General features: G+C 45.6%; 1 protein-coding gene across 2 annotated transcripts; it reads left to right on the forward strand.

The window, feature by feature from the left end:
• The first annotated feature begins 24,149 nt into the window (after positions 1–24,149).
• Positions 24,150–94,122, forward strand: GASK1A (golgi associated kinase 1A). Of its 2 annotated transcripts, none has more exons than XM_006125572.5 (5): positions 24,150–24,767; positions 61,472–62,974; positions 84,763–84,885; positions 86,153–86,256; positions 88,369–94,122. In XM_006125572.5, the coding sequence occupies exons 1-5, from the start codon at positions 24,765–24,767 to the stop codon at positions 88,577–88,579; spliced, it is 1,944 nt and encodes a 647-aa protein (XP_006125634.3). In that variant the 5' UTR covers positions 24,150–24,764; the 3' UTR covers positions 88,580–94,122. The 2 variants fall into 2 exon arrangements, with proteins under 2 accessions (XP_006125634.3, XP_006125633.3); XM_006125571.5 differs by having other exon boundaries at positions 24,151–24,938.
• Positions 94,123–144,179: the final 50,057 nt, after the last annotated feature.

The raw sequence follows: 144,179 nt of genomic DNA on the forward strand, positions 1-144,179 counted from the left end.
ACTATATTGCACAGGAAAAATAAATGCAGATTTGGGTCAATTGCAACATTTTAACTTGTGTTGATTTCTAATTGTTTAGGTCAAAACAAAAAAAAATTGGAAATCTCAAAATGAAGCGTATTCATAAGGGAATTCAAAAAATGGTGCTGGGGGTTCTCCTATCCCCCATCCAATAGTGGATTAGCAGATTCCCCTGGGCTGTGGGAGATCCACATTTGACTCCCCATTCTGGAGCAGGAACTTGAACGCAGGTCGCTGCATTGTGATGGATGCCCTGACCACTGTTATGTCATGGGGAGTTTTACAGTATAGGAAGAAATCAGTGGAAAGGCAGAGAGCTTGAGTAGTTGCAAGTGTCCATTTTATTGAATAGCACAGAACTAACTAGAACAAGCCCAAACTAGCTGGGTTGACCCCAATGACCTAACTCAGTTACTATAACAACAAGATCTAGATCTACAACCCAATACACAACATATTCCTCCCCCCTTAATAAAAACGTCCCCTTAAGAAAACAAAAACTAACTATGAAATGAGGGTAGACCACCTCAAGTTCCCAGCTAACCCTCCCTGGGGATTATTTTGCCCCATCTGTGAGTTACTCACAACTAAAGGTCCAGCCGCTGAGGAGGCCTCCTTTCTCTAGGTGGATTATGGCGAACGTCTGGCGTTCTTGCACCCGAAGATGTTATGGGTGCAGGCTTGACACTGGGCTGGGAACTTGAAGTGTGAACAGGCGAGTCTGTTGGATCAGCCTGCTCAGGGAGGGGGTCATTGTTTGCCGCTGGTGGTGATGGAGGAGGAGAGTCAGGAGCAGGTGATTCTTGCCACGGTAGCTCACCAGCAGTGGGAAGGACAGGCAACTCAACTGGAGATGTGTCTTGGGGGCAGGAATAACTTGTCAGTAACTGATCTACATGCCGCCGCCAGATGAGATCCTTCACCATCCGGACAGTATAGGAAACAGGTCCTGTTTGAGCAATAATAGTGGCAGGGACCCATTTAGCTCCAGGAGCATAGTTCCGAGCCGAAACTGGCTGTCCAGGACTAAAGGTCCGATCTTTTGCTCTGGATGCACGCCTGATGACTTGACCTTGCTGCTAATGTTGCACAATTTGTCGTAGTTCTGACGGTTTCAGCAAATCAAAGCACGTGTGCAGCTGACGTCCCATCATTAGAAAAGCCAGGGACACTTTGGTTGTAGCATGAGGAGTGTTTCTGTAGGATAGTAAGAAGGTGTCCAGACTCTTTTGTATGAGTGAATGTCCTCTAACCTATTTCAAAGCTTGTTTCATTGTCCGGATAAACCTTTCAGCCAATCCATTTGTGGCTGGGTGATACGGTGCTGAAGTGATGTGATGGATCCCGTTTGCTTTCATAAAATTTCCATACTCCTGAGAGACAAACTGTGGACCGTTGTCACTCTCAAGTTGTTTAGGAAGACCAAAACAACAAAAGATTCCCTGTAGTTTTTGGATAGTACTCTCAGCAGTGTGGAAGGCAGTATACAGACTTCTGGCCATTTGGAATGAACATCTACCACCACCAATAACATGCTACCTTCAAATGGGCCAGCAAAATCAACATGAATACGTTGCCATGGTTTTTCAGGCCAGTCCTGTGGGTGTAGAGGTGCCAATTGAGGTGCATTCCTCACATCTTGGCAAGAAATACAAGCTCTTGCCTTCTCTTCAATGTCACTGTCCAAGCCAGGCCACCAAACATCACTTCTATTTCTTTCATGTGCAATTTCTTTCATGTGCACCATTCCACAGTGACCTGACTTACCACAGTGGTAACATTCCTGGCTCCCCACTGTTTGGTGGGTAGGTGCTTGGGACATTTTATGCACCCTAAGGGGTACACAAAGGTATTGCGCTTCCTGTGTGGCCAGTTCCATGGAGACCGCAATATCAATGGCCTTCTGTAGGGTGAGCTGAGCTTCTGTTAACAGACGCCTCCGTATAGCTTCACTGTGCAGGCCACACACTAACCTGTCACGTATGGCATCATTTAACATCTCCTTAAATTCACAGTGTTCAGCAAGCTTTTTCAAATTTGCTACAAATTGTACAATTGTTTCACTTTCTTTTTGGTCTCTGTTGTGGAACCTAGACCTTTCTGCAATTACCAATGGTTTTGGAGCATAATGTGACCCCAGGATTTCCACAATGTCACTGTAAGATTTGGTCTCTGGCTTAACAGAGTGCAGCAAACTGTGGAGCAGAGTAGGTTTTAGCCCTGACAACACTTAAAAATATTGGCACTTTCTTCTCTTCTTTAATGTCATTTGCAATAACAAAAAGTTCAAAATGCTCAGTATATACTTGCCATTGCTCTATAGTCTCCTCAAAAGGTCCCAGTGGCCCTATAAGTGTAGCCATGGCTGCTGCACTCCCCCTTTCTTTTCTCTTTTTCAGTCTCTGGGCTCCTTGATCTTAGTTTCAGTTTGCACTGTGTAGCAGTCAGTTCTTACCCCCACCTTCCAGAACAGCCAAAAAAAAATTTGTTTTCTTACACTGACTTCTATTTCTTTTGTTGCTGGAGGCAGCACAGGTATCCCATCCTTGTCACCACTTGTTACGTAGTGGGGAGTTTCACAGTACAGGAAGAAATCAGTGGAAATGCAGAGAGTTTGAGTAGTTGCAAATGTCCATTTTATTGCATAGCACAGAACTAACTAAAACAAGCCCAAACTAGCTGGGCTGACCCCAGTGACTTAACTCAGGGTACGTCTAGACTACCGGGTTTTGTCGACAGAAGTTTTGTCGACAGTATCTGTCGACAAAACTTCTGTCGACAAAGAGCGTCCAGACACATTGAGTTCTGTTGACAAAGCAAGCTGCTTTGTCGACAGAACCCTGTAGTCTAGACGCAACCCTACAGGCAATAACACCTTCTGTCGACAGAACTCTGTCGACAGAAGGTGTTATGCCTCGTAAAATGAGGTATACCAGCGTCAACAAAACTGCTGAGTTCTGTCGACGTTATGTCGACAGAACTCAGCAGTAGTGTAGACGCTGGTGTAGTTTTGTCGACAAAAGTCCACTTTTGTCGACAAAACTCAGTAGTCTAGACACACCCTCAGTTACTATAACAAGATCTAGATCTACAACCCAATACACAACAACCACCAACATATTTTGGACTGAGGCTTGCTCAGTCTTGCCTGTTAAAGCTATTTCAGGCAGTAGGCCAGAGAGAGAACATGAGATCACTTTATATAATACTTGGATATTGGAGCACTCCAGTAAGAGGTAGATACCTGAGTTCCAGTCAGTGTTTGCTGTAAGCTGTGCGCTTGTGTGGTCTTTCACGAAAGATTCAAATGCCACCCAGCCGATTAGCAGAGTACCTACAGCTAGGTTTTGTTTTCTACTTATGCTGCACATTCGCACACGCCCCAGTGCACATACAAATGTGTTCCGTATATGGATGGGAAAGATTTGAGGGAGCATTGGATCCAGTCCCTGCTCTAGTGACCATATTATTATTTATCCCACAACCCAGGTGTGTGCCCTCTGATCAACGCATCGGCCTCCTCTTTTGTGACTCTAGCCCTTGATTTCAGTTGCTTTTATGAAGCATCAGCTCAAATGAAAATTTTGTCTGAGCTGAAATAAAATTTGTTTTGACTTTCTTGTTAAGCTGAAAATTCTAAAAAGGTTTGGTTTAACTCATACTGACATCCCCCCCCCCCCCCGATATTCTTGTAACTGACAGTGAACTGAAAAATCAGTTATTCACACAGCTCTCCTCAGTGTTACAGTTCACTCCCTGAGGGTATGGCTAGACTGCGGGGGTTTTCAGAATACCAGAGGAATCCTGAAAAAAATCTGCCATATCCAGGGAATGCGTTTGCTCTTGCTTTTTTTTTTTTTTGTGGAAGAGCAAACACTCTTTCAGAAGCCCCTGTATTCCTTGTTCCATGAGGAAGAAGGGGGCTTTCGAAAGAGGGGTCTTTTTCCAAATTTGGCCCAGTCTAGATGGGCCAAATTTCAGAAAAGCCTCTTCCGAGAACAGCATCGGAAAAAGATACGCAAAATGTGGAGCACATTGTGTGTATCTTTTTCTGATAGATTCTCGCAGTCTGGCCATACCCGAACCTGCAGACACCACTCCTCACTCCTGTAACAGCTGAGCTGTGAGGAGGCATTGATGAGTCGACTTGTAAGAGTTTTCCTAGACCTCATCAGATCTTTGGAATTAAGTACGGCTGTGCAGTTGGATTACACCATGTGCCAATACCTATATTTTTTCTCTCCTGCCATACTACTAACAGAGAGACACTACTCTCATTTCCTAGTGCACACATGTAAAATTTAGCAGTCAAAACCCTAGCTTATGTTACTGGCTGCCTTCCAGACCATGATTTGGAAAAGAAACAGATCAGCTAGTTTTGTATCTTCCTTTTGTAGTTAAAATGTGATGTGTACAGTCCCCACTGACTGGGTCTAGAGACTTGCTGTGGTGCACGGAATGTGTGTCCTTATCTGATGCGTACTTGGCAGTGGGGCTAGTGTATCAGAAGTGAAAGGGAGGCGTTCTACAGCCTTCATAACTTCTAGCCCAGTGACAGGCAAGCTAAGCTAGTGAGTGGGTTGCATGAATGGCCCTCCTTCATCTCCATGGGCCACAGACCAAGATGGTCTCCCAGAATAGGTTAGTTTTGTTAACAGTGCTTGCATAGCTAGAATTTGTGGGGGTGCTGATTGAACCATAACAGCACTTTCATTGAATGCAGAGGGAGCACATGGCTCTCACAGTCAGTGTTGTGTGCAATCAGCACACACCTCACTTTGCATGCCTTTGCTTTAAGTGTGTGTCACTTTAGTAATTCTGGTAGGAAAAAACCTACGCAGATGGAAACCAGCGGAATCTGGAACCCTACACATGGGCAACAGTAAACAAAATGTCTTGTGGGCTGCACATCGAACACCAGTGGGCCACATGTGGCCCTTGGGCTACCTGTTTCCCACCACTGTTCTAGTCTGTTCTTGTGCACACACTCACAAGCATGTAGTGTGGTATCTCTGACATTTAACAGGCCTATGAGACCAGCAGGTTCGTCTTCTAGAAAGGCAGAGCATGAAGCCAATGAAAATCACTGTACCATCTATTCAAATCCATAGGTATTTGCAATATTACAGAAAACTCAGCACTTCCTAGTCATGCATCCTTCACCTCCATTTTCCCATGAGGCCTAGACATAGTACAATAAAGAAAATGAAGTAGTACTGTGATTCTGAGTGAAGAATGGCCTGCTTTAAAAAGTTACACCGTTGATTCTGCTGCCTCATAATAAGTTATCATTCTTGCTATTGCATTTATATTTTCTTCACAGAACTAGGAGACATAACAGGTGGATGAGTGTATAGTCTCCTTGCCTATAGACTCATGGGCCTCTGCCTTTCTTGTCACTAATATATAACACACATGCTGCTGTGGAGGCAGGGGTGCTGGAACAATTTGTAGGGTGTGTGTGTGTGTGTGTGTGTGTGTGTGTGTGCGCGCGCGCTGAGAGCCATTGAACCAAACTGTAGAGTCTGTGTATGATGGGAACCACTGCAAGCTGGAGTGTGGCAGTACCCGCAGCACCCTTAGTTCAGCACCTACCCGTGCAAGGAGCACAACGTTCTGTCTTGGTTCCTACCCACTGTATGGAGTCCATTTATAGGTTATAGGGAAAAAACAGTATGTGGTTACATCGTATCATTGGAGAAGTAGAGTGCTTAACAGCATAGGCCGAAGGTGGGCTGGGCTAAAGCAGCACATGCACCTTTAACATGTGCATCTGTGCAGCCTTAGCAAACTCTTGACATCGCTTTTCTGATGGCAAAAATATATTCATACAAATACAAACACTCCATTTACTGTGATAGTCTCAGGAAACAAACCAGTGTACACCTATCTAATCTCTTTAGCCCAGATCCTCAAAGCTATTAGGTGCCTAATGATTTAAATGGTAGTTTGGCATCTGAATATTTTTGAGGATCTGGACAGTTGTGCTCCAGTTCCTTTTCTGCATACTGAGATGATAATTCCATATCTCACAGGATTTACATAGATTCATCCATTCAATGATGCTCTAGCTATGAATGAACAATGGTAGGGGCTAGTGAATGGGAGACCACCTGACCTCAAAAGTGCCCTCCTGACTCTTTGCAGAGGATACATGCCCAGGCTCAGAGGAGTTGAGCTCACCTTACAGTGTGTCAGAGGAGACTGCCCCCCACCCATCCCGCTGCTCAGAGAGCTGCTCACGGCTGTTAGCGCTAAAGGAGTGGGGCTGGACTGTATTGTGAAACAGGCAGCTGTGAACAAAAGAGTAGGTGAAAGATTTAGCACTCCCACTTGGGCAGGTCAATATCTTCAGTCAGTGCCTGTCAAAATCTTTCTCTCCCAGCAGCTGCCTTATCTGGGTTAAGTGCAGTGGCCCTCAGGCCCTGAAAGGCTTTGACAAGTTCTCTCTAGAAACTAGTAGGCCATCAACGTCAAGCTGAAGTACAGCCTGGAATGCAAACATGCTGTACTGTTAGAGTTCCAAGGCAGCTGAACTTGACCTGTGTCACACTTGAAACATAACGAGTTGTCCTATGGCACCTTAGAGACTCACAAAAATATATAGATGGTCTCATGAGCTTTTGAGGGGCAACCCACTTCTTCAGGTGAGATAATCTGGAAATAGGTCTTACCTGGTAGTAAGTATAGGCCCTCTCCTTAGGGGTGATTTTCACCCCTTCTGATTAATCTGCATCAGCAATATATAGAAAATATACCCCAGGTAGGAGGAATAAGAGATCCTCCAGAAAAGGGCTTTATTCCGGAGGATCGCACCAGTCTAGACGCTTTTTTTCCGGCTTTTCCCCAAGCCAGAAAAAAAGCGGCGGACATGTTTATTTAAATCCGCGGGGGATATTTAAATCCCCCGCGGATTTCCCTATGCTGACTTACCTGATTTGCATGCCTTTTCCGGAATTTGTGGCCAGTCTAGACGTAGCCCTTCTGTGCTGTTTGCACTTTTGTATACTCCCATGCCAGGAAGGATACTATCTACTAACTTTGATTCTTATCTGCTTTTTTAACTACCCAATCTTCAGTTACTTACTGATTCCCTCTGCTCTCTGACTCCTCCCCCGCCTTCTTTTTTCTTCCCTGTCCCCCTCCCCTTCCCTATTTATTTTGGGTGTGCACATCCTAAACTCATAACTCCGGTCATCTGAAGAAGTGGGCTGTGCCTACGAAAGCTCATGATACCATCTACGTGTCTTGTTAGTCTATAAAGTGGCGCCAGACCATTTTTTTTTTCTGTAACAGACTAACTCAGCCACCCCATGAAGCTTCTGTGTAGGAGAAGGACAGCTTCTGTCTCTCCCTAGCCTGCCCAGATTAGCAACTGGGTGCCCCAGGCTCCTACCAGCATGGGGAGATCAGATTTCACAGTGCAGGGCAGATTTCATAATCTGTGACATATTTTTCACAGCTGTGAAAGTGATAGGGCAATAGTCAGATTTCCCAGAAGACCGTTTTCCCTGCAGTGGTCTGCAGTGGATGGTTGTCTCCATTGGAATGTTCTGGCGATGCTACGAACACCACGGGGAGGTCTGCAATTCATTGTATTTGCTGTTTCTTTTCTTTCCAGTATCATGGGTTAAGGGTGCTGGCAGCCTGAGCTCAAGTTCCAGTGAAAAAGACATGAGGAGGAGGCCCGTTTGGTCTTTTCAAGTCTTCAGTAAGTCCATGTAGTATTGCTTCTGTCCTGTTTCTCTTCCCAGGGCGGATTTCATCATCAACTGCCTTTGACTTGTTTCTAACCTTGAATGATTCATGCCACTTGGCCAGCAATTTTAACTTCAAGGTTGGCAGCAACAACAAACCCTCTCACTGGGTTTAAATATTCACATTCAGGGCCATTGTTGTCACACTGTTCCTGGTTCTGAGATTACAGCAGGTTCTCCTGCAACAAAGCCTGCAAAGGCTCCAAGTTTTCCCTCTGACAGACCATGCATTATACTAGGGGATGTGAAGGATTAGTCAACTATCCGATAAGCAAATGCTTATCAGATAGAGGCAGCAAGGGGCGGGGGGAACAGGAAGGGCTACTTCAAAGTAGCAGCACTGCTTGGATCCTGGGGTCAGACCTTGAGCTCCATGCAGTGCTGCTGCTTTGAAATGCCATGTGTAGCCTGGGGTCAGCTAGGGTGGTTCCAAGCTACACACGGCGTTTCAAAGTGGCAGTGCCATGTGGAGCTCGGGATCAGGTGGGGACTCCCCAGCTGACCCTGAGCTCCATGCGGCGCTGCCACTTTGAAATGCTGTGGGAAGCCCGGTGACAGGCTCCTCGTGACATTTCAAAGCAGCAGTGGCCACACAGAGCCTGGGATCAGCGGCTGATCCCAGGCTCCATGCGGCACTTTCACCTTTGAAGTGTAGCAACAGCTATGGCCTACACTTCAAAGGTAGAGGTGCCCTATTGACTAATCGAATAGTCAATGCAAAATGCATCGACTATTTGCTTAGTCAATATTTAACATCCCTACATTGTACCACATTGGTTGTTGCTGAGTCTGGCTCCTTCCATGTCTTGTGGAGAAGCTCTAGGATCCTGTGGGGCTGCCGTCCAGATAGCAGCTCCAATGGAGATAAGAGGAGGTGTGGGATCAAACAGGCTGAGTGATGGGGATCTGAGGTTGTCCAACTGAGTTCCAAGTTAACAAAGTGCAACACAATGTACAGTCCAACCTTCCCACAAAGAAAGGGCCTGCAGCCACCACTGGATCCTGTGAATGGCTCAGGGCTTATCATGTCTCTCCCCTCTCCTCCTGCTCAATGGAGGGAAAAGGGGTCTGGGTTCCCTCCAAGAAATGGGTGGTTAGGGAGGGAGCCTGGGCCCTTCCCCTCCACTAGGCATATGGCCACCCAGGAGCCTCCAGATGCTAGAGCAAAGGGGTCTGTAGTCTGAGGCAAAGGCTGGCCCTGCTCTCAGGCCTGGGGCAGCTGTTACTGGCGGAATCTCTCCTACAGCCAGGACTCCTGCTGCACCCTTCTTCAGCATCAACCGAAGTCAGTCTCTTGTTCTCCCCTTTTGGAGCGGTCTGGCTCAGGGAGATGGTGCATCAGTGCAAAGGTGCATCCCCTGGACAAACAGAAGGCGGGGGGAGGAGTCAGAGAGCAGAGAGAATCAGTAAGTAACTGAAGATTGGGCAGTTAAAATGTGGCTCCGGCTCACTCAGCTCAGTGGGGCTGTCAGTCCACTCCTCATGTCCAAAAATCTGGAAATTCACTCTGTTCTCAGACCCGTCAGGAGATTTGGTCTGTTGGCCTCTTTACCCCTTACTGGGCACTGTCCCTGGATGGCTCTCTAGCAGTCTGCTGAGCTGAGTTCCTGCCTCCTGCCTGCTCGCTTCTCTTTAGCAGCCCCAACACTCTCTTCCCAGACCTTGATCTTCCCAACTGCTGTTAGCCTGCCAATCAGCAGTGCCTGGATTAACCCTTTGGTTGCTGAGCATGCGGGAACACAAAACCCAATACAGGCTCCCTTTGGAACTTCTCCTCCAATTGGAACAGGTTCTGCAGGGTGGTAGGATTGGAGCCCAGCAGCTGAGGCCTACTTTCTAACCCCTCCAGGCCCAGTGTAAGGTTCTACATCCCATCAGTGGCACCCTAATAAGCACAGTCCTTGCAGAGTCTTGGGCACCTGCTGACAGGATCCGATGGACTGGAGCTGGCGCATCACCGAGGTTGTGATGTGCTCCTGTCTCAAGAGAACAAGGGTGAGTCAGAGGCTTGTATGCCCCCAGGAATCAGGGAGGATAATGGCAACTGGCACCCTGGAGTGGACTTGTCTTCCTCCCTAGGGACCTCCAATGCAAGACCCTCCCGCACACCTTATTGTAGGAGGAGCTCCTGCCTCCAGTCTTTCTTTATATCTCCCTATGACAGCTGTTCTCTAGCAGGTTCTTGTTAGATTTCTCTGTCTGTATTCTTCCATTCCCATTGGATTACATTTCTGGCCCCACAGAATAGTAGGACTCCCTACAGTGTATCCTTGGTGCCTGGGGAGGAGGGTTGATCCTTAATGGAGTAGGGGGAAAAGGAGAGAGACAGATTCATTCTCTGGCTGAGGCCAATCTCAGAAGATTTGGCAAGTTTCAACAGGGTTTTCATTACTCAATGGGGGACAGTGGATCAGACGGGAGGTGGATCATTTCTTTAGGAGTCCCATTGCCAGGCATCTGTCAATGTCACTCTTCTATTAGGTCCCTTTTCCCAACTTGGCTTCTTTACCTCTAGTTTATCAGCAGTTTGTAAAGCCAGCAAATCAGCTGCTTTTGCCCCCAAGGGTTCCTGGAGCAAAGGGATGTAGATAGGGTCCTCCTTGAGGACGTGCACCCCCAGCTGCTCTGGAATCTCAGTGCTCTTAGGAGAGAAGAGCTGATGTCTTTCCAGCCCAACTGATTCTCTAGGAAGGAGTCTTTGACTCTTCTGTGAGCACCACTTCCTGAATCTCAATGTGGGACTGGGGGAAGTTGGACAGGGGTGACGGATCTGAGGCTCTCTCTCAGCCAAACCCAGCCAGGGCCCTAACTTGAAGTGCCATCTCCTTCTCCTACCCCTGAAGGAGGAAGGACCAAACATAGCATTCTCTGATTGTCCTGACCAAGGATGGCCCACTAGGGTGCAAGCCAGGAGGACAGATTGGAAGATGGATTTCCAGTCTCTCCTTTCCAGTTCTGCCCTGTGCTATGGTAAAACTACCCTCTGCCCCTCCTGACCATGCTCACCTTTGAGATGTACTGGAGCATGACTGTATCTGGGAACTCTGCCAGCAGGATCCCCTTCATGGCATGCCTGAGGTCAGATAAGACCTTGTGCAGAGTCTGCAAAGAAAGGGACAGCCATGGGTCACATTTGGGAAATTGGGACAACTTCTCCTCCTTGCTAATAGCTCCCTACTCAGCCAATTAGCACTGAAACTCTGAGAAGCAGAAAACTGAGAGGTCTCTGCAGATGTCCCAGAGCATAGCCCAGGTCACCACCAGAGCAATTCCAGCCCCACTTCTTTGGGATGGCCTCCCACAAAGCCATAAGTGGGAGTGTCTGAAGTTGGCCCTGCCTGGCACCTCTATCCTGCCTTGCTGATGTCAGGGTCTCTCTGTGATGTCACCACTTCCCCACCACCTTTCCCCAATAGGCTGAGGTCCTGCAACAGGCCTTTGTGATGTCACTGCCACATCCACCTTCTCCCCTACAAGGCTGATGTCCTGTCCCTAGCTAGCCCCTTTGGGTGCACTGACTGAGCAGAATAAAGTGCTTTTAAATTAGCTAAAGACCAACAATTGTTCAGAGTCATTATTCAGCAAGTATTTGAGAAGAACTGAAACATTAGAGAGAGTCAGGAACTACACAGAGACAATAATTGCAGAGAAGCAGCATGATCACATACATGATTGCTTGTGACATTTCTTTGGTCTTAAAAGAGAACAAAAGAACCCAAGTCTTCCCTGTCAATAGCCACCTGCTCAGCCAATCAGCATCGAGACTCTGAGAGCTGATGTGGGAGTGGAGGGGTCTTCAGCAGAAGTCCAAAAGGATGGCCCAGGTCTCCATTGGAGGGGATCTGTCTCCGAGCCATCTTCCAGCCACACCTCTTTGTGAGGGCCTCACACAGTGACAGCAAACCCCCCTGACACACCCTCCCCACTTCTTGGTGAAAGTAGGGAGGAATAGGAAAGGGGGAAGAAGCAAGAGGAGAAGAAGAAGAAGAAGGGAAGGAGGAAAAGGGAAACCTAAAAGGACAAACCCCCAATTCTCCCAGTGATTCTACAGGACAAAATGTGTGTTTGGAAACAAAATCACCTTAACCTATTTATTTCTATGCCTAGAATTCAGCTGGTACTAGGTGGATGAGACTAAACAGGTTCCAAATCTCTCTGAGGCGCTTACCTTTTAAACCAGGATTACAAAATCAGTCGTAGGGAAGGAGAAAACTCCAGTGAGGTTCCTACTCATGCTCATGTACATTGTTCCTAATTCTCTCTCAATCCCCAAGGAAAAACCTTGAGAAGGAGCCTTGCGGCTGCAAAGCCATGGGAGTGTCTGAGGTTGCCCATGCCTTGCCCCTCTATTCTGCCTGGCTGATGTCAGGGTCTTTCTATGAAGTCATCACCTCCCCACCACTGTCCTCCAATAGGCTAAGCTCCTGCAACATGTGTTTGTGATGTCACTGCCACCCCTCTTGTAAGGCTGGTGTCCTGAACCTGGACAGCCTCTTTGGGTATTTGAGTAGCTTCCCCTAGATCATCCCACTTAATGGCAGCTGAGTCTGGGAATCAGGCTGGCTGCACAGTAAAGCCCAGAGGCTGCTCCCTATGTCACACTTAGTTTTCCATTAGTTAGCAGACTTTAAAGCCAGAAGAGACTGTTAGAACATCAAAAAAATCCCTGCATATCCCAGCCCTCCTGTCCATCATGGTAGCTAAGTTTTGATCCAAGCACACACCAGTAAGGCATCAGGATTTCAGTAGAAGACTATAAGAAATGGAGAATCCATCAATGGCTTTGGGGACGGTGGCAGCACTTGGAGACCCCCCTCATAGTGTGCTCCGCACACAGACACACACACAGCAGCCAGCTGCTTGAGCGGTGTGTGGGGCACAGCAGCCAGGGAGCCTGCCCAAGGGCCCCACTGGGCTGCAGGACATTGGTGGCCCAGAGTATCATGGCACGACAGAGCTGAATGTTTGGCAGGCCAGACATGGGCCATATTTTGCCTGCCCTACCCTAGACTGGTGGTGGCAGAGGAGAGGTGGGTTGTCAGAATCTGAACCCAGATCCAAACCTCAGTTTTACTAATGAATCACACTCTGAAGCTGACCATCCTGAAACACTGAGCTGTTTGGAATCTGGAATGAAACTTTGCTCATGAGACCTAGCTCTAACACTATCTTGCTTCTGCCACGCCTTCAGCCTTCCTCGCTTCATTTTGTTGACCATGCTAAGAAAGGCTGCTATAGCAAGGCTTTTCATACAGCATCAAAAGCTATCATTTAGCAAGGAGTCTAGGACCATTACAGACAGATGTTATTGCTAACAAAAAAAAGAGAGAAATTCTAAGAATTTGTAAGCAGCTAATTTGTGAGCAGTGGCTGTTAGGCAGTGATTTATGTGGGTAGAGTTGAGGCCTAAAAATGCAGTCAAGCTTATAATTATCATGGTGGATGTGGGAAGCTGCATTGGTAGCCCCCCAAACTCATTATAACCTCATATATTTCCAAATGAAAAAGAATAATTCAACTTTTCTTCTCCTAGAAGCAAAAATGGCTCTCTGTTCTCTCTAGGTTTCTTTGAAGTCTATGCTACCCATTGACTGCCTTAGCCACCCAAGGCAATTAAGTGATTCAACTTCACAGTGAAAGAAACAGACCAACAAAGTGTAGTTTGAAATATCAACAATATATTTCTCCCTTTTCTTTGTTGCTTTTTCTTGATGGTGAGAGGAGGGATGAGCCTGCGGCCTGAGACAGACTGGGGTTGGGTCTAAGCTAGAAGTCGTGGGCTAGGAGTGATTTTTGGTGATATCACTATTCCAGCAAAAGTTGTAGTACAGAAACAGTAGCATTGGCATAAAAGTCCCTTTGCAGAGATAGCTTACTTTGCTCAGGGAACCAGTATAAGCTATGTGGGCAAAAGCTTTTTTTTCTTTGGTATAAACTGTGTCTGTCCTAGGAGCAGGCCCACTGACGGGGGTGGGAAGGGATGGGGTGGGGGGAGGAAGGGGCCAACTGCCCTGCGGGCCGGTGATACAAAACAGCCCAGAACCCAGGGCACACTCCAGGCCGCACTGAGGACTGCCTAACCCCAGCCCTGCCCCTTCTGCCTGAGGCACTGCCCCTTCTGGGGGCGTGGAGCAGGCCCTTTCCGTCTTACCAGGAACCCAACAAGGATGTTGGCCCTGCTGCCTAGGAGGGGTTTGCCAGTACTGTAACAATATAGTTGTGGTTGTGGAATCTATGATTATTGTCCTCACTTGCCTATTGTTTGTCTGTGTGATCTCCAGCGGCAGATATAGGGCAAGGTGAGCGGGGCGGGTGCTCTGGGCCCTGTGCTTCAATAGGTCCCGCGCACGCGCTCCGCGCACACTACTTCTAGTCAGCTGCTGCCAAGGCGCATGTGCGAAATTGTGCCACCTTGGGCCCCGCAAAATTATTGTCTGCCCCTGGTGATCTCTGTCTGGTTTGTAACTGTTTCTGTCTGCTGTATAATTAATTTTGCTAGGTGTAAATCAACTAAGGTGGTGGGGTATGATTAGTTAGGTAATTCTGTTACAGTATGTTATGATTGGTTAGTAAAATTATACTAAAATAATTGGTTAAAGTATAGCTAAGCAGGACTCACTATATAAACTGGGATCCAAGAAGGAGACCTGCAAGCAAGAAGAAGAAGAAGAAGAAGAAAGAAAGAGGGAAGACCTGGAAGAACTCACCTCTAAGACACAGCCTAAGACCAGAGCTGCCAGAACTCCTTTGCACGACCATGACGTGCAGCAGCTAGGATCCAGAGAGACTGACCTTGCTTGGGCAACAGGGGAAGTCTGCCTGCCTTTATCAGGATTGGTGATCATGACACTGTATGCTTACCATGTGTATTTGGCTTGCTGGGAATTGTCAATAAATACGGAATAAGAATATTACTGTGTGAGGCTCTTTCAGTGGCAAAAGATCCTGCAAATCCGCAGGAAGTTATGTCCTGAGCCCTAGGAACTGGGTAAAGGCGTGTGTGCCTAAAGTGTGGAAGGGATAGAGAAATTTGTGCGGGGAACAGTACAACTATGCTGGCTTTCCTGTAAATGATTCTGAGACTCAGGGTCCTGGTTCTCTCTTACCCTGCCCCTTATTTAGACATTTACATCAGTGCAACGAGTCTAGAAAACAGCATTGTACACCTGTTTGACTGGTTTAAACAACTTCACAAGAGGCAGGCCCAGGCAGTGGGGAGTCAGGCCCGGGATATTTGTGTTCTAATTCCTGGCTCTATGACAGATTTGCTGTGTGACCTGGGTCTCAGGTTAGCAAAGGCACAAAGGTGCTCAACTTTCATAGGATGTCAATGGCACTAGGGAGCCTCACTCCATTTTGTGCCTTTGAAAAGCTCCCTCCTTGATATTTTGCTTTCTGAGGTTAACATTCAAAGCTGTCTTTGCTGGGCTTGGAATGCTGGCTGTATGCTCCTGCTATTTTGGTACAGGGCCTTTCATGAGAGAACGGTCTGCCCTGAGCTTCAGAAAGGTTCCTGTCTGTTTGGCGAATCCTTCCTTATAACAATCTGCCTTTGGATTGTCCACTGTGCACTCCCGTCAACCACCACAAGGTGGGGAAAGCAGATCTACTCCTCCCCTGCTATCCACTGGCCACTCATTGCCACTTCCGTGAACGTTTTCTCTCTGAACTGGCTGCTCTGGAAGTTAGTAATGAGAAATGTGTGGACGAGCACAATTCTTTTGCTTAAATTTGGTGTGCTTTATGGAAAAGTCCTAGAGAACTGGCTGTGGAGGCAACCAGGGGAGTTTTATATAAATTACTTAGGAGCCCTACAGTACAGGGTGCATCCTTCCTGTATAAAATTTAAATTTCCCTGTAGAGTTTGAAAGAGAATTCTACCCCTGCTGCAGAATTCTGCTGGTTGATTTAGAACACTGTAGAAAGAATATTGTGCTTGAGTATATTCGATCAGCCTCTTTCATAAGGGTGTGAAATCAATCACTAGAGGGCTTCAAAGAGAAAAATTTATTTCAGACCCATTTCTAAATCTACCTGTTGATGGCAGCATCCCACCCTTATTTCTCCCCCTCCCTGCAGAGACAAATCAATGAAAGGACTGCCAGCCACATCTGCCTCTTCCTCCAGCGCAGTTTCCAGGCAGGCCAGGTATATCTCAGGAAGCAGATCACCTTTCAAATGCTCGGAAAGGGTTCTCATCTTACTTGGGAAAGCTGGGGAATGAGCGCCCCACGCACTAAGACCTAAATGAATCCTGGGGTTGAACTGGAGCAGAGCACAGTTCCTGCTCACCAAATGCCCTCCTTAGTCTGTGAGCATAAGGACAGACAGGGGTTGCGAACGGGTGGAGTCTTTACTCCAGCACGGCTACTTGCTGGTTAGATGCAAGGCAGTGATGTAAACTGTGCCCTTTCCAAGCGTTGTTATAACTTATTTTTCCCTCACAGCAAAGGAAAGCAAGTGAGGAATAAGGCACCCTAGGGGCTGTCTCTGGCACCGGGCCTTCTGGGAGACAGCAGCTCCTGCACCACAGCTCTTGCTCTGGGCTGTGCCTAAGGGCATATATATCTCACAGCGAATAGTGAAATCGTTCCTGCCAAGCCGGCAGCTGCTAACAGTCCCAAGCTGTTAGCCTGACTGCCATTTCTGAGCGCCTCAATGCGTGGAAATAGCTTGGGCCCTTTCATATTACTCAAGAGTGGGGTGTGAGAGGAGTCTGTGCTGCAAAGCCAATCTGCTTCTGTGGTGGTGGTCAGGAAATGATTGTTTTCTACATGATTTGGCCTCTCTCCACCCTGCACATGCTCAGAGCTGCTGGTGGATTTGTGACATACATTCAGTGCAGCAACTTCCGAATGCCTCAGATTTGTCAAGTGAATGAATCTGGCTCCATTGCCAATGTTCATCTTGACCCTTCTAATTTTCACTGTGATGTTCACATACTTCCAGGAGATGTTCCTGGTCACATTTTCAATCTATGGTGTTGGAACTGGAGCCTGTTTCCTCTCCCACAGAAATGTAGGCACAGGAATATTGCCCATGGACCAATGGGAGTGGGATAGGAGCCACTGGCATTAGTGGTGGGAGTTTCAAAGCTCCTAGGTGATTTGGGAGCACAAGACTCCTTTGGTCCTGATTCTCTGCTGCTTGGCACATTGTGTAGTCATTCACAGCGGTGCAAAGGTATGGTAAAATGCTACCACCTCAGAATGGGTCAGGGCATTGGGGAACTGGGCCCTTGTTTAATTGGCTTGCTAACGATGGGACATTGCATTCCACCCATTCATTACTCATTAATTAGTAGACTTTAAAGCAGCAGCATCCTTCCTTCTCCAGACCTTACAGAAGTCCAGCTGTGTGGATTGTGGGTGTTAGGGAATGTTACCTTTTAGGTCCATAAAAGGCTATTAGCCAGAGGATAGAAATGGTGTCCCTGGCCTCTGTTTGTCAGAGGCTGGAGAAGAATGGCAGGAGACAAATCACTTGATCATTGTCTTCGGTCCACCCTCTCTGGGGCACCTGGTGCTGGCCACTGTCGACAGACAGGATACTGGGCTAGATGGACCTTTGGTCTGACCCAGTACGGCCGTTCTTATGTTCTTATGTTACAGCTAAATCAGTGGTGAGAGCGGAGGTTTGGCTGCTTCACACAGTAACATCCACTTCCGAACCTATGGTGCTGCTGTTTGTTCTCCCAGTGGCACTTAGTGCTGCTCCATGGAGGTAGCCACCAGGTGAGCTGGAACTATTTTTGTGGTACTGTGGAGGGAGGAGTCACTGGCATAGCAACGCTTTCAGCAGCCCTGCCACCACAGTCCCACAATGCTCTAGGCACTGCTGGTATTTCCCAGAAGCTGTTCGGGCTGGAAATGGTGCTAGGAATTGTGGGATAGGTTCGTGCAAGGCAGAGCAACTGTTGCTGCATGGATGTGGGGCAGAACTGCAACAGTTCAGCCCACGACGCAGCATGACTAGCATGGACGTGCCGAATGACAGCCAGGGACTCTGACTACACCGCGCCAGGAGAAGCCAGTGAGTAAACTGCTGAAGTGTGATGTCTTCTTTGCTTTAGAGACTGTGATTAAACGGAGTCCTCCCATTCTGGCTCTGGCCCTGCGCAAATCTGCCCATTCTCCTCTCTGAAGGAGCACTGGGTAGCAGGCCCAGGTTAAGAAAAGTTGTTCAATCATCAAGTTTCAGATGAAGTTCCAATGTACTCTTTAACTGTGCTTTAACTGGCCTATGGGCTCTTATATAGCTGCATGGAGCCCAGTCTCTGAGCCTCCCTGGGTAGTGCCTTTACAGAAATCTTTGTTCCTGTTTCACTGAATTTTATCGGATTTTTCTGCTGCAAACCCAAGTCAAACCCTCCACACAAACAACACACACTTTCAAAATACTGCAAATGGATTGTTCCTAAGAGCACAGGCCATCGGGTCCGCCTCACAAGTTCAGCCCAATGATCCCTCAAGTCTGCCATCCTGCTTCCAGCTGCAGTCCAAGCGTTGTGCTAACAGCAGACTCTGCAGATGTCAGGCATGCATTGTAAGTAGCTATTTGCATGCAGAGGGAATCTGGAAAGATGAGATGGATCACCTGGCACGTCAATCACAATTGACAGTGCCATTGCTCCCCACAGAATAACAGCATTCTCGCAGCAGGAATCATTTTGACAGGAAATTGCATATAAATAGAAACATTTCAGCAGGGAAAAAAAAGGAAAGTAAATGAGTCCAAAAGGAAATGAATTGTGAAGCAAAGAGATACAGCTCAGCCACAATAATATGGCAGACAACTGTACTTATATTTGCTTCCCTCCACTTCCCACATCAGAAGTGTATGGAATGGCCTGCTCTCAGCATAGCTGTCTATCAGAGCCAGGACTGTAGTACCCAAAAGTGACCTGTGAGTGGGAGGGGTTTTTGAAGGGGCCAAGTCTATCCCCATAGGGTCCTGACCAGAGCTAGAGGTTTGTGCAGGCTGCCCCTCCCTCATGGGCCAAATCTGAGTGGCGGGATGAATGGATAGCAGGACACAACCAGAATTTTCCTAATGAATGGATGCAGAGTTCTCCCTCCACTGCCCTGCACCCAGACCCACATTTGATCCCCCTGTACTCACCCCCCCACACGCCTCCTCACACTGTCCCAGCACCCAAACCCACTCTTTCCACTCTGCAACCAGCTCCACACTCATTGCCCCTCACTGTGACCCCATGCACCTGCTTGCTCTCTCCATTCGCTTTTGCAGTCTCTCTGGCACCCATGGGTACCCCTGGACCCCAGAAAAAAGCAGAGCAGGGGGCACTGAAAAAGCCCAGTTCCTGGGATGGTGAGAGAACTGGATCTAGGCTTTTGGTGCTTCTTTGGGTTTTTTTCTGTTGAACTTTTCCACAGCTGTCAGCATGTGAAATTGTTTGCAGGGGGCAATTTGATGAAAGAGACAATTCATCTGATAACTGGGGAAGGAGGAGCCTCAGCCATTGGAAGCTCATGTATAGTGAATATTAGATCATGTTCTTACTTGAAGGGGTGAGCTAAAACCCAGGAAAAGCAAAGTCTGTGATACAACACTGCTACATGGTGGTATTGTAGAACATATCGCTACATCTACACTGGCATGATTTTCCGAAAATGCTTTTAACGGAAAAGTTTTCTGTTAAAAGCATTTTCAGAAAAGTGCGTCTAGATTGGCAGGATGCTTTTCCGCAAAAGCACTTTTTGAGGAAAAGCGTCCGTGGCCAATCTAGACACAGTTTTCCGCAAAAAGCCCCTTTTTTGCGGAAAACAGTACTGTGCTGTCTACACTGGCCCTTTTGCGCAAAAGTCTTTCGGAAAAAGACTTTTGCCCGAACGGGAGCAGCATAGTATTTCCGGAAAAGCACTGATGATCTTACATGAGATCGTCAGTGCTTTCCCGGAAATTCAAGCGGCCAGTGTAGACAACTGGCAAGTTTTTCCGCAAAAGCAGATGATTTTGCGGAAAAACTTGCCAGGCTAGACACAGCCATCCATTATAGTGCCAGTCATTTTGAACAGTCATTGATCACACAGCAAGGGCCATATGGCCTAAGAAAGGCCCCATGAAAGCCATAGATATGCACTCCCAAGAGTGGCTTGATGTCTTCCCTGTGCATGTTGTGCCTGTTGACACATTGCACATCCAACTTTTTAATTTGGATATTGATGTTTAGCCACCAGACCTAACTTGTTGCCAAAACTTTCATTAAGCCCCCCTCCCCCAATAGTCTAAATGCAGCTCTTCCAGTAGTGAATTCCTAGGGATGACAGCTCAAATACCCCACAGGCAGGCCCGGCCTTAGGGCAAGGCGAGCAAGGTGGTTGCCTTGAGCCCTGCACCTTCAGGTCCCTGCGCTTCCCAGTGACCAGCTGCCCGGCTGCTCACTCGCTACCCTGGCTGGGAGCCACCCAGACATGCGGTACAGCTAACGACAAATGCCACCTTGGGCCCTGCAAATTCTTTGGCTGGGCCTGCCCACAGTAGGCATCTATCGCTATTGGCTGGCTACAGAATGGGGAGGAGGGGAAGGAGAGAATATGCACGTGTTGGATTTGCCATTCTTTCCCCATAGCCTCATACAGCTGTTCTAACAGGGGATTCTTCCAATTGCTTTCTTCACACTTGCACAGGCTACTTGTACGGCATCTCTTTCAAATATGTTGCAAATACATCTTCTGAGTCTGACCCGCAGGATCAAACTATTTACTCAGGGATGGGTTTTTTGTTTTTTTGTTTTAATTAATTATGTCTCAGTCCTGCTCTTACGTGGTAAATTTCCTATTGACATAAACAGAAGAAGTTTCAGGCTTTTGGTGCCTTAACAGTGGTTTGGCAGGGTAGGAACACTAGATGGCAGGGTAGGAAAACATCATTACAATCAATATGAAGCTTCCCTTGTCTCAAAAACATCCCAAACACTTAGTTAATGCAAATAATGTGATGGGCCAGTAACAAAATTAAAATCCTGCCATATAAGTAATGAAACCAAGAGGCAAAAGGTGAGCTGGAGAGCTTTCACATCCCAGCTGGCAGGGCTCGGTACTTGGTTTAGTTGATTTACTTCGCTAGGTTGGCTTATACTAGCAGGCAGGATATAAATCATGCTGCATGATCTCAAGTCAGACTCATTCCGTTTGTGTCTGACCTTTAATTCACCTCTTTTCCTAGTTATTAGTTGGAGTTTGAATAGCAGCGAGGGATTCTAGGAGACACTTTATACATGCGTGCACACACACACACGCACGCACGCAGAGCCATGAAGGAATTAAAAATCTCTGGGCCTGGAGGGACTAAAGCGCAGTGGGAGACAGTGTAACCTTTCCTTATAATTGTCTAACGCTCTGCAGTCTTACAAGACATGCCAATGAGGCAGCATGGTCAGTGAACTGGGAACTAGACGAGGGCTCAAGGAACCTCAGTTTTAATCCTGGGTGTGGCTCTGCTACTTGCCCACAGTGTAACTTTGGCCATGTCATTTCCCACCAGTTTCCCGTGTTGCCTCGCACACAAGACTGGGTGGAAAGTTGCTTTCTCATCCCATGACAATTCTGACATTGCAAATTTTCCATCACAAATCATAACCTTACATTAAAAATATTAAACAAATTTCGCAAACCACAAATCCAAAAAAGGTGTTTGGTTCAGGTCAACCAAAATGGTTCGTTTTGATGTCATCCTATCCCCATTCCCTTATCTGCAAAGTGATTAACATTTCAAAACAAAAAGTCATTTTGACTCAACTCCCCCCAGTTTTCCTGTTCAACAATCTCAAAACGTTTTTAAACCAAACATGTTTCCCTTTGAGAGTTTGATCTGAACCTGATACTATTTCAGAAATCATTTTGGTTTTGACAAATCAATATCTTTTAGTTAAAAAAAAGTTTAATATAAAAAAATGTCTCAGTTAGCTCTACACACAACCTCAGTTGGAGCCTTCAGATGCTATCATAATATATGTACATAATAATTGGCCTTGATCTTGTTTATTTCACAGGTTGCTCACTGCAGTAATAGTATATAATAAAAATAAGGTGCTGGGGTACCAAACGTACAGTCATATTTCAACACAGTATAAAAGGGCCGAAGTATGGCTGCCCCTCTGTGGATACATAACGGGAGGGGAGAGGACATGGGACCTCTTTCCTCATTGCAACGATACAGGAGACAGGCTCATCACTGCCCAGCAAAACCCATTCCTCCCTTGTAAAGCCCAAGGGCTTGGAATTTAAGTAGAACATCTTTGTGCCAGAGGCACGGGGCCACTGTATCCATCGCAGCCTTCTGAACTGAGAGGCAGGACTGAGAGGTACACCCTTTCCACAGGAAACAAGGTGTAGGTGGGGGCCCTTATGTGACCACTGGGTCTGCTGGCCCCTCTTCCCCATTGTGCAAAGTTTAAATAGCGGTGAGCACCTTGCCCTGTTCCTCTGCACCACGGGTGAATTTTATTCCCTAGTACAACAGGGGCCCATAACAGAGCTGGCAAGGCTGCCGTCCCCAAAGGGAACATGAATAGCTCAGTGGGTTCCCACTTGGAAATACCCTCCCTGCTAGCTCTAAAACTCCCCTGTTGGAGCTCTGTTCTGCGCAGTGTTCTCTCCCCAGCAGGGTCCTCTTCCCTCTGGCCATACCCCCAGGCTTCTCCATCCCAGTGCTAAAATGCAGCCAAGAGATTGATCACCGCCAGATCACCAGTCCTGCTGTGAGACCCAGAGGTGGTTCAATGCTATGAGGTTGTCAGCCTTCAGGCTGTGGTAGTGTTGTCACCTCTCCATGGGCCACCTGTGCTTCATGGGCTGGGGCTGCAGCAGAAGCAAGGAAGCCGGAAGCTGATCTCCTCATGGGCCTTTTCTTCTGCTCCTTCCTTGCCTGACGGGGGCAGGAGAGCTGATAGCCAGGGGCTGTGAGGAATGCTGTGGTCACTAGCTCCCCTTCTGTTGCTCCTGTTCCAGCTCTTCATTTGCTAAGTTGTGGAGCAGAGCTACAGCCAAGGCATTCCTGGGCAATTGCAGGGCACGTGGAGGGATGTGGCTGGGGGGAAGAGATAGGATAGAGGGCTATAACTGGAGGGAGGGAGGGAGGGAGGCAGAGTGTCCTGACAGGGAGAACCTGAGGAGATGGAATGAGGCTGGTAGGAGGAGCAAATGGGTGCCAGAGTGGTGGGTTAGGTGTGGGATTGAGAGGGCTGGAGCATTTCTGGAAAACAGACAAATACTGTGGGTGTTCTGGGAAGGAAGAAGAGAGGGCAGTCTCCCCTGGTGAGCCCAAGCCGCTGGCTGCCTGAGGGAGCTTGCAGAGAGGAAAGCTGCTTCAGCTGACCACCCACCCTGCCCCTCGGTCAATAGACCCTGCCCTGACTGGGAATCAAACCCCAGCAGGGCTATGTGGCTGACAGAAGCATTTCAATTGGCTGAGGGGGAAAATGCTGTTTATCTCCACAAATGCCTCTAGTGTAAGGTGACCGTAGGGCCTGTTTTGGCCAGGACAGTCCTCTCCTGGGTATCCTGACTTTTTTTGACAAAAAAGGGAATTATGTCTGATTTGCTTTTGTGCTTTTACCAGAAAAGTACCAGAGGGGGTGTGGAAGAACATTCGAGGGGGGCAGCAATCCTGGGTGCTGGGCAGCAGGGTTTGCGGGGAGTCAGCTCAGCTGCCGGCAGGCACAGAGCTTGGGACTCAGCCCTAGCCATTGCCAGCATGGGGCTCGGGTGCTTAGTCCCAGCCCCATCCCTGGGCAGCATGGGGCTCAGGCACTCAGCACCAGTCCCAGCAACAGAATGGGGGGCAGCTTTAGGAAATATGGTCACCCTAGGCCACATGGCATACTCCCCGCCTTGCTGGATGGCCTGCTTGTGAAGCGAGCAATCTCCCTGACAGGAAGGCAGAAGCTAGGCCGCGATGAAACAGAGCTGATCAAAGACTGATGAAATCCGCTACAGTACTCAGGCCAAAGCATTATTTTTTGATCATTTATTATCAGACCGTCTAAGCAGCTTTGTCCCAATGTCCCGATGTGCTTTGCTTGAGCACTATGTGAGCATATGACACAGGCCTTTGTTATGGCATTACGAAAAGCAAAAACAATACTATAAAAACAAGCAAAGGATTTCTTCTCAGGCATCTCTGCAGTTAGTTACCGTTTGCTTTCACTAGTCTTCTATTGAGCTCCACGATAAATACAATCCTGCAATGTATTTCCTATGGTCTGTGCCACTGTTTCTTTAGCTTCACTTTACCTGTGCTTTGTGGCTAAATGCAGCCCCCAGTATTTAAGAACGCAGGCAGGGCTTTTATTGTGAAAAGAGCCTCTTCAAATTAACTGGCTGGCACCCCCCCTTTCTCTTCTCCCCTCCCCACAGGGAGGTGGGTCTGGACTGTCGGGCTGCTACATACTTTAAAACTAGCAGCTGAAGTTTGCCAATTGTACACTGTGGATATGCACTAGCTGCTGAAGTGCATTTGGGCCCATAGTACCAGATTATATTCTTCAAACTCATGCACCCATCCAGCACACGGCTAAGAATGACTCCAAGAAGGAAAAAGTAACACACACCGGACCCTTCTGTAAAGGCTGATGACAACATACCAGCATGGATTTATGAAAACTAACTACCCTTTGGAATAATGAGTAGGAGGTACAAATTGCAAAGAGCCTCCCGCTGGGCAATATATATTGGTTGGAATAGGCACCCTGGAGTGACAACAGCTGGTTGTAATTAAAAAAAAGGAGAGAAAAATGGAGAAAGGAGACGTGTTGATTAATAGCTGAAGTTTGGGTTGTTGTTTTTTAGTGGTTTCTTGTGCAAACCCAGAGCAAAAGCCCTACAACTAGTCCAAGCCTAGGAACCACAGGGTTTAATGTCTGAAAAGGACAAGACTACAGTGGGCAGTGTCTCCTCCAGGAGATGAAGAGAGAAGGTGGCTAAGGGAGAAGAGGAGAAGCCCCACTGCCTGCATTGCAAAACTATGGTATGATTTACATGCTTTACTGCAAAGTTCTTGGTGCAAAAGGATGTTTAAGCTGCTGAGAAGCATTAGCCATTCATAGACGTCATAGAATCAGCCCGACAGGTCATTTCATTGTCCAAGATGGTACCGAGAAAACTGGGATTAGACCTGTTCAGATGTTTTGGTGCACAGGTAAGCAAACAAGAAGCTCATTTGCCCCCTATTAAATAAGTGTCCTTTATAATGCCATGGGTGGACAGTCAAGAAACTGCTAAGAGGCTTTGAAACACAAAATTCCCTAGAAGTTAGTGGATAACGTTAGGCTGGTATGTCTGGTTATTCAGAAGCATGCTTGTGCCAGTTTGCTCTGTTGGTCAGTGAGGTGACCCTGGGAAACAGGGAGCATTTGAACAAAGTGGGTTTTTTTTAAGTGTATAAAGAAATAAACTATGCAATCTACAGTGACAGAGTAATAAATAATGAACTGAATCATTGTTGGTATACACAGACTCAAAGGGGATGGATAAGGAACATGGACAGTGAGTGGTGGAATTTTGCTACCATTATCATCAGTCTGTACAAACTGATGAAAGGAATGGAAAAGAAATCTAAAATGAAATTCCTCACACAAACAGCTAGTTTGCTGGCTTTTCCCTCTCCAGACTTCCAATCATAAGCCCTCGTGAGCAATGTTCTCTCTATTTTTTTTTCATGTGAGGAATACATTTTGTTATATGCACCAATGTATGTGTAGATGTGCACCACTAGTAGAAACACATTGCCAGGTGTGGGTACTGTGAGCATTCTACTAATCAGTTGGGTGGCATTAGACGCTCTCCTGAGTGGCCGCCCAAGTGCTCAGCTCACAGGGAACGCTGCCCATGAGCCTCTTTTTCTTTTCCTCAGTTTGATCTGCTACTTTGAAAGAATGGGGTAAACTTAGAGCTATGTGAAAATACACAATGGCCGTGATGAAATGGTCTATCATTTTGTCTGTTTTCACACCCATGGCACACAGATTCCATCACAACCTCCCCTCCCCATCCCCAAAGAAAAGAATGGTTATTTGGCTGCATAAGAAGAGCAAAATTGAGAAATGTCTCATTTTTACAACACACCCAAATTTTCAAAAAATGGTCCTGTTTTAACATGAAGATGTCTTGAAAACCAGACTGCTTTTAACTCGCAAAAATGTTCAGATTTGAGGCAAATACATTGTCTCCCACTAGCACAAACATAACAGCTTAAGAGAGAATGAACCCAGATTTTTTTTTTCTGCTCTCAGTATCGGGTTTCATGTTAAAGCTGAAGTGTCCATCTCTGTTCAAGATATTTGTGGTGCCTGTAAAACCTGCTACTTTTGGCCATAGCCAGCACACATTATAGAACATGTCCATTGCAGATGTCTTAACACTGTCCCTGTCCCATTACATGGATTTGTAAACTATTATAAAGCAAACCCTTTGTTCCTCTTCTGCTAGTCAATACCATTTCTTCCCAACTAGCCTGAGGGCATCCCAGGATGGCACTCATGGCAAAAGTGCCTGAGAAACCCTGGCACTAGCTAGCCATTGAGAAGAGAATTATATAGTCAGTAGCCATTCAAGAGTCTTTTGGAGCTCAAGGATGAAGAGATTTTGTTTTTAAGGTGAGAGAACAATAGGACTTCCAGAAAATGTGCAGTATTGCACAACTGTGTATTGATAAGTGAATAAACCCAATATTGGCTGTGTCTATATTGGCACCCTTTTCCGGAAAAGGGATGCTAATGAGACACTTCGGAATTGCAAATGCCGCAGGGGATTTAAATATCCCCTACGGCATTTGCATGAACATGGCTGCCGCTTTTTTCTGGCTTGGGGTTTTGCCGGAGAAAAGCGCCAGTCTAGACAGGATCTTGCAGAAAATAAACCCTTTTCCGGAAGATCCCTTATTCCTACTTGAAATGTAGACACAGCCAATGAGTTTCTGGTGCAGCTGCATGGAACTAGTGCTATAGTATGATCAGGCCACTGATATTTTTTTGGGTAGTGGCTTGGCGGGCTGCATCTGGCCCACAAAGGGTATTTTGCCCAGGGCTTCAGTAAAGGATGTTCTTAAGGTCTGATTCTGCAAACGCTCGGACAGATGAGTAATCCCATATTTAGCCAGGATAAATCACATTTGTGTAAGTGATGGCAGGACCAGGCCCTTCATCATGAATGATCCAGTTGGGAAAGTTCTGCATGGTAACAAATGAGGATTGTGCACTGGTTTCTCATTGTTTAGCTAATTAAATTGAGTGCTAGTGAGATGTTGAGGCGTGTCAGTCCTGGAAATGCTGTATGCCAAAGAGACAGTCCTCAGACACAATGTGGGGGCAGACATCACTGATCTGTCCAGGTGATATATTAAGATATAGCCACAGCTGTTTATTTTATCCATTTGCAGATTGTGTCTTGGCACCTGAACCGGAAAAAGGCCACCCTGTCTCCTAACATGAGCATTTCTCCAATGGCAGTACTGTCATGTCTTATGCATTAGTCTAGGATGTCGTTTTTTTTTTAACTATAAAGCAAATAGCAATCCCCACCCCCACCACGAGGAATATGGAGCAGTCTGTTTTCGAAGGATGTTAAAATTTGGTTAAATAGGTAACCGTGAAAGTGTTGAAAACCTCAGCAGTTACATGGTTACACGCTGTGGGCTCTGCAGTACAAAGCTTCAACAAACTTTATTTTGCAGAGCCTGCAACTAAGCCCCCACCAGGAGCAGGGCCACCAGCCCCTGCTAGATCCATTCCTGGGGAGGAGGCTTCCCTGCCACAGCAAAGCCTCCTCCCCAAGATCAGAGCCAGCAGCCCTTGCCTTCCCAGCTCCCAGGGAGGAGGTTTTGCTGTGGCAGTGAAGCCACCTCCCAGGGGAGTGGAATGGACAGCCTCCCTAGGAGTCTGAGTGTAACCGGCACCATTAACCAATAAGCATCAGTGTATTGGTTACTGGGTTGCACTTTAACATCCCTACTGTTTTCACTCCTCACCCATAATCTCACAGGTGCTGGTGATAGTTGTTACCATGCAGAACTTTCCCATCTGGATCATTCATGATGGAGGGCCAGAGCCTGCCGTCACTTACATAAGTGAGTAACTTTACTCCTGTGAGTAGTCTCGTTGATTTCAATGAGATTTCCCCTTCTGTGCCCCTTTGCTTATGTCCTCCTGCTCCCTCCGAGGCATGTTAAGAAACTAGAGCATTGGCTCTTTCTAACCTGCTTCCTTTTGCTAACCTGCTTCTTAATTATAGTTAGGTGAGAGCAATCTCCACAGAGGGTGTTTCTTGGAGACGATTCATACAAACTAAAGTCATCCCTGTGTGTAAGCGATAGCAGCTCTTGGTTCTAAACGGCGTGTGTCAACCAGGATATCCATGACAACCAACACTTCTAGTTTCTGGTTTCAGTCAGATGGCATTGGGGAATGACATTGGTTTTGTCCTATTAGACAGCTCAGTACTAAGCCAGCCTCCCCCAGGAACTGGCACGGTACTGAATAGATGTGGTGCTGGGTTTAAAAAAAAACAATCAAGTATGGATCATTCATAATAAAGGATGCTTGACTTCTCCCACAGTTCATTATAATAGTAATTATAATCCTGTGAGCCTTCCCTTTGCCTTTTTAATTAAACCCCCCCTAAAATGATGATTTCTCCTATTTTTTGCCATCAGAAGCAACCAATCACATCACTGAGAAAAGGCCAGGTTGAGGAATAGCTAGGCAGGGTGCCGCATGAGGAGGTGAACTTGCAGGCAGAAACCATGCTCCCCGGGGGCTTGACTTGCTTCACTTTCTGGCTCCTCCACTGACAAATTGTCATTTGGGAGTGTTGTGGAACAGTGCAGGGGACATTCATGTTAATTGAGGTTGAGACTAATAAAAGTGGAGCCTGGTTCTCAAAGGCAAAGGGCCTGATGTGTGTTCTTTACGCATGTGATTGGCTGGGAGCTGGAGGACTTGGGTAAGGAGATGTGGAGGAGCTTGCAGGCTCCTCTAGCCTTCCCGTTAGCCTGCAAAACCCCCATCACTTCAAGGCTGTGAGGTCCCAGCTTGTACCTCAAAGGAGGAAACTCCGAGCTGCTCTCAGAGGCACACTGCCCTATCAGAGATGCTTGGAGAGCCAAAGGGACAGCTGTATGACTCAAGCAGTGTTAACTTGATGCCCACAGTGTAAGCTTGATGCCCACAGACCCCTTTAGAGAGAGATGTTTGCACCAGTGCAGGATGCCGCTAAGTAAGGAGAGGGGCCAACCAGCACTGTGGAGGAACAGTAACACTGAGTCAATGCTGTCCATTCTCCTAGTGCAGAGATTGCCAACCTTTCTAAGCACAAGATCACTTTTTTAATTTAAGTGCAATCTAGGATCTGCCTCAGACCCTAATACTCTTGTCCCCGCTTCCTTCGTGCCCTTTCTCTGAGGTCCCACCCCTGCTCACTCCATCCTCCCTCTTTCCCCATCCTCCCTCCCTTTCACCAGGCAGGGGCAGAGGGTTGGGGCACAGGATCTGGTCTTAGGCTAAGGTATTTGGAGTGTGAGAGGGTCTCTGAGCTGAGCCTGGGGCAGACAGTTGGGGTGCAGGAGGGGGTGCAAGGTGCAGGCTCTGTAAGGGAGTTTGAGCCCAGGGGGGCTCAGGGCTAGAGCAGGGGCTTTGGGTGCAGAGGAAACTCATGATTGGGGCAGGGGTTCGGGATTCTGGCTCCAACTGGGCACTGCTTACCTCGGGTGGCTCCTGGGTGGTGGTGCAGTGAGGCTAAGGCAGGTTCACCCCTGCCCTGGGCCCTGTACCACTCTCAAAAGCAGCCAGCAAACTCCCTCCACCCCAAGCCCTGTGCCCCCCAATCCATTCTGTGGAGATAGAACATAGGGTGGGAGGGGGCAACCTGACATCAGTGCCCCCCTACTCTCCCTTCCTTCTCTGTACTGCAAGCAGGAGGCTCCAGGGGAGGGAGGGGGAAGCTCCAAGGCAAAAGGTGGGAGATGCACAGCAGTGGGAGGAGTAGCTGAAGTGGAGGCATTTGACAGCCTCCTGGCCAAACCAGTCAGGATCACCTGCCAGAGGCTCCAAGACCTACCAGTAAATCCTGATCTACTGGTTGGTGACCACTGCCCTAGTGCTCCAGAACTGTGGGGTTTGGAGGCTCTGGTTACATTATTCTGAGGAACCACAAGCTATATCTTAAACCCTTTATTAGCCTGTAGGGGCAGGCAAGGGGGCTATTGCCACAAGCTGTCCTCCATTTTCAGCACAAAAAGCATTTACTTGTGCATTTTAGTTTAGAAGCGATGATAAGTTTCATGAGGGTCAGAAGAACATAGGATCCGCCATGACAGTGCAGACATATCAAGTGATCAGTCTGTTACCTTGCCCCTCCCAGCGTCAGAAGGCACTTTCTCACTTGCACCACCCGCCATAATGTGTGGCACATGGGAGCTAGGGGCTAGCCTCCAGCCTTACTTCAGTCATCTGAATTCATGGTGCATGCTTACCCCTAAAGGACCAGGTCAGACTACAAATGTTACTGATCACAGTCTTATAGTCAGACATTTGGAATCCAACCCTATGTGACTCTCTGACCTCCTGGAACAGTGAATTCCATAGGCTGACTATGTTAAGATATAGTTCCTTTCTTATGATTTTAAGTTTACCAGCCTTCAATTACAAGTGACTCACTTGTTCTCTTCTTATGAGACAGTGTGAATAGGAAGAATGATCAGATGTTGTTAATACTTGTACATCCTCAAATACTTTAATAAACTCTTCTCCTTCTTAAACTAAATAATCCTAGTTTGTAGCTATTTTGCTGGCCCTTACAAATCCGGACCTTCAGAGATGGGCAACACCCATGCTCTAGTGTATACTAGGTTCATTTGACCATTGGGATTCACATGGGCAAGGTGTGCTGCAGTGCTGGCTCTGTGTGGCTCTCAAGGGGTGTGGTTATGAATGCACCAGTGACTCAGGTGGTAGTTCAGTCGGAGCAGTGGGCAGCTTGGGGTTGTTTTTTTTGTACTAAGAGATGTGGGAGTGATTTAAACTGAGGAGGATGATACCTGTCTGAAATCCACGTGGAAACAATTCTGTCTGTTTTCAATAACGTCATCTGTGATGCAGGGCCTTCAGTATTGCTTCCGTTCCTTTTTGTCTGCTGTGCTTTGGAATGCTATGAATTCACTTCCTCGCTGTCCATGAAGAAAAAGTTGAAGCGATCGTTGCCAAACTGCCTTCAAGGGAATCTGACACTGTCCTCAGAAGGCAAGAACTCTGTCAAAATGAGTGCACTGCAAACCATTGTGGAAATTGAATGATTGCCCTACATTTCTTGTACTAATCTGGTGGTTAATAACTAAAACTGAAAATAGGCAGATCAAAAAACAACCCTCAGAAAAATAAATAAAACTATTGCATTATTAGATTGGGTGCCAAAATATTTAAATGATACATAGTGGCTCTTCAGGCATTCAAAGGAGAGACTGGTAATCCCATCAAGATTGAAAAATATAAAACAGGATATGGTTTCTATAATGCCTCTCACACTCCATCTATCGCCAAAGTACTTTACAAAAAGTGTGGGTAAGTGATTTTCTGCTACTTTGAAACTGTTATGTGCCATACAAAATAGCAGGCAGTAATGCAATACACAGCTGATGGTTGTCGGCTGCTTCTCTCAGGATGTAGTGCAAAGATTTGAGTGGGATGAAAACAAAGATACAAGCGAGAGTGTCATTTCAGTGTGGGAGATGCTGAGAGAAAAGGAACCTTTCCAGGTTGGATCAAGTCCCAGGTTGCTTCACCAGGTGTGAGGATCCTGACTTTGTCCCCTCTGCAGTGTTTAATTCCAATTCTGAGCACCACAGTTCAGGAAAGATGTGGAGAAATTGGAGAGGGTCTAAAGAAGAGCAATCAAAATTTGATTAACAGTCTAGAAAACATGACCTATGAGGGAAGACTGAAAGAGCAGGGTTTGTTTAGTTTGGAAAAGAGAAGACTGAGAGAGGACATGATAGCAACTTTCAAGTACATAAAAGGGTGTTACAAGGAGGGAGAAAAAATATTCTCCTTAACATCACATGATAGAACAAGAAGCACTGGGCTTAAATTGCAGCAAGGGAAGTTTGTCAGGATGGTTAAACACTGGAATAAATTGCCTAAGGAGGTTGTGGAATCTTCATCACTGGAGATATTTAAGAGCAGGTTAGATTTAGATCTATTAAGAATGGTCTAGAATGTGTTTGACTGCTGTGAGGGCAGAGGACTGGACAAGATGACCTCTCAAGATCCCTTCCAGTTCTAGGATTCTATGACTCTATGATTCTAACAGAGCAATCCTGCCCTCATTGAGTACAATGGCAAAATGGAAACACGGCAAAGTCAGTCAGTCAATTGTGCTTGAGAGTGATGTGGGAGAAGACGCCAATGAACAAGTGGCAGACCTTCTCACAATGGCTACAGGTCCACTCGGCAGATGGAGGTTGGAGATCACTCTGCTTCCTGGTTTGCCTGCTGGCCGTGGCTTGGATTCTCTGATGGCTTCTCCAGGCTGAACAGTTGTGGTCAAGCTTCTCCCAGCTGTCAGTGGGAATGCTGAATTTCTTGAGACCTTACTTGACCTTGTTGCTGTATCAGAGCTATGGCTTCCTCTGCAGTGCCAGTAGTTCTTGAGTTGTCCATAAAGCATAGCCTTCCACAGACAATCTTGAGAGAGACGCTCTGTTGGTCCTAACCAATGAAGCCTGTGAGCATCCAGTGTGGTCTGCATAACCTATAAGCCGGTTCTCTCAAGGATCTTTTTGTCAGTGACCTGTCAGTCCTAAGTGACTCTAAGGGACAGCAAAGGTGAAAGCTGTTCAATCTCCACTCCTGCTTGGAGTACCTGACTTAGTTGTCACTGCTGTAAAGGAGGGTTTTGAGGACACAGGCATGATAAATGGACACGTGACGTGAGGTAAGTTTGCCAACGTCACAGAGGCTTTGCCAATTTTCACATCAAGTTTTCTATAAAGGCTCAATGAGCCAGTTATAGTTGAGCCAAGGTAGCAAGAAGTGATCCATGTTGTACAGAGTTTCATTACTGACATAGATTTTAGAGCAGGGGTGTCCAAACTTTTTTCAAAGAGGGCCAGATTTGATGAAGTGAACATGCGTGAGGGCCGACCATTTTGCCTGACATTCTTTGAACCATTAAAATTAAATGCAAATTAACTATTTTATGCAAAGTTTATTGCAAATGGCATACTTTTCATTTCGTCACATGGATGATAAATCTAAACAGGTGTTAAATCACTCTGCCTTTCATATCTGAAGGCCAGATGAAAAAAAAATCAGGAAGCTGAAATATATGTCAGGAACATTGTAAAGTACATTACATATTATTGATAATAAAGGTTGTCTGTCAACTTTTAAGTTAAAAAAATGTGAACAGAAACATAACACCAAGTATACATGTTGTGTCCAAATTATTTATAACTGATTTAGACCAATTGACATTAACTGAGATTTTACAATGTATTCATCTCAATACATATGGATTCGTTGGGGCCATAAAAGATAGATATTGCCAAATTACCTGTGGGGCCGTATTAAACCAGAACACGGGCCGCAATTGGCCCGCGTGCCGGACTTTGGACATGCCTGTTTTAGAGGGAAGCCCCAGGCTTCATACTGACAGCCATACCAAACTTGATATTTGCATCAGAGAACTTATTCGTCATGCTTGGCAGCTCACCTGGTGAGTTAGAAATGAATGCAGCAGCATTTGCAAAGAGCAGATCCCGAAGAGTGAGCAGGTGCCTTTTACTCTGAAATAGTCTGATGTTGAACAAACTGCCAGACCCACTGATGAGCGGGTGGGGGAGAAGGCTCACAATTCAAAGGCAGCCTGAGCCCCAGACCCTTTAAATCACTGCCAGCACTCTGGGCCGCACGCTCTAGGCAATGTTAAAGGCTGGAGGGAGGGGTGCGCCATATTCTAGGCAGTGCTGAGAACTGCTCGGGGGCTGGCTGCCCCAGCCCCTTTTGCCTGAGGCCCCGCCCCTTCCAGGAGTGGGAAACCAGCCCTTCCTCCCCCCCCCATCTTGCCCAGGGGCCTGTGGAGGCCGTTGGCACCCCTGCAAGCTGCTGTCGGTCTTTAATTCTAGGCTTTTCCTGGAGTGTGCCACATTGGTCCTTTCCCAAATCATACCTAAGAAGAATAGAGAAAAAGATACCAAAGTCAGTGGGAATTAAGTTGCAGTCTTGTATCAAGCCAATATCAAGGCTAAACTCAGATGATGTTTCATTTTCATACTTAATAGTTGCCTTCATTCCCTTATGGAACTCCTTAAATAGGGAGAGCACTTTGTGTGGACAGCCAGTTTTCAACAGGCTCTTGTATATACCATTCCTGCCAGTTGTCTCAAAGATCTTTTGTAGGTCAACAAATGCTACATCGAGAGATGCCTCCTGTTCACAGCTTTTTTTTATTGCAACAAGCACATCGTGAAGGACATGTCAGTCGTAAAATATCCTGCTCTGACCCCACACTGGCTCTCAGGATAAAATCTCTCAACAAGGACTTGGAGTCTTTTCAGCAAGACCCTTGGAAGCACCTTACCCACCACGCTGAGGTAGTTGCTGCAGTCGCCTCTGTCCCCTTTATTTTTGCATGAAGTAATTGTTTGCATTTTTCAGATCTGGTATGGGGGTTTCTTCCCAGAAGGTGCAGCGAAGTGCGTGGAAGTTGCTTGCCAGCTTCCCTCTGCTTCCCTCCTCCACCTTAAGGGGCTCCTGAGGGATTAGATCATTGCCTGCTGCTTTCCCAGGTGCAAGCTCTTTGATAGCTTCTCTACATTGTTGAGAAATAGTGTTCAACCTAGCAGCTACATTGCTGGAAGCTGGGGAGTGGCTACTAAGGCGGTGTCACAAATAATGGTATCCTTTGAGAAGAGTTCTTTGTAAGGCTCAGTCCATTGGTCAAGCTGCCCATCAGTTAGGGGGGTATCATCTACCCCTTTCACTTTGCTTTGAACTATGCCAACAGGGAAACAGACCCTGGATTCCTGAAAGTTGTGGAAACTCTGCCCCTCCTCACCAAAGAAAAACCAGTCGAGAAGCTCTAGAAATAAAATCTGGTGCACTGCTGGCTATTCCCATACCCTCAGGCATCTGCAGCATAATTCCTCACAAACAAAGGGAATATTACTGAATGTAAATGAAAGCACAAGACGGATACTACACAAAGGCAAGAAGCATATTTCTTTGGGGTGGGTGGAGGCTGTTATTCCTTTCTCGTCCACATAAATGTAAAGGCTGGTCTGAAAACATCTTGAGGTAAGCACAATGCACAGGCAGGAAAATGGTGGGGGGAAGGGGACTAACAAGATCATTCAGAGCAGAATCAGAGAGAGGAAACCCTGAATAATAATAAACATGACTGTCATTGGAGTGACAAGTTGGAATGACATGCACTGGTGTCCTGTGTGCCACAACAGTCTTGGAAGAGCCTTGTGTAGGAAAACATTCACCAGGCAGGCACACAATTATCAGGGCACTGATTTGTGGTGGTTCTTGGCAGAGGTACCATGGAGAGATGTAGGAAAAACCCACATACATGCTGAACACTCAGACTGAAAGATTTGGCCCATAAACCATTGGGCTATGTCTACACTCGTGGCTTCTTGTGCAAGTATGGCCATTCTTGTGCAAGAATCTGCAGAGCGTCCACACTGCCGGCCCACTCTTGTGCAAGGAAATTTACAGTACGGTGTGGTAAGAGAGGGCTTCTTGCACCAGAGCTACGCTCTTTTTTTTTAACAGGTGTAAGCCCTCTTGTGCAGGAGTTCTTGCGCAAGAGGGCAATGTGGACGCTCGGCAGGGATTTCTTGCGCAAGAAAGCCCTATGGCTAAAATGGCCATCAGAGCTTTCTTGCACAAGAGAGTGTCCACACTGCTATGGGCGCTCTTGCACAAAAGCACAGCTCGCATGTGGCAGTGTGGACGTTTTCTTGTGCAAGACTTCTTGCACAAGAACCCTTGCGCAAGATGTTCTTGCGCAAGAAGCCGCCAGTGTAGACACAGCCTTGCTGTTTTTCTAGACTTCACTGTTTGGAGATTTTAGATGCTGCGGTTCTTAAAGGGGTCAGGGGCAACCAGAATAGCTGGGCTGATTTATGGGGGACGGGAAATCCCCTTCCCACTGCCTGGATGATGGGTTTAATTTGGTAGTTATTCTTTCAGGGATGCTTGGATGGGTTGATACCTAACACGTGTAAGATGCTGGTTTGGTCTGCAAAGCCCTAAATGGTTGAGGTCCAGCTTAGGGGACCTGGTCCACTTACTTGTCATCTGAGGCATAGTGGCAACAGAAATCAGCTGAAGTGCTGGTTTGGACAGACCTTCTCAGCGAGGGCTCCTTCATTCTGGAGCACCTGCCTCCTACCACTGCTGCTCAGTGGGCCAAAACATGTAACTTGGGATTTCAGTACATGCTGACAAGACACTTGTTCTTCTGGGCTTTTCTGGGGAAGAGGTGGGCTAGGTGTGGTTTAAGAGGATGGGAGGGTAGGAGAGTCCTTCCATGCTTTCTTTGGTCTACTCAGTTGCTTTTAACCTTTGTGTAGAGCATTGCTTGGGTACCTTGCAAATACGAATAAAGAGCTAATGCTGCCTCTGCCAGGCATGTGATCTGATCCCTCTTTTACATTTGGGAAAGAGGGTGAGGGGGCATCTTAAAGCTATTAATGTCAAAGTATGGAGTGCAGGAGACTGTTTGTTTCTTTTTGTAAGTGATTTATATTGACTTATGGGATTAAATTTGTGGTTTTTAAGTTGCCGCACACACAGCCTCTAAATGAAAAGTGCCTTTTCCATGAATCACAGGATCACTATTAACTCTCTATAAGCTGAAAGATTTATATAGCAGAGGGGAGGAAGATTAGGGAGTATTATGAGTTCTTTATTTTTTTGTGCCAAAGTCACACAATTAGCTGGTTAGGCCACTCTAGCTAGGAGCAACCTAAAGCATTTGCGTTGAGCAGAACTTTTATGACTAATATTTATGCTCTCATTATCTGTCTCCCTATATAGTTTCATAATTAAAATACATACTAGGTGATGTTTTCCAGCACACATATCTAGGTATTTATATCGTGCTCATCACCATGGTATCTGAAGGCCGGATCCGTAGTCTACCAAACTCAATGCAAAGATTCACATAGACTTCAGTGAACTTTGGATCTGGCCCAGTATGTTAGGATTTTACAGAAACATTGCATGTTTTTTCAACCTTATGTAGTTTATAAATAGTCAAGTTTCTACCATTTGGGAGAAGAAAAAGTGTCTTCTCTGTAGAGTCCTGCTGATCTGAGTGCAGTATGGGACCAACTTCCATGCTTAGCATATAGCACATCCTTAAGTTCCACTGACTTTCATGGAACTTAAACAGCTGCTTAACTGGGAGGGGCTGCAGAAGGGACCAGAATGCTTACATGTTGAAGCAGTAACAAGCAAGCCGACAACCTTGCTGGACAAAGCCGGGGGGAGGAGGAGGAGAAAAGGGAAGGGAGGGCAGCTCTGTGCTCCCAAAAGGGGTGAGACCTCAGGTAAAAGAGTCCAGGGCAAGCAGCCAGCCCTTAGTACTGCCCAGACCATACTCCCCCTCTCAGCACCATCTGGAACACATTGTATGGGGCTCCAGCAGTGATTTAAAGGCCCAGGGAGTTGGTTGTTACCGCTGACACAGATCAGACCCGAGGGGCAGTTGCCCCTATTGACCCCATTGATTACCATGTTGAAGCTTGTTACTGCTTCAACATGGTAACCAGTTAATGGGCCTGAGCAGTGATTTGTTTGGGAAAAGCATCGAGCAGTGGGCAATCATATCAATGACTTGACCATAAGAACAGCCATACTGGGTCAGACAAAAGGTCCATCTAGCCCAGCAGCCTGTCTTACAACAGTGGTCAATGCCAGATGTCCCAGAGGGAGTGAACAGAAGCAGGTAATCATCAAGTGACTCCTCTCTTGTCATCTACTCCCAGCCCCTGACAAACAGAGGGTAGGGACACCATTCCTACCCATTTTGGCTAGTAAGTATTGATGGACCTAACCTCCATGAATGTTTCTAGTTCTTTCTTGAGCCCTGTTAAAGTCCTGGTTTTCACAACATCCTTTGGGCAAGGAGTTCCACAGGTTGACTGTGTGCTGCGTGAAGAAAAACTTTCTTTTGTTTGTTTTAAACCTGCCACCTATTTATTTCATTTGGTGACCCTTAGTTGAAGATTTCAGGGCAAACTATTCCTGGTGAGAAATCTATTTGTGTGCATCTACACAGCAGGGCTTAACTCAAAATAAGCAACACATATTGAGCTATGTCAATTGCATGGCTTATTTCGAAATAGAGCACTCTTCCTCCGATTTCCCTTACTCCTCATATAATGAGGGTTACAGGAGTAGGAGTAAGAAGTCCTCTAACTTGACAGTATTTTGACATTATTTCGAAATAACTGGTTGCTGTGTAGATGCAGATTAAGTTATTTTGAAATAACACTAGTTATTTTGAAATAATGTTTCTGTGTAAATGTAGCCCCTTTGGCAATTAACCCTTTTTCTTTTTAGCAAATCAGGAAGCAGATGTTAATCTACAAATTCTGTCATTATTCAAAATTATTCAACTAATGTTTAATAAGAATGTATTTCAGCCGCTGGTGTGCTTATGAACTATTCATATTAAGGCTATAATGAAATCCTATTGTGGAATTCTGATGGCATAAACAAAGCATTTGAGGTGTACTTGTTTGGTTTGTAATGTAATCAGAAGCAGTCAATGCAATGGCAGCCCTATTATTATGTACAGTAACTGGAATTTTCTTGCTGACAAAGCAGTTTTTTAACATTGGAAAATGAGGATTTTGGCAGAAGATTTTGTTTTGAAACATTTTTCTTTGTAAAGGAATGTGCCACACATGATACACGGCCATAACTCAGCAGCGATGTCCCTGGCATGAGGGACATGGTGGGAAATATGCAGACAGACTTGTGACTGTGAGGTGATGATGAACATGAGAAATGTGACTCCCTGTCCTGAGAAACAGAAAATCCAGGGCGAGTGGAACCTGAACCTGAAATCAATGACATAGATTTATAGTAGCAAGGACCCTATCAGGATAAGAAGGCCCAAAATGTGCTGCTTCTTCCTCCTCCTCCTTATACCGTTTTGCAAAGTCTATGCAATTTTTTTATGTTTACACCCCTCCCCCTGCCATATAAAACATGTTAGGCCCTGTGAGAGGGGAGCGGTGGGTGCACTCATCTCTAGAGAGCCTCCTAGCAGCTGGAGGTGGTACTGCACTCTCTTCCTGCCCCCAGCACCTCCTATAGGTTGCCGACCTTGCCAGACAGATCTTCAGTGGCTCAGCACTCTGGCCGAGTCTCACAGTCAAATGGACAAACCCTTTCTGTGGTGGCAAAGAGTTCCGCAAATGGTGAACCCTCACCAGGGTCTTCAGCCCTGTTTCTGGGCCCTTTACATCCCGCCTCTGACTCAGGCTTCGCAAAAGAGCCTTGTCCTCTTCTTGGGTCTGAGGACACTTTCCCAGTCGGGGGGAACACAGTCCTGCCCACTACTCCAGGCTCACATCCAGGGACCCTATGAACAACAGTCATATGCTGCTTCCTTTAATTAGTTGCTACTATTCCCTGGATAGGGTGACCACATCTCCCTTTTACTCATTTAGGTTTAGCAAAGGGATAATGGGATACTGTGCAGGGCTGGCCCAAATCCCCAGCCCCTACCCTGCCTGGGGCTGGCCTGAGCTGCTTGCCCAGTCCTTCTCCCCACATGAGACAGGGGCGGGCGTTGCATCTCACTTAGACCCTGCCAGCCTCCCAGGAAAGCCTGGGGCTAGCATTGCTGCTCACTCAAGCCATGCTTGCCCCACACCTGAGCCATGCCTCCTGCTTTTGCGTGTGACTGGCATAGCCACTCCTTTCCTGTGTGTTCCTCCACACCTCACTTTTGTTTAAAAAAAAAAAAGTGAACATTTGTCTTGATTGCTCTTGTCAACTTGATCAGGGACAAATGCCCACTTCTGGGGGGAAAAAATCATGCCAGCTGGAACAAGCCTTAAAAAAGGGATTGTCCTGGCCAAAATGGGACAGTCTCTGGGCCTTCTCTCACATAGCCCCTTTCTTATCATTCTTATCTCAGGGCTGAAGTTCTCAGACCCTCTTCTTCCTCACTAAATGCACATACCACCAGAACCTGTTTTCTGGTCCTTCCCATCCTTGCTCCTTTGCTCTCAGCCCAGGAAATGAACCCAGCAATTGCTTTTATCTGATCCTGCTGGGCTCTGATTGGCTGCAGCTCTAGGCACTTGTGGAGGACCCAGCCTTCACTGCTCCTTTCTTGGGGCAGGGAGTGGTAGGATCACAGATCCTTCAGCAGGGGTGTGGAAGGGCTACTACACTCTATCAGAGGCCCCTGTTCAAAAAAAAAAAGCATGTCAGCACGTTAACTTTGAGCATGTACCTTCCAATGGGATAGAATCATAGCATATTAGAACTGGAAGGGACCTTGAAAGATCATCAAATCCAGTCCCCTGCTCTCATGGCAGGACCAAGCACCATCTAGATCATCTTGATAGATGTCTATCTAACCTGCTCTTAAATATCTCCAGTGATGGAGATTCCATAACCTCCTTAGGCAATTTATTCCAGTGTTTAACTACCCTGACAGTTAAGAAGTTTTTCCTAATGTCCAACCTAAACCTCCCTTGCTGCAATTTCTCCATATCTTTCTTGAAATGTGGTGCCCAGAACTGGACACAATACTCCAATTGAGTCCTAACCAGTGCAGAGTAGAACAGAAGAATGACTTCTCATGTCTTGCTCACAACTCTCCTGTTAATGCATCCCAGAAGCATGTTTGCTTTTTTTTTTGTTTTTTGCCACAGTGTCACACTGTTGACTCATATTAGCTTGCAGTCCACTATGACCCCTAGATCTTTCTGCAATACTCCTTCCTAGACAGTCGCTTCCCATTCCATATGTGTGAAACAGATTGTTCCTTCCTAAGCAGAGTACTTTGCATTTGTCCTATAAAACTTCATCCTATTAACCTCAGACCATTTCTCTAGTTTGTCCAGATCATTTTGAATTATGACCCTATCCTCCAAACACTTGCAACCCCTCCCAGCTTGGCATCATCTGCAAACTTAATTATTGTATTCTCTATGCCATCATCTACATCATTGCTGAAGATCAAACCCTGTGTGCCGCCAGGAAGACAAATCAGGGCATCACTTAAGAGACTCAGAAGGATGGAACTAGAAATCTGTGAGTATGGGATTTGAGTTAGATTCAGCTCCTGATTCTACTGGGAATTGTATTTATAGAAAATCAAAGTGAAGATTTCAGTCCAAATACACATGGAAAGGGTACGGCATCCCCAACAGGAGAGGAACCAGTTCTGATGTCTCCCTCTGTCCAGCGGTCAGCATAGGAGGCATTTTGGGGAAGTGGCTGGAATGCTCAGTGCATTAACAGTCCAGTTGGAGGATCATGGAGAGCTGGTGGTGTTAGTGTATGTTTAACTTCAAGCACACAACAAAGCGTTTTGCTGAATTGGAATCTGTGATATTTTCTAAACTTAAATAAGTAAAATAATCCCCCCAAAAGCAATGCCAGCAGCTCAGCTCACAAGCAAGGCAATCGGAGTTCAGTTTTCAAGCTCCCAAGATGTCACTGTAGAGACTTGAGAGGATTAAGGCGGAGAGAGAAATTGGACGTACTTGGAACATGATAAGTAGCTCAACACCATTTTTTTTAACTTCAATATTAGTACACGAGAAGAGTTGCCCAGTGTTGCTTGTGTTCTTAACTCAGATAAGTTTTGTTTGTCTTCATTTGAATCATTGCTGTGGGGTGGGGCTGGGGACGAGGGGTTCACTATGCAGGCTGCCCCAGCGAGAGAGCACAACCCCAGCCCTCTCTCATCGCAGCAGCTTGGGGCCAGGTGAGAAGTGCCTGTCCATAGCCACTGTTGCTGCAGAGGGCAAAGCTGGGGAGGGTGACAGACAGACACATAAACAGAGTGGCTGAACAAACAAATAAAAAATACGGTCATGTGCCTCATGATTGCATGGGAAAAATTCAGGAAAGGCAAAAGGTGAGAGTCCAGATCCTGCGCTGTGTCAGGGCAGTCTAATGACACTCTCCTGATGCAAAGCAGCCCTAACGCTGCTTACCTAAGCCCTAGAGCAGTGGTTCTTAACCTGGGGTGCACGCACCCCTTGGGGGTGCTAGATGCCCTTTCCGGGGGAGGGGGAGGAGACAAGCCAGATTTTTATGCTCTATCTTGGGTTTAAAGAACTGACCTACTTCAACAATTTTTAATAAGGGAAGCGAGAACATATTTTGAGAACCGAAGGGGTGCAGGCTGCAGTAAGAACCACTGCCCTACAGGATCTCACCCAGCATTGGTAGAGCCGTTGTGGCGGGTCCCATGTCACATCCCCAACTCCCCCTTCCTTTGGCTCCTAGCATGATGGGTGTACTTGAGGGAAAATGATGCAGTCAGGGCTTCCTTCATAGAATAATAGAACTCTAGAACTGGAAGGGACCTTGAGAGATCATCAAGGCCAGTCCCCTGCAATTGATGCTTCTCTAATGTATTCCAGGAATCAGCCCTATGCCAGAGGGCCCCCGGACTGGGAGAGGAGAAAGATGGCTCCTTCTGATCTGAGCTCAAGCTCTTCTCAGCCACAGCTCTAGATCGGGGCTGAATTATGTCCCCCCCCCTTCCAAACATTAGCTTTGCTGTCTTATCATTTATAATTTATTACAATTGTACCCAGGGACCTTCTGAGAACAGGGGGCCCCATTGTTTAGGCCCTGCCTATAGAAATATAGAATAAGAGACAGCCCTGAATGATTTACAATCTGAATAGACAACACAATTAAAAGAGTAGGGGAAAGGTACAGAATGTACAAGCAAAGCAAACAATAAGGTGGCTAGAAATGTCATGTTTTTTCAACATTTTTATGTATGTTTTGCATTTGTTTTGTTGTTTAAACATTTGATGGCCTCTGGCCATACAGCAAATGCCATTTATTGGATAAGGCTGGGGAAAGTTGAGAGTACATTCCCAGAAATGGTAAGAGGCATAAGTAAGCTTTGCTGTTTTGTTTTATGGGCTGGCTGAGTTAATTTGTTAACATCTATGATCGTTTAATGCTACTGGTGAGCTAAGTTGGTGTTATTTGTATGGATTTTTTTTTTAATGCTGCTGGATGGTCATTATTGTGGTTTTGTGAGATTAATTAATTGTCATCTTGCCTATAGCTTTTTCCCTAGGTGTTATTTCACTATGATTTGAAATAAAATAAATACATAAAATAAAATAAAATTAAACTAAAATAAAAACATACTCCTAATCCTCTCACCCTGTAGGCTTAATCAGAATTGGAGTCCTCTGAGCAGGAAGAAAGTTGTCCACTTTTATTCATGGAAATGTTTTGTGAAGTGGGTTTTTGCCCATTATACTTCGAAACTGTGGACTTCTCTCTTGAGCTATCAACAATGCCAGGTTATTAAATTCAGCTTTAAAAGAGAAATTGAAAACATACTTCTTGATTTTGAATGCTGCCAAAGCTCAAGCCTCCTAGGAGTAAAATTTCAAAGATAAAAACTCTGAATCACACTTGGAAAAAAATGCAATCTTGGTGATCAAACAACATCCACAGCTCTTCAAGATGCTTTGTGTGAGCCACGTGCCATTATATTTGCATTTGATCAGTAAGAATTTGTCATGTTGGCCTGTGGTTATAAAAGTCTTTTTTGAAAAAACCAATACATTTCACATCTTTTATTGGTTTTGTTGTTAGCATGCCTGCTGAGAACTGAACTTAATTTCCAAGAAGGACATGCTGTACCTGCCAGATTGTCAAATTGGCCAAGCAGAGCAGTAGGTATGGTTTTCATTTCAGACTGAATTGAAGCCATAGCATAAACTAGATCATTTTTACCACAAGTGTGGTAAAATGAAGCAAGTGTCTTTGGAAAACTGCTTACACTGGGCTTATAAATACAACACTCTTCCTGTAGTGTTATATTTATCATCGTCATCCTCTGTTAAGTTTGCAATATTCACCTGCCAGAAATAACATAAAGAGTAGAATGAAACAATCTGTTCCATCGTGTATTTGGCTATGACATTCTGAGTACCTGAAGAAGAGCTCTGAGGTGCTTGAAAGCGTGTCTCTCATACGAGCAGAAGTTGGTCCAATAAAAGAAATTACCTCAGCCACCTTGTCTCTGATGAAGAATGTACTTTCCTTCAGTTTGTTGTTGTTGTTGATGTGAAAAGGAAAACTTGACTCACTAGTTAAAGCTGGAAAAGGGAAACTGGGACTGCTCTTGTTTTGATTCACAGTGTATGATTCGGAACCTAGAGCAGGAGTGAAATAAAGCCATAACTTGCAGTGCCCAAACCAGCATGCGCTGACAGAAAAGGCAAAGTGGTTTTAGAAGTGAACAATGCTCTGACTATTTGGTCAGTAAACCAAGTCAAGGGGAAAAAATGGCTCCAGCCTATGTCCATTAGGCTCCCACTGGACTGCTGTGTCTGTCTGTACTCCTATCCCAGATTAAATGAAGCATTTCATACAGTACTAGGGCTGTTTAGAGAATAACCAAATATGGCTTGGCTAGATCTTTTTAAAGCCACACATCTGATGCATGGATTTTGTTGGATGTGCTCTTCACAGACAGCATTTTCAGTCTTGACGGAGGCTGGTAATAGCAATCAAAGGAAGTAACTACAGTGCTGTGCACAATGAGAGATACTCTGCAACACAGCCTCAGCCCAACTGTGCCTGCTGCCAACAGGAATGGAGGGCTGCTTTAGTGACCCATAAGACAGAAATGCCCCTGCTGCCGAGACAGCACCGTAGACAAGATACAGCCAAAGAACGGCGGAAGGAGACAATGTAAAGAAATAAATTACTGCCGGAGTTTGGCATCCATCAAACACGTTAGTTGCAGGTTTTTGCGGGTGTCTTTTCTCTGAGGAGGTGAATTGTTCATGGCTGGTTTCATGGAAGAAACATGTTTTAAGGAGGGACCTGAATACACATAGGGAAGCTGAGACTCAAAGCCTGAGTCTGACCCCACTTAAACAAGGCAATCTTCATCCATCCTCTTCCACCCATTCTCAGCTTCTGACAAACAGAGGCTAGGGACAGGAATAGCTGCATGGGCAGCAGTAATATTGTATGGGTGGTTCTGGGATCAAAGGGCCAGACTGTGAAGCCCTGACTCCCACTGGTGAGCTGCCATTCACAGTGTCAGTGCCGCAGGACCGACAGGACTCGCAAACAGAGTAAGGGGTCAAGGCCAAATGCAAACACACTCATACCGAGCAGCACCTTATGCAACGAGTGGCCCCATTGAAGTCAGCGAGACTCTCTGTGGACTAAGATGCTACCCAACAGGAGTAAGGGGATCAGAACCTTAATACCAAGTCTGAGTTTAGTAAGGGTTAGATTGTGACTCAGGGAGTAAGAACTTGCAAGCTCCCATGCAGACGCCTGAAGACAGTTACCAGTGCATAGGAGTGAACACATGCTGTGTGCCCACTCCTCAACCGCCTGTGTACTTCTCAGATTATCAGCAGCTTCTTGAATTAATTGCCCATGACTTGGTATTACAGGCCTATAAATGATGTGAGCCTAGTCTGGAGCAAGGAGCAATGCATATACTACCAGAGCCTAGAAGTAGCCCAAGAGGCATTCTGGCTCAAATACACCTCTGCTCTCAGTTCCTGCCTTGCTTCTCTCTTTGCTCTTGTCCTTTCCCTTCTGGCAGTGCATGGGCCTGCCCTGGAGCTGCTCCACCTCTCCCCAACTGGTGGCCAGGCAGAGGGCAGGAGAGAGCCCTGCGCAGATATCTGCTCCCCTATCTGCGGCTATGCAAGGCTCTACTTATTTTTACACATTAGGTAGATCTTAATCCCCAAATGGAGTCAGCTGCTATCATTACATTATAGTAAATAGAGCTATTCTGATTTATTGGACCAGATCCTCAGTTGGTACAACTCTGTATTGCTTTATTTTCCCCTCCTCGTCTTGTTAGTGTGTCCAACAAAAAATAATAGCCCAAATTCCTATCTGGTATGAGCACAGGCAATTCCTTTCCGCTCATGGGAACTTTACTCACTCGCAACAAATTTCAGATAGTAAGATGATGAGCGCTGTACAGACCCCAAAGATAAATGTGTTGGCGTTTGATCAAGGAACTTTTTTCATATGCAGCTGCTGTTCCTGCTCCTGGCAACATTAAAAACCTGATTTTGGAGCTCAAAAGGAGCTGAGGAATGCAGATGTTTTTGGTTTTATATTTACGTTTTTCTAAGAGTTCTGAAAAGCACCTAGCAACATCTGCTTTTCCTAGTAGAAAGTGTCTAGAGATACTAAAACTGTTTCCTAAGCTGTCTCCTTGTCCTGTCCTCTTCGGACTGAGGGCCTGTTGTTGCATTCAGAGGACAGGAATTCCTGGAATGCATATAGTAGGCTCAATCCTGCAAAGTGCAGAACCTCTCTTTGCTGGATGCTGAGTGCTTCTATCCCCTTCAGGAGCTGAGAGCACTTTAATAGTCTGCAAGATCAGGTTTGCTGTCCTGTGTGTTGCTGTTTCTCTGTGTAAGGGCAGTAACAGCAGGAAAGCTATGAGATAGAACTCTGACACTAGGCCTGCGTAAAACCCAAGAATCAGCTGTTTCTATTAAGCCTGATTTGTGCAGCAGAAAAACAGATGGTTCTTAACTCCAAAAGACTTTTTATTTTCCCCTTGCCCCAAATCTCTTCCATGTGTGATTGTAAAGGTGGGGCTTGCGCATAACATCAAGGACTTTTCCATTCTTTCCTGAAAAAGCACAGTACCTTTGTTCTCCAAATAAATGACTTACAGATGGGAACCCAGAAGGATTCTCCGGGATGGGCCCATAGCACAAGGTCCTTTTGGGTCCTGGAGGCCTTTCTGTGGTGGTGGAGGGGAGGGGGTCTGTATGTGGGAATAACAATTCACTGATATTTGAATGAGCCAGATTCACCTCTCACTCGCACCAGTGTGAATCAGACTGAAGTTGGTGGAACACGCCAGACTGATGGAAATGAGTAAAGAATCAAGCTCTGCAAGTATGTTTTGCTGAACTTAATGATATTTCTATATGAGAAGCCAAGGGCACAACCAAAGTTTAGGTAGGGAAGACTAAGAGATTCCTTTTTTTGGCAGTAGGGAAAGGGGTATTTTCCTGGAACCAAGCACATATTAGGAAAACTCAGTGGCACCTAGGAGGCACCCCCATCCCCAGGGGCACAGATGGAAGCTCTCTCCATTGCACACAAGTATTGGGGGGGGGCACCATCTCCTCAAGACCCTATAGACCTGGCCTCCTCCCACCTCGCCCAGAAGAGCCCTGCCTTAGGCTGGGATCAGGTGGTCCCCATGCTGGATTCCACAACCAGTATTGCTTCAGCAGCCCTGTTTTGTGGGCTTGGCTGCCCTCACAGCCATGGAGGAAGCTCAACAGCTTGGTCTGGCTTTCTAGCTTCATGCTGGGCTGAGGCGGATCTCACACACACCAGTCACCCAGCTGGGGGAGCAACTGAAGGCTAGTGAAGGGAAAGGGGATATTCTCTGTGCCCCTTCCTCCTTCCCCCACGGACACACAGGCCATGAGGCTGGAGAGGTCTGGGCCCCCTCATTGTCGCCCTTAGAGAAGCAAGTAAATAAGAGCTCTAATGTTGAATCACTTCAACTGCGCTCTCTCTACTTCTTGTCAGCTGCAGGAGATCTGCCTAGTTCTTGGAACAGAGACATTCGAGGCAAAGTCAGGGTGCTACTGGGAGCCGTGGTGGTAATTCTGTAACTCCTGGAGGTGAGCATTGATGCCATGTCCCAGGATAGCATTACTGACTGAGGTGTTGTCCTTTGGCTGTGACATAAAACTGAGGCCCAATGCACTTGTATTCAGTGAAGCTCCCACACCCCTTTTCATCCAAGTAAGGTTTAGGGATGTGAAAGGTTAACCTGTAAGCATCCCCCATAAGGGCCCAGGCATGCTGCAGACTGGCACTGCTCCAGCCAGGGTGGAACAGCCCCCACCTGCGGTGGGGGGAAGGGGCATGCTCCAGTCCAGCCAGTTAAACATTGCATTTAACCAGTTAACCAATTAAATGGGATTTTACATCCCTGGTAAGGTTATATAAGCCTGGGCACCCAGCACAGGGTCCAGCTTGGGGACTTATGACTGCAAAATGGCAGCCTCATTCCACCCCAGAAGTGGCTGCAATTCAGAGATGAGTGATCTCTTAAATGGAGAGTGCTTGTAACATGCTTTGTGAACATCTCAGCTGTTTGCTGCATAAACGGCTGGAAGCAGATCCAGCTGCTGGCTCCAATGCCATTAGCTTATTAGATCTGGTTTCAGGCTTTTCGGCCTATAAACCATATCTTATCTTTCCTCTGGCTCTCCTCTGCTGTTATGTTTGCCTGGATTGGATTGTGTTTCCAAAAAGAAATAATTCCAAAGGCAGAATACAACCAAACCTCGTGTTCTGGCCGTGTCACATCACAGTAAAAATCCTTTGTCCCACGCTTTATAATTTGGCTTTGTATAATTTTTTTCACTAGAAGTGCTGATCCCCCCTGGCTGCAGTGTCAGATTTATGTGATGAGTTTGGCTCGGCATGCAAAAGCCTGTTTGTTTTAAAGTTGATCTTGTTTCCAGTCTATACTGCAATGATTTGAAAATGTCTAATTTTTCCCAGGCAAAAGGCTATTTAGTCACATTAGTTCTGAGCCACAGGGTCCTGTGTGAACTTTTAACAAAGGTAGGTTCCTATATGTTTTCAGTCCCCACTCCCCTGCACTCTGTGATTCACTTATTGCTGTTGTATTTTGTCTGGTTTTGTGCAATCCCCATGCAGCTCCATTGAGTTTTGTATGGTCTCTATCTCACCTAAATCAACCCAGCTAGGGCTTTGTCAAACCGAGACTTAAACACCTCTAGGGATGGAGACTTCACTACTTCCCTAGGTAACCCATTCCAGTGCTTCACCACCCTTCTAGTGAAATAGTTTTTCCTAATATCTAACCTGGACCTCTCCCACCACAACTTGAGACCATTGCTCCTTGTTCTGCCATCTGTCACTACTGAGAACAGCCTCTCTCCATCCTCTTTGGAACCTCCCTTCAGGAAGTTGAAGGCTGCTATCAAATCCCCCCTCACTCTTCGCTTCTGCAGACTAAACAGACCCAACTCAGACCTCAGCCTCTACTCATAAGTCATATGCTCCAGCCCTAATCATTTTGGTTGTCCTCCACTGGACCCTCTCCAATGCGTCCACATCCTTTTTGTAGTGGGGGGCCCAGAACTGGATACACTACTCCAGATATGACCTCACCAGAGCCTAATAAAGGGGAATAATGACATCTCTGGATCTGCTGGCAATGCTCTTCTTAATGCAACCTAATATGCCATTAGCTTTCTTGGCTACAAGGGCACACTGTTGACTCATATCTAGCTTCTCATCCACTGTAACATCCAGGTCCTTTTCTGCAGAACTACTACTTAACTGGTTGGTTAACCAGCTTGTAACAATGCTTGGGATTCTTCCATCTCAAGTGCAGGACTCTGCACTTCTCCTTGTTGAACCTCATCAGATTTCTTGTGGCCCAATCCTCCAATTTGTCTAAGTCACTCTGGACCCTATCTCTGCCCTCAAGTGTATCTACCTCTCCCCCTAGCTTAGTGTCATCCACAAACTTGCTGAGGGTGCAATCCATCCCCTCATCCAGGTCATCAATAAAGATATTGAACAAAACTGGTCCTAGAACCGAACCTTAGGGCACTCCGCTAGAAACCGACCGCCATCCTGACATCGAGCCGTTGATCACTACGCGCTGGGCCCGGCCTTCTAGCCATCTTTCTATCCATCTTACCGTCCATTTATCCAATCCACATTCCCTTAACTTGCTGGTAAGAATATCGTGGGAGACCGTATCACAAGCCTTGCTGAAGTCAAGGTATATCACATCCACTGATTTTCCCACATCCACAGAGCCAGTTACCTCATCATAGAAGCTAATCAGATTGGTCAGGCACAACTTTCCCTTTGTGAATCTATGCTGACTATTCCTAATCACTTTTCTCTCTTCCAAGTACCTCAAAATGGATTCCTTAAGGATCCCTTCCATTATTTTTCCAGGAACCGAGGTAAGACTGACCGGCCTATAGTTCCCTGGATCGTTCCTTTTCGCTTTTTTGAAGATGGGCACTACATTTGCCTTTTTCCAATCAACCTGGATTTCTCCCGACCTCCACGACTTTTCAAAGATAATGGCCAAAGGCTCCTCAATGACATTTGCCAACTCCCTCAGTAGGCCATGCATTAATCAGGTTCATTTGAAACATAGACCTTGGTTTGCTGGACATGGACTTGGGTTCCAGATTTGCAGTGAAACATGAAGCCAGATGAGCTACTCCTGCTTTTAGGTTTCATTAAAAAAAGATTCCCCCCCACTCCAGTTGTCACCGCTACACCTAGTAACAGCGCATGGGCATTCTCGTTGAACTCCTGTGTGAGAGGGCTGTGTTTGGAACCGCCAGTTTTGTGTTCTGTTCCCTAAACCACATGGAGGTGGCTTAGCGAACAGCTATGTTTTCTTTCACACAAAGCCGTATGGTTTTATTTTGTGGGATTTCTGTATGACTATGCCTATGTAACCATAAGAATTTCCACAGTTCACATGAGTACTCAATGCATTTCAGGAGTGCATTAGACTATTATTATAGTTTGGCCTTCACTTCTGAGCCATTCCTGGAACGTACAGGTTGAGATTTTTTTCAAATGAAGTTCAGTGGAGTTTGAGTGCTTAATACTTTAATACTCTTTAAGAAATTGTTGCCACCATGCCAGTGCATTGAACTACTTCTAGAAAATCTTTTTTTCAATAAGAGGGGGGAATATTGAGAGAGGCGAGGACAGAAAGTTATGAAATATGCCAACATTTCATAGCAGGCAAGTTCCAGCTCGATGCGAATGAGACCGTGGTCTCAGCTTAGTCCCCAGTGAATATTTCTGTGCACTGCAGCAGGCGACAAATGCACAGCTAGCATTCTGTACATAAAGGAGGCCCAGTGCTGTAATACAAGGGGTTACTTCAGGCCAAGGCTGAGCTAAATTCGCTAAGCAATGCAGAGAAATTTGCATAGCATCCGCTCACAATGTTCCAATCTCCAGTTTACAATTTTTATCAGTCTCTTATGAGCCTACTAAATATGACTACAAGGAAATAAGATCTAAGGCTTTGTGCATAAAACAAAATTTTGTAGTCTCTCTCCATACACACTTCCCTGCTGGTGGTAAAGCAGCAATTTTTCAGGCTCCAAATATAGTAGACCAGCCTTAGTTCCCTCCTACATACAAGATAGATCATCTCCCAGTCTTTCTGTATGAATTATATTGCATACCCCAGACAAACAATGCACCAGTTAGAGGCTCTATCAAAATCATGCCAAGTCAAACTAAACTGTGGAATATATTTCAAAGTGGGAAAATGCCAAATGGTTCAATCAACACATTGTGACAATCTCTGTTCAACTCCACTTGAAGGATTTTTTGACAGAGTTTTTGGATTACTTTAACTGTAAGAATTTAAAACTGATATCATGAAATCAGTGCAACCATCTAGTTTGGAGGCAGCAATAGTGATATAAAAGTGCTTCTAGTGTGTAGATGAGCCCTACTGGTATAGTCTCATTCAGCAGAGGCTAATTTGGGAGAGGTAGGCACTGGAGAAAGGAAAGAATGGAAAAGAACTTAAGATCCCAGAAAGAAAGATTTAAGGCAGAGGAGGACAGTAAGTCTGAGTGTCTTTAAGACTCACGGGAGTGAAAACCATATTGTGAAATAAAACAACAGCAAAATGCCTTTCATGTGTGCACACCTTTATACTAACTGACATGTGGCTGTACAGCAAACTTCAGCACTCCCTGGGGACTCGTGTTGTCTCTGGCGGCATCTGGGCTTTTCATAAGACAGCTTGTGGTGTAGTCTTGGGCAGAGAGCCCAGCCAATTCTGCAGCCTTTAGAGCAGGAGGCAAAAAGAAACAGTGCCTTGTAGCAGCGCGACAGGCAAGACACAGTGCACGACAAATGACCAAGTGGGATGTGCGCCTGGGTATGACTTTCAACGAGTTTGGCTAAAAGGGACAGCTTTCATTTTATTTGTACCTATATATATTCATGTAGCTATTGGGCAACGCTAAAGAAATGTGAAAGTATTGCTGTGCTAGTTCTGTTCCTCCGGATACCAATGTGTATCATCTGAGAACTGCCCCATAAGTCTCATAGAAATGCTTCAGCTATTGACCAAGACACGCTAATCCACTAACTCCTGACTATGTAAACACAAAGGTTGAGGTTCTGCGTCGCTGCTCCAGGAAATACAGTACAGCAAAGCTCAGCCCAGGGTGCAACCCCCTACATACAGCAGGGCAGACAGAAGCAGCTTTACTTTGCAGCACTGCTCTGCCCCCTCCCAGCGCTGGGCTGCTCAGTTCTATTAAGAAGATACTTTCTGGACATGTGTAGGCTTTCTTACTCCCCACACACCCTTTCTGCCCTTGCCCCTGGCCTGACACACCCTGACGCTGGAGTTTGTGAGTGGGCCTATGTAGGTCAGCTTTCAGCAGTCCTGTCCAGTGCCTGTCTGTTCTCTCCACCAGCTTATGGACTTTTATCGGGTGCACACAATAGCCAAAGATGAAGAAGAATCCCTCCCCATAGCTTCAAATTGCAGTCTGAGGCTATGTCTACACTACAAAGAAAAGTCAGAAAAAGATATGCAAATTGTGAATTGCTCTTCTGAAAGAGGCTTTTCCAACATTTGGCCCGTCTACACGGGACCAAATGCCGGGGAAAAAACCCTCTTTCGGAACATCCCTTCTTTCTCGTAAAACAAGGTTTACAGGGATGCCTACAAAACGCATCTGTTTTTCCAAAAAATTTTTCGGAAAAGCAGACACATTCCTTGGACATGGTAGAGCTTTTCCGGGATACCTCTGGTATCCCGGAAAAGCTTTATAGTCTAGATGCACCCTGAATGTGCAGTCTGAATATCATTGCCCCTGGGGCTAGGACAAATGTATCTTCCTTTAGAATTGAATTTATAGGAAAGTCAGACTAAATGAAATTCCTTTTTGCCTAGCCCCTGCAATGTATGCTGGGTAACTATATAATATTCAAACTAGCAATGGGCAAACTGTTAAGTGGCAACAGGCAGGCAGAGCTCCAAAGTATCTCATGATCGGAGGGCTCTTGCCTCTGGGTTGTGAGTTAAGTCTGTAATAGAGGTGTGAGCTATGGTCAAAATTCTGATCCAAATCCAAGTGTTCTCACTGTTTGAGAGGATGCATGTCCAGGGTTTTAATTCAGGCCTGTCTCTATGCACCACAAACACGACAGGCATTCTATGTAAATGTACTCCATACTGTGTTTATGTGTGCAGAAATCCGAAACCAGAATTTTGCTTACTTGCCCTGTTCCATTTCTAATTTTCTTCAGTGCTTATTCAGCTAAAAAGTTATAAACATAATGAGGATTCAATTCCAGAACTGGAAGGCAGTGCTTTTTCCTCAAACGAAGGCATGCTTATGTAACTCGAGCAATAGGAACATAGAGTTACTACCCATAGCTGCACCAGATTATATGGCACCGCCCAGGTTTTCAGCAAATGGAAATAATGGATCATCACTATGAGGACCTGTGATAGTGTCCACCTCACACAAGACCTGAAGGGGTTAAGGTGGATCAATTAACTGCCTCTGCTATTGTTGATACCCCACAAAGCACTTTTCCCACAACTCAATAAGAAATTGACAACTTAAAGCAGAGAAGCTGAGAGGCTGCTAGGTACAGCTGCTGTGTATTCATCTTGTTAAATGATATACATGAAGTCATCCCAGAAAAAAATCTATATTAAGAGAGAATTAAGGTTGAGAGTATATACTGATAAGGTAAGGGGAAAAATCATTACATGGCTGTTGTGATATCACTAAACTAACCATTACTCACTTAGGTAATTCAGTGTTAAGGGTTCACATACAAGAAATCCAGCCACGATAAAGTAAGTACTACAAAGTCATGCAGAGCATTCAAACAACCTTATGTCTGCCCTGTAGTGACACCTTGTAATACCCATATGGTTATGGCATTTTAGTGAGATCCCAGATTAAGCTGACACATTAGCTGTCTTACTTATTTTTTCCTTGTGATGCCACCAGTAGCAGAAGGAAACTAAGTTATTTCCCTGTCAGAACACAGAATCATCAGCAGTTTTGTTAAGCTTGGGACAAAGGATATGTGTGTATTGGGGAATATTGCATGTGGATGTGTGCAATGGAACGCAGCAAGAAGGAGCTGCACAAATTGCAGTCCCATTGATCTTGGTGCACAACTGATTTAAACCACAGTCCTATAGGCATGCATGCATCCTTAACTATACTCCGGTGAATGATGATCCCACTGAGATCAATGGGACCGCTCACAGCAGTACATTTAAGCATGTGCATACATATCTGCATGGTCAGGGCCTCAGATACATGCAGGGCACAGCAATGAAACAGGGCTTTTATTGTGGTGAAAGAGCGAGTGCCACTGACTCGGAAAAGGGTCAGTTTTATGTTGAAAAGCCTTTCCCCATTGAAGTCACTGGCAAAACTCTCATAGGACTGAAAGGGGGAAATGGGATTTCACCCCACGCCAGAGGATAGGAGTGGGAAGTGGTGATGTTGGAATAATTCACATGCCATTGCACAGAGAACATCAGAAGAGCCCTTTCTACCACTTTTCTCATCGCGGCAACCTAAGAATAATTTCTCGGTTTCAGATTCAGTTCTTTCTTGGACCTCTACCAACCTCACATCCCTCAGCCTGAGCTTGTTCTCCAGGGCGCTGACAGATTTCTACAACCTGGACATACAAGGCACCTGTTTTACCGTTTTTTAAATATAAGACTCAAATCTATTGACACCTTTCATCCATTTTTAGTGCTCTCCCATTTTTGAAGTGAATTTTGTGCCTGATTAACAGCTCTAGAGCGGGACATCCTCTATTTACAGACGAGGTAATGTGGCTCCCCATGCTGCCCTGCCTCCCATGGAGGGACTACCTCTAGGGACAAGCAGGTAGATCATCCTCCATGCACATTAAGTCCTTGGCCTGTTGGCTGGGATTACCCAGCAGGGGATCCACGTTGCTATCAAGCTGTGTCTACAATACAAGCAGGGGATGGGATTCCCCCGCTTGTGTACACGTACTCCCATTGAGTTCGCTGTAGTATAACATAGCATAGCCATAGTAGGACAGGTAGAGGCAATGGAGGTGAGTCTGAGCCATGCTTGCATGAAACTGGTGGGCATGTGTTTTGCCTGGCTCAGCTGTGTCCCTGCTGTTATATCCAGTGCTACCACGGCTATGCGGCTATTTATACTTGTGCTACTTTGATGAGCGCTAGCCCGCATATGTGTACACAAGCAGAGGAAATTTCAGCCCTCATCCATAATGTAGCCATAGCTGTAGTGTCAAAAGTGGGACCTGAGTGAACACCACCTTTCAACTAAGCCAAAAACAGTTGCTAGCAACCTCGGCAAGATTTAAACAAGCACTAAGCAAAGGAAGAATTCCAGTTTTATCAGTGACCTACTCAGCCAGAGAGATGAGGAGAACAAAATTCATTTTGAATGACTATTCATTTTTATGGCACAAACTTTTAGCTAAATGTTTCCCATGACAAATTCATTAAAGGTAATGGTTTTTTTTTCTCCTTTATTTCAGTTATACGGCTAAACACAAGTCCGAAAAAAAATCGGTAACAGGCTCGCTCCTGTTCTGACTGGATACTTAGTTAAGATGCCTGTCAGAAGCCACTTGACATAAATCACATTGCAAGCATTTTTTAATCTCCTTGTGCCAAAGGAGGCCCCAACGCTGCAAACCAGCCAGCTGTGACAGAACTAGACCTTTCGCAAGAACACGTGGAAGTGGGGGTTGCTCACCAAACCAGGCACATTCAGAAACACAGTGAAGCACTGATCAGTGGAAGCCTAGTACTGGAATATCTCTCAGACCTGCTAAGCAGACAGAGATGCCGTAGGTAGAGACATCAGGCAGAGCTCTCCTGCTCCACAGCTGAATGGCAGCAGTTTTGCATTGCGTTTTGATGTTATGTTGCATTGTCCCAAGGTGGGAGGGGTACCACCGTCATTTGTTATTTTACAAAACCAATTGGTGAGTAAGCCTATGCAATTATTAGTGTCACTTCCTCAATACACGCTTGGCAGGAGAACCCATTTCCACTGCACCAGAAGCAAAATGCTGTTGTAGGGTGTTGGTTTGGTAAAACTTAGGGTTCACTCATGGGCTCTACTCTGCGCCCATGCAGGTGGGCATGGGGTGTGAGATACCGTCTTATGCTTTTGTGTTGGCTATTGGAGTGGGAGTCCCAACAGCAGTCTCCGTCTCTCATACATGTCATGATGGTCAGCCCAGCTGAGCCAGCCTGGAGGGAAAAGCATGTGTCTCCAGGAAAGGAGTTTCCATAGCTTACTACTCCTATGGAACACAGGGGAAGCAGGGACTGAATTGTGAGTGATGGGCAACTGTGGGGTTAAATGCAGCACTTAGGGAGAGTCACGGTCAACTAGATCTGATTTACTGTATGGGTATTTTGACCAGAGAAGGGCCAGCTTGCTTTACAGAAGGGGTCAGTCGACTTTACAGAAGGGGGTGAGGTTATGAGGCACAGCGGACGTTCAGGTGCAAAAGGCGGCATACAAAACAAAGATGCTTCTTGTGGAAAAAGGCTGTTCCCTGCTTGCTCCATAGGAGTAGTAAGCTATGGAGACTCCTTTCCAGGATCCTCATGCTTTTCCCTCCAGGCTGACTCAGCTGGGCTGACCACAATGACATGTATGAGAGACAGAAGCTGCTGTTGTGACTCCCACGCCAATACCAATAGAAAAAGGCTGTTACGGGGAGAAGAAGGTGAGCCAACTGAGCAGAACATAGGGGGTGTGCTAGAACATCAGGCAGCGTGACATTTTGATTAAAAAACTAGACCGATATAAAAGTAACCTGGCACACATTAAATGGATTAAAAGCTGGCTGATTGATAGGCCTCCAAGTGCAATTGTAAATGGGTTCTCCTCAACAAATAGTTGCTAGTGGGGTCCCTCAGGGAGCGGTCCATGGCCATATGCTATTTAATATTTTTACTGATGACCTGGAAGTAAACATAAAATCATCACTGAAAGTTTGCAGATGACAGAAAAGTTGGGGGAGGGATAAATAATGAAGAGGCCAAAAATGTGGATTTCTTGGCAAACTGGGCACCGGCAAACAATGCCTTGCATATAGCTAAATGTATGTATCGGGGCAGAAAGAATGCTGGCCATACTTACAGGAGGAGGGACTCCATCCTTGGAAACAGTGACTCTGAAAAACATTTGGGGATTGTGTTGGATAACCAACTGATTGTGATCCCCCAGTGTGATGTGGCCAAAGAGGCCACTGCATAAACAGGAGATGCATAAACAGGGTTTGGATGCATAAACAGGGGAAGCTCAAGTAGGAGTAGCGAGTTATTTTACCTCTGTATTTGGTACGGCTGAGCCTGCTGCTGGAATACAGCCTCTAGTTCTGGTGTCCACAATTCAAGAAGGATGTTGAAAAATGGGAGCGAGTTTAGAGCAGTGGTCTCCAAACTTTTCAAGCATGAGATCACTTTTTTTGTATTTAAGTGCAATCCAGGATCTACCTCAAACCCAAATACCTTTGTCCCACCTCCTTTGTGCCCCTTCTCTGAGGCCCCAACCCTGCTCACTCCATCCTCCCTCCCTTTCACCAGGCTGGAGCAGAGGATTGAGGTGCAGGCTCTGGTTTTGGATTAAGGGAGTTGGAGTGCGAGAAGGGCTCAGAGCTGAGCGTGGTGCAGGCAGTTTGGATGCCAGAGGTGGTTCTAGGGACAGGCTCCGGGAGGGTGTTTGGATACATGGGTGCTCGGGGTTAGGGCAGGGGCTTGGGGTTGAGGAGAGGGTTCATGACTGGGGTAGGGTTTCAGGATGTGGGCTCCAGCTAGGTGCTGCTTACCACAGGTGGCTCCTGGGTGGTGGTGCAGTGGGGCTAAGGGAGGCTCACCCCTGCCCTGGCCCTGCACCACTCCCAAAAGCAGCCAGCAAACTCCATCCCTGGTCCTGTTATGCCCCACACTCTGCTCTGTGGAGAAATAATACAGAGGGGAAGGGGGCACCCTGACATCAGTGCTCCCTTTTCCTCCACTGCCCTGCCCAGAAAGCAGGAGGCTCCTGAGGGGATCAGCTTGCAGGCAAAGGGCAGGAGGTGCACAGCAGTGGGAGGAGGAGTAGCTGAAGTGCTGGAACTTGTTAGCCTCTTGGCCAAACCAGTCAGGATCCCTTGTCAGAGGCTCCAAGATCTACTAGTAGATCCTGAACTACTGGTTGGTGACCACTGGTTTAGAGACAGACCACAAGAATGATGAAAGGATTAGAAACATGCCTTGAAGAGAGAGACTCCAGGGGCTGTCCCCTTAGCCTAGAGAGAAGGTGAAGGGATGACTTGATCGCAGTCTCTAAGGGTACGTCTACACTACAGCGCTAATTCAAACTAACTTAGTTCGAATTAGTTAATTCGAACTAAGCTAATTCGAACTAACGCGTCTAGAACTAAAAACTAGTTCGAATTAGCGTTTTGCTAATTCAAACTAGCATGTCCACATTAAGTGGACCCTGAACCAGGCTTAAGGATGGCAGGGCATCAGAGGAGGACTTAGAGCATGGAGATGCTGTCTCAGGCTAGCCGAGGGCTGCCTTAAAGGGTCCCGACCCCGGACAGACAGTTCTCAGGGGTGCCCTGCTTGCAAACTAGTCCTGGCTTGGAGTGCCCGGAGTGCCCACACTGGGCACATCACAGCACTCGGCCATCAGCCCGGCTGCACTTGCCGCAGGCTGCCATCTGGGGAGAGGGGGCAATTGGGGGGCTGCAGGAGAACTTCCACCCCCAGAAGCCCGCAGAGCCAGCCCAGTCCTCCCCATCGGGGTCTCGTGCCCCATTCCTCCCTCATCTCCTTCCACCTACCCTTCCCTAGCCCCTTTTCTTGATGTACAAAATAAAGGACAATTGTGTTCCAAAATGGAATCTGTCTTTATTGAACAAAACTGGGGGAGACTGGGAAAAGGAGGTGGGAGAGGGGAAGAGAGAGGGTGGGAGAGGGGAGGGCAACTAAAATGATCGGGGGTTGGGAACAGGTCCCATATGAAGAGAGGCTAAAGAGACTGGGACTTTTTAGCTTAGAAAAGAGGAGACGGAGGGGGGACAGGATAGAGGTCTCTAAAAGCAGGAGTTGGGTGGAGATGGTGCATACAGAAAAGTTCTTCATTAGTTCCCATAAAGAAGGACTAGAGGACACCAAAGGAAAGGAATGGGTAGCAGGCTTCAAACTAGTAACAGAAAGTTGTTCTTCACAAAGCAAAGAGTCAACCTGTGGAACTCCTTGCTGCAGGAGGCTGTGAAGGCTAGAACTAGAACAGAGTTTAAAGGGACGTGAGATCAAGTCATGGAGGTTGTGTCCATGGAGTACTATTAGCCAGGGGGTAGGAGTGTTGTCCCTGGCCAAGGTTTGTGGAAGGCTGGAGAGGGATGGCATGAGACAAATGGCTTGGTCACTGTCTTCGGTCCATCCCCTCCAGGGTCCCTAGGGTTGGCCTCTGTCGGCAGACAGGCTACTGGGCTAGATGGACCTTTGGTCTGACCCAGGATGGCCATTGTAAGCTCAGGGCTCAGGGTCGGGGGTCTCAGTGGACCCCCTTGATTTTCATGCACACCTGCTCCTGGGTGGCCAGGCTGGAAGCTCTCCTGACCTAGACGGCCACTTTCCTGTGCCTAGTGCGGAGATCGTGGACGAGGTCCACGATGTCCGCACTAGCCCAGGTGGGTGCCCGCCTCTTGCAGTCCCGGGCAAGCTCCCGGGAGCCGCCAGCCTGGTCCCGGGAAGAGGGGAAGGCCTGGGGGGCATCGGGTGGGTGGCTCGAGCCGTGCCAGGTGCAGGGTCTGCTGGCTGGGTGCTGGCAGGCTTGCACCTGGCACGGGCACCGTAGCCAGCCCGTGCCCCTTTAAGGGGTCCGGGGCCGGGAGGGGGGCATACGAGTTTCCGTGGTGTTGGCCAGAGTGGCCACCAGGGAAACCTGGGGAAGGCTAGCCTCCCGCTAGTTCGAATTAAGGGGCTACACACCCCTTAATTCGAACTAGCTAGTTCGAACTAGGCTTAATCCTCGTAAAATGAGGTTTTCCTAGTTCGAACTAAGCGCTCCGCTAGTTCAAATTAAGTTCGAACTAACAGAGCGCTAGTGTAGCACCTATGAAAGTTAGTTCGAACTAACGTCTGTTAGTTCGAACTAACTCTGTAGTGTAGACATACCCTAGGTATCTACATGAAGAACAAGTATTGAATAATAGACTCCTCAGTCTAGCAGAGAAGAGTACAACTTCCAGTGGCTGGAAGCTGAAGCTAGACAAATTCAGACTGGAAATAAGGCATTCAGATTTTAACAGTGAGTAATTAACCATCGGAACAAGTTACAAAGGGTCATCCTCCACCTTCGACAATTTACACATCACAATTTTGGTGTTTTCCAAAAAGATCTGTTCTAGGAATTATTTTGGGGCAGTTCCATGGTGTGCCTTACACAGGAGGTCAAACCAGATGATCACACTGGTCCCTTCTGGCCTTGGAATGTATGAATCTATACAAAATGAGAAAGAGACAGAGGCAAGGCAGAGACATAGAGGGATATGGCAAATATAAGTCAAAGTCCTGCAATAGTTGGCATTACGTTATGCACTGGAAATCTATGTCTTTCCAGATGTTCCTTTAAGCTCTCTTGCTGTCCCCCAATAATAAGATATTATCAGAGTGCTGGTGAAGCAGTGAAGCATGTTTTACAATGGCCAGGATGATGCATAATTGTCTTTTTAATTAAAAACCCTGACTTTTTCACTTTCTTCCCCTCTTTAGGCCAAATTCAGCCTCGGTGAAGCCTCTGGAGTTACATCACAGCCCAGCCCTGTTCCCACTGATATCACTGGGGGTTTGCTACTGACATTAGTGGGAGCTGTATAGGAGCCATAGGCTAAGTCCACACTGGTGGCGAAATTTTGATTTGAGATACGCAACTCCAGCTATGAGAATAGTGTTTTTGGAGTCAACATACCTTAAACCGAATTTCTGGGTTGGCCCCACAGTGGGAGGTCGATGGGAGAAACTTTCCCATCAACTTCCCTTACTCCTCGCAACTCCAAGGAGTACCAGGGTCGATGGGTGCATCCTCAGTGTTCGATTTAGCGGGTCTTTACTAGACCTGCTAAATTGAACCTGGAAGATCGACCTACAGAGCACCGATCTTCCTGGAAGTACAGATGCTACTTGTGTGAGAGCTAATACAATATGATTTATGGATACCATTTGCATTGATCAACCAAACTCCCTGTAGGCCAATACATTTCATGAAGACAGGTTCTGTCCTAGCTCTAGCTTTCCCCCATGATGTAGTCAATAAGGTTGTTCTTTCTGCCTCCACAGGCTCAGAGATCACGGAGAAGGGGGAGGCTGAAGAAGCCACCTGTGGCTGGATTCTGCTTCTTGCTTGCTTTCTCTGTGGTGGCATTTACAAGTTTTCCACTGCTGCTTCCAAACAGCTACAGGGAGTCCGATTTACAGTTCTTGGTACTGGCTGAGCCAGATAGGAAAGTCATCCGGCCCAGGCGACTGTGGACACACACCACTACCTCTGTTCCCTGGGGGGCCAGGAGCTTTGACCACAGTGAATGGAAGTCCGCTCCTCCTGGCACCAATAAGGACAGGCAATCCTCACACCATCCCCATGCCACTTGCAAACAAAAGATCAAGCCAAGCAGCCTGCGCCAACAAAACCACACGCTGCTGAAAGCAAAGAGAAAGCAGAAAGGAGAGATTAGGAAACAAAACATTGTTGGGAAAAGCTCTGAAGCCAGCAATAAATTACCGCATGAAAACATTCCTCGCGGGACCAATAGTGAGAAGAAAAGGGAGCTTAATACTCATTTTTCACTAAAGAATATGGGGAACAATAGTCATTTCTATAAACTGACAGTGAAGAAGGCAGATATGAAACCACAAATGGCGGCAGCCCCTTTCTTTTCTTCTTCCCTCAGCAATAAAAGGGGTTTGCAGGATGGAAAGCGGGAGTTTGTTTTACTTCTTAAGAACTCTTTTGCAAGCCAGCCAGCTGTGGCGCAGGACCAATGCAAACCAGATGTGCAAGCAGCTGGCACTGAGCTGCAGCATTCAGATTTGATTAAAGCCTTTATCTCAGAAGCAGATATCAGGCTGCCCTTCAAAAGTGCAGCAAGCACTCAGAGACAGACAGGCAGTTACTCCCAGGAGCCTGGAGAGCCAGGAGCTCATTTCGGGGTGGATGTGGCTAAGCAGTTACAGACATCGGAATGGTGTATGAAGACTCGAGCAGATGCCCTTTCTGCCAAATGGGAGGGAAGCCTGAGGTTTGGGGAGAGGATCCCACCTTGGTTTACGGCAGACGACGTGCAGAAGATGAAATGGCTGGCAAATGGCAAAGTGGTGACCAAAACTAGAATTCCTGCCCATGGACAAATACTCAGAGTCAGCCTTTCGGCCAGCCAAGACATTTCCCCATCTGACCTTAAACAAGACTGTTCGGATGGGCTCTGTGGGTTAATAAAGCGGCCCAGTGACCTCTATGAGGTGCTAGCTTTCCACTTGGACAGAGTGCTGGGGCTGAATAGGAGTCCGCCTGCAGTGGCCCGCAAATTCAACAGTCCCCTGCTGCCCTATAAATATACCAACGGTGCAGCGAGGCCCATCGTATGGTGGGTGCCAGATATCCAGCACCTCGATGACCCCAACAATGACCAGAACTCTTTTGCACTTGGTTGGCTACAGTATCAGTCTCTGCTGCGGCAGCGGTGTGGCATGGCGGACTCCACAGCAGCTCTCGGAATAGCTCCGTGTTTGAGTGTCCAGCACACGGAATGGGCCAAATTGGCGCTCTTTGATTTTCTCCTACAGGTATGCTTGCTATTGGAACATGGGATTGGTATGCTCTTGGCTCTTGGCTCTGCAGACCAGGGAGACGCTGAGCAAAGCTGCGGAGGACCCGGGCCAGATTGCGGCGCTGATCTGGAAGCGCCGCGGTCCGGCCCGGGTCCTCCGCCGCTTTGCTCCGCGCCTCCCTGGTCTGCTGGGGAGGGGACGCAGCTAGTGCCCCCCCCAGCAGACCAGGGAGACGTGGAGCAAAGCCCGGGGCCTGTGGTAGAGAAGGTGGGGCGCTGCCGGTTGGTCCCGCAGCACCGGTCCTTGGCGCTACTGGACCAACCCGGCAGCAGGAGTCCTGATTCAGCCGCTGCTGATCAGTTTCAGCAGCGGCTGAATCAGGACGCCTGGGGCAGAGCAGCTGGGGTGCTGCTGGGTTGGTCCAGTAGCGCCGAGGAGCGGCCACGCTACTGGACCAACCCAGCAGCACCCGAGCTGCTCTGCCCCAGGCGTCCCCAAGTTAGCCGCTGCTGAAACTGACCAGCGGCTGACTACAGGAAGCCCGAGGCAGAGTTGCTCTGCCCCGGGCTTCCTGGAATCAGCTGCTGATCAGTTTCAGCAGCAGCTGACTTGGGGATGCCTGGGGTTCTTAAGTTGAGTCTGTATGTAAGTCAGAACTGGTGTCCAGATTCAGCTGCTGTTGAAACTGATCAGTTTCAGCAGCGGCTGAATCTGGATGCCAGTTCCGACTTACATACAGATTCAACTTAAGAACAAACCTACAGTCCCTATCTTGTACATAACCCAGGGACTGCCTGTACACTGCCTATCACCTCCCCTCCTGCCATGGCTGTTGGGAGAGGCATATCTGCACGGTCTTCCCTCCACACAGGGAAACACTCTTCTGCGGCTGGGAGGAGACACTGCCCCTGCCTGGCACTGGATGACTGAAAGTTGTGGCAGGATATGCCTCTCCTAACAGCCGTGGTGAGAGCAACGTACCCCAGCCCCCAGAGCCACTGCGGCCCGACAGCCAGAGGTCAGTGACCCAGCAGTGGGCTACAGCCCAGCGGTTGGGAACCAGCATGCTAAACAATCTGTTTCACCTTGTATTAGCAGTAATACTCTTAGACAAGGTCTACACTTCAAGGACAGATCGATCTAATCTAAGCAATTTGAGTTATGTTAGTAGAACTCAGATCGACTAGCTTATATCTGCTTACTGCACAGTACACACTGCAGAGGGTTGACACAAAAAATATCCTGTTGATTCCCCTAATGTTGTCCTGCTGGAGTACTGGAGTTGACAGGAGAGTGATCGGAGGTCACTTTAGTGGGTCTTTACTAGACTTGCTAAATCGACTGCCGGTTGATCAGTCGCTCCCCTCATAGTGGAGACAAGCCCTAAGTTAGTTTCCCAGACCCAAAGAAGAACTCTGTGTAGCTCAAAAGCTTTTCTCTCTCACCAACCAAAGATGGCCCAGTAAAAGATGTTACCTTACCCACCTTGTCTCTATAATTATACTTGGCATTTGTAAAAGAATTTCCATGGTCAAAATGCTTTATAAATACTAATTAACCCTCCCAAAGCTTCTGGGCGGCAGACAGGTAGGCATTATTATTCTGATTTTATGAATAGAGAATCTAAGGCACAAAGCCAACTGATGGCTCCAGGACACAGAGTGTATCAGTAAGAGAGGCACAATTAAAACTCAAGAATGCCTGGCTCCAGACCAGTCAACTTAGCTATGCAAAGGTGTGTGTCTCCATCCAAGTGCTTCCTCAGACACCCTGCCAAATAGAACCCAACTGGGAGAGTGAAGGTAAACGGGAGGCTGAAGAGGAAGCAGAATTTAGTTCCAGATTGTTTGGTTTCCAAACTCAAACTACCATCAGAAATGAAAACTCACTGGTTTTGTTTGTTTTCAAAGTCCACTCCAAGAGAGGCATGGGCTTTTTTCCCCATGCAGCTGCGTGATTAAAATGAATCACGGACAAATGTGCAAAAGTTAACGCCTTTTAAAAAAATATTCCTTCTCGTATTCATCCTAATTAGATCGTGACACTTGATTTTGTACTCTGTGTTAATGTAGGTTTATGAGGTCATAACCATGTGCTGATCACTGTGCCACTACTCCATGGCTTTGACTCATTATGATTCAGGTTAATGGAGTTCACAATGCCATTTGATAATCAGTCTGTGACACACGGCTCAGTCCTGCCATTCTGACTCAGATTATCCTCCCTAGGGACTTAAATGGGCCTACTTACCTGAGGTAAGGTTGCCTGACCAAGCCTTGAAGAGGGGGAAGGAAGGGAGTGGCCAGATCTCCTGCTGGGATAAATCAGTGTAGATTCCTTGATGTACAAGATGCTGTGGTGACTTACACCAAAAGCATCACCTCACCATCTGCAAACACTGTTCCCATAAGAAGCCACTCAGTCCCAGAACGTCTGCAGTCTGGACTCCTTCATGTATTCATTTGCTTTTCAGTTTGAGAATTCAAATAAGGTTAGATGCTCATGGCAAACTGAAAAGCATGCCATGAGCATCTAACCTTATTTGAATTCTCAAACTACAGATAAAGAACAGCAAGCCCTGATCATCCATCAGCAGAACTCTGTGCCGGGGATTTCTCACACAGATAATTGATTCAGTCTGAAGCCTGAAACTGATACTAACCCAGGGGAATTCTGCCTTGAGCAGGGATATGCTGGATTGCTGCCTCTTTGACAGGGCAAACTGTTGCTATCATTTGTTTTAATTCTTCAGGTTTCAGTGTGTCTGGGACTTGACACTGGAAAAGGCTGAAACCTGTACACAGTAGCTTTCCATTCTGAACAAACCTTCAGTGTCATCTTTGCTGTACCAAGCGTGGCAAACCTCCTAACCCACCAGACTCAATCTGTTTGCAGAACGAACTACCTTTCAAGTAGAGAATTGTGCAGCCAGCAAGGAGCTTCATCTAGCTTTGCTGGGTCTTTGCCATTCATTTCCTGGCTAGCATTACACCAACCAAGTCAAACAGTGATGCCTGAAGTATTCCAGGCTTCCTCAAAAACGTTGGCATAAGATTATGGGCAGAGGATTAGGTTTCCTAGAAAAAAGGTGTCAAGAACTCTTTGGCTTACCAGTGGGAAAAAGCAGCCGAATAGAAGGATCTTGTAGAAAACTTCAACCTTTAATTACAAAATACACATTTGCCTACTCTGACATTAACCCCACTCTCTCCTGGCATTTACTGTTACGTACAGTAGTGTCCTCGCTCTGTGGGCTTTTGGTCCTCATTAGTCTTTGCTCCTGAAGGGGCTGACTTCAGTGGGAGTTGGGGACATCTCTCCTGTTTAGTCATCAGAGAAGCTTGATTAATTCTGGATCTTTCAGTGCACATTTTATAAGGCAATTACCAGCTATTGGAAAAAGAGAAAATTGCTTATTAAAGCATATTGGCGGAAGTTAGTGAGCATGTGCAATACATGACATTCATGGTGGTTAGGAAATGTTTTAAATAATCTCCCACTATTTAAAGAGCTAAATGTCTGTGTCTCTTTAATTTTTTTCCTTACATGTGCAAAGTAAATTTTGTTATGTGTGCACGGAGGCATTAGAAACACATGCTGGTGACTGTGGGCACTCTGCTAATCAGCTGGGCAGCACCTGAATCTCTCCTGGCTGGTCACCCAAGCACACAGCTTACAGTGAGCACTCAGCTCTACCATAGTCACGGCCCATTTCGGTCAATTTCATAGTCATAGGATTTAAAAAATAATAAATGTCATATTTAACACTGAAATTCCCCAATGCTGTAATTGTAGATGTCCTGACCCAAAAAGGAGTTGCAGGATGGAAGGGAACTCACAAGATTACTGTGGCAAGGTTGCAGAACTGCTACCCTTACTTCTGCACTGCTGCTGGCAGCGGTGCTGCCTTCAAAACTGGGCAGTTGGAGAGCAGCGGCTGCTGGCTGAGACCTCAGTTCTGAAGGCAGAGCCGCTGCCAGCAGCAGCACAGAAGTAAGGGTGGTAGTACCATACCATGCACCCTTATTTGTGCACTGCTGCCTTCAGAACGGAGTGTCCAAGGAGTGGTGGCTGCTGACTGAGGACCCAGCAGTGCAGGCAGGAGTGCAGAAGCCAGGAAGTGCTATTACCACCCTTACATCTGTGCTGCTCCTGGCGGGGCACTGCCTTCGGAGCTGGACACCTGGCTAATAGCCACTACTCTCCAGATGCCTAGTTGTGAAAGTTGCACAAAAGTAAAGGTGATGATATTACAACCCTCCTGAGACAGCTCACTTTTGGATCAGGACCCACAATTTGGGAAAAGCTGGTCTCCCCCATTAATTCCCTGTAGTATAAGATAAAAGCACAGAAAATGCCAGATTTCATAAGGGGAGACCAGATTTCATGGTCCATGATACATTTTTCATGGCTGTGAATTCACTAGGACCCTTGTCATACGTTGTCAAAACTCATTCCCTCCGTATGACTGATCTAGTGTCTGGGCAAGGAGTTGGAGGTTCACCCAGGTTCTGGAGGACCAGTGTCCACAATGCAAAAATCCTTGCCCCATATAACAGGCACAGTTGTTGTTAGCTTCAGGAGTGAGACAGTTGATGGAATGCGTAGGGAGGGAGAATTGTAACTTTCATCTAGCGGATGTCCAAATATAGATCAAAGTGTAGATATATCGCAGTGGGAGGAAGTGTGTACTGCAGCTGCCCATGCTGTCTCAGCTGTGTCACTAAATAGCAGACTGCAGAGCTGTCAATTTGGGACCCGTCATTAGGACTAAAAGAAGAAGAAAAATATGTGTTATGCCACAGGGAGTCTTGACTGTTGTCACTCGCACTGAGGTATTGCGCACAGCAAGAAGCATCCCGTCCCCCACCCCTTGGGCTCCCCTCTGGAATCCAACAAAACCAAAGCAGTGATGGAGTTACAAATACCTCAACGTAAAGTCTTTCCATTCTCATTCAAAGAAGAGAGAAGGGGGCCTGACCCTCGGCTGCCCTGCAACTTGTGTTGTAACTTACACTAGTGGGGCTCTTTACCATTCAGATTTGACAGCATTTTGCATTCACTTTGTAGAAGTGGAAATAACTAGCAGAGATGCAGAGTAACAGGGAATCTGGCTCAAGGCCATTTATGTTTCAGACCTGCCATTAAGCCATATTACTCAAAGGGGAACTGCCTATTCTTGTTTTTGTGCTGTATAAAGAATGCTATAAAGACAGAGGTGTTCAAAGGTTTTAGCTCCTGCTTAGCTTGTATCCTCTTGGTTCTCCTGATGTCACCACTTCACTAGTCCTTATAGGGCCTCTAAGCCTAGACAGGACTTGATTTTTTTCTAATGTGACCTTCCCTCCCACCCCTCCAACCAAATAGAATCCAAGCTGCTTTTCAAACACCAAAAGCCCTTCTGATCTGTCTGTAAGTATCAGAGAGAAGCACAGAAAGGCTTTTTTTTTTTGGTCATTTACAAGGCACATGTAAATAAAAAATGTCTTCACTTTTGTGCTCATGAAATGCCATCACTGTTTGCATAGCTGTTAATCTTCAGTAAACATGTGTTTAATAATCAATCAGTGTGTGTGGAGGGGAGAGACAGCTGTTTTATCACTTCTCAATGTTCTGTGCAGTTTGGAAGCTCAGTGTAAAAGCTGTGCCTGAACAAAATGTGTGCATGCAAAGCCTTTTGGACTTGAAGGGGAACATGGATACCCAGGCAAGTTTCAGACACATCTAACCTGATCCTTATTCTAGTTTTATCCTGATGTAACTTCACTGATTTGGGTGGAGTTACTCCTGATTCACACTGTGTGAGGTCATGCTTATTTAAAAGAATCTTAAGTCAGTCTCAAATTATCCCGACTTTTTTGTTCCTGGGTGTTATTTTGTTGCTGAAAATCAGCTTTTTCTCTAACCAGGATCCTCTTCCCATCATGGAGATTTTCCTTCTCTTCTGTGTGTGGATTAAGGGTGCTTAATCTTCCATCTGGAACATCACAACCTGCTGCTGTGGGGGATTATCACATTGTCTCTGAACAGAGAATTGTGAGTTATTAGGGGCAATTGAGAGGAAGTAGATAGAGTTTATATGGGAGATGGAATCTTGTTTATGCACCTCAGAGCTATTACTTAGCTCTTTAGGGATCAGCATTAAGGGGGAAAACATCTGAAAAGTTTTTTTTTTAATCTCTACTAAAATATGTGTTCCTGTTCCTTTTTATTTTGTTATTTATTGACAGATCTTAGCCATTGATCTTTATAACCTCAAAGTATGGCTGGCAGAAGGGGCCAATCTTGATTAGATTTAACAAATCCAGTCATGACTGGAATATTTTACATTAAAGTCATTAGCATTCATATTATAATTAAGAGGAAGCAAAATAAGCATTTAAGGAATGGAAATGGAAATTCTGTGACCAGCTCTTTTATGTTTACCTCTGACTTTAGAGCTTACTAATAAACACATCTCAGTATGGGTTAGTGGTGTTATGGGGTAAAATCCTGGCCCTATTGAAAACAGTGCAAAATTCCCTTCACTTCAATGGAACGAGGACTTCACCTGTGGTATTTTTACTTCAAAACTGTATTATAGTCACATCCTCAGCTGGTGTAAATCAGCATAGAATCAGTGGAGCTACATTGATTTACATCATCTGTCTCTAGCAGTGGTTCTCAAAGGCTATGTCTAGACTGCACGCCTTTTTCGACAGAGGCTTTGTCAACAGATACTGTCGACAAAGCCTGTGTCAAAAAAGAGCGTCTGGACTGCAATCAGTACTGTCGAAAAAGCAAGCCACTTTTTCGAAAGAGAGTCTAGATGCTCTCTTGAAAAAGCAGTTTCCATGCAATAGCGCCTTTTTTTGAAAGAGCACTTTTGACAAAAGGCGTTATTCCTCGTAAAATGAGGTTTACCGCTGTCGACAAAACTGCTGCATTCTGTTGACTTACTGTCGACCGAACGCGGCGGTAGTGGAGACGCAGGTATAGTTTTGTTGATAAAAGCCAACTTTTGTCAACAAAACCCCGTAGTCTAGACACACCCAAAGTGTGGTCCGCAGCCCACTAGTGGTCCCAGATAGACTTGCAGGTGGGCCATAGGCTCAGGGCTTGTCTCCAGCTATAGTTCATTGCTGGGGAGAGGAGGCATGAACCTTGTGGGCTAGATTTGGTTCGTGGGGGAAGGAAGCGGCTCCACATGCTGCCGCTCCCCCTCCCCCAACCTGGGAGAATGGCAATGCAGAAAACCTCTTTCCTGGAGGTGTTTCCTGCTGCTCTGATTGGCTGGAATTATGGCTTATGGGAGCAGCATGGGTGGTGCCTGGGAGCAACAGGAGCCATGGAGCCATGTAAGCATCCCCACCCCCTTCATGCCCAGATCCTCCACCCCTTGCCCACTCCTGCACCCTACCTCTCACCAAGACCCCACACCCTTAGCCTGCTGCTTCTGCACCCAACCTTCCAGCCAGACCCAGCCCACTGCTCCTGCACCCTACCCCCCCAGCCTGCTCCTGCACCCAACCTCCTGGCCAGACCCCCACCCCAGCCTGCTCCTGCTCCCATTTTGTCATTTTGGGTGGTTGGCAGGTGATTCCCCCTCTGCCCCCGAAAGGTCTGTGTGGAGTGGAGTGGACCGTGAGACAAAAAGTTTAAGAAGCACTCGTCACTAGGTTCTATGGAGCTATACAATTTTAGCTGAAGGTTTTTCCAAAATGCATTTTCCATTTTCCGCCCTCCTCATTCCAGTACCACCACATCCCATATTCTGGCCATAAGCATGTCCTTTTGTGATGTCAGGCCCTGATAGTGGGTTTTATTGGGCTCCCTCTGTGAAAAAACAGTCCAGCATGGTTCCCTTCTTTGCTCCTTGATTCATAATCCTCCACAACTGCAGAGTAGCAATTTACCTCTGGGCAAGGAGTTTTAGGAAAGCAGCTTTCTTAACGAAGAACACTAGTGTCCCTTTGTGGGTTGATTGCCAGGGCACCATTTGAACAGCTATTGCCTCTCCTCCTGTGTAGAGGTAAGGTGGCTCTCAGATTCAATCACAGTGCAATAATGTGGAGACTACAGTGGGCCACGGGCATACTAGACAGAAACCAGACAGTGACTCAAAAATACCAGGAAGGGGAAGATTCAGGACAAGTTTATTCTCTTTTCCACTTCCTTGCCTCACCACTCAAAATACTTCAAGTGTCTCCCATTGGGAAAATTGGGCCTGACCGTAAAAATTTCATTGGACTTAAGGCAAGGACTTGGCCCTGAATGAAAAATATGATGTCTGGGGAAGATACTTACCTGAGGTATGAAGCAGACCTAATGACATAAACAGACCACAGAGTTTCTCAATAGTTCCAAAGAGATCATCATGGATGGAAAAGTCTTATAAAGCTGAATAGGGATGAAGCTAGCAAGATATTATAAAAATGTAACAATGTCTTCAGAAATGACTGTAAAACCCTATGGGTACATCTACACAGCAACGTTATTTTGAAATAACTCGTGTTATATCAAAATAACTTAGTCTGCGTCTACCCAGCAGGCAGTTATTTTGAAATATTGTTGAAATACTGTCAAGCTTGAGGACCTCATACTCTGACTCCTGTAACCCTCATTGTACAAGGCATAAGGGAAGTTGGAGGAAGAGTGTTCTATTTCGAAATAAGTGCTGTGAAGACGCTCTCAATTTCTAAATAAGCTATTTTGAAATAAACTACGCAATTGACATAGCTCAATTTGCGTAGCTTATTTCGAGGTAAGCCCTGCTGTGTAGAGGCACCCATAGGATTTAATAGCGAATGAAATCCTTTGAATCCTGAACAATTCTGTAGAGTTTTTGAGCAGAGATAAAATTCAGTGGTGAATTCTATAGGATTAGCCAAAATTCCATACAAGGGTTTTCATTCTGTATTACATTCTAGGGGCATCGCCATAAAGAATAGAGTGCTTCTATTATTTGTAGCCTCTCTAACATATAGTTGTTTCATAGTAGTTCCCAAAGGCTTGCTACATTGATCAAAATCCTTTATAAACACTGCACAGAGACTACACTTATTTTCATACTGTGGCTCACTAACATGACTCAAACCAAATACATTTGAAATAACGGGCTTCTTACTCCGACTTCTGTAAACCTCATTGTATAAGGAGTAAGGGAAGTCGGAGGAAGAGTACTCTATTTTGAAATAAGTGCTGTGTACACATGCCCAAATTTGAAATAAGTTATTTGGACTTAAGCTATGCAGTTAGCGTAGCTCAAGGTGTGTAGCTTATTTCAAGTTTAGCCCTGCTGTGTAGACATGCCCACTCTGTTTCAATTATCTTCTAGTTTGGCAATGTCTGCAGTGTACATCTCTTAGGTAGTGATTTTTGGCTTTGCGTTAGCTGATCATTTGATTTGGCTCAATAATACTGCCTTTTGTTTGCACTTTCCTGCCTCAACTGGCAACATTGACCTTATGGTAGGAAATCATCAAAAGACAAAAGGTTAAATTAATTTGGTCCCAATCTTAGTCCCTATTGATGTCACTAGCAAAACTCCCATTAACTCCAGTGGAGGTAAAATTAGGCCCAAATGACCCAATTCCACATGCTTAAAGACTCCTTGGGATGTAGTAAGAACCATCGTGGGTAGAAATATGTGGGCCTTACATAGCAAAGCCCCACTTTGTGCAAAACTCAGCTGGCTCCATGGGAAAGAACCTAGCCACATTTTGTCCAACATTTGATATATGGGGTCCTATTCTCATTTACACTGAGGCCCCTTTGCACCTCTCTAGCAGTGTAAAGGGACTTGCAAATGCATGCTTATATAATGTGTGCCCTCATTAAGGACCCTTTATATTGTCGGAGCAATGTGAAGAATCTTCCATGTAAATAAGAATCAGACACACAAGGACTTGCCCATACAAACCAACCTAGACAAAATATAGCAATTGTCCAGTAAAATAAAAATCAAATCTAGAATAACCATGCCCAACATCAGCATTGCCCCCATCCCTCAATCCACCATCCTTCAGCAAAATTAGCAGATAATAGGTAAGGGTTTTAGATTATTCTCAATGTCCACAAATGCAAGTTCTGTCAGACGAAGATGGGGAGTGAGTTCTAGAGTCAAATGCTAGCCATCTCTCTGACATGCTCTTTTGGTCTTTCTTCCAAGCTGCCCTTTACAAGTGAGAAAAATTCCTGGTCCACATCCAGAGAAAGCTCAGCTCTTCTGTAATGTGGATAGCAAACTACAATCAGCTGATGGCTAGGTAGGTAGAGAGCTTTGATCACTGTTCCTGATTGGCTAAGAATTGCACACCCCTGTTATTTCTGTTATCCCATCTCCCTTGCCCTCCCCACCATAACTCACTTGTTTTCCACATTGACCTGTTGGGTCTTGTCTTCTAAACAGCAAGGTCCTTTGGTACAAGGATGGTAATTTACCATATGTTTGTCCAACATCTATCATGGCAGGTCCCTGAACTGGTTGGCCTGCAGGCAATTCCATATTTATAAATGTTAAGTTCATCCAAAAAACCCAACTATGTTGAAAGCCCATGATTAAGATTTCATCGTCAAGCTGTCCGGAGTTAGGAAATGCTAGAATGAAGATTGGCTGTGCAATGTGCACGATGATGCAGCCTTTAAGCACAAGGTCACGTACTAGTTTTTCCACGTGACAAAGGCATACAATTTGCCACTGGGTTTCACAGCTCCTTGCTTCCAGCAAAGGAATATAGAAGCTCATGACTCAGTTCCAGGACCTGGAGGGGAGTGTGCTGTAGTGGTTATAGGCCCTTCTGCCCCTTGTGCCCACAGCCTGCCTTTGTCTCCCTCTGCTTCAATCCATCTCACCCTCCCACATCCTGGTCCTGCCCACCTGCCCCTCTCTTTCTAACCCCCTTCCCACTCCATGGTTCCTGTCCCGCACCTTTCTTCATGGGTGATGGGTATCAGAGGCAAGGGAATGCAATGCCTTTCCAAATTGTCAGGCATAACCCCACTCACACTCTGCCCCCCAGAATACCTTCTGCTTCAGCACAGCTCCCAGGCTGGGACTGTGCTCTGCCTGCCTTCCTGCTCCAAGGCCAAGGAAGCGGTGGACATGTGCTACCCCCCTTCCCCATGCTCTGAGAGGCTGGGGCTGTCTGCTTCCCACCCTCCCCGTGCTCCCGTGGGGGACTGGAGGCTTTCTCCTATGGTGGTCAGGGGGGGAGGGAGGCTTGGCTCCTGTGGGAGGCGGTGCCTCAGGAAGATGGGGCGAGGCTGAGGGCTTGCCTCCTCCAGTCCTGTACTCACCCACTTCCCATGCCTTTCTTCCTTGCACTCAAGAATCAGTGTGAAATTCTGTGGCATACCATGCAGGAACACACGATATCATGGCCATACTGGGCCTTTTGACTATGTTACCATAAAATGGACGCACAGTTCACAGAGAGTGACTTGCCACCCGTTTGGAAGGGTTGAAATTAATGTAAACTTTTTTGGAGTCTTTGATGAGGCCTGAATTTTTTCAGATTCTGCTTTGTCCTTTTGGTATGAAACCTGCAGTATGTTGCAACATGGTAAATTTTCCAGGCTGGATGAACCTTTGGCAACCCCAAATGTAATGCGGGGAGCTTAACTCAACTCAACATGCCATCACTATACTACATTAGAATAAACTCAACTTGTAAAGAGCAGCTCAGAGGGGTGAGATGTGAGAAATTAAATGAATCAAAAGTGATGACAAATGCTCTGACAGTTCTGCAGGCCAAAGCCAGCCAGTGATACATAGCTCTGAGTCTGATCTTCTTTGCTCAGTACCCACTGCTAGAAATACAGTATAAAAAACTTCCCCGACTGTAGTTTAACCAGCTCTACACCTGCTGCTTTTTCTCCCTTGGGCTTAAAGGGAGCTGTTTTTTTTAACTTCACTCAGTTCTTATGAAAAATATGAACTTGAAAGTTTCTGGAGAAGAAATATTTGTTTGCACTGTATCATTTTATTAACTTTTGGCAAACGTAACCAGGTGTTTTTTGGAAGCTCAAATAACAATTTATTATGTCTAGCCAGCAATTTCTTGTCAACTATGTACAAGTCAAATTCAAGACCTTCCCATTTTTCTACTACTCTTGCCAGAAAAAGGCTTAGATTTCCATTTCAAGTATGAACCCCCCCCACAAAGTACTTTACAAAAATAGGCCTCAGATTTTCTGACTTGAATGGTCCAAGCAGGCTGTATACTCTTCCATCACATTAAAGCTCTCTTCAGTCGAAGGCAGTCTCTGATATATATTCACTGTTGTATTGTAGCTGCCAGAACCACTGAAATCCATCACAGACACCTCCTTTCCAAAGGGCATTTAGATTACATAGTCAAGGCCCCAGAAGGCCTATGTCTACACTGGCCCCTTTTCCGAAAGGGGCATGCTAATTTTCAACTTCAGAATAGGGAAATCTGCGGGGGATTTAAATATCCCCCGCAGGATTTAAATAAAGATGTCCGCCGCTTTTTTCCGGCTTGTAGATAAGCCGGAAAAAAGCGTCTAGACTGGCCCGATCCTCCGGAATAAAGTCCTATTCTGGAGGATCTCTTATTCCTACTTCAAGGAATAAGGAATAAGAGATCCTCTGGAATAGGGCTTTATTCCGGAGGATCGGGCCAGTCTAGACGCTTTTTTCCGGCTTATCTACAAGCCGGAAAAAAGCGGCGGACATCTTTATTTAAATCCCGCGGGGGATATTTAAATCCCCTGCGGATTTCCCTATTCTGAAGTTGAAAATTAGCATCCCCTTTCGGAAAAGGGGCCAGTGTAGACGTAGCCAAGGTGTCTAGAGCAGTGCCGGGAATAGAATGTGGGGGTCCCAGTTTGAAGATCTAAGATTTAGGGATGAGACTAAGTCACTGAAATTCTCTGCTTCAGTTTCCTCTTCTGTACAAGTGGTATAATGATATTTGCCTACATCATAGGGGGGCTGAGAGGCCAAAATCATTATTAGACAGCACTTTGAGATCCTGAGCTGTATGGTATATGTCTGTTTCTAGTACAGAAATGTGCAAGATGCAATAGATGGTGTAGGTCTAACCTATATGGAATATGGTTTATCCTGGCTCTAGTTATACTATAAATAAAGACACAGAGGGTGCATCTACACTGCACCTGTAGGTCAAAATAAGATATGCAATTTGAGCTACACAAATTGCATATCTTATTTTGATCTAATTTCAAAATAGCTTATTGTCTACACAGCACCAAATTTCAAAATTAAGCGTTATTCCAAATTGTCCCTTAACCCTCGTGGAGCGAGGATTACAGGGACACTGGAATAGCGTGGCCGTTATTTAGAAATCTATTTCAAAATAATGGGCGTGTTTAAAGACGCAGAATAGCTATTTTGGGATACTTCCGGTATCCCAAAATAGTGCCGCTATCTAGACGTAGCCAGACTGTGCAGGGGAGCAGCTGTCAGTTGCGAGTAAGTGCATGAACCTTACACTGTGCATCACAACTGTTCTGCAAAATCATCATTGTCAGCCAGGGACAAAGAACCAAACCATCTCTTGGAGAGAGACTCAAGTCAGATGCCAGACTCAGCCAAGACTTTATACATTCTGCTTTGCTAATATACATTTATGTATTCCTTGGTTTCCTAAAAACAGTCTCCTAGCAACAGACTTCATGGTATAGCCTCCCACATTCTAGTGGGTGGAGCAGAGGCAATATGTCCATATCTAGAGGGGCACACATAACATTACCACAGGAACCAAGCAAAGGCGGTTTTGAATGAAGGCACAATGCTGGGGTGGGGGAGGGTTAGCCTTCATCAAAGGAGATGGGAGGGGGGGGGTGTAGAAAGGCAAGTATCATATAGGAGGATGGGGCTGGGTATGCTAATGAAATGATAGTTCTTAAGCAGTGGCTCATGACCCCTTTTAGATTGGGTCACCAGGGCCCGCATTAGACATACTGGGCCCTGGAGCGGAATTTGAAACCCAAACCCCATTATCCAGTGCTGAAGCTAAACCCTGAGGAGTTCAGCCCCCTTTCCCAGGCTGGCAGGGCTCAGGTTACAGCTTCAGCCCCACGCAGAGTTCTGTAGCAATTTTTGGTTGGCAGAAAGAGGTTGTGGGACAGTGAAGTTTGAGAACCCCTGTAACAGAACCATGGGACTGATGACATGAAGGCATCTCGAGCCTCTGAGCATGCCAAGAATAAATCATGTCAAATCAAGCTACCTAACTCTCTTTGATAGGATAACAGCCTTGTGGTTAAGAGGGAAGTGGTAGTACAGTAATTCCTCGTTTAACACTATAGATGCATTTCTGAAAATGTTTGTGCTAAGCAAAAACGTGCTATACAGGGTCAATTTTCCCATTAAAAATAATGGAAAAGATGGGAGTTGCGTTTCAGGTGGTGGTGGCACAGTCAATTTTTTATTGGCGCTGGGTCGTCAACATCAACATTAGATCTCTAGCAACACAATATCTAGCAATACAAGTCGCCGCAATTTGTTAAAACACAAAGATAAGCATGTGAGTGAGCGGAGGAGCGCTGTGATCATGTGTATTCATCTGCTCATGCGTATTACCACTGTTTTCACCAACTTCTACTCCTGAGCGAAGTAGTCCGCCACTTGATTATTTTTGTGTTATTTTGGGAACGGTCATGTTATTCGAAAAACATTCCCTCAAAAAAAATTGTGCTATTGCGAAAACGGGTTAAGTAGGCACGTGTTAAATGAGTAATTACTGTAGATGTGTTATTTAACTTGACTTTAGTAAAGCATTTGATACTGTCTCACATGACCTTCTCATTAACAAACTAAGAAAATGCAACGCAGATGGAAGTTGGGTGCATAACTGGTTCACAGTCATCCTGAAAGGACATAACAAGTGGAATTCTACAGGGATCAGTTTTGGGACCAGTTCTGTTCAATATCTTCATCAACAATTTAGATAATGGCATAAAGAGTATGATTACAGTAAAACTCCACTGGTCCAGCATCCAATGGTCTGGCACTCCTGATGGTCCAGCACCATCTGGAAACCGGAAGTGCTCTGGCAGCTGGACAATTGGAGCTGCTCTGCCCTCGGCTTCCCCGATTCAGCCACTGCTGAAACTGACCAGCGGCTGACTCGGGAAGCCGGGGGCAGAGCAGCTGGGGTGCTGCCAGATTGGTCCTGCAGCGCCGAGGGGCGCATCCCCCCCCACTCCAACCCAGACCCCTCATAGCCCCCTCTTCCGATGGTCCGGCATATTTGATAATCCAGCACCCCCTGGGTCCTAAAGGTGCCGAATTATCGGAAGTTTACTGTATTAGATTTGCAGATGATACCAAGCTGGGAGGGGTTTGCAAGTGCTAAAAGATAGGATTATAATTCAAAATGATTTAGAAAAACTGAAGAAATGGTCTGAGGAAAATAGGTTAAAATTCAACAAGGGCAAATGCAAAGAACTCTGCTTATGAAGGAACAATCGGTTGCACACATGCAGACTGGGAAGTGATTGTCTAGGAAGGAGTACTGCAGAAAGGGATCTAAGGGTCATAGTGGACCACAAGCTAAATATGAGTCAACAGTGTGACACTGTTGCAAAAAAGCAAACAACAATCTAGGGTAAACTAGCAGGAGTGTTGCAAGCGAGATACGGAAAGTCATTCTTCATCTCTATTGAGCATTTATTAGGCCTCAATTGGAATATTGTGTCCAGTTCTGAATGCCGCATTTCAAGAAAGATGTGGGCAAAGGTCCAGAGAAGAGCAACAAAAATGATTAAAGATCTAGAAACATGACCTATGAGGGAAGATTGAAAGAACAGGGTTTGTTTAGTCTGGAAAAGAGAAGACTGAGGGGAGCATGATAACAGCTTTCATGTACCTAAAATATTGTTACAAGGAAGAGGGAGAAAAATATTCACGATAGGACAAGAAGCAATGGGCTTAACTTGCAGCAAGGGAGGTTTAGATTTGATATTAGAAAAATAAACCTTCCTGTCAGGCTAGTTTAGCACTGGAATAAATTGCCTAGGGAGGTTGTGGAATCTCCATCATTGGAGATTTTTAAGAGCAGGTTAGACCGATTCCTGTTAGGAATGGTCTAGAATGGTGCTCTATCTTGCCATGAGTGCAGAGAACCGGACTTGATGTGCTCTTGAGGTTCCTTCCAGTTCTCTGATTCTATGATGCTCACCATCCACACCGATCCTCCATTACTGCTGTGCATGCTGCTAGCTGCTGTCTTTCCCCCGCAGAGTGATGGGGTGTTATTACCCATTCTTATGTGCAATTGTGTAGACTTAAGTAAGGGTGCAAGTCAGTCAGAGACATCAGGGAAGTCACAGATTCCGGGACTTTCTAGGACCTCCGTGACTTTTGCAGTGGTTGGCTTGAGAGCAACCTGCGCAGTTTGGGCAACCCCTGGGCCAGCCGTACCAACCACTGTTGGGGCACTTCCAGCAGCAACAGGCATTTAAGCATGGGAGGGGGCACAGGGCTGAGGCAAGGGATTGGACATAAGAACATAAGAACGGCCGTACTGGGTCAGACCAAAGGTCCATCCAGCCCAGTACTCTGTCTGCCAACAGTGGCCAATGCCAGGTGTTCCAGAGGGAGTGACTCGAACAGGTAATGATCAAGCGATCACTCTCCTGCCATTCATCTCTACCCTCTGACAAACAGAGGCTAGGGACACCATTCCTGACCTATACTGGCTAATAGCCATTAATGGATTTAACCTCCATGAATGTATCTAGTTCTCTTTTAAACCCTGGTATAGTCCTAGCCTTCACAACCTCCTCAGGCAAGGAGTTCCACAGATTGACTATGCCCTGTATGAAGAACTTCCTTTTATTTGTTTTAAATCTGCTGCCCATTAGTTTAATTTGGTGGCCCTTAGCTCTTATATTATGGGAATTAGTAAATAACTTTTCCTTATTCACTCTCTCCACACCACTCGTGATTTTATATACCTCTATCATATCCCCCCTTAGTTTCTCTTTTCCAAGCTAAAAAGTCCCAGTCGCTTTAATCTCTCCTCACATGGGACCCATTCCAAACCCCTAATCATTTTAGTTGCCTCTCTCTGAACCTTTTCTAATGCCAGTATATCTTTTTTGAGATGAGGAGATCACATCTGTATGCAGTATTCAAGTACCATGGATTTATATAAGGGCAATAAGATATTCTCTGTCTTATTCTCTATCCCTTTTTTAATGATTCCTAACATTGGGTATGTCTACACTAGCCCCCTAGTTTGAACTAGTGAGGCTAATGTAGGCATTCGAAGTTGCAAAAGAAGCCTGGGATTTAAATATCCCGGGCTTTATTTGCATCTTCCCATCCGGTCACCATTTTTAAATGCCACTAGTCCAGACTAACTGCCCGCAGCTACATGTGGCAGTTAAACATTAATTCGAACTAAGTCCTTAGTTTGAATTACCTGTTACCCCTCATTCCAGGAGGAGTTCGAATTACCGTTAATTAATGCAGGGAGGTCTACAGGATCTGTCGAAAAAGGCTTTCTTTCTCGACAAATCCTCCTCTAGACTGCTGCTTTTTGCCGACAAAGTGCTGAGTCAGCAAAATGTGGTGGCCATTTTTATGCAAATTAGGCACGGGATATTTAAATCCCTGCCTCATTTGCAATGTCAACCTGCCTAATCTGCATCCCTCTGCGACAGAGGGATGCAGTCTAGACATACCCTAAGAGATGTCTCTGTCTGATCCCTGTACTCCTCTGCACCAATCAGCTTTCCCTCATCTCTTAGTTTAAAAACTGTTTGGGGTGAGGGTTCTAGGTGGCGCTTACCTTGGAGGGGCTCCCTGGATGTGGCAACATGTCCCTGTGGCACCTCGGCAGAGACGTGGCCAGGCAGCACCCCACGCTGCCTGCTGAAGCCACCCTTGCAGTTCTCACTGGCCATGGTTCCTAGCCAGTGGAAACTGCAGAATGAGCACTTGGGACAGAGGCAGCACATGGAGCCTCGCTGGCCGTGCCTCTGCCTAGGGGCAGCAGGGACATGCCCCCACTTCCAGGGTAGGGAGAGCAGAGCAGGGGAGGGAGCTTGCCATCCCCACTAGCCCCCTTCCTCACCAGTAACAGTGGCACGCCCAGGCCACTCACTGCCAGCCAGACCATCCCTCAGCAGTGACAGAAGGTCCTGGGCTACCTTCTCCCCAGAGCAGCCACAACACCCCTGGACAGCCTCCTTCAGAGCATCCATGGTACCTCTGGACTTCAGAGCACCCATTTTTTATTCAGAGGTATATAGCACAAACCATGGACAGGTCACAGAGCCATGGATTTTTGTTTACTGCTTGTGACCTGTCCATGACTTTTACTAAAAATATTGTGAGTAAAACGTAGCCTTCGTCATAAGTACCCATCCAAATTGAAACTCAGTTGCCTTTGAAAATGTGGCCAATGTCTTCTCCTGTGCATGATAATCTATGCCTTTTTCCTTAGGCATCCAGTGAGTATATCAAATCAAACGTCTGTCTAGTGCACAGGCACATTGAATCTCTCTAAAGCAGCTGAGATGTTCTTTATGTTCTGCACAGATTATTAATTCTGCTGTGACAGAAAAGAAGATAAAAGGTGAGAGAAATCAGTGTGCTGCGCTTTCAGACACCTAGATGTCGGATGCACGTGGAATAAGTATGACGATTTTCTGAGTTCAAGTGTGTTTTGTTTCAGAAAATACTTTAGCTCTCGGGTTTCCCTGAAAGAGAAATACTACCTGGAGTGCCTCGTTAAACATCAACTGACTAGCATGGTATGAAATTAATTAATTGGGGATTGTAACGGGGTATATCAACTCCTGCACTGAAGAGCAGGGAGCAAGCAGGACCCAGCTGCTTGAGAGAGCCGCTCCTCCACAGCCCTACTGGGCATGCTCCCAGTGGCACCAGACTATAAAAGGCCCTGGGGCAGTTCAGTCTGGGCTGACTGTGGAAGGGGAAGGAGGTGTGGAGAAAGCTTTGGAACTAGAGGAGCAGGCACCAGGCTGGGAGAAGCTACCCCAGGAACCATGACCCTGGAGTAAGAGGGTGGAGAAGAACACTGTATGTGGAATGGTAGGAAGTAGCCCAGGGAGGAGAATTGTTTCCTGGGTGCTCAGTGTGTTGCAGCAAGATTCCCTGCTGAGCAGGCAGTGACCTGTTCCACTGCCAACAGGGCCCTGGGCTTCTATAGTAGGTTGCCCCTTGACAGGGATCTAAGAGTTAAGCCAAAAATGGTCACAAAAATCAAACTCTGCTCTCCTGATATCACCTTCTTCTCCTGTGCTTTGATCTGAGTTTGGGGGATCATACAAAACACAATTCAGCTAAAATTGTTGGCAGGTAAAACTGTGGAAATGAGTTAGTATTAGATGGTTTCCACTGAAAATCATAAATTCTCCCCCCCCCCCTTTGCACTTGAAACGCAGGACAGCATGACCGAGAGGTTCATGAAGCTCAGCAAACCTGCCCTGACTTACAGGTTCATAACCCAAACCAGGCCATAGTCATGTCTCAGGTTTGAGCCAGATTCCTTGGCAGCCCCATGCAAAATCCATTTGTTTCTCTAGCTACTCTGGAAACTCTGCCTGTCTCCGTTGCACTGGTCCCATTGCAGGAAAGGAGGATGTATTTGCAGGAGCTGATTCATGCTGCTGTGTTCTGGCCAGGCCTTGTTCGGAGAAGGCAGTGAGTCCATCTCCTGTATGCATGCAGTCCTGGCACTTTTGCACACCTCTGGGCAGGAGCAGTAGGTGAATGGCTGGCTTGGGAAGGCAAGGTCTAGCTCCACCACTTCTGCCCAAGGCCCTGCCCTTTCCATACCTACTTGGCCACTGCCCAGCATCCCAGACTCCCCTCAGCCTGGCTGCTGGCCCCAGAGCAGCCAGACAGCTCCAGCTCCCTCCACCTCCGTATCAGCCAGACAGCTTCAGCTCCCCCACCCCAGCCTCCATGTCATCCAGGCAGACTGGTTTCTCACCAGCTCCCAGAGCGCTCGGCAGCCCCATCTCTCCACTACCAGAAGCCCCGAGTAGCTGGGCAGCTACAAGGTCCGGCCCCCACCCCTCCCCGAGTAGATGGGAAATCCCCACCCCCAAGCACCAGTCTGGCCCCTGGAGCATCTAGGTGGCCCTGGTTCCACTCTGGTCCCTGAAGCATCTGACAGGAGCACTGGCCAGCAGGGCAGCCAGGCTGCAGCCCCAGCCTGCATAAGCCAGTGGTCAGTCAGCTGGAGTGTGGGTGGGACTACTTGGATCTTTTTGGATGGGCAATGCCTTCCCTTGCCTACATCACCCACTGCCCATGCCTCTGGGGGGAAGGGGGGGGGGGGGACTAATTATATAACAGAGACAACAGACTGGCTACCTTGTACCAAGAGGCATAAAACCCAATCGCTTCTTGTGACAAAGCTAACAAAATAGGGGAGGGGATATGAAAAATTAGGGGCTATGGCTCTGGGCCTGACTTGATAGTGAGAGCGTTAGTCATGAATGAGAGTCTAATCCTCGTTCTTTCTCCAAGATACGGAGTGACATGGGTGCAGCACAGGTGAGGTGGTTCCACTTGTCACGAGAGGCCCCTGTAGAAAGTATCAGCACAGCTGGGTGTCACGCTGCCCAACACTCTTGACCTGGGGTTAGTAAATGGAGCAGGTCAGAGAGTGATAAGGCCAGCCAGTCTGTCATTAGGGGGATTCACTCAGCCATTGCCTCTTTGGGGCAGGTACCCAACTGGCGGTCAATGGGCTATAGTGGCCCCATAACAGCCTAGGAAAGGAATCCATCTCCCCTGTGCCAACCTATATCCTTGGGAGGATTTGAGCCTAAGGGTTTGCATAACAATTGCTGCTGGAGAGCGGTCCTTCCTAGCAGTGGCGGTTTAACATTGGGGTACTCACCTACCAAAAACTGGGGGAATAAGCTTGTGTCATCCTTATGCCAGGCTAAATTCCAAAATGTTAAATTAACATCTTGACGTTAGATTAAGGATCCACGGGGGGCAATTGTTTCTGTGCCCCAGGCTGTACAATGTCACTCCGGTAAAGGCTCCAGAACAGGATCAAGATTTCAGAGAGGGCATCAGCATTTCATTAAATGGGCTGTCACGAGTGAGAAGGAGCCCCTTCAAAAGTATCCATGAATGATGAATCCCAGATGCAGCTAAAGAAAATGACAGTGCCACACCTGGAGTATTCATCTGGCTCTGCAAACTGCAGGCACCACCAGTTCTGCAGCATGCAGGTGTTAAGAATGTGCCAATGGGCCAAGCGAGCATAATTCCCTATGCTCCCTTTTTCATTCTTCTCATTTTTGTCAAGTGTTGTTTAGATCACTGTTAAGGGAAGGGTGAAATGGTTCATATAAAGCAAATATCAATCTAAACCTTCATCCATCTATTTGATTTTCACTGAGAAAATCCTCTTATGAGGTTAAAAAAAAATCGATTAACTTTTGTTTTGTGGATTTTTAGTTTGTATATGCATCTCCTCTTGGTTTTCCAAAAGACGCCAAAATCTATTCAGCCCATGCAACCATCGAGTATTGAAATACTGCAAGCTGGAGGTGTCTGAAATCTTGGAGGAAAGCCAGCTATTGGGAACTCTGCAGTCCACTTTCCAGACCAAAATGGTTTAGCTAGAGTACAGAAAAGCAGCAAATGTTTGAATGGAGATCTACAAATCTTTTATATAAACAGCTCTTTCATTAGCAAATAGCCTGGATTTTTCTCTACATTTTAGCAAGCATTTTTCTTCTGGGCATGAAAAGTTCCCTGTTAAACTACAACTTAACACCTCCATCCTGAAATTCCTGATGTCTCTAAATACTCCAAATGTCTCCCACAGGTTCATGACCGCCTGGATCGTTACTGCTGTGGATTTCAGCCAGACCCTTCAGAACCCTGCAGGGAGGAAATGCTTCATGACAAATGTAGGAATCCTGCAGAGTTGGTCCTCGTCCACATCTTGGTACGATATGGCTAAAGAGTGTGTGTGCCTCCATCCTTTCTGTTTCAAACCTCTACATTTTATCTGTTTTGGTTATCTTCTAATTCAGTGGGATAATTGGAGTTATTTGGTGCTTAGTGTAAGTAAGAGTATAGTAAGTACTATATAAGTGTATCCAAATCTAGTCCCGAGAGAGCAGCAAGCACAGTGTGTGATTCTCTTTGTAACATTCTGCATCCAAAATGAAATGCAGCATGACAGCAGGGAGACCTCTCTCCATTTAAAGTTGCAGCACATAAAAAATAGTATGAGATTATCTCCTTTTGCATCAGAAGTACAAGTACCACAGGACATAAATCATAAGACTGGCTCCATACATCAGCAATACTCACATTTTATTCTGCCAGAATATTAAATTATATTCATTCTACACGAATTCTCATCATGAAACCAGATAGGTTGTTAATAAGTATGATCTTTGGATAGTAACAAAATCAAATAAAATAGGCCACTAAGAATGAAGCATGACATTGAGGTTCCTCAGTAATGTTGTTTAATGATAATCTGACCTTTGTTTTAGAAATCTGCTACAGGCCAATTTAATCCTTGGAGATGAGGTTAGTTTAACTGTAGGCACCTATCTATGATGACCCTCTGCATATTTTATTTGGTGCAACTAGTACATATGCTCAGCAATTTAAGACTTTCAGCTTAAATTATGGTTTTGCTACCAGTCCAAGGTGAAGGGTGGTGCATAGTTGCACGGGCTGGGCACAGACAAGAAGCTGGTCTCTAAGGGCACGTCTACACAGCAGGGCTAAAGCCAAAATGAGCTACACAACTTGAGCTATGTCATTTGTGTTGCTTAAGTTGAAATAGTGAATTTTGGCTTTTAGCACTGTCTACACTATAGGAAGGCCAAGAAAGAGCACTCTTCCTCCAACTTCCCTTACTCCTCATAAAATGAGGGTTACAGGAGTCAGAGTAAGATGTCCTCTGGCTCGTCATTATTTCGACATTATGTCAAAATAACAGCTTGTAGTGTAGACATGGGCTATGTTATTTTGGAATAACATCAATTATTCCAAAATAACACTGCTGTGTTGACATGCCCTAAGAGTTCATACGTGATCCATGGGTCCATCCTTTCTATGGCGTGTCATTGCTGTCAACACTAAATGTTCAAACAAACAAGCAAACCCCACCCCACTCTGCATACAAACTACCTTTCCTCCTAAAATGTCAGCTCAAAGAACCTCCAAAATTTGAACATCTTTTTTCTCCCCAGATCCGAGGCAGTGACCCATCTCGCCTGGTATTCATTGACAATGCAGGTAGACCTCACCATCCGGAAGCCAAACTCAACTTCAGACTATTGGAAGGCATTGATGGGTAAGTAGAGCAACAGAAGTGATTCTAGCTAAAAGTACAGGAGGGTCATAACTAGTGTTCCCTGTAAGCCATGCATGTAGGCAGCCAGCTAGGAGAGATTCAGGTGCCGCCCAGCAGATCAGCAAAGCAACCACAGCCGCCTACAGCCAGCAGCATGTGTTTCTACTGGTGGTGCACATCCATACATGCCTTGGTGCACATAACAAAATTTATTCTGCATATAAATGGGGGGGGGGGGAAATCAAAGGAACATTGGTCACAACCCATGCCATTGGAACAGTCCCTTCCTTTCAGGAGATAAAAGGCAGAAGTTAAGATTCTTCCATAAAAACAGATGTCTCTGGCAAGAATATATTGGAGAGATGGGGCTTGCCCTGTGTTTGTGAAGTTTTCTTTTAGACAGTAATTCTTAGGGCTCACCACCAGTAGAAAATCTGAGTCCTTTACTTCCCATATCCCTTGTTGATATCTACAGCTCCCCCCTCCCCTCCCTCAGGACTGTGCTAAAAATATTTGTTCTACATATACCAGTACTGAAAGCTGTGCAATCCCACAATGATATCTTAGGTTCTTGGATTGCCTTTTCACTCAGTCCTCAATATGGAGACTGAGGCAGGCCCTCTTTAAGACAGTGGAAAGGCTCCCATTGACTGTAGTGGGGTTTGGAGAAGGTGCTACATGCAGAGATCAGAAACACAATTATGGGGCCTCTGTTTGATCTAACATGCACTAATGTAAATCAGGAGTGGTGTTATTGAAATAAATGGCATTACTGAGGTATAAAATTAGAGTGAGATTAGAATCAGGCCCTATATGTGGATACTTCATGCAGAGGTGGATATTTATATCACACCATGGGGATGGCTGATGACTATCTCAGAATCTATAAAGTGTATTATTTTCCCTCTAGCTGGCAGCTGCCCAAAATATTCAACAGGTATTTCAGTGCTTCATGCGTCATTGCATAGCCAGCTTTCACACATTATCAGCCTTTTGATTTGAGATCACTTGGATTAATTTATGACGGCATTGTTGTGGAAGCAGCTTGCCTATTACAAGCAGATTTTTATATATTTTACATCCATTGTCATTTGTTAGCAGAAATGGGAACTACTCAAATCCCTGGATCAGAATCATCCTGGACTTGGGTTATCTGAAATCTGGACATAGCTCCAGATCTTGCTGCTTGAATCCCTTTGTATGTGCTAGGAAATAACGTGTCACTAGACACTTAGGCAACTTGTCCCCTAAGATTAAGGGGGGGATATGATAGAGGTATATAAAATCATAAGTGGTGTGGAGAGGGTGAATAAAGTTATTTATTAGTTCCCTAAATAGAAGAACTAGAGGACACCAAATGAAGTTAATGGGTAGCAGGTTTAAAACTAATAAAAGAAAGTTCTTCTTCACACAGCGCTTAGTCAACCTGTGGAACTCCTTGCCAGAGGAGGCTGTGAAGGCTAGGACTATAACAGAGTTTAAAGAGAAACTAGATAATTTCATGGAGGTTAGGTCCATAAAAGGCTATTAGCCAGGGGATAGAAATGGTGTCCCTGGCCTCTGTTTGTCAGAGGCTGGAGAAGGATGGCAGGAGACAAATTGCTTGATCATTGTCTTCGGTCCACCCCTTCTGGGGCACCTGTGCTGGCCACTATCGGCAGACAGGCTACTGGGCTAGATGGACCTTTGGTCTGACCCAGTATGGCCATTCTTGTGTTCTTATGTCCCCCCTAAAGCATAGCCCTTTAATATCAGGGTATATTTTTTCATACTGAATTGCTCTTTTGCCTCCTTGCTAAAACTGGACATAGACCTAAAATGAGGCTCCAAATACCCCCAAACACTGAAGCATTAATCCAAATTTAAATATTTTGGGCAAGGGCCAGATTTCTCATTCTGTGCTTATTAAACTGTTATAGCTTTCTATACCTCTGCAGCCAAGAAAAATAGTTAGCACCACACCAATGTTGTCTGCTATGCATAAAATAGGACTACTTCCAGCAACACAGAGAGAAATGGAGTAAACACTATTCTACTGCTCTAGCCCCTTAGTTGTATGATTTTTACCTTTCCAAATCCTTTTCCCCCCTCTGTTCTGATTGTCTTTATCAGGTTTCCTGAGACAGCTGTGACCGTGCTCAAATCGGGATGTTTACAGAACATGCTTCTGAAGTCACTCTACACGGATCAGGAATTCTGGGAAAGCCAGGGTGGATACCAAGGACTTAGACACTTGCTTCATGTCATTAACAGAAGAGGAGAGATCCTACTGCAGCACATTCAGGAACACAATTTGACAAACTTTAAGGATTCTTCACTTTAAAACATGCTCCCTACAAGGGTGATACTCATCTGAAATAAAGAGCAAGGCTGCAACCATGGATATATACCTCAGTTCTCTAAAGCTCTTATGATCCAGTGCTGATCTTGAATGCTTGATTCTTTAGAATCAAATTTGGCAACACATCCTGAAGAAGCAGAATATATCCCAGGAAGAGAGCGCTGGGGGAAAGAATTTCTGACACTTTTCAGAAAGGCTGGGGAAATGTATTAACTAAGTACTCATTGAGCACTGACTCCCAACTTAGATTTTCAAGGGAGTTAAATCTTATTGAGATTGTAGGCACCTAACACCCTTAGTTTCCTTTGAAAAATCTTATCTTGAATGTTAGGGCAAAATACTAAGGACAACATGAAAAACATTAACTCAACTGTTTGAGCGACTGACCACAGCTCACAGAAGACAATGAGTCTTTTCATTGACTTCAGTAGACTTTTGATCAACTTTCAAAAATAGTCAATGAAGCCAGTTTGATTTGATACGTGAAAAAAGGGCGGGACCTCCAAAGTGAATTACATAAATTATGTAAGAGCATGTGACCTAAGATAGGTCTTCAATCTAATGTTGTACCTATGATACTGTAGGTAGATCAGTTAATGGCAACTTAGAATCTGGCCCATAATGCAGTGCTGCAAGCATCTAGCAGCAATTGCTACAGTTAGTATAGAAAGTACTTTGCAATCTTAACTCTTGATTTTCATACACTCAGTGATTCCTGAAACATTCACTATTTGAGCTGCAATTTTCCATGCTAGGTCTGGAGTGAGTTTTTATTTTATTTGAAAAAGTATGAACTAAATCATGTCATTTTGGAGCTCTGGGAAAATTAACAAAAATACCTCCCACCGCTCTTAAATACCCTTTTCTGGACATGGCAGCAGCAAAATCAGCTGTCCGAAACTCAAAACCTTCCTTGGTTTGTAGGGACATATTTTTAAAATAAACAACTGCAAAATGACTTCTGACCATACTGTCTGCTCAGAATTTTGGCTTAGCCGAGTCCTGTCTTATTTTTGTCATCACTGTACATGTGCCTGGCTGCTCCGACAGTGAGTGTGATTGTGTCTCTCTGGCTAGTACTGAGACAACATAGATGACATAAATTGAAAATGTCTCATGGAAAAATACACAGCAAAATCCTCCAAAAATACTGACAAACAAAATTGCAAGGGCAATTTTTTTTAAAAAAATTGGGATTCTGGTAGGTTAAAGGCTCTTTGAAATTTTCCTTTCTACAATATTCCTGCCATTCTAATTGCATATTTTGTATTTGCCATGTAAGCTGAGGCCAAGCTTTTCAGAAGTGACTCCAGGTGCTCAGCTTAAGACATGTGTCTCCAAGTGCTCAGCTTAAGACGTGTAGCATGGTGCCTCCAGGTGCTCAGCTTAAGACATGTGTAGCAGCCTGATTTTCAGACAGTGTTAAGCACCCATTCTCTGAAAACCAGGTTCCTTCAAGGTCTCCCAAGTTGGACACTCAACTGAGGCACCTGTAACCATCAGCCACTTTTGGAAGTCTTGACCTACATTTTTGTAATAAAAAACAATCTTCCGCAGTGTAAACATATGTGCTGCTACCCTACAAATCTGTTTTGCAGAAAATGATCTCCAGTCAAGTAAAAAGAACAGAAAATACAGGAACTCGCCCTTTCCCCACCATATTCAACTCCGTAAGGTGTGAGCTTCAAAATTTAAAGAGGATAATATAAAACCAACCATCTAACAGCACAAGCAATTTCCCTTTCTCTCATTTCTTTGTATGAGAAAGATTAAATGATACAACTGACGTTAGTGCCATGTTTATCAAGTCAAAACAATTGCTATTACTGTAAAAAAATTGTAGTCACCTAGGCCATGTCTACACTACAGATAATATCAAAGCAGCCACAATCAATCTTCCAAGGTTCGAATTAGCAGGTCTAGTGAAGACACACTAATTTTAACTGAGAGGGTGCTCCCGTCGATGCTTGCTTCTACGAGGAGTAAGGGAGGTCAAAGGGAGAGTGCTCCTATCGACTTCCTGCAGTGGGGATGGTGCCAGAATTTGAGTTAAGATACTTTGACTTACGTAACTTCAGCTATGTTAATTGTGTAGCTTATCTTAATATGAACTCATCCCCTAGTGTAGACCATGCCTTATACACCACATTGGCCTCCATACTGACCACACCATTTTAATATATGAAATCCTATCCCACTGAAGTCAGTGGGCATTTTACCATTGCTCTGTTAGAATCCTAGAACTGGAAAGGACCTCGAGAGGTCATGTCCAGGCCCCTGGCCACACGGCAGGACCAATCACTGTCTACTCTAGATCATGCCTGATAGATGTCTGTCAACCTGCTCTTAAATATCTCCAGTGATGAAAATGCCACAACCTCGCCAGGCAATTTATTCCAGTGTTTAACCATCCTGACAGGAAGTTTTTCCTAATGTGCAATCTAAACCTCCCTTGGTGCAATTTAAGCCCATTGCTTCTTGTCCTATCCTCTAAGGCCAAGGAGAACAATTTTTCTCCCTCCTCCTTATAACACCCTTTTAGAAACTTGAAAACTGTTATATCCCCTCTCAGTCTTCTCTTTTCTAAACTAAACAAGCCCAATTCTTTCAGTCTTCCCTCATAGCTCATGTTCTCTAGACCTTTAATAATTTTTGTTGCTCTTCTCTAGGTCTTCTCCAATTTCTCCACGTCTTTCTTGAAATGTGGTGCCCAGCACTGGACACAATATTCCAATTGAGGCCTAATCACCACACAGTAGAGCAGAAGAATGACTTCTCGGGTCTTGCTCACAACACTCCTGTTAATGCATCACAGAATCATGTTTGCTTTTTTTGCAACAGTGTCACACTGTTGACTCATATTTAGCTTGTGGTCCACTATGACCCCTAGATCCCTTTCTGCAGTACTCCTTCCTAGACAATCGCTTCCCATTCTGTATGTGTGAAACTGATTGTTCCTTCCTAAGCGGAGTACTTTGCATTTGTACTTATTAAACTTCATCCTATTTAGCTCAGACCATTTTTCCAGTTTGTCCAGATCATTTTGAATTATGGCCCTGTCCTCCGAAGCACTTGCAGCCTCTCCCAGCTTAGTATCATCTGCACACTTAATAAGTGTACTCTCTATGTGATCATCTAAATCGTTGATGAAGATATTGAACAGAACTGGTCCCAAAACAGACCCTGGTGGAGCCCCACTTGTTATGACCTTCCAGCATTATTGTGAATGGTTCATTAATAACTACTCTCTGAGAACAGTTATCCAGCCAGTAATGTATCCACCATATAGTAGCCCCATCTAGGTTGTATGTCCCTAGTTTATTGATAATAAGGTCATGCAATACCATGTCAAATGCCTTACTAAAGACTAGGTACACCACATCCCCTGCTTCTCCCTTAACCACAAGGCTTGATATCCTATCAAAAAAAGCTATCAGAGTGTTTTGAGGTGATTTGTTCTTTACAAATCCATGCTGGCTATTACCTATCACCTTATCTTCCAGATGTTTGCAGATGAATTCCTTAATTACTTGTTCCATTATCTTTCCTGGCACAGAAGTTAAACTGACTGGTCTGTAGTTTCCTGGGTTGTTCTTATTTCCCTTTTTATAGATGGGCACTATATTTGCCCTTTTCCAGTCTTTTGGAATCTCTCCCAACTTCCATGATTTTTCAATGATGATAGCTAAAGGCTCAGATACCGCCTCTATCAGCTCCTTGAGTATTCTAGTTGTGTTCATCTTTCTCCTGCTCACCTCCTGTTGTTCTGGCTACTGTGTCCATGAGGAGCCCAAAAGAGGTCAATGACATCACAGGGATGCCTCATAATAGGAAGCATTATAGTCAGCAGTAAGTGTTTGCCAACTGAGTCCTCCTAGAGGAGGAGCTATAGGGCTAGAGACTGTGCTATACTCTTATGAGCAAAGAGTAAGCCATTATTTGTTCTGTGAAATGCCATGCACAGCTAGAGAGCTACATGAACAAATAAATAAGAATATTTCACAATTAAATCCACAAAAACTACTGCAAAAGTTAAAGTCCCAACAGCAACAGTCATTTGGCCATCTAGTATATGTGTAAGAAGCTCCATTCTTGTTTATTCTGGCTGATATATTTATGTTAATGTCAAACTCAATACCACAAACATATATGATGGCCAGTTGAGCTGAGTTCATGTTACTTTTAGAAACACAAACTTTGCATGCACTTTTTTGTGGGTTTTTTAATCTTTTCAGATTTAACATGGCATAACATGCAGCTTTTTGCATTTTTCTTCTGTGTTTTTGTAGTTTCTGTGTGGATAATAAATGAAATAAAAATTAAAGCTACACTAAGATGTGATACTAATAATACTCATCACTATGTGTTCTGAACAGAACCAAGATGAGGAGGGTTGTCAGTTATAGAGCATTCTTTCCTAGGGCTATGGCCACACAGCAATGCTTTTTCAGGATACCGGAGTATCCCAAAATAGCTATCCTGTGTCTTCACAGCAAGCCCATTATTTCTGGCTCACTATTCCAACGTCCCTGTAAACCTCCCTCTACGAGGAGTAAGGGCTGTTTCGGAATGGCTCTTTATTTTGAAATTTGGCGCTGTGCAGACAGTGCCAAATGATGAAATAAACTATTTAAAAATAGCATTGAAATAAGATACGCAATTTGCATAGCTCAAATTGCGTATCTTATTTAGAATTATGGTGCTATGTAGACCCACCCTAAGTGGCTGGTTGGTGGGTATTACCTACAAGCTCAGGGTCTAATTGATTGCTATATTTGGGTTCAGAAAGGACAATTCCCCCAGGTCACATTAGTAGAGACCCTGGGGAGTATTTGCCTTCCTCTCTGATGTGGGGCACACAGCAAGTGCTGGTTTAAACTAGAGTAAACATGGATTCTCTGCAAGATGACATCTTTACATAGAGGCTACATCTACATTGGCAAGATTTTGCGCAAAAGCATTTGCTTTTGTGCAAAAACTTGCCGTCTATCTATACTGGCCGCGAGTTCTTGCGCAAGAACACTGACGTTCTAATGTAAGAAATCAGTGCTGCTTGTGCAAGAACTATGACACTCCCGCTCAGGAATAAGTCCTCTTGCGCAAGTGTTCTTGCGCAAGAGGCCAGTGTAGACAGGCAACATGAATTTCTTGTGCAAGAAAGCCTGATGGCTAAAATGGCCATTGGAGCTGTCTTGCGCAAGAAAGCAGCTACACTGGCGCGGATGCTTTTGCACAAAAGCACATCTCTTGCGCAAAAGCACATGCCAGTGTAGACGCTCTCTTGCGCAAATACTTTAACGCAAAAACTCTTGCATTAAAAGTATTTGCACAAAATCTTGCCAATGTAGACGTAGCCCAAGATTTCAGGACTTCAGTAATTTAACTGAAGATTATAGGCCTACTGTGGAAGAGGTGGGTGAGGTAAGACTAAATCAGCAGTCCCAAGGCTTTTGAGGGTCACACCTTCCCCTTGTCTGAGTCCCCCACTTCCTACAGAGCCAGGGCCAGGATCAGAACTGCAGCTTGGGATGGGGAAAATGTGGAAAGGGTAAGAGGCCTGAGGATGGAGCTGGGGCCAGGGGCCGATGCTGTGGGTGGTAGTGGGAGCAAAGCTGCAGTAGAGGCCAGCAGCCATGGGTGGTAGTGGGAGCAGAGCTGCAGTAGGGGCCAGCAGCCAGGTCTACAGTGGGGACTGGCAGCCAGGCCCTTGGCTAGGTATGGAGCAGCACTGAGGCAAGGGACAGGGTCAGGGAGGCAAAGGGCCAAGAGTCAGAGCCAGAATCATGGCTGGAGGCAGTGCTGGAGCAAAGCAGGGGGTGGGTTGTGGCTGGATAGTGCTCCTTCCCTGCCCCTATGGGGACTGACCTGGCTGGCTGCCCGCCCCTCCCCCAAAATGTTCCTTTATGACCCTCAGGGGACATGTCCCAGTTTGGCAACTTCTGGACTAGATGATCATGGGCTAGGAGAATGCTGATGTTGTAGATGTAGCTAAATCTAGGCTGTTTTTCAAAGCAGTGCAGGAGATTTAGCTGTTAAAATCAGTAGAAGATGTGTGGCTAAATCCTCAGAACTGCTTTGAAAATTGTTGTGTGTTGTATAATGTTCCAGCAGTGCCTTCACTCTGATTCAGTTAAGGCTGCGTCAAGCTTCCCATTTGAAACCTATATTTAGGGTTTTATAACTCGATCGTAAAAATTCACTCTAGCTTAAAGTCTCATCTCATGAGCGAGTCTTTCTTTAATCACATTTCACTGGGCATTTACGGATTTAATGTGTGCAAAAAGACAATACAAGTGGACACTTCGGAGGGACATTTCTATGCTCACATAATTCAAATGCAGCTTAAGTATGGCAAACAGCCAATGACAGGCTCCTGAAATACCTTTGGATACAATGAGACCTGCAAGTGAAGAGGAGGAGCTATAGGGCTTGACTGTGCTGAACCCTGTGTGGGGGGTGGAAGAAGGATGGGCAGGAAATCAAGTTCAAGGAGACTTCGCCTCACCTCTGCTATTGTGTGACTGAGCAGGAATTATCGCCATTTAGCCAGTCAAACTTTGGGACTGGAAACACTGAGGCAACTCTAGAACTGCCCATGATGGTGAAAACCATATAAGTAGAGGCCTACCAAATTCATGGCCATGAAAAACACAACACAGTGTGAAATCTGATCTTCCTCTAAAATTTGGTCTTTTGTATGGTTTTACCCGAAAGTACACAGATTTCACAGGGGAGACCAGTGTTTCTCAAATTGGGGGGTCCTGACCCAAAACGGAGTTGCCGGGAGGTCAACTAGGGGTAAGTTAGCCACTCTTATTTTTGTTCTGCTATCTTCAGAGCTGGGCATCTGGGAAGCAGAAGCTCTTAGCCAGGCACCCAGCCCTGTAGGAAGCATCTTGCTATCAGCAGTGCACAAACCAAGGGAGCCATTTTGGGAGGGTAGGGGGGCAGCAGCCATGAGCTCTGGGACACAGCTTCCTGTTCCCCGGACAGTAAGGGAGTGAGGGGAAAGTGCTTGCATTCTGTGCATACCTCTCACACCTGACTGGTGAGCTCCCCTCAAGGCGCTCCCTTCAAGGAATCAAAGGGACCTCCTACTTCAGTTCAGATCATCATCCAGCCAATCTCGAGGTTTATTCAAATGTGTACGATACAAAAATTGGTGGGAAATGTGAGGCTGGAAATGTCATTTGCATCACCCTTTGCAATATCGTGGAAAAAGAAACCTTGAAAATAGTGGGTTTAAATCAAAGACTAAATGAAAACTCAATTCAGATTCACCATTTGTTGGATAATGTTTATCCAGGACAATGTACTTTTGAATCATATGGTTTAACCAGGATCCTGTATGCACCCCATGGTTATCTGTGTAGTGCCTGTTGTACCCCAGCATCTTAATAGAATGTCTTCTTAAGAGTTAAAGAGCAGTGAGGCACACCAGCCTTAACAAACCCTCATAACAAGTGTGTCTTGCCTTTCTTCAGCCACAAGCGGTTGCCATGGAAATGATTTTATGACAACTTAGGAGGGGGCTCAGCCCTCAAGAGCAGAAGAAAGATCCTTTTTTTTCCCATACAAATCTTCCTAGTAATAAAGAATCAGAGGAAAGAAACGGACACAAATTTGTTGTTAAAGTGATGGGTTTCCAAAATTAGCCATTGCAGGCCAGTTAAGGGCCCAATCCACCCACGTACTGCCTTGCCTTCAAAGGCGCACATGCTCAGTCTGTAGCATAGCTTTAGTCATTTTAAAACAGCCCAAATGCCAAAGTTAGATAGAATTCTACTGTCCTTTCTACAGATGGAAATCCAGCAGCCCATAGTACTTCAGTAATCAGAAAAGTTCTGTTAGCTCAAATAAGCCAGACTAAAATGAGTAAGTTAACTACAATAATTGCCTTTACAATGTAATTTTTTCATTCAAGCAGAATCTAATAATCTAAACTGTGAAACCTGTAAGGACATGCTATTGTAAAAGTCTTTCAGCCTAAAATTTTCTTCCAGATATTTTAGGCCCTACCTTTCCATAACCTACATGTAGGCAGCCTCCTGCCTGAAGCTACATTAATATTCCACAGACAGCTCAGTGCAGGATCAGGACTTACATCTTTCTCACTGCCTCAGTCCTGATGCGCTGACCCTGGTAACCAAAGAATTTTACCATCCACCATCAAAATGAAGGAAATAAAACTGGTTAGCTTTCATAAAATACACTTAGGGACTCTTCTGTGTGTGTAAGCCAGTGGTTTCCCCCTTTTAACAAAACAGATAGCATTTTACTTTATTGCAATGGATTTATAGCCTCGTACCTATACGTAAGAGTAGATCTCCCCATTGGAACCCATGTAGATAGCTGCTTAAAAGAAATAGTGAGATGGATGTTGGTAAATTATACCACATGGATAGCAGCAACCCCTGAATAGAAAGCAGAGCTACTTGCCTCGGGAACAGCAAAATCTAGCAGATGAATCCACATGTATCACTAAATCAGCAGGTATCAAAACAATCTGATTTTTTTTAGAAGATAATTCAATTGATTTTGTTTCCTTGATACTCGTTTAAATATTTAGCCTGAAAAAGAAAACAGAACCCCCACACCAATGAGAGAATATTATTGTGGCAGCAACCTTTAAGATTTATGGAGGTAAATTAGTCTAACATTTTATTTACATCCAACAAAGAAAGAGATAAACTCTCCCAGTGATGGATTGTCCTCATTAGTTTGGAGAATGCCTCAAGTAGAGCTTCTGACATTGTTTCTTTCAAATGGTTAGACAAACAGTTTATCAAAAGAATATAAAATTGTCAGGAGATGAAGCAGCTTAATGATCAGTAACAGGAAGATCACTGAATTTATGATATAAGTATCAGAATCGTTGGAGCCTAAGAATCAGTTTAATAGATAATCTTCTTGTGCGTACACACACACACACACATGCAAAAACTGAAGGCTGCCAGCATAAATTTACAGCTTGTGTAACAAGCAGCTCTTTAAAAAGGAGATTATAGTTAGAGCTCTGTGTACTTTCCGTGACTTTCCATGACTTCTGCAGTGGTCTGTGTGGCCAACCTGTGAGCCGCTCAAGCAGTCAGGCTACCCCCCAGCCAAGCACACCCACCACTGTTGGGCCAGTCTCAGTCCCTTCCCCCTGCTCCCCAGCAGCAGTAATTTGGGTGTGTGAGGGGGTCAGGGCTAGGGGTGAGGGTGTGCAGTGGTACTTCCCAGAGGGGGCTCCCCAGAACTCCCCTGCCTCAGCTCCTAGCTCCACATGCTGCTTCAGTCCTCAGGCACCATCCCTGCAGCTCCCATTGGCCATGGTTCCCAGCCAATAGGGGCTGCAGAACCAGGGTTTGGGATGGAGTGGAAGCTAGAAGCTGGAGGGCACCATTTCCCAGGAACCAGATAGCTTGTCCAAGTCTCATTAATCTTCCACCCATGCACCTATGATGCCTCCAGCCTGTGTCCCCCCCCCACTCCCAGCTCCCACAATGCTCCCCAGGTCACCTCTCCCACAACCCATGGAAATCTCCAGACCTCCCTCCCCTCAAGTCAGAGGAATATAATAGAAGTCATGGAGATTCACAGGCCACACATTTTTATTTACTGCCCACAGAGCCGTTCCCACCATAGGATGGTTCAGGGAGGCCACCCCAGACCCTGCACTCTGGAGGGCCTGCAGCGGCCACTCCAGCCATTCTATGGATGGGATGGCCCTGCATATTGATGGTAGTCTATAGGGCACAGGCAATCTGGTGGATTTATCAGATCGGGTCCCCCTCCCCCGCTCTCACTGTGGCAGCAGGAGCTGCGGGAACTGGAGCGTCCCAACAGTCTGCTCCACTCCATCATCCCCAGCCAGGTCGCTCCACTTCACCGCGGCCCTGGTGAACATTCTTTTGTCCACAAGGACCAAGGTTTTCAAAAGGGACTAAATGAATCTGGTGCCCCAATTTTTGGGTGTCCAACTTGAAACACCTTACAGAAGCTTGATTTTCAGAGGGAAAGTGCTCAACACTTTTGGAAAAAACAATATTCCCTTTCAGATATTTCAAATTGGGCACCCAGAATTTCTAATTGCGTTCCAAGCTCTTGGCCAAGGTGTCCTGGACCCAGTGTTACAGTGGGACCCACTTGCAGGCTTCTCCATTTGGATCACCTCTACATTTGCGTATCAGCTGTCATGTAGAGAACATTTCCTCCAAACTTAACCCAGCAGGGGAAGGTATGCAAATGCCAAGGATTATTTTAACCCCCCTTTGGGTCATTTTATATGATAAATCTCTCATTAAAGTCTGTTCACCAGGGGTTCTCCTCCTTTTCCTGTCTAAGGCCCACCCCTGACATGCTATAAAAGCTCCACACCCCTCCTGTGCCGCAGCTGTATTTCTGCATATAAAAGTCAGGACCAGTGTTGGGGGTAGCAAGCAGGGCAACTGCCCTGGGCCCCTGGCCACATGGGGCTCCACAAAATTAAGGTGCTCAGTCTTCACCTTTAGCCTTGGCTGTCAGAGCTCAGAGCTTCAGCTTTCTGTCCTGGGCCACAGTAAGGCTTTGTCTACACAGCGAGTTTTTGCGGCAGAAAATATGCTAATGAGTCCCTCATTAGCATAAGGTGTGACTTTATTAGCATATTTTCTTGCCATTTCTTTTTGCCAGGAGGGACATAAGGATCTTGCGCAAAACTGGGTTTTTGTGCAAAATGGAGGTGGCTACACTGCTTTTTTTTTGAGCAAAAACCCCTTGCACAAAAAGAAACGGCAGAAAATATGCTAATGAAGCCACGTCTTATGCTAATGAGTTCCTCATTCGCAAATTTTCTGCTGCAAAAAACTCGCAGTGTAGACAAAGCCTAAGTCTTGGGCAGCCCTGCTTGGCAGACCTCCTGAAACTTGCTCTCCGTCCCATCAGGGGGCCTCAGAGCCCTGGTGGAGGATTGCGGTTATAACTCATTTCTTACCAGATCCAAACCTTTAGGGCTGCAAGGGGACCCTAATCCAGAACTGGAGATCCTGGGTGCTGTGGCAAACTAAACCAAATAAATATAACTTTTTGTATTCACTCGAAAATCCTTCAACATTAGAGGGTTATGAGTCCCATATGGCTCTTCCAGCCATTACCTCTGGAATGATAATTGTCTGTCAAATAAAGCAAACATGGGAAAGGAAATTGTGAAATCAGCTCCCTCTGTACAATCCTAGAAGAGGTTCTGCCTGTAGCATTTTGAGGCTCTCCTGTCTCCTGGGCAGCTGTTTGCTCAGCTTGCAACTGAAACCTGTTTTTCACTCAGAGAACCTACCGTGCCAGAGGGCTCCGCTCTCGGAATGTCTATGATCAAATAACATTCTTTAGTCACGTTTGCACCTGCAGATGATGTAAAAAATCATTAGGATCAAGCCTGGGTTTTGCTTGCGGTGCTCCATCAGCTCCAAGAGATCCCAGCACATTGTGCCCCAAAGTTCTCTGAAGTCAGGTCCTTCTCCTGTGTGGCTGGACAGTACGATGGGGACATGGTCCTGGGGTGCGGGGGAGCTTTTTAAAAGGATGAGCCCATTAGATGAATGAGAATAGAATCTGTGTATTTACCCTAGCTAAGAGAAAATGGCATGGGCTAATAGCAATGATTTAAGGCACAAGCTAATTAACATCTGAGAGGGTCAGGAGGAAAATTCCACCCCCTCCCCCAACACAGAACTAGATGAAAGGTAGACGAGGGGCTTGGGTTAAGGAAGATGTTTGAGAAACATGGGTTTAAAACAGGCATGTCCAAAGTCCGGCCCGCGGGCCAATTGCGGCCCGTGTTCCGGTTTAATACGGCCCCACAGGTAATTTGGCAATATCTATCTTTTATGGCCCCCAACAAATCCATATGTATTGAGATGAATACATTGTAAAATCTCAGTTAATGTCAGTTGGTCTAAATCAATTAAATATATTTGGACACAACATGTATACTTGGTGTTATGTTCCTGTTCATATTTTTTGAACTTAAAACTTGACAGACAACCTTTATTACCAATAATATGTAATGTACTTTACAATGTTCCTGACATATATTTCAGCTTCCTGGATTTTTTTTTCATCTGGCCTTCAGATATGAAAGGCAGAGTGATTTAACACCTGTTTAGATTTGTCATCCATGTGACGAAATGAAAAGTATGCCGTTTGCAATAAACTTTGCATAAAATAGTTAATTTGCATTTAATTTTAATGGTTCAAAGAATGTCAGGCAAAATGGTCGGCCCTCACGCAAGTTCACTTCATCAAATCTGGCCCTCTTTGAAAAAAGTTTGGACACCCCTGGTTTAAAAGCTGCTATAAATTTAAGTCTTCAATTGTCTCCACCAGGTGGCATCAGTTTAACTGGGTGACTACTTTTATATCTGCTTCCCAAGAACATCTTACAAGTTATATCATTACCCTGTCAAATTTCAAGCTGTTAGTGCATCATTAACTGCCTAGCAGATTAATCCACAGAGCTGAACTTTACACACACACGCCCAATTCCCTCTCAGTGGCATTCTCTTCCCAGTTAAAATGTAGATTTATACGAATCACCCAAGCAAACAGTTCAGGGCTAACAGTGTCACAGTGAAGAGGGTGGATGCTCTTAGCCACAGCAGTGGATATACATTCAGAATGTGCAGTGGATACATATTCTGACCCTACCCATTCTGATTTGGGTGCATTCAGAATCCATTCCCATGGCTGGCCCCTCCTGAATCCAAAAAGCTTATGGCATTCAAATTTAGTTTTTGCATCTTGGGGCCTGTCAATAACTTTTGCAAAAAATAGGGGTAGTCAGCCTTCTGTTTTCCTCCTTCCAAAATATACAAGTGTAACCCTTCTGCCAGGTAGTTCCAGCAGCAGCCAAGGCCAGTTTCAATATCGAGGGGTTCTTCTCCATCCATCCAACACAGAACTGGCTCGAACCCCCACCTAGGAACATGGGAAATTCACATTACATCCCTAGGTGCCTCTGGGAGGCAACGCTTCCCCACTCACAAGCACAGAGTCTGAGTGTATAAAGGAAACATTTAATAAAAGGGAGAGAAGTAACATGGCATTAATGTGGGAAAACACCACAGACAGAGTTCATAACCAAACCACGAATGACAGTCCCACCCCAAGTGGGTTGGCCAATGTCCTTTTCCTCTCAGGTTCTTAAGTCCAGCAATGTAAACGTCCCCGTCACATGCCCAACCCTTCTCTGCACCCCACTCACAGTCGCTGCCCTTTGTCAGGGCAGATCTAGAGCTCAGAGGTACGTCCACAGAATTCACCTTCCATCCTTGGCGGGGGAGGAGGTAGGCAAGGAGGCATTGACATCCACCTGCTCTCTGCTTTCTGCTGCTGCCTTGCTGGCCACTCGTCTCATCTCACTGCTGCCACTCTGCTGGCCGCTCATTGCGCCTCTCCATCGCCGCTCTGCTGGCCGCTCATTGTGCCACCACCCCTCATCACATCATCTGCTGGTTTGTGGTGGATTTGGCTTTCGGCCAAACCTGGTGATTTCAGCTCTCAGTGATTTCAGCTCTTGGCCCAAAGCACGTAAGAGTCCAGCCATAAGAGATTCCAGCATCCACTGGAGTAATTTTTAAATAAGAGAGATTCCTTGTGAAGTCTGTTCTAGTTCTACTATTACAACTGGGGATAAACAGGTTGAACCAGTCTTACAGCTCATGCCTGGAGGGCATGCAGCCTGCCGATTCAGAGTCCTACCCTTCTCCCAGTGAACTTCACAGAGCTTTGGCAGGTGAGCTCTTGTCCATTTGAGGTTCTTTACACTGGAGATGTCTGTCCTTTGGAACTGAGTTACAGTCTGACTTTGCTGCATTCCCACAATAGCTGTAAGCATTAGTGATCATATCTCACAATTCCTGCAGTTAGTGCTAACACAATTTGGGAGTCCACAAAACCCAATTTTGTTACAAGGAGCAAAACACCATTGTAACAGCTAAATATCTAGCAGGCCTAAGCAAAGTAGGGGCAAACTGTATTTACATAAACAAACCCAGGATTTCTTTCCCATTCCAGCTGGCTGTAATGGAAGCATTGATTCAGACCCAGCCTACACAAGTAACAGCTTTTGAGTTCAGATCTCTGCAAAGGGAGAGTCCCAAATCTAGAGAGAACTCTTTGTCCCCAGTGAAAGCCACTGAACCACTAATCAGTATTGCTAATTAAGGACAGCCTCCTAAGAAAAATCTCCTCTTCGTGGGCTGTGGACACCACTTCATTCCTGCAAAAAAAGAAAGCAATGATTATACAGACAGAAGAAGCACAAAGCTAGACTGACACTTAGCAGCCATAATGGAAAATGAAATTTCACACACATGACAGAAGGTGTTTAAGACACAGCAGGGAGAGGGCTCAGGCATGAAGGAGCTCCTTTGTTAAGAGCCTGTCATATCTTAAATATAAACAGGACAAAGGCTGTAAGTATTTTGGAACTGTCATCATCCCGGCTTAATGCTGATGTGGTTTGATACTGTCAGAAAACGTTGGGGGATGTGAGAAACTGACATTTCCATTACTGCATCAAAAAGCCAGCTCAGAAGTCCATTGTAGGCAAGTCCTAACCTAAAGGCCTATTGTATGAAAAGATGAATAGCTAGAGAATGATTTCCTTGCAATCAGAGCTGGCACTAGGCATAAGCAGATTGCTCAGAGCTCCAAGCAGCTTAAAGGGTTATTTGCTTTTTATTATGTAATGGGGGGTGGGAGGGTTCTCAGAAATATTCCTGCTTAGAGCACCCAGTGGGCTAGCACCATGGCTGCTCACTGTGTTGAAACTGGGACTCTCACTGTTAAGACAGCAATGCAGTCAGCTCCATCTTTATATATGCCGACCATACGTCCTGGATTTTCTGGGACTATCCTGATTTTAAATACCCTGTTCTTGTGTCCCAAAAAGCCCTGCCAGACATTTCACTACTTGGTGAGGACACCGGACACTCCACCACTCACTGCCCCAGCACTGCATGCAGCCCCCTTCCTTCCCCTGCGGGACTTCCTCTGGCACGTGGGTCTCCCAGTCCAGCTGTGCCACCTCCTCCTCCTCCAGGCTGCTTATTGGTACAGTGGCCACCACCGCGGGAGTGGGGCGAGTAGGTCCAAGGCAAAACCCTGTGGAGCCGCTCTCAGACCTCTGCGCCTTGGAGTTGTTGCCTCAGCCCCAGCAGGGGCCTGCTCGTGGCTTGGTAAGTGTGCTCAGGCATGGAGCGTGGTCAGGCTTGGCAGGTGTGCTCCATGTGTTGTTGCCCCCCCCCCCCACTTGCAGTGAGCCTGGTCTGGTGGGGAAGATCAGGGTTTCTTCACACACACACCTCCACACCCTCCAAGCAGGGAGCTGGTACTGCAGCCTTGCAGCTGCGTCAGGGTGTCCACTGTATGTGTGGGGGGGGGGTCGGGGGGGGGCTGAGCTCCCTCCCCTTTCCCGCCCTGCTGGGGGAATGGCAGCACGCTGTCTCAAGGTTTTCCCTCCTGCAAGGGGGCAAAAAGGCAGGCAAGTATCTCCAATCATGCCCAGACCTCTGCACTCCAATCCCCCTCACTCACTCTCCTCACCAAGACCCTGCATCTCCAGCTTGCTCCGACATCCTCCTGGCCAGACACCCTGCCCCAAGCCCCTTTCTTCCTGGCCAGACACCCTACCCCTAGCTTGCTTCTGCACTCTACCTCCCACCCAGTCCTCACAACCTCTCCCCCATCTGCACCCCATCTCTTGCCCACATTCTGTACCCCATCTCTATCTCACACACTGGCAGCCCTATCCCACACACTAAACCCCTCATTTTTGACCCCATCCCAGAGGCTAAGGAGGTCCATAAAATCCAGTAACTCTAGAACCCCAGAAAAGTAAATCTGGCCTATGGGAAGCCTTAAATTTCAGTCTTCCCTGTCCCTTTCCCTCGCCCTGTGGGACTGGAGTGACAGAAGAGTGAGGTGTCTCAGTTGGGGACCACATCAGTGAGGGTTGGGGGGTTTGGGGAGGAGTTTTTTTGCTTCTCACTTGTGTGGTCCCCAACTGATTTATCTGTGGGTCAGTGGCCCCGACCCATAAAAGGTTCCCCGCCCTGCCATAAATAAAGAAATCATTGAAACCTTTTGTTGTGGACATAAATTAATATTTTACTTTATTTAAAATGAAATTTGATAAACTAACATGAGAAATTTAAAGCGTTTAATTTGTTTAATAATTTAAATTAAACCATTCTCCCCAGCTGCAGCACTAGCAAAATGGCTCAGGCATAATTATGTAATTAATGGTGAGTTTCCATTAGCAACTGGTGGTCCATGGAAAGGTTTGAATTGAGCCAGGCGGTTCATGGGCCAAAAAGTTTGAGAACCACTGAAATAGAGGCACCCCCAGCCTCTCCCCTCGAAGTTAATGCAATGCAAGTTGGGTTAATGTAAATGCAGTATAATTGTATATGGGGGGGAGGTCTATGGGGTCCAGACCCATCCCTATTAGTAGAGGATGGTGGGAAGAGTTCTTAGAGGGGTCAAATCATGTGTCCATCTTGACCCTGCAAGTACTACTTACGGGCGGGAGGACTTTTTGCGGAAGGCAGGTGTGGCTAACAGGGTCAGTGGCACGGCTAACAGGACTGGGGGAGTGGCTAACATGTCCCCATTTTTGGTTCGGCGAATATGATCACTGTACCTTTATACCAAGCAGCTGAAATCTGTCCAGCAAAAGGGAAACTGTCACCCACAGCAGATTTCCTGCCAACAACTTTGCAACTCATTCCAAAGGGGAATGTCTTCAGCTGATTAAATACAACCCTATGTGGAACTGAATTGTCACTTTAAAAAGCAAGCTTGATGTTAAAGGTTTAAGCAGAATTAAGGCTTTCAGTTTTTTAGTTTTATTTGATCTGTGCTCTAAAGCTACAGATTAATTTGTATGACATTTAACACTAAGCGCTGAGCCTAAAACTCCCAATACATAGGCAAACCTGAGTGAGTTAAAGACAGGGGCTGATCCTGCAGTCCTTACGTAGGTAAGATTCATGTTCAAGTGGACAGGAGTTTTGTCTGGTTCAGCATGACATTCAAGCCAAGTCTACATGAAAATTTTTTGCTGGCATAGCTACGCTGGTCAGGGGTGTGATGAGATGCGATTTGTGGCAGAGACAACTGTGTTACCAAACCCCTGCTGTAGATGCAGTTCTGTTGGTAAATCTGCTCGGCCACCACTATAGTTTGTTTCACTCGGTTGGGTGTAGGGTTTGCAAAAAAGGTGTGCTGGCAAAAGCAGATTTTGCCAGAATAAGAGACACCCACACTATGGCTATTTCTAGACTGCAGGCTTCTTTCGAAAGAGGCTCTTTCGAAAGCATCTTTCGAAAGAGCCTCTTTCGAAAGATCGCGTCTAGACTGCAGGCGGATCTTTCGAAAGAAAAATCCGCTTTTTCGAAAGAGAGCACCCAGCGAGTCTGGATGCTCTCTTTCGAAGACGGCCTCTTTACATTGAAGAACGCCTTCTTTCGAAAGAGGAACTTTCAAAAGAAGGCGTTCTTCCTCGTGAAATGAGGTTTACCGCCATCGAAAGAAAAGCCACGTTCTTTCGAAATAATTTCGAAAGAACGCGGCTTGAGTCTGGACGCAGGGGAAGTTTTTTCGGGAAAAGGCTACTTTTCCCGAAAAAACCCCTGAGTCTGGACACGGCCTATGAGCATGCTAAATACCAGGAAAGCCAAACCTGGATGAACCCAGACCGAGAGACTGAAGTGCCATTTCACTCTAGCTGATCTTCTTAGGATAAAACTGAAATATACTGAGGGCAGCATGAGAGATCTTGTACTTTTACTGCATGTGCAGTACTTGTTCTATGGATAAACTCTGGGATTTTCAGTCTCCTCTGGGACTGACCGTCCACATCTCCTCCACCTAGGTTTTAAGTTTTTGGTGGACAAGGACCATCTTTTGTGATGTGATATGTGCGTAGTGCATAATGGGGTCTCCAGGCACTGTTACCCAAGTAATCATTAGTATTGCTTATTATCTCTTAGTGCCATAAAAATTCACTGAAGCTGTTTTTCAGCAGGTTTCAACTCTCAAATTGGCATTGGCAGCATCTATAAAAATGTTTGTAAGCCAGACAAGCATAACAATTCATCATCTGTGAAACATTTAAAAAAATTAATGAGCCCAGTCAGAATTTCTCATTCCTTTCCTCTCTCCCCCACTAGCAGTAGGGTGATAGTGAAGTCACTCAGACGGGACTTTTAAAGAATATTTACAGTAAATAGCACTTGTGAGCCAATAGACTGATTCCTTGAGAACAACCCCCAGCGCCCAGAACGGTCAGCATGGGAGCCACAGGCAACAGAGTGAAACAAATGCTGAAAGATATCACACAAAGTTTGCTCATTCAGTGTTGCAAAACAATGAAAACTGAAATTTGAAAAGGTACACCTAAAATAGACTCCGACTGAGTGAATCTCACCATCAATTACAACACGGAGACCTTTGCAATGCGGACAATAAACCGGTATTAACAAATCTCCTTCCCATGGATTTTACTTGGGCATTCCTCTTTATGTAGCCGATCATCCCTTTTTCATGTTATGCTGGCCCAGCCTTTTACTCCCTGCAGGGGACAGTAGAGACTGGGTTTTCCTTTATATCTGTTGAGACAAAGCTCCTACTTAAACTTGGTGGGTCCTGCGCTTCCTGGCAGATTTGCTTGCCTCAGAGGCTCACAGCAGCCCCCAATTTTAGGCACACACCTACAGCGTTAGCTTGCTGTTTAAGGAGCTCTTTTCATCATTGGCCAGTATGTGATAATAGGGGAGAATAGTCTCCACAGTCTTTTCCCCAAGTGGAAATGGGGAAGTGGGTGCTGGGGGGAATCTAGGCCAATCCTCTACTCTGGGTTCCAGCCCAAGGACCTGTAATAGCAGCTGCCTACGTGAGTTCCCGACACCTGCTCTACGACAGCTCTAAGTCCCCTGGGTTACTCCCCTGCACCTTCCCCAGCACCTTCCTTCTCTCTGGCTCATCCTCCTGGTGTCCACTTGTTGTCTCTTTTCCTCTTACTCTCAGCAGAGCTTTCCTCCATCCTCTCAGCTACACACACCTACCACCAACTGCAGGCAAGCTCCTTTTATAGCCAGTCTCAACTGGTTTTCCTTAATTAACCCCAGGTGTCCTAATCAGCCCAGGCTGGCCTGACTCTGCAGGCCTGGTCAATTAGCCCCAGGTGTTCAATAGCCCCAGATTGCCTCTGCTGGCTCTAAACCAGTCCCTCCCTGTTATTCTGGGAACAGAGATCTCCTCAGTCTGAGGCTTATATACCTCCCCTCCACTACTTTCTTACAGCCTGCTGATCTGAGCCTGTCGCATTGTTGAACAGGATAGAAACCAGTATGGGTTACTCTGGATTAAAGAAGGTTTCTCTGCTGGTGACTAATGCAGAATTCAGGGAACCCCTGATCCTGCATTAGTGAGAATACTGCTATGTGACCTCCAAGTTAGGCCATATCTACACTCTCTCTCATGTCCACAAAACTTATGTTGCTCAGGGGTATGAAAAACACCTCCGGAGCAACATACGTTCCCCTGGCATATGAAGTAGTAAGCACAATGCTATGTCAATGGGAGAGCTTCTTTTGCCAACACAACCACCTCTGCTCATTGAGTGTGGTTTAATTATGTGAATGGGAGAGCTCTCACAGTAGTGCCACCGTAAGTTCTGGTGTGAAGACATAGCGCTAGCCCAGCCTAATAACATAAATAAGGCCCAGGAGGAGCCATCTAGCTAAGTGCTTCATTAGTGTGATGAAGATCACTTATAAGCACATTGCCTCAGACACAGCCATTATCTGCCCCTATCCTTCCCCTCCTTAACCCTGCCTGGTGAAAGTAATGGAACAAGTGGACAAGGAGCTAGAGATTTAGGCTATATCCACACTAGCATTTTGTCAGCCAAACTTTAGATGCTCAGAGGTGTGAAAAAAATACACCCCAAGGGACATAAGTTTCGGCAACAAAAGCACTGGTGTGGACAGCGCTAGATCAGCAGGAGAAGCTCCAGCATAGCTACCGCCACCCACTGGGGATAGTTTAATTATGGCAGCAGGAGTGCACCACACAGGAGACCTTACAAGGGCACAGCCGTGCCATTGCAAGATCCAGAAGTGAGGCAATTTCTATTCCAGGGTGAGCAATAATTTTTGATGGGGGGGGGGGGCAATACAAGAATTTGGAAAGTGGTCAAGGGCTGCACTCTTCTATATTAATGGAGGAGATGCGGGATGGAGGTTGGGTGCAGAAGGGAATTTGCCATAAGGGATTGGGAAGCAGGAGAAGGTGTGGGGTGTGGGAGAAAAATCAAATCACTCCAATTATGTCGAAAGGGGGGACTGTGCAGGAAATCAAAACTGTCTAAAAGAAAACTGCTGTAAGGGTTAAAAGTTTTCCAGACCTCTCTCCCTGCATCAGAGAGAAATCAAATTAACTCTAATCAAGACCCTTACAATGCCTATCTCAAGTTCATGGATACTCCTAGTCTGTCACAATTTGTCATGTAAACCCTTATCTTTGTCACAGTTTGCCTTGTAAACTTCTCCACTCAAGTTCTCATATGGCTTTGTTCTGTAAAACTTACTTCTAGCACTCCTGGTGTGAACAGAAACATCTCAGAGTACTTCTGCTGAGACTTTGATATGTTAAAGAAAACAATCAACAACTGAATTGTCTAAGCATTCTGTATAAAGGATCCCTAAACCTGTATCTCAGGGCTGCTTTCACTCTTGGAAGTGACAGCCTGCATGCATGCATAATAAAGTTTTTCCTTCTAGGTTTCTCTCCTGCCTCACTGTTTTGACCTCCAGTCTCGGACCCTTCTGGGGGCTCTGTATCCCAGGGGAGCGAGATTTCCCCCACAGGGGTCTGGGAGTGAGTCTAGGTGAAGGAGGCAGTTGTGACCTGGGTTGGGGGACTAAGGTGCAGGGTTTGGGCTGTGACCTAGGGTAGAAGGGGGTTGTGACTTGGGGCAGGTGACTGGGGTGCGGGATCTGGGAGGGGATATGTGTGCAGGAGGTATGCAGAGGGGGTTGGGGTACCAGAGGCAGGCTCTGGCCAGGAGACTTATCTGCTTGACTCCCAGCCAGCAACCTTCTTAAGCAGACTCCCTGCCTGCCCCGCCCCCGCCCTGGCTGCAGGGGCCAAATGGTCTTTGAACAGCTATGATCCTGGGGGAGGGGAAAGAGTGCTTCGCAAGCTGTCTGTTGACAACAGGTAGCTCCTATTGGCCAGAAACCAGCCAATGGGATTGTGCTGGAGGCAGGGGCAGCACATGAAGCTGCTCCTCCCTTCCCCGGGCTCACATCTGTTCAAACAGAGCCCCACAATGGATGCTTTTCTCAGTGCTGTGTGGGGAGCAGACAGGGAGTTTTGCCTGAGGCTCCCCGCTGCATACGTGGGCCGGATCTGGCAGCTTGGTGGGCTGGATCCAGCCTGTGGAGGGTATTTTGCTGAGGCCTGGTCTACACTATAGTCTGCTTGCTGCAGAGGGCTAGAAGGACTACTTCCTCTTGCTGTACTCACAGGTAGCATCCTATTACACTTGCACCGGCATGCAGTAGCCTAGTACTCCCTGCTGTGCACCAGCCACAGACTTGCGGGACAAGGGCCAAATCTGGAGAGAGCTGATGTGACTCTGACCAATGAACCAGCACAAGTCCCCGCATAGCATCAGCCAAGGATTATTAATCAGATTGTTAATTATTATTAACATCTAAGTCAACATTTCCTACCACCCACCTCACCTGAGTGCTAAGTACCTGCCTACATGCATCACACAGCAAAAAGTCCTCCAATAAGCAAATCTAAGCAGCAAGCGCTACATCTCTTTGTATGTGGTAATTGGCCAAGGCACCTCAAAGCTGACAAGACTCAGGGGGGGGGAGAGGGTTGCCCAGCATGTGGGTTGCACTAACACATTGTCTCCTTCAGCCAGCTGGGGTGTTAATAATGTGCTCTCTGACAGCGCTGGTAATCTCAAAGCCTCACTGTGTCAGCATATGCACTGCCTTGGAACCCGAGAAGTCATTAGCTCAGTGGTTGCCCTGGGAGAAAGGGAAATGTAGCGCCACAGTTACCCACTGCTAATATCACAGGGCATGCTGACAGGTGACAGCTGGGAGGAAAGTGGTCCCACTGCCATTTCAGTAGATTTATTACCTCGGGCAAATCAGGACAAAGTGCTCGGGTCAGCCAGAGACAGGATAAAGAAGGAGAAAGCATTGGTATTTGTTAGTGCTCCTCTCCTCTCCCCTTCTCTACATTCAGTAGTGGAAGCACGCTGCTTGACATGGTGCACAATCTCTATTCCAGGCACACCTCCCCACTACGAGACAGCACACTTTAGCCGCCAAGCCACCAGAGTGTTATTATGATGACACTGTTCACAGCACAGAGGAGATGTTTATGAAGCATCATCACGCACACAGGAATGTGGCAAGCCTTTCTAACAGAGCCATACTGACCCCAGATTTATCTCATCTGGCTATCCAACACTAATAATATTTCCCTTTTTACTTTTTTTTTTAAGCTTGTCACCAAATAATTTCTCTTACTGCGCATCATGAGTTCTGAACATGCATGTTATTCATCACAGAGAACAGTGTTTTATCCAACCTGGCCACATCCAATATCTCCACTCTGAATTATTAATTAGTGCAATTATTACCCTCTATTAATTGGCACAGAGGCATTGTCCACCCCACCACCCAGAAAAATGGTTAGAAGGGGTATGTAGTTTCAAAAAGGGTCACCCTTTCACTGTTTGCTGCTTGCATTTATTTCCCACCTCCTATCCTGGCACAATTCCAATTTAGATCATTACAATCTATTTAGCTAAAACATCTCCTGCCATTTCAGCTGAACAGCATTTTTCTTTACTTCCTGACCTTAATTCTGGCACGATACTGGGGGAAGGAGAGAGGCACCTTATTTGCCCTGCTGGCTGCTTACCGTCCACCTGCTCACTGCTCTTCACTGCCACCCTGCTGTCTGCATCTCTCCATCCCTGCCCATCATTGTTCCCTCTAAGATTTTCCATCCCTGAGTGGAGTGAGTTTTGTCTTGTGCACCAGTATTGAGGTCATGTGCGCTTGTTTGGACCCCAGTTACTAACAAATATATTCATGTAACATGTTATGGAAGAAAGAATACTAAAAACCAGTCCTTTCCCAGTCACAAAGAATAAAAAGGGCTGTTAAATCAGCACTTTCACCCACACATCTTTATTACTATGGCTGACCCTAAATGCCATTGTACTGTATTTGTCCCGAAATCTGCTTATTGACCACCCCTGCACTATATGACGCGTCACCACACACAATACGGAACGTCTTACAGTCATTCTGAAGGAAATGGGTGTTTCCTAAGCCTGCAAAGAATGAATTGTGATGGTTGCAGCAGGTACAAGAACAATCCCATTTAAGCTGTTTATCCATAAAAAATGTAGATAAGATCAGATAGCTGAAACATGGAAGTTAAAGATGGAACTAAACATTGCTAAAATACAGAAGTGATCAAAGCCCAAACCAAAAGAGATCTCAGTTGGAAAAAAATTCCACAATCAACCTTGGTCAATACTTAAATATAAAAATGAATAGCAGTTTAAATGAGTCATTTGTTCATAACTTGCAATTTACACACACGCCCCCTTCCCCCCCAAAGCTCTTTGAAAGTCTAAAATCATTTTAAAAACAAAAACGTTCAAAACTTCAGCTCATAAAAGGTAAGCCAAGAAAGTTTAATATATTTAGTCTCTCATAACAAACGTAGCAAGGGACCTCAAATTTTCAAAAAAATACTTTAAACAAAATTATATAGATAAAATAACACAGCTCTACTGCAATTAGCACAACAAAGGGGCTCCTAATGAAGCCTCTTTAGCTGTATTCTTTGAACAATGGGAAAATGTGTCAAACCTGGGGAACGGTGCATGGTCTCTTGACCAGAATACATGCCCCCACCTTTCTTATTCTCTCTAATTCAGCTCCCTACTTAACTTGCCTCCCAGAGGGAGGCAAGATAAAGGACGCCCTAAGAATAAGGTGGTGGGGTGGGTTCCGGCGTGACCTAGGGTCTTTTCTGCTAAACGTGAGTACTTCTTATGGAACAGATTAAGCACAAAGTTCTGTTTTTTCTGTATTCCTACAACAATTGCACAAATGTCACCACACCAACGATAGTCAGTGCTAACATTGTTGATGTTGGGTCACAAAATAAGTTGATTACAAAGAGCAAAATACTGTTCTACCTACTGAATACCTAGCAAATCTAAGCAAAGCAGGAGCAAAATGTATTTACACAGGGTCTCTGCCTCCTTCCTGATAGCCGTCAGGGAAGCTTTCCTTGAGACCCTGCTTCCGTTGGTTTGTACAACAAGACCTAGAAAAGAACCTGGTGTTTTTACTTTACTGACTTTAGGATTGCATACACCAACTAGAAGTCTTTATGGATTGATTTGAACATCGTATCTCAGCACGCTTTCCCCAGCTCCTGGCTATGCCATAGCAGTGCTGGTATCAGTATGCTGGAAATGAAATGAAAGAGCTAACACCAGTTACTCAGGAAATCTTAGCGTATAATAATACCAGCAAGTGTTCTAACCCTGTCTGACTATGGTGACAGGAGACGGATTGCTTGAAGATTCCCTGTTCTGTTTATTCCCTCTGGGGCATCTGGCATTGGCCACTGTCGGCAGACAGGACACTGGGCTAGATGGACCTTTGGTCTGACCCAGTATGGCCGTTCTTATGTTCTTGGAATGCTGGAGGAAAATAGGGCAGATGTAGGTACATCAGGCCTGGGCAAAATACTCTCCACAAAGCCGCCAGATCCGGCCCGCGGACTCAATAGGGAGCCTAAGGCAGACTCTCTCATGCCCCCCATATACTTCTGAGAAAAGCAGCTATTGTGGGACTCTGTTTGAACAGCTGTGATCCCAGATAATGAAGGAGAGGCTTCATATGCTGCCCCTTCCCCTAGCACAATCCCATTGGCCAATGGGAGCTGCCTATTGTCAACAGGAAATTTGTGAAGCACCCTACCCCCTCTGGCTTGTAGCTGTTGAAAAACCACATGGCCTCTGCAGCCAGGCCAGGGGTGGGGCAAGCAGAGAGTCTCCTTCAGAAGGCTGCTGGCTGGGAGTCAAGCAGGTAAATCTCCCAGCCAGAACCTGCCTCTGGCACCCCAACACTCTGGCCCTCATTCCACATAGCCCAAACCCTCTGCCCTACTTCTTGCATCCATATCCCCTCCCAGATCCTGCATCCCAATTTCCTGCCATAGGTCACAACCCAAACCCCGGCACCCCAGCCGCCTGCCCCAAGTCACAATCCCCTCCTGGCCAAGGTCACAAGCCAAACCCCTGCACCCTAGTCCTCTAATAGGGATATGAAATTTCGATTAATCAGCTAATCGAGTAGTCAATGGCCTTTGAAATGTACAAGAACCTCCCGCAGCTCTTGCACATTTCAAAGGAAGAGGTGTCGCAGTCAGGACCCCACATGAGTGGAGACTGCTTCGGTCCCCACTTGTGCTGTTTCCCCTGGTGCACCTCTGCCTCCCCAAAACCCTCCTGTGGACATAGTGCTGGGGAACCAGCTTTAAATCTAGCTAGAGGCAGCAAGGTGGGGGAGTGACTAGTCGAGTAGTGACTCAACTCTCCAATAAGCCTGGGCTTATCGGGTAGTCGACTTGTTGACTAGTCACTTACATCCCTATCACCTAGCCCAGGTCACAACTGCCTCCTTCACCCAAACTCCTTCCCAGACCCTCTCCTGCACCCCAGTCCCTTATATCAAGCTCCCTTCTGCACCAAACCTCCATTCCAGACCCCACTCCTCCATTAATACAGAAGCGTGCAGCCCTTGACCACTTTCCAAATTCTTGGAGTGGCCTCCCTGTCAAAAATTATTGCCCAACGCTGATGTACATAGTGTACTGCATAGTCCTTACAACCTGGCATCACTACTGAAAGAGAACCTCTAATCTAACATAAGTAAACTTCAATATGAGCTAAAAGATTTTTCAGGAAGTTACTGTTTTTGTTATTGTTACAGCTGCTGTTGTTGGAGTCATTTTTAGGCAGGTTGTTTCAGCCTTGTTTCTGCTTCAGTACTCATCCAGGGGCACATAGCACCAGTAATGTTAAAGGCGGCTTTTCTCTTCGGCTGACTCAAAGGGGAGAAAAGTGGTGGCTCATCTCTTCCCAGCTGGACTTGCTGAAAAAGATAGGTGTGTGCATTTGGGTGGGAATGGATCAGCCCACATACCTTAAAGGCACAGTTCCAGCTCGCTTGCATAGAAACTTTGCCTTTGATTTAATCCTGTGGAGACAGCTTTCAGAAAATCTTCTGCGGGGAATTATCAGCTCTATCATTTATATCAAAGTCTAATAAAATGTGAACGTTTATGAGAAAACAAGTTTACAGGCTTCAGGGAGTTGAGCTCGCAGCTGCAGAAAGAGACTATATATTGTACTTTTTGGTGTTAAAGAGAAACAGTCATTACCTCCAGCTGAGCCTAAATAATTGACTCTACAAGTCCAACAGTTTCCAAATAAACACTTGCAAATAATAAGTTGTCTTGCTTAGGCAATAGTAGCTCCAGGCTCTGGCACAGCAGAGGTAGCTGGCAGAAGGCCACTGATGGCCACTCTCACTCTGAAGACAGTAGGTCGCTGCCCTCTGCACAGGCCTCATGACTGGTCTTGCTTTCTCTTGCTGCAGAAGACAGAGCCGTCCCATCCATAGCAAAGGATGCCGGACCAGGGAGGTCACCCTGGAGACTGCATCAACCATCCTATGGATGGGGTTCAGGGCAGCCTGGCATAGAACAGCAGCTGGCATAGAACAGTTCCCCCTCCCCACTCACTGCAGTAGAGGAAGCTGGAGCGACCCAGCAGCCTACTCCACTCCTCCCTGCCACCCATCTCCTAGTCCACTGCACCCAGCTTCATTGCCTCAGCTGAGCACAGCACAATGGGGAGAGGGGCAGTGGGGTTGAGTGGAGCAGGCTACTGGGTCGCTCTGGCTTTCACCACTGCAGTGAGCCTGTGAGTGGGGGGGGGGTGATCCCTGCTGCTGTCCCATGGCAGGCCCCCCAGTAATCCCCTGGTTCACATTGCTTGGGGGGAGGGAGCTTCAGGCAAGGGAGTGGATCAGAGGCAGGAAGGAGCAGAGAAGTAAAGAGCTTGGGGGAAGGGGTGGAGCTACCCTGGGTGCCGCACCTGGGGAAGTGTGTTGGGTTGCAAGGATAAATCATATCTAACGTTACTTAATTATTATGTAAGGGTATGTCTACACTCCAAAGTTAATTCGAAATAACAGCCGTTATTTCAAATTAACTTTAATAGTGTCTATACATGCAAATCGCTATTTCAAATTAAATTCGAACTAGTGGAGCCCTTAATTCGCACTTGGTAAACCTCATTCTGTGAGGAGTAATGCCAAATTTGAAATAGCTATTTCGAATTAAGTGCTGTCTAGACCCTTAATTTGAAATAGGGGGCCTCCAGCCCTTCCCAGGGAGCCCTGGTGGCCACTCTGGGCACAACCAGGAAAACTTATTCTCCTCTCCCCCAGCCCTGGAGCCATTAAAGGGGTAGAACTTGGCCACAGTGCCTGTGCCAGCTCCAAGCCTGCCAGCCCAGAGCCAGCAGTGGCCACCGGAGCCCCTGACACAGTGGCCCCAAGCCAGCAAGCCACTGGCAGCGAGCCCTCCACCGCTCCCCAAGAGCAGTCTGCTAGCTCCCAGGAACTTGACAGGGGCCAGAAAAGGCAGGCACCTTCCTGGTCCAGGGTGGAGATCATGGACCTTATTCAGGTTTGGGGGGGGGGCCCTGGCCTCTGACCCCCAAAGTCCATGTTCTCCGCACTAGACAGAGGAATGCGGCCATCAATGGCAGAATGGCTGCCAGCCTGGCCACCAAAGGCCACATGCGAACCCAGGAGCAGGTTTGCATGCAAGTCAAGTTGGTCCGGCGAGACCCCCAACCCTGAGCCCTGAGCTTTCCCTCCCCCTACTTCCCCCTTCCAGCTCCCTCCTCCCAGGTTTCCCCCCCACCCTCTCTCTTTCCCTCTCCCAGTCTTTCCAGAGGTTAAGTTTTTGCAGGGAGACAGCTAGATCACGTTAGCTATTTCAGTGAGGAAACTTAATGGAGACAAGAAGGGGCTGTAGTTTTTAACTAGATGTAGAAGGCTGAGGTCAATTCTAGGAAGGGGAAGAGGGTATAGCATGAACATTAACTGGCTACACAGAGGTAAAAACACCTGAGTCTTATTTCCACTAGGGTTCCGCAGTAAGATATCTTGCTGTAAACACACAGCTTTACTGGAGGTTACGACAGCCTCTAGCAACCAGTTTCTCATGGCTGAAGCTCTACTTGGGTGGTTAATTCTTTGGGGCCCAATTCAGCAAGACACTGAAGCACATGCCTCACTCTATATGTATGAATAAACCCATGGCAACATACATGATTCAAGTGAGGCATATGCTAGACCAGGGGTGGCCATGTGGCTCTTCAAAGAAAAAATTGCAGCTCTTGTGGCTCTGAAAGGGGCAGCAGGTTTGTGTCTGAGACACAGAGCCGGAGTTGCAGTGTCCCGTGCAGAGTTCATAATGCCACCTTGAAAGGGCAATGCTTGCTTTGCTCTTAAAAGGGCGGCGGCTGGGCTTTTTGGGGGAGGCGGGGGGGGGGGGGCTCAACAACTTTTTCCCCCTCTGCTCTTTGTGCTGAATCCACCACTAATTTGGCTCTTCATCTGTAATGGGTTGGCCACCCCTGTGCTAGACCATCTGGCTGAATTGGGGCTTTGGTGCTGAAGGTCTCTGGCTTCATATGGAGCCTTCCATATAGAGCTACAGCTCAGATAGATATTGCTTAATGCTCTAAACACAAGTAGAGAACTAACAGGGTCAAAGCCTAAAAGGTAGTTTGCTAAGCGCAGGGGCGGGGAACCTTTTTTGGGTCGGGGGCCACTGACCCACAGAAAAATCAGTCAGGGGCCACACACAAGTGAGAAGCAAAAAAACCCTCTGACGTGGCCCTCGACTGAGAAGTACAAAGACACTCCCTCACAGTCCCTTCATACTCCAGAGCTCAGGGAGGTGTGGGGGAGAGGCAGGCTAATAGATTTTGTGTGCTCCAATGTCATGGTGGGGAAAATCTGTGGAGGAGCCCTGAGCCTCAGGGGCCAGATCCAGGCAAGCTGGGGGCCACATCCAGCTCCCAGGCCTTTGGTTCCTCACCACTGGTTTAGCATAACTAATTAAGGCCTATGTTTAGCATAATATGAGGAACTGAAAGGAAGGTGACAGCAAATCACAAAATGAAGCCAGTCATAAGAAAATTAGCTGATAGGATGTATGAAACTACAAAGTAAAGTTTATTAGTATTTTAGGATAAGTTTAAGGAGTAAATTTAACTGACACACATAATCTTCAGAGGGTTAGCTGAGTTAGTCTGTAACAGGAAAAACTTAAAAAAGAACAAATAGTGTAGTAGCACTTTAAAGATTACCAAAACATGTAGATGGCATCACGAGCTTTCACGGGTACAACCCACTTCCTCAGAAGACATAAGTTAGCTCCAGGAATACTACAGAAATACCATGCAACTAACAAATAATGATGAGGTAAATAAATAACTAGGTAACAGTGTGCACAAACTTAGAGAAGGAAACAAGGGTGACATGCATCCGAATTTGCATGAAATCAAGGAGCACTAAAACAACCAATTATAAATGATAATTTTTTGTAGGGAAAGGTGCAACTAACCACCTGACGATCACCTACTGTGTGTCACGTATCTTTGCAAGCAATTGTGTAAGCAAGGGTATGGTATTATCTTTCAATTCTCTTCTACATTGTAGGAGTGTATTACTCTACCAAGCAAATACAAGCATGGCATCCCTGTTGTGCACCACAGGATCCTAATTCTGTCCTCTCAATGGTAGCCTGCCAGGGGGTTGTACCTACCCAGACCATTATAGCATAGATCCTCATGCCTTGGGGTGGGCAACCAATCAACAGTAACTTAAAACTATGCCATTGATTACTGTGGTGTCAATATACAGACTCATTTTATTACATTGCATTATGTACCACAACAGAGCCTGCAAAGATAGTCATACATATCTTTACCTTTTTAGTGTTTTTTCTGGAAAGAGAGGGCAGCAGGGAAGAGATGGCTGATATATTAAGAAGGGATTAGAAGCTGAAAAATCAGTAAGGATAAAAGAATAGACCACTGCTGAGAGTTCACTAGGTTACAATATTCCATTACAGTCGGATGCATTGCGTTTTTCCTTAGAACTAAATAGATAACCCACTATAACTGAATGGGAATGCAAATTGTCTCTACTTCAGCTGATCATAGACATTTTATGATGCATCACAATTTAATAAACATAGGAAGATATGCAAAGCCCCAGAACATGTATTTTTCTGTCACAGTAGCTCAGTAACATATAGAGGTTTGATTACGCAGGAGGAAAGAAAGCAGGAAAAGCAAAGCAGATTTTTTTCAATCCTTTCAGCCTGAGTAGCTGGTTTTTTTCATTGTCTTTTGAGGAGGGGGCACTTTCTGCTATAAGACCAGTCACAACTTTCACACATTCCCTTTAAAGTCCCATTGAGCAGAAAGTATTTGTATTGTTATTTGTAGACATTTTTTTAATGTTTGCAACATTATCACGTCCCTATCATTTGTTAATTTGGACAAGATGGGGATTAATAAAATTGAAAGGTGGATAAGGAACTGGTTAAAGGAGAGACCTACAATGGGACATACTGTAAAGTGAACTGTTGGGCTGGAGAGAGGTTACTAGTGGAGTTCCAGAGGCCTTAGTCTTGGGACCAGTCTTATTTAACATTTTTATTACCGACCTTAGGACAAAAAGTTGGAGTGTGCTAATAAAATTTCCAAACATCTCAAAGTTGGATGATAATGCCAATATGGAAGGGGACTGTAATATCACAGATGATGTTCTAGATGACCTTGTAAACTGAAGTAACAGAAATGGGAAGAAATGTTATAGTGCAAAGTCAAGCATTTAAGGACCCACACCAGGGGTTTTTGCTATAAACTGGGGATGTATCAGTTGGATGTGACAAAGGAGAAGAAAGTTCTTGGTGGATTGGGATAACCAGGAGCCGCTAATGTGATGAGGCTGTGCAATAAGCTAATGGAGCCCTAGCATGCATCAGGCAAGATATTTCCAATAGAGACAGGAAAGTGTTAGTACAATTATACAAGGCACTGGTGAGATCTCATTTGGAATACTGTGTGTACTTGTGGTCTTCCATGATTAGGAAAGATTAATTCAAACTGGAATAGGTTCAGAGAAAGGCTACTAGGATGATCCGAGGAATGAAAAAACCTAGCTTGTAAAGGAGACTCAAAAGAGCATGGGTTGTTTAGATTAAGCAAAAGAAGGCTGAAGGTAGATACAATCACTCTCTATGAATATAGCAGGGAGATAACTCCTCTCCCTGCCAGGAATTTATTTTAGCCAAGTATCAATGTGGACATAAGAACAAATGGATAGAAACTGCCCATCAACAAGGGTAGGTTTGAAATCAGATGAAGGTTTCTAACCACCAGAGGAGTGACGCTCTGGACCAATCTTCCAAGGGGTGTAGTGGGTGCAAAAAACCTGAGTGGCATTAAAACTGAGCTTGATGTGTTTATGGAGGGGCATGTAGCTCATCTGTGACTGTTAGCGACAAATTTATCTCCAGTGGCCAGTGATGGGGGCTCTACATACAGAGGGCTCTGAATTACTACAGAGAATTCTTTTCCAGGTGTCCAGCTAATGGGTCTTGCCCACATGCTCAGGGTCTAACTTACTGCTATATTTGGGGCTAGGAAGGAACTGGCAAAGACCTGAGGATTTTTGCCTTTCTCTGCAGCATGAGGTATGATCCATTCACAGCTTTAAACTAGAGTAAATGGCAGATTGTCTGCAACTTGAAGTCATTAAATCATGACTTGAGGACTTCAGTAACTCAGCCAGAGATACTGGGTCTATTACAGGAGTGGATGGATGAGGTTCTGTGGCCTGTAATGTGCAGGTCAGACTAGATGATCATGATGGTCCCATGTGCTTTTGCGCACCAGATGTGCTTTTGTGCAGGAGAGCGTCCACTCTGCCATGGACACTCTTGTGCAAGAAAGCTCTGATTGCAGTCACAGAATGGCCATCAGAACACCTGTGCTTTTCTGATAGGGGTTTCTTGCACAAGAAACTCTTGGTGTCTGTCCACACATGCCTTTAGGCACAAGAGCTCTTGTGCAAAAAGGCTTCTTCCTTGTAGAAAGAGGAATAACTCTTGCGCAAAAAGCCCTGTCTTCTGATGATCTACTGTACTTTTTCTTGCAGTGAAAGTACTTGTAATGTAGGCGCTCCATGAGTTTCTGTGCAAAAACGGCTGGTTTTGTGCAAAAACTCTGCAGTGTAGACGTAGCCAAGGGTGCGAAGTAAAACAGTGGACTTCAGCAAAAGCATCAGGACCGGCCACACATCAGCAGATAACTAAAAAGCTGGCAGCACTACACATTTTCTGGACAGGTGATCCAGGCAGGACACCTGTGAAGAGAACCAGAAGACTGGAACAAGAACCGCACCTTGTTCAACTCTCCCACAACACGTCAATTTTATGAAAGTTCTGACCAGGCTCTGGGCACTGCACCCAGCATGGATCCAGTCATACTTCATGCCAACCTAGTGAGGCAGCAGGATGCCCTGCTGGGCCCTGACTCCTGCATGGGGACTAAGGGGAGCCAGTAGCTCCCTGTCAGAAGCATGAAGTGATTATTTTAATGAAACCAGTGCCAAGTAGCCTTGGCTCAACAGCAAGTTCTCAATCCTTACTGGGAAGAGCTGTTTGGTTCCCCCACTGCCCACACAGAATAGCCTGTTGCAGAGCCTGCAGAAAACCCAGAAGCTTCCTTGGAGCGTGTTGCGTATAGAACTCTAATTGACAGTTATTACAGTGATGGGAGGGATTTCTGCTCTCTGAGGGAGCAAGGCAAAAAATGATACTAGTGTATCCACTAATGGCAGATTGTATCACAGCACCTTGGCGTCTTCCCCTCCCCCCATCCCCCTGGTCCCCTTCACCATGTGGAGTTCAAAATGGCACCTTGGAATTTCAAACATTCATAAACAGCTGTGAAAATTAAATTATGTATTGTGTCACAGATGATTGCTAGAGCCATTCGTATTTTCCTTTCAATAAATCACTCTTCCTGGGTCTGCGGAGCCACCTGTACAACAATAAACTGAATGTGTGCATTTGGAAAACTGTATCTTATTGTCAAATCTAGTTCATGCCACTTAGAGGTAATCCATGCAATCTGACAGTCACCATTGCTCCAAAGTAGGGGAAGAGGGAGGTGTACGTTTTCCCTGCAGTACTGTGCCTGGTGTAGGGTGGAGGAAAGTTGCAGATTTCAGAATGTTTGTATGCAGAGGTAACAGAGTAGGCCATGTGTGAACTACCATCACATCACGTGAATACCTTCTGACCTAATCCCGGCTGCTAAAAGGTGCTAACCAAAGTTCCCTCTAATTTTTTTCCATATGTGAGCAGAATAAATTTTGTTATGCACAGTACCGCATAGGCGGATGTGCACCAGCATTAGAAACATTCTGATGGCTGTGGGTGCTCTGCTAATCAGGTGGGTGGCATTTGAATCTTTTCTGGGTGGCTGCCCATGTGCTCACCTTACATGGAACACTGGTGCCAACTTTTCCTGAAGCGAGAACTCCAGGTAGTCACTCTGTGGGGAAGAGAGTGTTTTCCAGGCCACTCTGGAACTAACTAGCGAACTAACTAGCCCACTCCACTCACAACTATGCTGTTCAGGCACTATGTGTTTGAATACTGCATACACTACAGCTTTCCCTCCAGCATCTTGGATTAACATCCCCCTCTGCCGATAGACATAAGAATAATTATGTCTTCCAAAATATGAAAGGCCTGAAATGACAGAAAAAAACCTTGTGCAGCAAAAGTACAATGCACGCCAGCCCCGCCCTCCATATGGCAATCAGTGATGCATTTTTTATTAAATCAAAAGGTTACGATTTTAATGTTACCATTATGTCGGCACTTCTGTAGCTGCGATTTGCAAGATTGTGTACAGAGACAGCATGAGGACCAAAGCAACCCAGTCACAATGTGTGTTGGTTCACTTCCAAAACGTTATATTTGACATCCTGGAGATTTCACAATAATTAATTCTGTGCCCCTCCCCTGAGCCCTTCTCCTGTTTCTTGTCCTGTTTCAGAACCCTTCAGCTATACTCAGAGCTAGATTTATACCTGATGTGCCCCTAGACACGGCATCTTAAGTGCTCCCACTCTCTCCCCATGTGGTCCTGCCCAGAGCCCTCCTCCGGTGCCCCATGTGGCCCTATGCCTCCTCCCACCCCAACTCCCAGCCGTCTTATGTGGCCAGTTCTTCCTCCTAGCCTGGCTCCAAGAAGAAAAGTCTGCTAGTTGTTTGCCTCCACCCACCAGACCAGTCAGCCTCAACCAGCTTAGGCTTTTCTGGTGCCACACTGGCCTGTGTTGAGTGGAAGGTGGAACTACAGCACATTGCTTGAAGAAAAAAATTCTGCTTCCCTCAGACAAGAATTCTGCACGTGCTACAAGTGTCACCTAAGGGCAGGAGGCATGACTTGAGACAAGCAGCATGTGGAGTGCTTTGGTAGGAGATGGGGCAGACCAAGAGGTTCCTTCTCATCCAAGAACTCCTAAGCAGCCAGTAAAATAGCCCCAAATACCACAACTCACAACTGCTAAAATCCCTAGTAACTGGCAGCAAAAAAAAAAAAAGCCCAATAAGGCTAGAAAAAACATCATATACTTGGCAACACCTGTGCCTTTTGAATGACAGCATCACTAGGCACATGCCTACTGTGCCAAACTGGAAATCCAACCTTGCCTATACTGCATGCTGGTCTCTAAGAACTCAATTCTTGACCCAACATACCTTCTTAGACTGCTCCGAAAGGAAGTGTTTCCTTGATGAGGTTATAGTCAATGTTCTGGAGAGGACAGATGAACAGGTCCAGTACCAGAAGAGGAAGACTGGAACAGTAGCACGCTGACAGGCAGGAGGAAAGGCTGAAGCTAGTTGCTTGGATGGAGGCCAGGGAGCAGGCACATGCAAAGTTGGGGACTTACTAATTGGAAGAGACAGAGGAGAAAAATCTGTATGTAGTAGCTGATCACAGGATGACAATGAGCTGCCAGTTAAGATGCAGCTGTAACAACAAACAACAGCAACAACAAAAAAAGAGAGACACACACTAATGCAATCCTATGAGGATTTCCCATAGAGCTAGGGAAGCATTATTAACATTGTACCATGCATTGGTCTGACCTCATCTGGAATACAGTGTGCAATTCTGGTCTCCCATGTTTAAGTCAGATGAATTCAAACTGGAACAGGTCCAGAGAAGAGTTACTAGAATGATCTGAGGAGTGAAGAACTTACCTTACAAGGCAAGATTTAAGGTGCTTGGCTTGATTAGACTAATAAAATGAAGGCTGAGGGGAGATATGATTGCTCTCTATACATACATCAGAGGGATAAATACCTTTTAGGGAGAGGCTAAGCACTAACATTAGCCCAAGAACAAATGGATGTAAATGGGATATCAACCAGTTTAAGTCTGAAATTAATGTCTAACCATCAGAGGAGTGAAATTCTTTGGAACATCCTTCAAAAAGGAGCGGGGGGGGGGGGGAGGGAGGGAGGGAGAAGGGGCGGATCCTAATTAGCTTCAAGACTGAGCTAGGTAAGTTTATAGAGGAGATGGCATGATGAGACTGCCTACAGTGGCATGTAGCCAATCTGTGACTGCTAGCAGCAAATATCTCCAATGACCACTGATGGACACAAGATAAGGAGGGCTCTGAGTTACCACAGACTTCTTTTCCAGGTGTCTGGCTGTTGGGACTCACCCATGCGCTCAGGGTCTAACTGATTGCCGTATTTAGGATCAAGAAGGTATTTTCCCCCAGAAGAGACCTTTGAGGGGTTTCATCTTCCTCTGAAGCATGGAGTACACGTCTTGCTGGTCTGAACTGGAATAAATAATAGATTCTCTAACCTGAAGTCTTCAAATCAAGATTTGAGGACTCCAGTAACTAACCGTTCAATGTGTTGCTGGGAGGCAGAAAATCTGCCTATTTCTAAATAAGGAATCAATGATTACAGTAAAATAATCCGTTGGTTGCTCACAGGCTGCTCACTTCTGTTAAAACAGTACAATTAAATCTGGTCATAATATTAAAAAGATGGGAGTTCACCAAGAACAAGAGTGCATCACAAGTGACAACGCTGACAGCTACATCTGCCCAAAGGCAAACTACTATCTTAACTATAGACTTGATGGGCTTCATCTTCAAAGGCCTTTTATCTAGGCCTCTAAAACTGGTTGCAATTTTGTGTGCCCAACTTCTGAACTGCTTGATATATATTTGCAGGAAACAAAACAAAAAAACAACACATGTATAGTAGTTAACCACTAGTCTCCTGAAAGCCTGAAAACAAAAATCAGTTTCTTCCCAAATAACTTTCCTCTCCATCATGTGGTATGCATGGCAATCTGTCTCATAGAATTCTCATACTAGCTGGGTGACAGCTATTTTTGATTCTTTATTCCATTAGCAAAAAGCAATTTATTTTCTTATGTTGATTATAATAAAAGTGCCTAAAGGGCTCTTTAGCACAAATACATACAGGTCTCCAAATACATGCGAAGTCCTGACAGCTTATCACATTCCAAACCTTAGCCATAGAAAAAAAAACAAAAAACAAAACAAAAAAAAACCCCATGCTAGATAGGAATTTGTGTGTGTGTGTGTGTGGGAGGGGGGGATTAGGGGCAAGGACAGGAAAAAAAAAATCACTGAAGGATCTGAATTTTAAATCAATCTAATCCATTGAATTTTTTTTAAAGATGGTGACAATTTAAAGTAAAAAAAGAGAAGATGTTCACATCTTTTCATCTGTCACAGGAGCAAGCTCTGTATCTACAATGTCTGCTCCTCTATTTTAAAAAGAGACAGATTAAAAAAAAATTGTCAGTCATTTTGCATGAAATCTCTGTTACTCCACTGCAGAGTTGTGGGAATATTTGTAGCTGGGCCAGACTTTAACTAGATGAGGTAGAGAGCACAAAGAGAAGATGGTTTGTAATAGAAATTATTTAATAGTGAATCACTTCAAATAAGTATCTCCCCTCCTAAAACTTGTTTCTAAAACATAACACCAGTGGAGGTCATGGAATGATTCATCAAAATAAATTTGTGATGAGATCCCTGTTCACATTTGAAGACAGCCTAAAGACTGATACAAGATGAGTGATGTAGAACTTTTGAGCATAAACGTATCAAAAGGGTGTATTAACAAATCAGATGTATTAACAAGTAAGCACATGTTATACAGTAAGGGAGGGGCAATATATTTGCTGGGCCCCTGGGCAAGATGGAGGGGCACCCGGCCTCATGCTCCCTGATGGAAGGGAAGGGGCTGGAGGACCCAGCTTTCAGTACCACCCTGAGATTACCACCCCGGCCCTTCCCTGCCCTCAGAGCTGCCCAGAGCATGCCATGCAGGGCTCTGGCAGAGATTTAAAGGGCCCAAGGTAGCAGCAAGAGCCTGGGCCCTTTTGACTTGCCGGGCCCCGGTACAGCTGTCCTTTTTATCTCCTGTGTCAGCTGGCCTGTAGACAGCCAACATGGAGTGCGCAATCTGTTTCTTTTTCCATAAGCGTCACAGAAGTTGGGCCAATAAAATATATTGGATAACCTATCTTATCTCTAACATCCCGGGACTAAAATGGCTACAATTACACTGCCAAAAAACTTGTAATTTAAGATGGAGAGGGCACGAGTATCAATATACCAACTAGAGGGCTTCCACTTCCTTGTTAAAGTTTAAGGTGGCAAATTGCTTTTATGGGAAGCCAGTAATCACAGGCATTTAATGTTAGCTCCTAATTTTAAAATTATGACTCTCCTTGAACTAGCTTGATTTGCTAAACCAGAAATGGAGAGAGATTGTGCATTAGAGCTATAATCCTGGTCTTTGTTTAAAAAGCCAAACACATTCTAGGAGAGGACAGAATGGGCCAAGTTCATCCCTGGTGTAAACTCAGTCAAGCCAGAGTTACACTAGGTATGAATTTGTTCAGTGGGATTTTTTTAAAAAGTAAGTTTTACATGTCTGTTTCCCTCTTCGCTCTCCAGCTGCAAAGAATGAGAATTTAATTATTAAATACCATTGACAAATAAAAATCATAGATCCCTGGAGACACAAATTACATCTGGTACCCAATGTGAGAAATGTGAAAACACTTCTTCTACACATCAAGTGGGAGTTTTGACAGGTAGGAAAATATATTTCTGGGTTGCACATTCTGCCTCCAGTTGAGATTAATTGCCTGGCTGTGGATCTGTGTAGAACAGGTTTTTCTCCTTATATCAAATAAAAATTAAAACTTAATCAACCAGAGAGAAAAGTGTAGGTTTTTAAAGAAGTCCCTACTGGGTCTTTTCTTAGTTCTTAATTCTTTACATCTCTGGAACCTTTAGAACAGCCCTAACTTCCTTTATTTTTGTTGCTCTCTACGTGAATATAATAGGCATTTACATACAATTTATACACTGCTTTTAGCATACACTTGTGCTAACAAGAAAAGGATGAAAACAACAAGAAATCTCATAGCACCTTAAAAGTCTAACAAATTTTATTATGGCATAAACTTTTGTGAGTTACAGCTTACTTTGTCCAATGCATGAAGTGAAAGATAAAGAAACAGACAATGATGCTACAGAGATGGAAGTGTTACATTAGAGTTGATTCAATCAGGGTGGATGTGGATAAGAAGGTGAGAATACCTAAAGTGGAAAATTACCTATTGTAATTAGAGAGACATTCCTAGTCTTATTGTAATATCAGACACATTCTGATATTCTGATGGTGTCAAATTTGTACATGAATTTCACATTGCAATCTGTTTTTGAAGGGTCTTTTTGTTGTTTTGTTTTTTAGGCATGAGAATAGCCACTTTCAAGACTGTAACTGTGGGTATGTCTACACTACCCCCCTAGTTCGAACTAGGGGGGTAATGTAGTCATACGGAGTTGCAAATGAAGCCCGGGATTTGAATTTCCCGGGCTTCATTTGCATAAAGCCGGCCGGCGCCATTTTTAAATGCCGGCTAGGTTGGACCCAGTGCCGTGCTGCAAGGGGGTGTGAAGCCAGATAAGCATCCCCCCTTATGCCCAGACCCCTGCACTCCAATCTCCCTCACTCCCCTCTCCCGTCAAGACCCCGCACCTACCAGTTTGCATCTGCACCCTCCCTCCTGACTAGACACCGACTCCCACCATGCTCCTGCATCCACCATTGCTCCTGCACCCTCCCTTGTTCCTTCTCCCTTCCCCCGGACAGAGACCCTACTTACAGCCTGTTTCTGCACCCTACCCCCCACCCACACCTCACAACCTCTCCCCCTTCTGCATCCCACCTCCTGACCAGATCCTGCACTCCATCCCTATCCCACACACTGAACCCCTCATTTTTGTCCTCACCCAGAGCCTAAGGGGTCCATAAAATCCAGTAACTCTAGAACCCCAGAAAAGTAAATCTGGCCAATGGGAAGCCCCAAATCTCGGTCCTCCATGTCCTTTCCCTTGCCCCATGGGGCTGGAGTGCCAGAAGAGTGAGGTGTCTCAGTTGGGGGACACGTCAGTGAAGGTTGGGGGTTTTGGAGGATTTTTTTTACTTTTCACTTGTGTGGTCCCCAACTGATTTTTCTGTGGGTCAGTGGTCCCTGACCCCAAAAAAGTTTCCCCACACCTGCCATAAATGAAGAAAACATTGAAACCTTTTGTTGTGGACATAAATTAATATTTTACTTTAGTTAAAATGAAGTTTGATAAACTAACATGAGAAAGTTAAAACATTTAATTTGTTTAATAATTTAAATTAAACCATTCTCCTCAGCTGCAGCACTAGCAAAATGGCTTGGGCATAATTATGTAATTAACAGTGAGTTTCCATTAGCAACTTGTGGTCCACGGAAAGGTTTACATTAAGCCAGATGGTTGATGGGCCAAAAAGTTTGAGAACCATTGCTGTAATCTTAGATTACCATTTCCCAATTAACATATTGCTGATACATCTTGTATTTTACAGAGACCAGTCAGTTTTTTAAAAAGGTCTTGAGAGGTAAAAAGTATCACCAATAAAATAGCTACAAGCCTCAGCACCACAGAACTTACAACACTGTCTCAAAAGGTAATTTAAATTCACACATTGAACCTTATTTATATATGTGAACATTTTAAGACTTGCATACTTAATTGCCAAGCTGAGCATCGAAATGGATGTAATGTCACAAATTTTGCATCGAGTTTTGGATCTGCATGTCCCACTAAAGCGCCTAGCGGTGGAAAACTGAGCCATTATCTGTAGTAGTAAAGTAAAGCAGTTTTTAAATCCAGCTAATCCACATGTCTGGAAAAGCTTCCTCTATATGCTAGACATGGGATTTGTATTCCTTAGTCATTTATACATTGCAAATAAACACGTGTACACATGGAACCCTTTTGGTAGGTATCTTTTGCTGTTTACTGTAGGACCTTTTCAGACTAGGGGATGGGGGAAGATCCCAAGTCAACATGTTCAAAGATGACACAGATGGTATAGAAAAAAATAGAACATTTCTCAAGGATGAGGAGAATTAATCCATCATGGTTCTTCTATCAGATGGCTGGCTATTTTCTGTTTTAAAAATTTGAGTGCATTTCCAGAATAGTAAGCAGAAGCTGCAAAATCCCACATCTGACTTCAACTGAGATGTGATGTAAATGCTCCTGCTTATACAAGTCCATTGGCAGAAGAAGAAGTTAGAATTTTTCAGCTACAGTAAAAATGACCCATCTAAGCTTAGAAATGGGGTATGGTGTAGGTAGCTTCCCAGAGTCAGGTTCTACATGTCTCTTTTCCAAACACTTTGATCCAAAACATTCTGGCATTAATGACAAGTACATCAGTTCTACCAGGTACAATATAGAGTAAGCTAGATGCTACTGTAATTGCAGAAGTAACAACTTCTCCTATTTCCCCTACAATTTACATTTGCCAAGCAAACGTGGCTTGTACATTTTGAATGCTGGACACAAGCTACAGTATTTTTCCTTCTCTCAGCATATGTTTTCATATTTTGATGTGATGAAAAGCTGAGCTAGAGATTTAATACAACTGCCAGTGAACCTGTTCTCTCAAGTGCAAAACACTGGTGGTGGAAAAACTGTGAGGCATTCTGCCCTCAGTCATGCACTTTCTATACAATAGCATCAGAGGTGGTAGATGGATTTACAGCTTCTCTTTTTTGGGAGGTCCTCAAATGCTAGGCCAACCTGATAGGGAGCTGGGCTCAGAAAGAATGAATTACCTCTGACAGATGTGCCAATTAATTGCAGCTTTCTAAAATTGTTCATTTCCCAACACCCATTTAGTGAAGGCCATGAAGCAACCCTCACAAATATGTGTATTTGCTGCACCAGATTCAGGCTCTGTCTACACTATGAACTAGGGGTGTGATTCCCTTGCTCATGCTGGCATCAGCTCTGCTTGACCTGGTGCAAATATAAATAGCAGCGTAGTGGTGTAGCATGGGATAGCGGCAGAGGACATATAGCTTAACTGTGCAGAGTGCAAACCTACCTGAAACCAGTGGCTCTTTACAGCTTAGCTGTGTCTCTGCTGCCACTACCCACGCTACTACAGCTACACTGCTGTGTATACCCACCTTAACTTGATGGGAGCCTGTGTGTGTACATGTATGTGGGCAGGGGAACTGACACCCCTAGCTTTCAGTGTAGACATAACCCAAGACTCTTAAACCCATGTCTAATGCAGTCTTTAAAATACCTTGTGTCCAAAATGTAAGTTATATTCCTTGCAGCACAGGTCAGCAGAGCCGACTCTTGTCTTAGCCACTTTAGTGAAGCTTTGGTCTCGTATCAAATAGGGTTCATAACATTCAGTGATTGTAACCACTGTTAAAGTTGGAACCGGAATACTGTTGGAAGAATAACATGCACGTTGCTCAGTAGGGATAATGTATGTCATTTTGCCCTGCAGAAGGGATGCAGCACATGTCATTAGATATGCATGATGAATTTGATTTTCCTTTGGCCCAGTTTATCAGTCATTTGGAATTAAGTCAGCTCCATCCTTGAACTATTCAGATGGAATGTTTTGTGCTCTGATGTGTTTTTGGCTCATTACACAACCAAAACATGAAACCACATGGACACAGTTGGGTCCAAAATAACCATGTGTACTAACTATACACTTAACATGCAAGGCCTGCTTACAAACAAACATACTGCTTCCGCTGGTTTCTGGGGGCTTCTAAATCAGAGTGCACTGAATGCCACTAGAGAGCTCGCAATATTTTAAAGAGATACTACTTGGTCCTTGTGTAACACACCCACCTCCTGGTTGTGGTGTTTGGTCCCATCTAGTGGCACCCTGAGACCACTCAGGAAGAGATGAATGAGTCTGCTCTACAGTTCCTGCTCCTGCATTTTGCTCCAGAGGCCCCAGGTTTGATCCTGCCCGATGACCAGGGTCTGTCAGTGTTACACTTGCACTCTCCAAAATCCCTTCTCCCATCTATCTTACCGAAGACAGTGGCGCAACAAAGGCTAGCTAACAGCCTTCCCTCAGCCCTTCCAATTTAGAAGATAAGACTACTTACTAGTTGGTGCTGCTCCCATAGCGTGACAGCTCCCGTGAGCAAGGTGATTAGTGCTGGCAAAAGCCTAAACATGAGTCTGAAGCCTACATAGAAATAGGAAAGACTTGGCTTTAATTACTATGGCTCGGGACCAGCTGGAGCTGTCATGTGGCTCTTATCTTCAGACTTAACCATGTAGAAAATAGCTCACGCTTCAGGGATTAGGGAGCCTAAGGATTTGAACAGACAATGGAGAGCATCCCACATAAGCAATACTTGATTAGAGTTGGGTGTTTTTTTTAAACCATCTCTCATCTGTCTCCTTCCTAACTCCAGCCTTCCAACCGTACACAGGCTGCATTCAGAACAATGTCACTAGACAGAATGGGTGCACCAAACCCACTTTTGTTCTTCTTAGTCCTGACATCATGCACGCAGCGCAAACTAGCACAAATTCAAGCTGTCCTGTAAAGTAGATTTTGAAGGTTAATGATCCTAAATCATTCCAAGTACCTATGGTCTGCTTGTCTCTTAGCTTTGACTGACAACAGTGAAATTAATTAATTTAAGCAGACTGGAGTTATACTGGAAAAAAACAGCTGGAATTTTGGTAGTTTGTGTTCAGTGGTTGTCCAGTCGGGGCTGACCTAACAACTTGAAAGGCCTTAAGAGTTGAGTCAAGCAATGAACTAGGCACTTGTTCTGGAGCTGCTACCACACAGATAGAGTCACCACGTAAATTGCCAGATTTGCAACTGTCATGATCATGAGCGTTAGCCAGCAGCCTGGGGACTAAGGGGTTAACTATGTCCCTTACCTAGCCAGGTGGAGTGGCCAATAGGAATGTACATAGGGATTTCAAACTGGGACAAAGGAATTTTGGGTTTTCCCTCCTTTGTTCGAGAGAGTTCCCTCCAGCTTCTGAGGGAGACAAACATGTCTCTCTCTCTAAGGAACAATTCTTCAATTTCTGTAAGTAGGGTAAAGTTTAGATAAATCTGTTAGGTTTTATTGTTTTATGGGTTGGGTGTGAGATCTGATGTTTGTGCACTTTTAAGCAATGTTTGGCTTTTCTTTGTAACTAAGTTCTAGGCCCATGGAGTTTCTCCATGAGTATATTATTTTGTTACTTTTCCATCTAATCGTTATGCTTGCAACAGGAATAGTGTGGTGATAATAAAAGTTTTCTTTTTTCCTTTTAGTAACCTGGTATTGGTTAATGGTTGTGTCCTGCTTTGTACTTTAGGGGTGAGATTTTCCCAAATGGTCTCTCCCCTGGTTTCTTTATTAATTTGGGTGGTGGCAGCAGAGATTATAGCCCCAAAATCTAGGGTTTTAAGATTTGGGGGGGGGGGGAGTTTTATGCTAAAGCCAGTTAGATAAGGTTTTGGGGTACACTTGCTGGCCCCCAATTCTGCATTTATCATGCCAGAGTGGGGAAGGAGCCAGGACAGCAATGGATGTAGGACTCAAAAGAGAGGCAAGGCCTCACGGGGCCATGTGTACTCAACCTACCCTGTGACCAGGTGGAAGTTAAAGAACCAATATTACTTCATGAACATTTTAGGGAGCACTTGTAGTCCAGCTAACTCTTCATCTTGAGAGAGGGAGTTTTAGGGTAGGATTTTCAGAAGTGCTTGGCATTGGTTTAGCTCAGCCCCCAAAGACAATGGTAAAAGTCCCTATTGATTACAGTGGGAAAAGCCTTAGGCCAAGAATGAATGCCTTTCAAAATATCACTCCTACTTTCTACAGCCTTGTATGCCCTACTAATGACCAGAAACCAGCTATCACCTTTATCTAAACCCCATTTATGCACAGGGCTTTTCTACAGTACCTGCCAGATTGACAGGCAGTGAGCAATCCAGCAGGAGTCAATTTATTATGTCTAGTCTGATATAGACACAATAAATTGACCACTGAGCGCTCTCCCTTGACTCTGGTACTCCAGTGGAACAAGAAGCACAGGCAGAGTTGATGGAAGAGCACCAGCTGTCGACTTACCACAGTGAAGAAACCATGGTAAGTAGATCTAAGTATTTCAACTTCAGCTACCTTATATATGGAGCTGAAGTTGCCTAACTTAGACCAATGGCCCTCAATAGTGTAGACCAAGCCACAGATTATAAGGGTCAGAAGGGACCATTTCAGTAGCCACAGAACTTCCCTGATATTAATTCCTTTTTTAACTAGACCATATCTATAGCAACTCAATCTTTTATACAGCAGCAATGCACCTAGAGAATGAGACATTAAATAAACCATGTCTCTTAAAATAGCCAACTGTAAATCCACAAGCATGGGTTACTAAGAGACACCTGGTGGCGACAAGCTTTGAGCTTACATGGGAAACCCCCAGTACTTTTCTCTGGCTTCCTAGACCAATGTAGGATGGGAGAAAGGAAAGCCTTGCCATTTTCAGCAGCAACTATACAAGAGGATTAAGGAGTTTTGTTACTGAGTTTTTCCCCAGTCCAGGCACAACAGGGTGAGCTGTAGAGAAAAGAAACTTTTGAAAATGTAACCTGCAACTGTAGTTAGACTGGTAAAAAAAAAAAAAAAATCAATTTACATTATTTTCAACAAAAAAAATTGGGGTTGCAAGCAAATGAAGTTTTGTGCAAAATGTATCAGTGCTTTTAAAAAAATAATTTCTTGTGGAGAAAAAAAATGAATGTTTGAAAACTCAAATATGTTGGTTGAAAACCAAAAAGTTTCGTTTTAGATGTGCTGCTGCAATGCCTCATGGGAGTTGTAGTGTAGTTGCCTCACTGTCCTCTCTCTCCATCATTGCCGGGGGCTTCCAGGATACACTGCCTCCCCTCATCAAAATGTTATCTAACCAAAGAGAAGGAAGGGAGCAGGAGTATGAAACATCTGAACTGCATCTCCCATGAGGAACTGCCATGGCATTTCTAAACTACTATTTTGGTTTTCTGGATGAAATATTTCACTTTTCGTCTTTTTTGTCTGAAGAATCTAACCTGCTATGGAGAGAACATGCTTTTAAAATTATACATAGCCGAATGTTCTATTTGGATGAACTGATCCTGCACGCTTGCTAGACAATGAAGTGCCTTCCCTGCACCCTATCTCTCAAACAAAAAAGGATTTAGCCCTCAGGAAGGAGGGCAATTAAATCGATATTTATTTCAATGTCAAAAAGAAAACAGTTTGTAAAAGTTATGTATGAAATATGAATGCACATGCGACTTAGCCCCTCTTGTTTATATTAAGAATATTTCCACTCGCATGTGTAGTGTGGCAGATGCACTCAGTCTCACTGCACCATTCTTGCATAAGGATGTGCAAAGCAACACTCAAACTAGAAAGCAATGCTGCCAGAGGCTCTTTGGATTAAATACAAAATGGGTATGTTTTTCAGGGCATAATTCTTTCCTGCAGAGCCCCTCCTAAATTTCCTCCCTAAGAAAGAAAAAGAGCAAGTGGATGCTTTAAAGGAAGCAATAAGTTAGTAGGTAGAACAAATCCTTTAATATTGAAGATGGCAGGTCGGGAAGATTGCCTCTACAAATGGCAAATCTTAAAAATGCAAGCTTCTTATATTCTAGTTCAGATGATAGGATTGAATTCACAATGCTGTATTAGTTGGGAGGGGGGGGAGACACGTTATGGTAATACATCTCAGATGGCAACATTCCATCTGCCCCCCTCCTTCCTCATTCCCTTTTCAGTAAGAATCCCATAAAAAAAAGACATTTCATTAAGCTTTTGTGGGAAGTCTGCCAATCCCCCTGCCCTGCTAGGCAGTTTGAACAGCAGCCTCACTATTTTCTAATCCAGATCTGTCACATATTGTCACTAACAAGACATGCACAGCACTAGGACATCTTGTAAAGTGCTTGCAGTGTAATTACAGAAGGTCTTTCTTTGAGCCATAAATCAAAAATCTTGGCTGGGAAAATAAAATCTAATATTAAAAGCTTTATCAAGCGAGGAGCAGGGATGTCTCTAACCAGAAGATGAATATGAAAGCATCAGAGGTACTTTACCAGTGCCAATCTGCTTAGCATGGTTGCTCGGCTCTTACATAATTCGCCATCATTTTGGGGGTTGCTTGGCACAAGCTCTCTTTCAGGGATCAGATTTCTTCATGTTACTGTCATGATGGGCACATTAGCAACAGTAAAATGCAAAGGGGATGTTTCACTACAGCATACAGAAAAGCGAGTGTTAATAAATTTACATGCAACAAAATCAGAAAGAGGCAACTCTTATTAGTACAGGTTACACCTCTATAAACCGTGATTCTCTGGTCCGGGAGGATCACAGATGTTCCAGGATCAGAGAGCCCCAGTGTGTTGTGGTTCCTGGGGGGGAAGAGAGGAGGGTGTGAGGAGCCCAGCACAATATGGGGGGATGAGAAGCCCAATACACGACTCAATTGCGCTGTGGGTGGGGGGACACTGGAGCCGGCACATGGCTCAAGTAGGCCATGGGGAAGGGACACAGGAGCCAGGAAGCCTTTGGAGGGAGGAAGGCAGGGGGGAGGCAGAGGAGACACCAGCAGTAGAGGGACCAGAAATGATCTCCCCCTGGTCTAGCAAAATCCCTCATCTGGGACCAGTCAGGTCCCGAGGGTTCCTGACCAAGGAAGTCTGACCTGTCATTGTTTACACTGTGGTACTATAGTAAAACTCCAGTGGTCCGGCATCCCTGGTGGTCCAGCACCATCGGGAACCCGGAAGTGGTCCGGGCAGCCAGACAATTGGAGCTGCTCTGCCCCCGGCTTCTCCAAGTCAGCTGCTGGTCAGTTTCAGCAGCGGCTGACTTGGGGAAGTCTGGTGCAGAGCAGCTGCGTGCTGCCGGGTTGGTCCCCTAGCACCAAGGGACGCATCTCCCTCACTCCACCCCAGACTGCTCATAGCCCCCGTCCTATAGTCTGGCATATTTGATAATCTGGCACCCCCTGGGTCCTAAAGGTGCCGGATTATCGGAAGTTTACTGTATCTAGGGCCCCTAATCAAAGACCAGAAGCCCATTGTGCTGTCACTGGTACAAACACAGAACACTTTACAAGATAGATAGATTTCCTTTAGAGAAGGGTTTGAAGCAAAACCCCAGATCCAAACCACTCTGGGCCAGATGCTGCCACCCTTACTCCCATTGAGAAGCACCTTACTTCATAAATAGTCCCGTGGGGACTACTATTGAACAAGGGTACAGGATGTCAACTCTGACTGTGCAAGTGGCAGGGTTGGGGGAAATGTTGAAATCCACATAAAGGTGCTCTCTGATTTTCATTCCACTTTCTCCAACATTTTAAAAAAGCACATTGGGTTAAAATGTCACCTTGAACAACTGAATTAGACTTGAGCTGTTGTGTGAATAGCTACTCCTAAAAATGAAAGCAGAACTGAGGAGTTTTATTGTTACTTAAAGGAGCAGTAAAAACTAATTGATCAGCGAAGTGCAGTGAATATTCCTCCTATCAAAGCCTGCAGTTCTCTGCAGCAACATGTGCCTCAAATTCTAGTGCGATTTGTAGGAATAGAAGGAGAGGCACACCACCCATTACCCCCCACCAAGGATCTGCTGTGACCATCAAAAAATGCTCACACATTCTACTAATCTAATATCCACTCTGTACGTACATGGTAAAACCTCAGATGAAACTACTATATACCAGTATCCTCTCTAACTATTTCCATCCATGTGTGGAATACATTTTACTAGGGGCACCAAGATATGTGTGGATGTGCACCACCAGTAGAAACACACGTGGTCAGCTGCAGGAGCTCTTCTAATCAGATGGGCAGCATTTGAATCTCTCCTGGGTGACTGCCCAGATGCTCAGCTTAGAGGGAACACCAACAACCAGCTCAAAGAAAGCAAAACTACGGTGCATACTAACCTAACTACACAACCACCCATAAAAAGCTATATTTTGAGAAAGCTACAATCAGAGACAGTGGTTTGGGGCATGGGCAGGAGTTTATTCCAGATGACCATTATACAATAGGGACAAATCAGCAGAGACGCTACAAAGCAAGATTTTCCTTTAATCTACTGGTATTCTTTGAACAGGATGTCTAACTAGTAGAAGACAAAAGAGAAACAGTAAATAAAATATAGTTCTATTTTCAGAAAGCCTTTGCTAAAGTCCAGCAGCAGCAGCCACTAAGAAACAAAGAAAATAAATGAGCAAATCTTCAGTATGATTAAAGGTTAATAAGATTTGCCTCAACATTCCCTGGTAGGATCACTTGTGTGTAAAATATTTATATTAAAACCAATTATGTTTTAATGCACACACAGAGCGATTTTATATATCTATCTATACCAGTATTTAATGTATTTACTTAGTTTAGTCAAGACTACAGAAAGCCGTGAGAGACTTCAGAGGAAATTCAGTGGCATGTGCAAAAAACCACTCATGGCAAACAATATGTTTGAATTATTTGAACCACTCACACACTTTGCTGAATTAACCATAAACTCAGGAAGAAGACCATCATAGAATACTAGGACTGGAAGGGACCTCGAGAGGTCATCGAGTCCAGTCCCCTGCCCTCATGGCAGGACCAAATAGTGTCTAGACCATCCCTGATAGACATTTATCTAACCTACTCTTAAATATCTCCAGAGATGGAGATTCCACAACCTCTCTGGGTAATTTATTGCAGTGTTCGACTACCCTGACAGTTAGGAACTTTTTCCTAATGTCCAACCTAAACCTCCCTTGCTGCAGTTTAAGCCCATTGCTTCTTGTTCTATCCTCAGAGGCCAAGATGAACAAGTTTTCTCCCTCCTCCTTATCTAAAAGGGTGTCATATCTAAAAACTGCTATCATGTCCCCCCTCAATCTTCTCTTTTCTAAATTAGACAAACCTAATTCCTTCAGCCTGCAGATTAGTCGCAATCCCTCCCAACTTGGTATCATCTGCAAACTTAATAAGCGTACTTTCTATACCAATATCTAAATCGTTGAAGAAGATATTGAACAGAGCCGGTCCCAAAACAGACCACTATGGAACCCCACTTGTTATGCCTTTCCAGCAGGATTGTGAACCATTAATAACTTCTCTCTGAGTACGGTTATCCAGCCAGTTATGCACCCACCTTATAGTAGCCCCATCTAAGTTGTATTTACCTAATTTATTGATAAGAATATCATGCGAGACCGTATCAAATGCCTTACTAAAGTCTAGGTATACCCCATCCACCGCTTCTCCCTTATCTACAAGACTCGTTATCCTATTAAAGAAAGCTATCAGATTAGCTTGACATGATTTGCTCTTTACAAATCCATGCTGGCTGTTCCCTATCACCTTGCCACTTTCCAAGTGTTTACAGACGATTTCCTTAATTACTTGCTCCATTATCTTCCCTGGCACAGAAGTTAAACTAACTGGTCTGTAGTTTCCTGGGTTGTTCTTATTTCCCTTTTTATAGATGGGCACTATATTTGCCCTTTTCCAGTCCTCTGGAATCTCTTGTGTCCCATGATTTTCCAAAGATGATAGCTAGAGGCTCAGATACCTCCTCTGTCTGCTCCTTGAGTATTCTAGGATGCATTTCATCAGGCCCTGGTGACTTGCAGGCATCTAACTTTTCTAGGTGATTTTTAACTTGTTCTTTTTTTATTTTACCTTCTAAAACTACCCTCTTCCCACTAGCATTCACTGTTAGGCATTCCTTCAGACTTCTTGGTGAAGATCGAAACAAAGAAGTCATTGAGCATCTCTGCCATTTCCAAGTTTCCTGTTACTGTTTCCCTCTCCTCACTGACCAGTGGGCCACTGGAAAGCCCAGTGAAGGCCTCTGGCTCAATCTGAGGCAGCAACTGAAAAATGCAAAACAAATGTTTGGAAGCATATGGGATAGGATAGAAAACACCACTGACAATATCACACAGCCATTACAGGAGTCAATGGAATGCCTTCATCTGGAGTATCGTTCTGGTTGCCTTAGCTCAAAAATGATATTGCAGGAATTGAGAGGATATTGAGACAGATAGCAAAATGATCAGTGGCATAGAAAGCCTTCCCTATGAAGAGACTGAAACAATTGGGGTCGTCCTTCAGAAAGGAGAAACAGAAGAGAGGATACAATAATAAAGAGAAGATAAATCTAGCACATCTAGTTACCCATTCATGTAATGCAAGGAGAAGGGGATATTCAATTATAGTGAAAGGCAACATTTTAAAATGACAGAAAACAGGCTCCTCGATTTATCTGGCTATTGAACGTGTAATAATTAATTTAGTAGTAAGCACTTTGGGTGGAGACAATTGGAGATAGTAAAACAAAGGGCCAGATGCTCAACTGGTATAAGTTTGCATAGATTAATTGACTTGAATGAAGTCACACTAATTTGCCCCGGCTGAGAATCGAGCCCAAAGTATATTACAAGACACTTTGGAGGAGGTGACTTATCTCCCTGACAGAATGATGCCACATACACACAGAGCTGGCAATATTTTTCATTCCACCCACAGTCCAGATGGATTATCAGTCATTACACTGAAAGTATTTCCAAGAGTGTTTCTACCTCAAATCCACCAGGGAAAAATTAAGCAGTCTTTTATCCCAGAAACTAACAATATCTCACAATTCACAAACCAACCAGCGAAAATATTTTAGAAATAAAATCTGCTATTTATATAGCTCAGCAGCTGAGTGTTCACATTAAAAGAAATCTTCGAAAATCACATTGTTTATTATAAATTAAATAAATTCATGCTGAGAGTCTCTCTGGAGATAGTAAAAGGCTTTATAAAGCTGGGAGCTTGTCATTTTCCCCATATCACAAGTGGGATAAATTCAGGAAAACAGATTAAATTTTAAGGCCTTCACCCTGGTACCCATAGAGATTCCTCATGAATCTGTAGCACTGTGAAAAGGCTCAGGAGTCTACTCACTTAACACAGCTAGCAGCTTTGGGTTCTCTCTCTCTATAAACAAACACATTGGCTTGCAATTCTGACTAGACTAGCTGCTCTCTAGTGCCAGTGGCATTTATTTCTTTTTCTGATTGTAAGGCATCCTCAGAAAGCTTTCGCTAGTGCCCGTACTCATGGCCCCACTCTCCAATCTGTGAATAAGCCAACTTCTCACAAAAAAAGGCCTAAAATTGTAGCCTGTGTGTGTTTATATACAGACATAAGCTATTTTGTAGAGTCTAATGCAGGACTACTCAACACGTGACCTGTTTGTTTGTGGCCCTTAGTGCGGTTTGGGTTTACGCAGGGCTCAACACTTGGCCCGTGGGTGGGATCCTTTGAACATGGCCTTCACTGGGAACACGCTACACAACAGCGAGTCAATATAACGGTCTTTTGTTCATATGTATTTAGTAGTTAAATTCCTGGTCTGTCATTGCTCATTAAAAGTGCTGTCATATGGATGGAAATCAGGTAAATATTGCATCATATATATAGTAGCCCAGTGTCTGTGCGTCTGTAACGCTGACGTACACGGCCCCGCCTCCCATCCCCTCCCACGCGTGGGGAGCGCGGACCCCAAACGGCCGCTTGCCGCCCAGGGCCCAGCTGAGCGGCGCTCCATGGATGGCGAGCGCGGACCCCAAGTAGCCGCTTGCTTCTCTGCCGGGGCCCAGCTGAGCACTCCCAGCTGAGCGTGCCATGGAGGGAGGGGAAGGGGGGCAGGAAGCAGAGCTGGGGAGGATCGGGGGCTGGACGTGAGGAGGGGGGGGACAGAGGAAGGGGGGCAGGAAGCAGACCTGGCAAGGGGGGGTGCAGCCACTGGCCGCAGCTGGAGTCCTTCTGGCTGTGCCCCCGGCAGGCACTCCCTTTACTTGCCAGCAGAAGCCAGGCGGGGGAGCGGCTGGGAGCCACTCCCCCCGCCCGGCTTCTGCTCACAACCAGAGGCTCCCAGCTGGGAGACAGGCCACGATTGGCCCTGGGAGCCTCTGGTCCCGTGCAAAAGCCGGGGGGGGGGGGGAAGAGAGGGGGCTGGGAGTCCCGGCCCCCACCCCACCCGGCTTTTGCACGCATCCACAGGGTTCCCAAAGCCAATCGCGCTCCGCCTCCCAGTCACTCCCTCGCCCCCGCCAGGCTTCCCTCCGGCGCCCAGCCGGAAATTCACAAAATACCGGACATTGCACGTGTCCAGTATTTTCTGAATTTTTCTACCGGACAGATGGTGCAAATACCCGACTGTCTGGTAGAAAAACAGACACCTGACAACCCTAGCCCCAGCGGAAGTGCCACTCAGCTGGGCCCCGGGCAGCAAGCTGCCGTTTGCTCCCCCGCTGCAGCCCAGCTGAGTGGCGCTGGCGCTGCGATGCTCAGCTGAGCCCTGGTGGGACGGGAACGGGGGCGGGGCGCTGACGTACATGGCCAGGGTGCAGGGCCATGTACATCACCGTACCCCTTCCTCTTCCCGCCGTGGCACTGAATGGTGCACCCCTCAGCCGGGCCACCGCGGGGGGGGGGGGGGTGGTGATGTAGACAGTCCCGCCCACTGGCCATGTACGTCACCGCCGCGCCCCTCCTCTCCTGCAGCAGCCTGGTTGAGCAGGCAGCACTCAGCCAAGCGCCACGGCGGGAGAGAACGGGAAGAGGAAGGGGAGAGACAGAGGGGAGAGAGAGGCAGGAGGAAGAGGAGAAGAGAAAGGGAGAGTGAGAGGCAGGAGGGGGAGAAAAGAAAGAAAGTTGGAGAGAGAGGCAGGAGGCGGAGGAGAGCTGAGAGAGAGGGGGATAGGCAGTAGGAGAAGAGAAAGAGCGAGAGAGAGAGAGAGAGAGAGACAGAGACACAGAGCGAGAGCGCTCAGAAGAGAAGACCTGAAAATCCCGTCTTAGGACGGGCTAATTGGCTAGTTTTATTAATATCAGTAGAACGGATGTAAATGGGGACTGTATGTTGTGTAGTCTTGCCTTAATTTTTGTATTTTTGCCCGTCAGTGTGAGACACACTATTTGCATGCATATACAACGACGCTTAAGTTGTGGCCCTCAGCACATGCTGTGAGTATTGTTGCGGCCCCCAAGACTTCCAAAGTTGAGTAGCCATGGTCATATGGCTACTAGAATACAGATCGCCCCAACATGCATACTTCAAAAAGGGTATGTAAGTATATGTACACACACACACACACACACACTTTTCCTTCTAGTCACAGGACTAGAAATACTAGAAATAACAGGACTGAAGTGATTCAAGCTCACTGCTACAGCAGGACGACATTTTCTGAATGAAATTTTTCATTCAAAAATGGCTTATTTTTCAAAAAAAATTTTTTTTCCAGTTTCAGCATTTTGGGGCTTTGAGTGTTTGCTTCTTTTCTTCCCCCACCCCACAACCATATTAAATTAAAAAAAAAGTGACTGGAAGGAAAGAAGAAAAAAAAAACACGAGGAAAAAATCAAAACCCACTTTGAAAGAAAAATACAGGTCTACTTTTAACTCTAAAAAATGAAAACCTGGGATAGCAACACAATTACTTTTCCAGTGTTTTGACAAGTCATTTTCAACACAAACATTTCCAAGGATTGCTGCTCCATGAGTTAAGTTTTACCAAAAGGATGCTATCCAGCGTTATTAAAATATACATATGGGGTGCATCTAGACTGGCAAGATTTTGCGCAAAAGCATGTGCTTTTGTGCAAAAACTTGCCAGCTTTCTACACTGGCTGCTTGAATTTGCGCAAGAGCACTGACGTTCTAATGTAAGAATTCAGTGCTTCTTGCGCAAATACTTTGATAAGCCCTCTTACGCAAGAATACTTGCACAAAGAGGGCCAGTGTAGACAGGCACCTCAATTTTTTGTGCAAGAAAGCCCGATGGCTAAAATGGCCATCGGAGCTTTCTTGTGCAAAAGCGCGTCTAGACTGGCCATGGATGCTTTTGCGCAAAAGCACTTTTTGCGCAAAAGCATCCATGCCAATCTAGTCGCTCTTTTCTGGAAATTTTTTCCGTTAAAAGTATTTCCGCGAAATCTTGCCAGTCTAGACACAGCCATGGTGTCTTAATAGAGAGAAGCCAAAAGAATTAATCTGTTCACAGACTCAATAGAAGGAGCACAGTACATTTGCTACAAAATAAATATAGCAACTCATAGTTGATGGTAGCTGCAGGCCTGTATAGATTAGGTTTATCCTTCTGTATTTGCAGCTTAACAACAAATGACACCGAGGAAAGCTACGATAGAGTTTTATTGGCAGTGCTAGTTGCTAGTGCATGAAAATAGTAACTGGTCACCAACCTACTCCCTCATCATGGCATCCATCCAAAAAGTTTAGCAAGCTTGTCCTCAGCCAAGAATATGAGTTTGTTTCCCCGTGAAATCTGAATGTCATCAATATAAAAGTATAATTCACCCAAGACCAATATCACAAGTTGCACCCAGCTTGATTTATAGCCTGCCGACCTGCCTTCATCCCGTAGGTCGCTGTGGGAGCAATTTAAGTCATGTAACTCTAAATCACTATATAAGGGGCAATTTTACAATGCTATCTTACTAGTCTCTTACACAGAGCAAGGATTTCAAAAGCCATGCAGTAAACACAACTAATCACACAGTAGGACTAAGAACAGCTCAAACAATTTTAATCAATACATATAATCAAACAATATAGAAATATTAAACTTTAAATGTTAGTAGTTTCCAATATAACAGGTCCCTGGAAAACTGCTATGTTAGTCAGTGTCACACTAATAAGGGCGCTGATAATTTCCTTTAAAAAAAGGAAAATCACACACACACGGATTCCAGCTGCTAATTGCCCCAAAAACATTCAGTCGTGTTGCCCTGGGACTGGTTCCCTTGCTTCATAAACAATTCT

Source organism: Pelodiscus sinensis, chromosome 2 (genome assembly GCF_052426305.1).
Source record: "Pelodiscus sinensis isolate ZL-2025 chromosome 2, ASM5242630v1, whole genome shotgun sequence".
Classification (NCBI taxonomy): domain Eukaryota; kingdom Metazoa; phylum Chordata; order Testudines; family Trionychidae; genus Pelodiscus; species Pelodiscus sinensis.

Excerpts from the sequence above, each read along its gene's own strand:
- GASK1A (XM_006125571.5), top strand. The coding sequence starts at position 24,888 with ATGGTACCGAGAAAACTGGGATTAGACCTGTTCAGATGTTTTGGTGCA. Across the intron at positions 24,939-61,471 it reads TCAGATGTTTTGGTGCACAG|GCTCAGAGATCACGGAGAAG; the intron begins GTAAGCAAACAA and ends CTGCCTCCACAG. Across the intron at positions 86,257-88,368 it reads CTATTGGAAGGCATTGATGG|GTTTCCTGAGACAGCTGTGA; the intron begins GTAAGTAGAGCA and ends TGTCTTTATCAG.